Raw genomic sequence first — 126,005 nt, 5'->3', positions numbered from 1 at the left:
TGGTATCGGTTCTTGATTTGGGAACGCGGAGGCATTCGATGGAGTTTCTTGGTGTACGAGAAGCCTGATGACCACTCGGTGAGGTGCATTGGTTGGAGGGGTTACGAACATTCATAGCATAGCGTTGGCGATTGGCAACTGGCGACTGGGGACTGGGGACTGGGGACTGGAGACTGGGGACTGGGGTCTCGGGATGTGTTACGATCAATCATGAACACGAGCATGGAGCTTCGGCGTTTCAGCGTTTATGAGCATAGAATTCAAATACCCATCTTCCATTCTTTAATTGACCTCCAATATGTACTATCGTGGTTTGCTTGTAATTCCTTTCCCCAGTCTTGGTTCAACTATGATCGTATACGTCTTCCGCTCCTCACGTTGTAAGATCAATCATCCTGTAGCGCTGAGTGGCGGTTCTGACGATTCCATCGTACTTCGTACGCGCCAATCTACAAAATAAATCACAGCACAACAACGCACTTCCCAACCCATCCAAAACATCTACACCATCAGGAAAATACTCGAATTTGTCTGAATTGAAGAGTTCATTGCTCTATTCCACCGTCACAACCGCTCCGTCAGCACGTCGCTCCACGCCTACTTGGCCAGCCACACGCATCCTTCCCCAACAAACGTGCATCGCATTATCACACGGACCAACATGCAGCCATCAAGCCTTCTTCTCTCTCTCTCTCTCCGTGTTCCACGCGACTCCCAAGTCGTAGTCTTCAAAAACCTCCGTCCAGCTGACTGCCCACTTCCTTCCGACACCCGCCGCCAGCCTTGCCTCGCGCAGAGTCATCTTCGAACCATGACCAGGTGAATTGATGGAGGCGTTTCGGTCGAGTTGACAAGCTGGAGCGTGAGGTAGAGCTGTGGAGGCTGACGTTGTGGGGAAGGGGCGGAAGGCGCGTGGTGAGCGAGTGCGTGAGTTGTGTAGGGAAAAGGGAAGGGAGGGTGGGGAGTCAAGCAGCAAGCGCTGTGCAAGAGTTTGGGGCATGGATAGGTGGGTGCATGAGAGGTCTGGGATGGGTTCATTACTTGGTAGGTGGGGGTTGGGTGTGTGTAGCTCTACAGCTGTGATGTTTGGAATGGGATGGAAAATGTAAAAAAAGGGCGCAATGATGCAAAGGCGGAAGTTGTAGGACGGGAATCTGTTCGTCAGGATATTGATGCTGGAGACTTTGGAGGTTGGAAAAAGTGCGCAGCGAGCGGCTTGAGAGATGTGAAAGTATGAGAGAGAGAAGAAGAAGACTGAAGGCGAGCCGGTAACCGTAGCACACTCCTACTCCGTGTGAGATCCCGGAGACACAACTTGTGCGGCAATAGGAAGACAGAGAGGGATCATCCATGACGACCGCTTTTAATCGTTCAGTTCATGTCATTATGCACTTTTCTTTTTACCCCATCATGGGTCTGATCTAATCATCGTTGTCCCAGTTGCCCTGCTGCGCCTTCCCCGGCATCTTCGGTCCACCAGCTTGCCTAGCAACAATGATCTGGTCAACGCTCAACACCGTCCTCGCCGCCTCAGTAGCCAACTTGATAGCCCAGCTTTTGCTGACCCACAGATCCAGAATGCCCTCCTCCTTTGCATCAAGGGTGCCGGTGTTGTCGTCGTTCTCGATGTCGACACCGACGGTCCACTCGTCGTCCTTGCGGCCCTTCTGCGCGGCGTGGGCAACATACAGGCGTGCGAGGATCTCAGTTGCGTCGAGGCCGGCGGATTCGGCGAGAGTGCGGGGGATGACTTCGAAGGCTTCGGCGAACTTGCGGATCGAGTACTGTGCGAGACCTGGTGTCTTGTCGGCGATGGTCTTGATGCGCTCGATGAGCTGCATCTCTGTGGCGCCGGCGCCGGGGACTAGTCGTGCGTCGCGGGTGATGGCCTTTACTACGTTGACGCCGTCGTCGATGGCGCGCTCGACATCGTCGAGGTGGTTCTGGGTGGCGCCGCGCAGGACGAGGGTCGCTGTCCGTGTCTGCTCGTTCTCTTGTCTGAACACGGTGACGCGGTCTCCACCGATCTCCAGGGTCTCGACTACATCGATGTTACCCATTTCATCCGGCATAGGTGCTCCCAGACGCGCCAGAGGTGTGGCGCCCACAACGCGGCACAACCGGCGGAGTTCGAACTTGGAGAGAATCTTGATGGTGAGCATGTTGTAGCGGTTGAGGTAGTGCTGCGCGAGCTCTCCGATGGTGGACCCAGCAACAACGACGCGGATACCGGAGTCGTGCAGTTCCTTGATGGCCTGCTCGACCTGCTGCTCTTCGCCCTTTGTGAAATCCATCATCTCCTTTGCGTTGTGGAGCAGAACCGTGCCCTTGGTCTCGGTCTGCGAGATGTCGATCGGGCACGAGAACACGCCGACCTTGGCCTTGGTCGCCTTTGTGACGTTGCCCTCTGGTGATCTCGCGAAGACCATGCCCTTGACGACCTTGCTCTGCTCCAGCGCGCCTCCCATGATCTTGACGACCCGGACGTTATCGACGTTGAAGTTGACGGGGTTCTTGGGCAGCACGGCGAGGACAGCTTCTGCGACGAGGTCGGCGAGGAAGTCTTCGCTTCCTGACTGCTTGGCGGCGACGACGGTGCGGATGGCCTTTGCGAGCTCTTCTTGCGAGCGGATGTCTTCGACCTTGTCGCACACCAGTTCTGCGCTGCGGTTAGCCCTGAGTGCTCCTCGAACGGCTGCCGTGCATCACATACCCTCCAGAGTCTGCTGTGCCGCCTTCTGCGCCTTCTCGTACCCCAGGACGATGTCACTTGTCTTGAGACCCATGCGAATGAGCTCCTCTGCCTTCTTCAGCAGCTCGCCCGCAAGAACGATGACGAGGTTGGTCGCATCGCCCATCTCTGCCTCTTGCTGCTGACTGGCCATCACCAGCAGCTTCGCCGCGGGGTGCACGACCTCGAGCTCCCTCAGTATTGTCGCCGCGTCGGAGGTGAGGATCATCTTCTGGAGGTGGTTGATGACGATCTTGTTGCGACCATAGGGACCGAGGGAGGTCTGGACAGTCTGGGCAATCGTTCTGCAGGCATCGATGTTGCGAATGACGGCGCCATCCTCAGCGTCGTAGCTGTTGTGGGGTGGTTAGCAGCGTGCACATGGCGAGGGCGGGGTAGGTGAATTCCCACTTCTGGTAGCCCTGCTTGAACAGCCCAGCGTTCGGGGCGTTGGGTATCGAGAGAGACATGTTGGGCGGTATGTGAGGGGTATCTGGGGCTTGGGGTTGTGCCTGGGAGCTCAGCGCGAACGCGTTACGGTAAATTTACAGGATGCTTGGCGTTGGTCGGCGGGGAACACAGCAACCACCGACAAGAGACCCACGGCCACGGTGGGACGATTGAGTGACTGTCTCAACGTCCTAGCACGATGGGACGAGAGGCGCGTGAGAGTGCATAGCGGCAGAATCAGGTCGGAATGCATAGCGGCAGAAACGGGCTGGCAGTGCACTGCTATGCGCACAACACGGCAGAATGGCAGTGAGCCTCTTGCAAGCCGTAATCCAACACTGTTGCCATCCCAAATGCAGGGTCCAGCAGTACACCAGAGGACGTCTCGCAACGCAGCCTGTACGTCGTCCGCAGTGCTGCTTCGCGATATATGCGGCTCTGAGAACACGCAGACAGATTCACCGAGTTGCAGTTTCTCAACGTTCACCCAGTTGCAGTCTCTCAATCACCCGCTGCACAACTGCGCGAGATTTCACCAACAGGGAGACATGACACAAAAAGATGTGAGCAAAATCTATCTAGCCGTACGCCTTGGAACAATATGAAGGTACTGCTAGCGAAAAAAGACTGCTCGATCCCTCTAGGCACCATTAAATGACCAGCGTCTGGTAGAAGAAGAAAAGCGACACGCTGGAGATAAGGAGGGCCATGTAGAAGTGAAGAGCCGGTCTCCAGGCGTCGAAGTTTTTGTGAAGCGGGAAGAGAGCCATTATGTCAGCACGGCGCTAAGCCCAATGCACCTCCGCTCCAGCCCCGAAGTTTTCTGATGAGAGGCAGTGGACGTCTAGGTATCACCGTCGCCATTCGGAGGAGATGAACGCCGGACAGCAGACGACACGGCGGGTGGCCGCGAGAGCAGGTCAGTCCGCCATCTGTCTGACGGGCAGAGCCCATCGCTGACGGAACCAGGCCAGTCAATATGCCGCTCTTGTCGCAACACACCACGGACATACGCAACCGCAGCGGCCGCAGCTCCCACACCTGAGCACGCCCTCGGCCAGCACATCCCCCCCGTTGCTCACTCCTCCCCCTCCCCCTCCTACGCGGTCAACGCCGGGGTCCTGCTCTCGCGCCCGCCGCAGATAACACGCGACCTGCACCCCTTCGAAGCTGCCTTCTTCCTGTACCAGAAGCGCCTGAACGAGCGTCTCGCTCTCCCCTTCACACGGTACTTCTACTTCAAAGCGCGCACGCCCGCCGACCGCGAGTGGAAGCGGAAGATGGCACAGCGCCTGACGCCCGCACGAGACATTGGGCGGTACAAGGGGTACGGCGAGGAGGCGTGGAACGACGAGGTGCTTGTCGGCGCCAAGGAGAGCGAGCTCCAGTGGCAGGTCGACCGGCTGTTGGAGGATGCGGAGACGACGGGGGCCGAGGAGGACAGCGGTGTTGCTGCGGCCGCGGCGAATGCGGCCAAGGACGAGCGCGAGGCGTTTGAGCGGCCGCCGGGCAGGGAGACGGAGGCCGATCGGACCAACGACACGAGGAGTTTGGCGAGGGCGCTGCAGAGGACGCTGTATTTGCTGGTCAAGAACAAGGAGGGGAGGTGGGAGTTTCCGCAGGATAGGCTGAGGGATGAGAACTTGCACGGAGTATGTCATTCCCTTCCCATCTCTCAACTATACCCTTGGGTCCAGAACTGACATGGGACAGGCCGCGCAACGCATCATCACCGCCTCCGGTGGCCCCAACATGAACACCTGGCTCGTCGGCCACGTGCCCATCGGCCACTTCCAGCACACCTACAGCGCCCCCATTACTACCTCCACCGGCCTTTCAGAGCAAGGCTCCAAGACCTTCTTCCTCAAGGCGCGCATCATGGCCGGCCAGGCGAATCTCAAGGACAACAAGCTCGGGCTGCAGGACTTCAAGTGGCTGCACAAGGACGAGCTGAAGAGCGCAGTTGATGGCGATTACTGGCGCCAGATCAAGAACATGCTTGCTGAGCGGTAGTGAAAATGTACAGATTGGGACGGGGTGTGTAGATGTACAGATTGGGACGGGGTGTGTAGAATATGCATGTGGAAGACGTCATGTAGAATCATTGTACAGTAAATCGTGGAGCGAATGCGTTGTCGGAGCATGGCAAATATCAGCGAAGCCTCAAAGTTGATTTCTATAGTTCCTGGTGTTTGTAGTGATGCTCGAGATTGATGCTCGAGATTGATGCTCCTGGTTGATGCTCCTGATTGATGCTCCTGATTGATGCTCCTGATTGATGCAGCTATCTATCCTGGTCCTGATCCTGGTGGTCCTCCAGGTCCTGTTCCGCAGCGCTGGTTCTCGACCTCGGGGTATCGCTGTAATGCTCCAATCGCTGTCTATGCTCGTATTCAAACTCCCTTTGCTGATCCTAATTCGTCTCTTCGTCCTGTGATTCGCGCTTGCTCTTGCTGGATGAACCAGATGGCGTGTCCTACACTTGCCCCAGTGGTGCTCCGAAGTTCAGTGGGACGGTCTTCTTCAGCGTAACGCCATCGACCGGTCTGATCTCGGATGTACGCGAATCTGATGATCCCTGACGGCTGAGTGGCTGGCCGTCGTCTGTGGCGCCATCGAGTCGCTGCTGTTGCTGTGCAATCTTGGCAAGCTCCTCGTCCAGTGCAGTGAGCAAGATAGTATCTTGACTACCGTCGCCTGGGTTTGGTGCAAGAGTGAGTGGTCCACTCAATCCGATATCTTCCTCCGGTGTCGCAGACTGGCTCTCCTCTCCTAGTTGTGGCTCCGTGTCGGCGTCTTCGCTGGGTTCTTGCTCGACAATCAATTCATGTACTGGCAACGACTTGAGCTTCTCGGGCACGATAGGGTCCAGATGCTGTCCAGGAGGCGGTTTCTTAGGTGTGTCTGGAGATGGTGATCCTGGATACAGAGGCGTGTGGCCAGCAAACCGCTTGTTAGCCTCAGGTACTGGCGACAGAATAAGGGCAGAGGGTGGTGGTGAGACGGGTACTTCGTCGTCGAGGGCTTTAAGCGCTTGCATTTGTGGTGACGGCATGTCAATGTGAGCCACAAAGTTGGGACGGTTTTGGCGCCTGGACAGCAGTGGAGATGTTGACATGGTAGGGACTTCTTCCGTTGATGACTCTTTTGATCGGGGTGGCGTCTGCGGCTGTCCTCGTTGTTCTACCGGTGATAAAGATGGAAGGTCGGCAACACACTGCTCCTGTTCTGTTAATGGATCGTCCGGCGGCGTGCTGGTGTCAGGGTATGAGGATGGAGAGAAGAGGGCTTTTGGACGAACAATGTTCTTCTGCATCAGTCCCGCCCACTCTGTCTGCGAAGAAGCATCGACGTAGTTCGCCATGACGGGTGCACATAAACACTGCAAGCGGTTAGTCCCTGGCGCAAGAGCTGGGTCCAAGGGTACTTGTACCGACCTAGCGGAAGCTTGAACTTGATTGCCGAATAATGCCGTGGCTTGGTTTGAGATGTCGCGTGGTAATTGCTAGCTTGGTCGCGTGGATTGTCTGAGCGAACGACGTGAAGATGGTTGTTGTTTGAGGGCAACGGGAGTAAAACTGCGGGGGTGGAGAGTGTCTAGACGTGCTGGCGCGAATTGTTATCGTATTAAAAGGGCGATCAGCGCTGGGATCCACATGTGGTGGAAGGAAAGGAGCAGCGACCTGCATTGCAAAACACGTCATAGGCAGGAACAGCCGCATACCTGAGCCGAGCCACCGTTTTACAGCACCATCTGGCGGCCACGACAGCGGGAGCCATGCGCCTCCCGGAACATGGCGTATGTCTCGCGCCAGATGCACCCGCTGTTGTGACTTTGGTTGATACGGGCCTTGTTCAAGCCACAGCGCGGTACTGTGGATCTGCATGTCATCATGCAAGAGTGACCCTATCTTGGCCATGATGACCCCTCACGGCACAGAGCATTGCAAGATGCTTACCCTGCGTTTCTGGCAAGGCAACGCATTCTTCACTTATACACCCAACTACCAGGTCCGGCGACAGCGATCACTTCTGGGAACAATAGCCCATCGACGGCGCAGAAACGGTCCGAGAAGACCTCAGAACGTCTTGGAATCCTTCCCGCCTTGCCCGCCACAAGGAGGGGTATGACCAACTTTTGCAACTTTAAGGTCTTTTAAGTATATGAAGTTCTCCGGGAAACCAGACGTCGCTCGTCAACTCGATTTTGTGTAGACGCTTGCTGGACTTGAGTTACTCAACCCTTGCATTTAGTGCAGATCACGCCCATCGAATCCGGAAAGCTGGGGAAGATACGAACTTTCGAGTTAGGAAGACGATCCATTTCGAACGTTGGACATACCGGTTGGTGATTAGTAGTGCCCTTCTCGTTGGAATCGAACATCGTTGGCCGTCGGTCTTGAAGGCCCGTTCCACGTCAGCAACCAAGAGCAGCCTCCAATATGGTCCACTTATTCCATAGGTCCAAGAACCATACCAGGCAACCGGATCCCAAACAACCGGAGCCAACACTGACACCGGTCCAAGAAAAGCCAGTGCCAGAGGATCGGGATTCGGTCTCGTCCGCAGAACGCGTTGTTCACGATGCCACAAGGCGATCCAACCCTGGAAACCCAGTGCTGGGCAGTATGCCTGCGTCTGAGGAAGACTTTCCAGACTTCCCAGAACCCGAGATCTCCGCGATATCACTCGAGGGCAAGCATGGCGCGAAGATCCACTACACGTACTACCCGGCTTCTTCTGCGTCCAAAATGGGTCACCCGAACCCTTTCGCGCAGTCGCTTATCGTCTTCCTCAATGGGCTGATGCTACCCCGAAGTTCCTGGGATCAGAGCATAAACGCCTTCTTGGAAAAGCGGGTTAAGGCAGGCCTTCCCTACCCTGCTCTGCTAAGCTATGACCGCTTCGGCCAAGGAGACTCAGACCGCGACCCCAACGACCAAGAACCTCCACCCAGCCATGGACACGACGCAATGTCTGCGGTTCGCGATCTGAAGCAATTCACTCTACAGATCTGGAAGGAGCATCTGGAAAGATCGAACCCATCCCAGTTTCCCTGCCTGGTCTTCGTATGCAACAGCATTGGATGCGCCATCGCACGACTGTTCGCCCAGACATACCCCGGGACTGTTGTTGGCATGTTGTTCCTCGATAGTATCATGGCCAATTCCGACTACACCAAAATGTGGCCAGATCCCGACGCTCCTGGTTTCGACCCACACTCTTTGCCTGGCGATGTGACAGCGGACGAAGTGCGAGACACGAGAGAAAAGTACAAGAAGATGTTTCATCCCGATGTAGCGAACATGGAGGGTTTGTCGAGACGAAATTTGGCAACATTGCTGCCACATGCCAACGGGCCTAGACTGGAAGGCTGGGGCGGCACGGGGCCGTACCTTACGATCGTAGGGCACGATTGGGAGACGTTTGCCGAGCAATCGTGTAAGTGTACTCCGCTCCCATACGACATGCAGATCGGATCACCTTCATGTGTACGGCTGCTAACGGTGCAAACATCAAGCTAACTTCCCCAACAAAGACCAAGGCTCCCTCCACATACCGAAGATCCTGACAATGACATATGCAAATCCAGTATGGCAAGCCTACAACTCAGACCTCACGCGCATCACCGACGAAGGGAAAGCCATCGGCCCGCTCATAGCAATCAACTGTGGGCACTTTATTCAAAAGGATAGTCCCAAGTTTGTGAGCGAGGAGCTGATCTCGTTACTTGATCGAGTCGTCAACCGAGTCGAGCAAGTCAGTGAACGGGTAAGTGCCTGTCCTGTAGTATCATCCCACAATGTACATGCTAATCAGCATGCAGACGCCTGAGATCAGGAGAGAGATGATCCGTCACAGCACAGACTATGGCTTCTACAAGCAGAACTCGAACGAGTATTCGTACTATGGCGGTGAGATATAATATTTGTGTGGGTAGTGGATCTCTATGGTTCCCCAGCGGTGCTGTCAGGATCAAGTTATTGTATACCCCAACGCCAAACGCAGACATGATGTACAAATGCCAGTAAGAAACATGCTGTGGTAGAGCATTGGTGTGGCGTCAGCTTGCAGACGATCGATATTATAACCGCGCTAAATTAGCGTCATGTCCGAGCTCCCCCGGATTATCAACCAACATGGAACTTTCTTTCCGTTGCGCCAAGATACATGAACCCAGCATTCTTTCCATACGATATCTAAAGACGCGCCTGACTCCAACTTTGCTCCCGACTTTTTCTTTATACAGAAAACCATGACAGACGCGCCGGTCGTGAAATTCAAGAAGCGAGGCGCAAAAGCCGCTCCCCGCAAGGTCGCACCGCCACCGCCGCGCTCAGATTCAGACGACTTCTCCTCGGGATCAGAAGCAGAAGGCGAAGACGGTCGCGTGGTAAAACGTCGCAAGATCAACAGCAACGCACTGAAGGCATCGACTGCCGACCAGAAACCTAGCACAGCAGCTCTGGAGGGCACAACACAGTACGAAGCGAACCGCTCCACGACAATAGAAGCCAGCAACGATGCCACCAAGCAATCAAACTGGTTCGAAGGCGACGACGAACTGAACTCGAAGAATCTCCTTGGCACCACACGTGCGAAACTCAACACGTTCATCGAGAAGAATCCCGATGCCCCCACACGAAAAGTTGGGCCCCAAAAATCCTCATCCAACGTCCGCACAATCACAGTCACCGACTACACGCCCGATGTCTGCAAAGACTACAAACAAACAGGCTTCTGTGGCTTCGGCGACAATTGCAAGTTCCTGCACGCTCGAGAAGACTACGCTGCAGGCTGGAAGCTCGATCGCGAATGGGAAATGTCGACAAAAGGCAAGAAGCCAGGCGGCACAATCGTCGCATCAGCTAATCGCGACGAGACGGAGAAGGACGAAGACGGTGTGGATTTGGCGCTGCTGGAGAAGATACCGTTTGCGTGCATCATTTGCAAGAAGCCTTACAAGAGTCCGATTGTGACAAAGTGCGGGCATTACTTTTGCGAAGGGTGCGCGCTGAAGCGGTATAGGAAGGATCCGACGTGTGCGGCGTGTAACGCGAAGACATATGGCGTGTTCAATGGGGCGAAGAATCTGCAGAGATTGTTGGAGAAGAAGCAGAAGTGGGAAGACAAGAAGAAGGCTGAGGCTGAGGCGGCGGAGAAGGAAAATGAGGATTCATAGCAGGTGCCTCAGTCATGGAAGGAGCTCAGAGTTGTTCTCAATCAAATTATGTGATACCCACCAATTTATTGATTTTACACATGTCTAGGAACTTGGAACCGAATATGTACTCCGCGCCTGATCTGTGTGACGAGCGATATCATCCAAGCACATCCATCCTACGATAAGAGTCAGGCACTATGAGATCACAGGCAACGGTACCGTCTACACATCACGAGAACACGCGTTTAGAGTTGACGCTAGCGCTCCGTCTAGTGCGCGGGGTTCTGCAGTACGCATCAAGTTCAACACGACTCAATAGTCCATCTTGACCAACATCATCGTTCGCTGATTATTATTCGGGTGTCATCATGGCACCCATTTGTCGTGCGCGGCTGCTGTCCGATCTTAGTGGACAGGCCGCTTGTGACAAGGAGGCAACATCCTCCGACGGACGGTTGTGCGCGTTCCATTCTCGTCAATGTCAAGGTAGGCATTCCGTCAGCTTTAGGTTGAACACTGTAAACTCCTTAGCAACATGCATTCTCTAGTCAATCAATGATATACTCTCTTACAACGCACAGCTCTATATCGAGGATACAAAAAACGTAATGCAGAACTCGACATACTGTCCAGCAAACCGCCATCCTATCTTGCAGGCAAGAAGGGCTCCGTAGCGTCCAATGACTTCGCAGATGCCGATGATGAAGCAACGCTCAAGATAGTGTATGACTATCTATTCAAAACCTATCAACTACTAGACCGGGTCATCCGAGCCCGCAAGTTGCATCACAGCCATTTCTTCGCCATCGACAATGACTATGGCCATCAGAAGTATCTTGACAAGCTTCTCAACGACAAACAGACCATGGCCAAGGCTCTCGAGAAGCTCGGAAAACGTGCCGCTACCGTCATGTATGAGCAAAAGCAGTGGTTCAACTGGGTCAAAGAGGCTCAAGCCAAGGAAGAGAAGGAGGGCGAGACCGAGTCCAAGAAGGTCAAGCTTGAGTCGTTGTTGTTTCAGCGCCACCAGAAGGAGCTTAAGCGCCAGCAACGCGAGATGAAAACGAAGGAAGATCAGAAGCAGCAAGAGCAGTATCTAGACGAGACGTACGAGCAACGTCTCTCCGACATGTCCGAAGAAGAGCAAGACGACTGGGACCCGATCAAGGACGTCTATGGTTATGAGCGAGACAACTACATTGAGCTCATCAAGTACTTCCTTATGCTGCAGGATCAGGAGCTCGACGGTGCAACCGAGGATGGGTCTGCTGAAGCCAATATTCCCCAGGTCAACGACGCTTCCGGATCGGCTGCTCCTGCGAAGGCACTTTCTAAGAGCGCTAAGAAGCGAGCGAAGAAGGCCAATGCGGAGACCAAGAAGCTGGCAGATCCCACGTTGCAGACTGAGGATGGTAGGGGGGCGAATGTGATCGAAATGGAGACGAAGGAGCAGATGCGAGAACGTCTTCGCAAGCCTGTCAGGTTCGAGCGTGCGACAGGTTGGTACGTGCAGGGTATTGGCCCGAACGGCTACAACGCTCAGACGCCAGTCATCCCAGATGATGAGATCGAACAGCTCTTGGATGAGGTTGCTGAGATCAAGAACTTCCTCTTTTGTCGACTACTACTTACGCAATCAACTCTACTCCCAGTCGCACTCAAGGCTGAGAGCATCGAAGAGTTCACTGGAAAAGAAGAGGTCACGCGTGAGCATCTCCGCGATCTCTGCCTGAAGCTAGAGCGACCGGTGCTGCAAGATGTCCGCGATGCGTGCGCTGACTTTATCCGTGAAAGAGATGGAGTGGAGGACATTGAGGAACCTACAGAAAAGAAAGAACCGGATGATTACGCCGACACTTACAAGACACCTGACAAATACCGACTCAGGTTCAAGAAAGGCAAAGTTCCCGACAACTTCAAGACAAAGCGTGAGAGGTCTGCAAAGAATGCTAGCAAGAAGCAAAATGACCTGTATCAGGAAGAGAATGACGGCGTACTGGACTTTGGCAAGGTCACAGACGAGAGCCAGTACACTCGCAAACGAACCCGCATCAAGATCTGCGGGCGCAACATGTATAACTACCCCAGCGAGAAGGCTCTTACTCGCGGTGGTTGGTTCCACTTTTCGATCATCGCCAAAGACTCTGACCTCTTCGATGCTGTGGAGCTTTGCCGCAACTGGAACGAGTTCTTTGAGCTGAACATTCTCTGCTTGTATCACTACTTTCCGGCTCCAAAGTGGACCAAGTTCATTGGCGATCTAGCGCGCCAACAGCTGCTCCAGCTAGGATTTATACCATACTTCCATGGAGACAAGGCAGAGAAAGTCACGAACTACTTCCAGACAGGAAGTCGCGGAATGACTCGTCGAGCACATCAGCATACCGAGATGAGGAACTTTGTCTGTGGTCATATCAAGCGTGACGATCCCGTCAGCCGACGCTTCATCCAGTATCTTGCCATGGAATCTTGGGAACTACGTGCTCTGGTACGAGATGCGAAGACTGGTCGCGTCCTCATCTCGCCGCCTGAAGACGAGCTTTGGCTGCTTCGAGAAAAGAGCGGTTGGGGCAGGGCCAGCAGGAACGAGTACGAGGTCCTTGGAGAAGTTGGTCCCACTTTCTTCGAGGCGATGGACAAGTCTCGGAAATGGCATTTTGGCTTTGAGGAGTTCTATGATGTTTACATCTGGGACTCGAGTCCGGGCCGCTCCTTCTTCATCTTGCAGAGGAAGATTGAGGAGGTACTCACCCGTGCGATGAGAGTGCGGGAGCTCAAAGACATGTTCTCTACCGCTGGTCCGATTCTCAAGACCTTGACCAAAGATCCCGTCACAGAGCGTGTACGAAGCATCAAGCCAGATGAAATGGTAGAAAGTATCTGGGACGGCCTCGACAAGAACGCTCGAGCCTGGTCATGGTCACCACAAGATGGCTTTGGCAAAGAAGGTTTCGAAGACAGTTACAAGTACACCGAAGCCGATGAGCTGGAAGACGCGATCTTGTTCCCACTCGAGAACACCGGGCTGCTGCCTAACGACCTCTACTATCACATTCCCAGCGCCATGGAGATGTTCGAGACGAACCCAATCGACATTCGCAGGTTCGCCGCAGACCTAGATACCGACGATGAGGTCGAGTCTTCAGATGGCACTGATCTCGGCGAAGCTGAAGACGACGGCGATTCCGACTGGGCCGATGAGAGCGAGGCTGGCTCCGAGTATGTCCTGGAAAGCGAGCTTCGACCTGGGGAAAGCGACGACGCTCACGAAGCGAACCAAATTCTCAGCGAGCAGTTCAAATCACTAACGCTGAGGGAGCCTGACTACTTCATACCAATTCTGCGCGATCCAAACTCGAAGAGGGCCAAGAAGCTGCCAAAGTCAGTCAGGACCAATTCTGAGGAGCTCATGTGGGCCTGTCGGTTCGCCATGCGGTGTCAGCAGGAATATGATGACAGCCATGGAGGCATGGAGGCAGACTTCTACCGGCACATTGATCGTCAGAAGAGCAAGGGTAAGGGAATAGCATCATAAAGACATCTGGATCTAAAACTAACAAGATCAGTTTTCAAGCAGAGTTTCCATCTCGGAGATGCAGAGCCCTACGCTCTCGCACGCTACGTCGAGCATAAGTATATGGTCGATGCCATGGACGACTTCATCATGTCTCGATGCGTCAACCCCGAGCCCTTCGAGCTGTGCAAGACCATGCACATGGCCGACATGTTCCGCGAGGAGCGCCGCGTCGTCGACGATGCTTTTAGAGCTTACGCAGCCATTGCGGTCTTCTTCGAGAGCGACGCGTTCCTCGCTTCTGAGCATGGCGAACCGTGGAGAGACACGAAACTGCTCGATCAGGAGGAACGAGCGAAGCATGTCCCCGATCGACGGACGCATCAGAGCAACAAATCGATGCCGAAAGAGTTCTGGAAGGACTGGGATGAGCTCCTGAAGAGAAATGAGAGGACCTCTGAGGATGTCGTCGATGACATCTACCCAATGGAGTGGCGCAAGGCTCTGCGCCCCATCATTGTCAAGCGTAAGTTTGTTCTCTCTCATCTCCCTAATCTCTTTACCTACTCGAGCAGATTACGCGCCATAGTGGGTCCACCAGTACCACAGCGGACACCAAACTGTCATACGAGCTAGAGAATGCCCTACCCGGCTTCTAGCCTACCCGCTTCTTGCATCGCTGCCCACTAACAGATAACGCTAACAACACCCCAGTATTCAAAGCAGGCGTCATATGCAGTTCCTACGGCGGCCAAGCAGCCGGCATCGCAACCGCTAGAGCCGAACCCGGTCGCAACATGGACATGTACATCGACTACCGGATCGGCATCCCCCTCGCAAAAATAGTCTCGCATCTGCGCGACCCGACACCACTGGACCGCGACTTCATCATCAAAACGGCCACGGAGTTCAAAGCCGAACATGCGGGAGCCAAGTTCTCAGTGCTGAGGTTGTGGTCGAGTCCACACTTCTACCCGCTCATGCTCGGCATGGATAAGCGGTCCATGTGCTCGTTCCTCGACGACAGAGGACGGTGCTGGGAATGGAAGTTCATCCCCAAGGACATGCCGTATAGTGAGTGGAGTGTGCACCAGCAGCTGAGTCTGAGGCTGCAGCCGTATGAGCAGGTCTGGGGTAAGCAGGTCTGGGTTGCGAAGGATTTGGTGATTGTTATGGGGAGGGATGAGAAGGAGCTAAGGAGGTTTAGTGAGGGGGTTACGTGGATGGTGCAAACTAAGCCATGGAGGCTGGAGGTGGATTTTTGGAGGAGCTTTGTTAATGTGGATGTCAAGTTCCTGGAGGGATTGGATCCGAGGTGGTTGTCTTGAGCAGTGTCGAGGTGTGCGGGCTCATGGGAGTTTGGAGTGATGGTGTTGTTTGGATACAATGTACGCACAAAATCAACCAGTCATTACCAAACGTGCTGTTATTGCCTGATAACAGGACTCAAGGTGTCCTTATCTCAAGCAAACTGCTCTTCCCTGCCAAGTTCCGCAAGCCAATGTGCAAATAGTGACGCAACTTTGCTTCAGCCTGATAAATGTCCTCAGAGGCTCTCGATACACCACAGAACCTCTTTCACATGGAAATCGACTAGAGTTATCAGAACATCAACATCACACGCACATGCAAGTACTTTTGTACCTCGTCCACACGGGAACTTGTACTTCCTGTCCTTCTGCATGTGAAGTGCGGCTTGGCACGGCAGCCACGGCAGACTTCCGCCATGGCCGGCACCGTTGCAGATCCTTGCAGCGCCCTCGTGGCTAGACCGGGAAGCCAGATTAGGCAGTCCAGCCCAATCCAATCCCACTCTCATGTGACCGGCTCTCCTCCCTCCTTCATTCGCTCCTTTCCACTCACTAGAGGAAGCACCGTAAGGCACGGGGACATGGACAGAGTGGTTACACGCGAGGATGAACGCGTGTAAGTGCAACCTGGCGCGAGCAGATCTATGGAGACGTGTAGGTAGTGGGTGGCTTCTGGAACAACGAGCAGTATGCCGCCCCACCACCGGCTACTTAGCGAAGCTGCAAGCGGGATGGCGCGCATCAAGATAGATGATTATGACCGCAACTTGAGCGAGCCCCTCCGTAAGAGAGGGAGGAAAGTTTTTTGCTTTGTTCGGGCGAGATCACCGCTTCGACACTGCTTCGACACTGCTTCGACGCTGCTTGTTCCCGAGTCTTGTTCGCTCGCTCTACTCCGGAGTAGTTCACGTGCACACCATCGCCGTGTTCAGCTGCCGAAGATTGCCAGCGTCGAGCGCCGCAGTCCTGTGACTCGACTCCTCCAATCGGCCGCGTCGAGTTCCGAATGCGTCACTCTGCGCCAGGTACGCTCGACAGAACAATGCTCGCAGCCTGCGCTGCTGCTCCACCATGGGCACGAGACAACTGACAGGCTACGTCCAGGCGTCGCAAAGTATATTCCCAATTCATCCACAGCCACCTGAAGCCGGAGCTGGCTCGCTTTGGTTGCCGGGTGCGCGCTGAATACGGAATCGGCCGGTTTGACGGTTCCACGGCAGAGGCTGTCTCCAGACGTCCCACCGCCCATGCACCTTCACGCGACTCCGAGTCTGGCGGCCGAGGTCCCAGGCTTCTCCCAGGAGCAATTGGACAGGCTAGCCCGCAGCGTCGAGGCCAGGCGGCAGCAGCTCGAGGAGGACATCAACGCCTACATACAGCGCAAGCAGGACGAGCTGCGCCAGTATGAGACCGAGGTATGCACTGTTCCGCACTGCGCGCATTCCTGCACCCACGCTTCCGGGCGCTGGACGACCATGGCAGCGACTAACCGGGCCTAGCTTGTAGAGCAGCACCGTTCCATGGAGCGCGACGAGGACCCGGGGGCTGCTTCAAGACGCTCCAGCGCGGCGTCGGAGAGAACTGAAGATAGCGCCGAGCAGCCCGAGCAGCCCGAGCAATCGCAGCAACCAGCGCAGTCGCAAGCATCGCGCGAGGAGCAGAAGAAGCAGAAGAAGCACGGCCGCGTGCACAAGCGCGAGAAGGAGCTGTATGGCCTAGTCACGCCTGTGTTTCTGCCGCTGCTCGACGCGCGCGAGTCGACGTCGCCCACCAAGAAAGAGAGGAAGCCCGCAAAGCAAGAGAAGCCCACAGACGCCAGCAGCGCGCCCGCCGCCGAGCAGTCGACGCGCGCGAGAGAGGCGGAGAGCGGCAGAGAGGGCCGCACGTCGCAGAAAGAGAACAAGGACACGGGCAGCGACATGGCCGGGGAGACAGCGGTGAAAGAGAGGTCCGCTTCCGACCCAGTCAAGAAGTCGCGGCGCTCCTCAATCAAGAAGAAATCCGCCCTCCGCCACAGCAGCACGCCGCGAAACCGCAAGCGAGTCAGCCTCGTCATCGACGACCAAGTCGTGCTCCCCTCGGACATGATCCAAGAGCCCGCCCTCACCTCGCCCAGCAGCGACACCACGAGCGCCACAAACTCCAGCGCCAGTCTCGACGAAATGATCGACCCCCGACTTACCTCCCCCGACGCGCCCGTCTACATCGAACACCACGAGGCCGTGCACCACAGTCTGCCGCTCACGGTGAGCCAGCCCAAGCCATTGCCTGTGAAAGCCTCGGCCCCGTCGTTCTCGAATCCAGCGCCCGTGGTGGCGGAAGCTGCGCATGCCCCGCCCACATCACCGGGTATTCGTTCGCCGACGATGGCCTACGCGCCCCCCTCGTACGCGACACGCTCGTTCCTCGACCCCCCTCCAGAGTGCATGCACATCGAAGACATCCCCGCCACCGCAGGCCCCGACCCCATACACCCCGACGAAAAAGATCCCGAAGACCAGCAACTCCCCTCAGTGGAAGCCACGGAAGAGAACTTCTCAACGTATGTGGGCGGAATTTCAGGGAGGGGTGTGGATGACGTGAATCAAGTCGGCAGCGTCGGATATCCGAGCAGTCTGGGCGCGAGCTATCTGGAGAGTTATATGCAGGGACGGCCGCTGAGTGTGAGGATGGCGGCTGCGGAGAGGGAGGGGAATGAGGGGGAAATAAGACGACTCAGAAGTATGGAAGCACGACGGAAGAAGAGAGAGAATGATGAGCGGAAAGAAAAGGAGAAGATTGATGAAGACGACTGGGATGCAGGCGTTGGGAGAGGGGGGGCCGGGGATGACGATGGTTTTATGGGGAGTATGGACGACTTCTGAGGAGATGCATCACGGACACGACCCGTGAAGAAGTCTCGGATAGGCACGATTTGGATACTTGTATTGCTTGCGCGCAAGCGTTTTGTATACTGAGGCGTTCAGGCGACGCACGATTAGATCTTGGTCGGCTACGGCTATGAATGGCGACAAGACGGCTACGGCTCTGTATATAGTAGGGACTGTATGTACGGGCGGTGTACTGAGCGAGCATACGTTTGACGCATCTGTAGTACTGGGCCTCAAACCTCAGGCTTCTGACCATCAGGGACGTAAACACTTAATCATAAGTTTGCAGGTTTGAAGCGTTCTTTTGTCTAATCTGCCGTGCATCAGAGCGTGACATCCAACTAGTGTGGAGCGCTGCTTCTTTTTGGTTGAGTCAGGATCCGTGCCAAGGTTGTCCTGTCACCTTTTGTTTGCGACTGCACAACATTGATTGCTTCGACAAATCACACCACGGCAGCGACTGTTCCCAATCGACAAAAAACTGCACTGATAGGTTCCTTGTATGACGCTGAAGCTATCTCGAGAGTGAGACACGCACACAGTGTATACATGGGGCGAGTACACCGTGGCACAGACGTTGAGATAGACCCTCGTGGCACCAACTCGTGGCGTCAACCAATGCTGCACCCAATTGCAAAGACGACATTGGACTGGCAGCAGTGTGTTCGTAACTCAAGTCTGTCCTTGCCTGAGGTGCGAGTTGCCATACCAGATATGTCAGCTGACGCTTTGCTGCATCCACGTGCTGCTGTCGCAAAGGAGACTCCTTGTGCAGCAGGCATCATGTCTGTTTCTGCTGCTGTTGTTGTTGTTGTTGTTGTTGTTGACATGGTGGGGTGCCTCACTTGCAGCCATCGCCAGCCCAATTGCGTTCACACCCGTGCCTCTCGGCATATCAGAACTGCGGGGCAAGACGCATGAGATGACGGCTGTCGACGTAGTTCTTGTTTATCGATGGTTTAGATGCACCTGGATGGAGATCCTTGACCAATTGGAAAGAAACAACGCGCCTTCACCCGTTGTCAGATGTTTGGGCCTAGCACCACCCACGCCGGGCACGGACGCCTCCCAATCTCGTTCCTGCACAACACTCCCGCTGCCAGCTGCTGCGCATCCGCCCACCTCCCCTCTCGTCATTCACTTCGCGCCCCCAGTGGCCTCTCTCTTTCTTTTGTTGTTCTCTCCCCTGTGCACTTGTTAGGCGCTGGCGACGGCGATGCACCCCTGTAACGCTGTAGTGTGCCAGTAGCCGCTGCGTGGCCCCCCTACCTTCACGCATCGCCGAACAGTCAAGAACCCCCCTTTCTGGGCGCGCATTCTGGCCACGGCCCCGACAGAGTGAACTGCACAATCGCTTTGTTCGCGCGTCGGCTGCCTTGACGAGCGTGCTCTGACGGACTCCCTTTCAACCTTTATACTTTCTAATACCACAATCCGGCGATGGAACAGTGAGCGCCGAGCCTGCGGAACACACCATGGCGACAACCGCAAACCCACCGCCAGGCGCGCTGGTGGTGGACGACTACAGCACCATTCTCGACCCGTTTACAACGCAGGACGGCCACAGGCAGCGATACTCGGCCTTCGACAACTCGCAGTTCTCCCTCTACCTCAACGGCTCCCCAGTGCAGGCCAAGCGGGCCCTGGAGGCACATCTCGCAGAAACCACCCGCCGACTGCAGGAAACGTCACACCTGGGCAATGCGCTCGTCCAGCAGCGCAAGGAGCTGGAGGAGCGGCTGAAAGAGGTTGAGGGGCAGCAGGCAGACAACGACATCGGTCCAGAGTTGCGCTCGCGGCTGGCCGAGCTCGAGAAGGAGTTCAACGAGGTCGGGCGCGAAACGGCTCGCGCGTTCCTTCCCAAGTCTCGCGTCCCCAGTGGCGAGTCAGATTCCAATGGAGGCTCCGTCTATGCCAGCGAGGCAATGCACTCGCCCACCAAAGTCAGCGTCCCGTCTCGCAAGCAAAGAAACCAGCAGCCCAACCGGATTCAGGACATCCATCTAGCTACTGAGATCTCCACTTCCTTGTTGTCGCAACTCAAGGAGCTACAGGCGGTTTTGCTGGAGAAAGACGAGGCCCTCAAGGCTGCCGATCTGGACAGGTCGAACCTGGAGATTGAGGTGGAAGGCCTCTCGCAGCGTCTCCGGACTCTGGACGAGAGCGACTCGCGCCTGAAGGATGTCAACTGGAGTCTGGAGACCCAAGTGCGCGAGTTCGAGGCACAATCGAAGTCAGCGGCTGACAAGGAGAACCGTCTCACCCATACCTTGAATCTGGCCAAATCCGAGAAGTCGACTTTGGAGCGAGAGTTCGAGGAGCTCAAGGGCATGTACGCAAAACTCAACGACGACCACATCAACATAATAAAGCAGCACGAAGCGGAACTATTTGGTCTGCGACGAAATGTGACCATGGGAGAGTCTGAGAGAAACGCGCTTCAGCGCAAGGTGGAGGATTTGTCCACACAAAACCAGGAGCTTGCAAAGGCAGTCGCTTATCGAATGAGAGGCGATGAGCACAACTCGCCTGAGGAAGCATCTCCGGACGAAAGCTTCAACGAGGGAGAAAGTCTGACCCCTGAGCATTCTCCTCCACCTTCTCCAAGCAAGGCAACGCCACGTCACGGCCAGCTGGAATCAGAGACTCTCAAACACTCGCTCCAGCACGCTCATCGCATGATCCAGCAGCTCAAGAACAACATCCACCGCGAGAAGACCGAAAAGATCGAACTGAAGCGCATGCTCCAGGACGCTCGCGATGAGATCGAGACCGGCCGTAATGAGTCCAAGGGTCCTGCAAGTGCAAGCAAGCGCAAGAAGGCCGACAAGGATGTGTTTAAGAAACCAGCCCGACCCGACCGTCTCGGAGCACTGAGGCAAGGCAAGCAAGAAGTCGTCATGGAACTCGATGACGATGAGTGGGAGGAGCAGGACATCATTCCTTCGCCCAGCAAGCCCCAAAGGCCTCATCAATCGGTTCCGGGAGCGTTCAACAATGGCTACACCTCCATGGCCGAAACCAGCGCTTACGAGGGATTCGAGACTGCTCACGAGGTTTCTGATGCCGATTTCGAGACAGCGAACGATGATGGTACCACCACGGAGACGGATGCCTTCCAGACTGGTGCTGAAACTCTTGATGGTGACAGCAGCGACGATTTGACTGAGACTGAGATAGGGTCGACTCAAGGAACTATCAGGAATAGATCGCCAGTCGTGAGACGCAGCCAGAGCGGCCAAAGCTACAGGGACATGTATGAAAGTACTGCCTCGAACTCTGACTACGACTCTGAGAGGGATACACAAACACCAGGAAGCCACAAACGCAACTCATCTTCCAGGTTCCTGCGACCAACTAGCTCTCGCAAGTCTGTCGCGACACCGAGAGGGAGTCTTCAGGATATCTTCCATCATGGCACACCGCCTATGGCAAGGGATTCTCCGACCAGTAACAGCAACCACAGCACCCCGGCCCAAGGCAGGAGTCTGTTCGCTGAGCTGGATGGCCTGAGTGGAGGTGAGGAGACAGATAGTGCTGCCGAGGGCACACCCAGTCGATCAAGTGTTTTGTCTCCTGAGTCTTCGCCTGAAAAGAGCGTTCTGGGAAGGTCAGCCCTGCAGCGAACCATACCCATGGTGGCCATGGTGGACTCAAGCACGATGACCGAGCCTGATGTGCCACAGCATGTGAGCGTTTCCTCCATCCACAACATCCACAATGTGCGACCTCAGGCTTCTACACCAACTGAGCTCCACCTGTCGCCGTTGATTAGCCAAGGTACAAGCCCGCAAGCGCCACTCCCGCAGCAGCTTCAGCTCTCGACGCACGCCTTCCACCACACCGAACCGAAGCCCGTGTCACGTCCGTCGCTCAACATTTCCAGCGTATCTGGGCATGAATCTTCTCCCAGTGCCCCTGCCATTGTACCCTTGGCCATCTCATCCATGTCCGCTCATGATACGTCACCACGGATCCCCACAGCACCGTCTCTTGGCATCTCGACCATGGAGACTCACCACAGTCAACACACCTCACCTCAGTCTCCACCTGCACCAGTGTTCGACTTCTCTTCGGTTGCAGGCCATGCCACGTCTCCACGTGCTGTTCTTCCACCCGCCCTAGGCGTTTCTTCAGTCTCTGGTCACACTACCGAGCCTCGTTCTGCGCCTGCGCTGACCTTTAATCTTTCTTCAGTATCGTGCCATGAGACTGAGCCAAGGGCTGTGCCTGCTCCTTCGTTCCATATGTCGAGTGTTTCCGGACACATGACTGAACCCAAAGATGTACCGAGACAGAACTTTGGTATGTCGGAGGTGTCTGGACATGCCAGTGAGCCGCGGGACGCTCCTCGTCAGACCTTCAACCTGTCCTCTGTCACTGGACATGCAAGCGAGCCTCGGGATGCTCCTCGCCAAGTTTTCGATATGTCTTCAGTGTCAGGCCATGCGACCGAGCCGCAGCATGCGCAAGCAACGCCCCTCAACATGTCGGGCTTCTCGTCGCACAGCACCGCACCTGTCGAGCCTACGGGTGAAAGAGCTGTACCTCAGTCGTTCGGCATGTCGTCCATGTCACACCAGAGTACTGAGCCCGCCGAGGGTCACAGCCATGGACTTGGTTTCAAGGCATTGGCTCCAGCCGCTCTGGTCGCATCTGGTATCGCTGCATCACAGATGACTGAGCCAAAGGAGGCGTCAAGGTCGATGGAAACACCTCACGAAACTGTATCGACTCCTAATGACCGAGAGATCAGTGAGAAGGAGGCAACAAGGCAAGTTGCATTGGGAATATCGAACTTTTCATCGCACTCGACTGAGCCTGCTGAGGTACCTCGCGCAACGCTGTCGACGTTTTCAACGATGTCTTCACAGGCAACGGAGCCATACCAGCCAAAACAGACTGTGCACCAATTCTCCATGCACTCTTCGCAGGTGACCGAGCCATTCGCGCCGAAGCCAGCGGCTCACCAATTGTCTCTCCACTCATCCCAAGCAACGGAGCCGGTCATTCCCAAGCAAGCTGTGCATGGATTCTCAATGCACTCTTCTCAGACAACAGAGCCATTCGCCCCGAAGCCGGTCGCTCACCAGCTCTCTGTGCACTCTGCTCAAACCACAGAACCTGTCACACCTTGCCAGCAGCCCTTGCAGTTGTCGACATTCGCCTCAAAGGCTACTGAACCGGTTATGCCCAAGCCACAGTCGCTGCAGATGTCGACGTTTGCTTCCAAGGCCACATCGCCTGTGATCCCCAAGCCGCAATCGTTGCAACTTTCATGGTTCGCTTCCGAGGCTACTAAGCCAGTGACACCCAAGCCAGCAGCTTCTCAGCTGTCCTCCTTGTTTTGCCAAGCGTCTGAGCCTGTGGATGCACCGAAGGCTGCACGCCCAGAATTCTCGGCTATGTCTTCACAGACCACTGAGCCCGTGGAGGCACCGAAGGCTGCACGCCCAGAATTCTCGGCTATGTCTTCACAGACCACTGAGCCCGTAGAGGCACCGAAGGCTGCACGCCCAGTTTTCTCGACTATGTCTTCACAGACCACTGAGCCTGTTCAGTCAAGGGCAGCACCCTCAAACTTCTCGATGTTCTCTTCGCAGACTACTGAGCCGCGTGGGCCTCCTAAGCAGGCTTCGCCTGGAGTATCGCTCGTGACAGCCCAACACACCGAGCCATTCCATCCTACTGTAGCCTCGCCAGGCTTCTCAGACGTCAGGACGCTACAAAGCCACGAGCCTGAGTCTCCTACCGTGCCTGCTTTCCTTCCCACCCCTAGCAGACCATCCACAGCGAATCGCGTCGTTGCTCCTGAGCTGTCGTTGTCGACTCTGTCAATTCAGCACACAGAACCTCAAATCTCCTCACGGCCTATTACCGCGCGTCGAACTGGGCCCACACCATGGACCCTTGACTTCTCGCAGTCAACACTGCCGTGGGATCAAGTCAAGCATGGAGAGTCTGATCAACCTTCTGTTAACAACAGTGCTGCTCGCAGTCCGCTTGCACCTATCAGCACCAACGCGGTGCAGAAGACCCCACGTTCGGCCATGACTGATGGTGGTACTCAGACTATGGTATCTGCGGAGCAAATCGACAAGCTATTGCTCGCTCGTAGCAGCAACAGACACTCCGGTACCGTTGCAACAGCTGGTATCGAAAAGTCGCTGTCGCCTCCCCCTTCGCCAAGCAAGGGACACTCCAACGAGCGCATTCCTCGACGCCCGGGCAGCTCTGGCAGCATCCGCTCTCGCGCGGCCTCTCCACCACCTTTGCCGGCCGACCACAAGCAAGTCATTGCTGCAGCGGCTCTCAAGCAGCCTCTCATGGCTACGACCCCTGGAACGATGGGCCCGCCACCCGTGCCGGCTTCGGCTTTCAAGAAGCCTTCGACACCTTCCCTCAGGACTGGTACAGCGACATTGACTCCCAAGACTGGTGGCACCACACCGCGTGCGCGTCGCCGATCCACCAACCGCAGCGATGCTCGTAGTGGAGCTTCGTCACCGATCAGCCGTCGCTCATCGATCTCCTCGTTCACCTCTGAGGTCGACCAACGCTTTAACATCGCAGGTGGGCCATCATTCGCTCCACCAGGTTTGCCACCAGGTGCCACTGATCCTCGCATGATCCAAGCCATCACACAGACGATGATTGGTGAGTACCTCTGGAAATACACCCGCAAGACAATGGGAGGTGGCATGTCTGATACTCGTCACCGCCGATTCTTCTGGATTCATCCTTACACAAGGACGTTGTACTGGAGTGATAGGGACCCCCAGACAGCAGGAAAAACAGAACTCAAGGCAAAGAGCGTGGCAATCGAGTCCGTCGAAGAGGTCGAAGATCCAAACCCGATGCCTCCTGGCCTCCACCAGAAGAGTTTGCTCGTCTCCACCCCCGGTCGCTCGATCAAGTTCACCGCAGCTACCGGCAAGCGTCACGAGACTTGGTACAACGCCCTCAACTATCTATGTCAAAGGGTAGAGGAGGGAAGCGAACAGCCCGAGCGGAAGCCTTCCGAGTCTCCAGCCTTGAATGAGATCCAAGATGAGTTCAACGCTGGATACCGGAGCGCGTCGCGAGCAACGGGTCGCTCGAAAGCTTCTGTGACGTCCCGTGCCAGCCGCTACACAAGCGCAAGCCGCGATGAAGTTCCTACGCTCCGACAACATCATGTTACGCCACAACGCGCAACTTCGATCGAGCCCGGTCAGACGGGATCCGTTAGCGGCCGCTTCAGCAGTATGCTGCGACCAAACTCTGCCATGCGAGGTTCTTTCTCAAGCCGCCGGAGCCGGATCAATGAGAATACGTTCGAAGAGCCGAGCGCCGCCACCATGGATCTTAGCCGCGAAATTCACGACCATGTTGAGCGTGATATTGAGGGCATGGTCAATGTTCGAGCTTGTTGCGATGGCAAACATGACGTGGGCCACCTGCACCTGCATTCGATGAAGAGTCGACACAACAGCAACAGCACTCTAAATAACAGGCCATCGTTCATCGGCTCGCTGACCTCACGATCTAGCTCACGCGCAGATACACGCGCTGAGTCGCGGACGGAGTCGCGAACCGAGTCCAGGACGGAATCACGCACAGAAGCTCGCAACGATCGGATACGGCATCAGACTGACATGGAAGCTGCCAACTTCAGCGCCGGTGGTTAACCTCTTCCCTCACACCTCAATACCTTCCTACAACACCTCTTAGTGTTTGTTGTACCAACATCCACACTTCCATAGTCGTTTAATCTAACTGACAGTCTCTGTTTCCTTAGTTATCAGTATCAGCAATCATCGCGAAATCCATTCTCTATTTTCTATGTGTCTCTTCGTCAACGTTTCTGCATTTGGACATTGTCTCTCGGCTTGGGTTCGCTTGAAGCAACAGGTCAAACTAGATTGTGGTTGGAAGAGTATCTGGACCTGGCGTTCGTCGATCAGGCAGCAAGTTGTTAACTGGAGGAGCAAGATCGATTGGGGATACGGATGGGATGCTGATGTGCCGAGGGAGCGCACGTAATGACTCTCCTTTGCCTAGACCGTACCTGTACTCTCAATTCCCCGCTTCGAAACTGTTACCTATCTGTCTTGTATGCGCTGTTGTTGCTAAGACGCGGGTTGTCTGGTCATGTCTTTCAGCGCGCATGGATCTGGCGCAAGTCGATTGTAGAAAGGAAATCAAGAAACGTCCAAATTGGAAGCATGAGGCTTGTGAAACGACGTGCTGTATATGCTACATGTTGAGGTGATCTAGACCTCTGCGCATGAAGCTTCCCCACAGCAACGCGAAGTGAAGGAGGGGGTCTCCATGCGCGCCTTGCGGGACGTGCCTGCCAAGACAATTCTGCCACGACGAGCGGTGACGTTGGAAACACCAAACTTTTGCTCAACGCGTCGCACATCAATCACCATACAACCAATAAAAACATACATGACGTCGATCTGACGAGAGAATTCCCGTTTCTGCGACTTCCGGCAGCTGCTATTTAATGACACTCGATACTATCCGCGCACGAACCACTTAGTAGCCCTCGTATACCACAAAACGCGACCTCAGCTCCCTTCACCCAGCGCACTTCGCGCAGCAGCCCCAACCACCACCACTTAACAAATCCCCCGCACATCCCTCACCATGGCGCGCAACTCTGAAAAAGCGCACTCTATGCTCTTCCGCTTCCGCGCCGCGCAAGCCGCCGAAGCAGGCATAATCGACATCTCGCGCACGAGACGGCCGAAACTCATAACCTCCGTCACATCCATCCCCGTTTGCGAAAAATGGCGTGGTCAAGTGCTCAAAGAGATCAGCCGCAAAGTGACGAAGATCCAGGACGAGGCGCTGTCAGATTATCAGATCAGGGATCTGAATGACGAGATTAATAAGGCGATGCGCGAGAAGTACATGTGGGAGAAGCAGATTCGCGATCTGGGTGGGCCGAATTATATGAGGGGGGGTAGGGTGCTGGATGAGGAGGGGAGAGAGGTGCCGGGCGGCGGGAAGGGGTATAGGTATTTTGGGAGGGCGAGGGAATTGCCGGGGGTCAAAGAGTTGTTTGAGAGGCAGGAGAGACCTGAAGACGACGATGGTGCACGCAAAGGTGGGGAGAAGAGGTCGGAACTTAGGCAACGTGTGGACGCTGGGTATTACGGCTACAACCTTGATGAGGAGGATGGTACACTGCTCAAGTATGAAGCGGCGAAAGAGAAGGAGGCGTGGGATCACTTCATGACGCTGGGCGACGACTTAAACGAGAAGCCGAGTAAGGTGCAGAGGGAGTGGATCGAGCTGCCAGGCGATGCAGGGGATGGTGTACGATGGCGTGTGCCGACGCTCGAGGAGGTCAACGATGAGCTGGTCGAGCGGAGGAGGAGGAAGTTGCTCGAAAAGCTAGGATAGGTGGCTCGAAATGATCTGCAGCCGGGGTACACCACCAAGGCCCCAGGAAACTCAGCACAAGCATGGCGAAGGACTCGTGATCATCACATGGAGTATGGCGAAATTGAGCATCGTATGAGAAGGAAAGCAAAAGGGAAACTAAAACTGATACCCTCGTCGAGCAGTCGACGGTCAGAGACTGGCAAGAGCCAGCACCGGACATCATCAAGTAAAACATCATATGGAACCGCTTGGTTACACCTGTCGCCCGTGTCCTCTTAAACACTACGTTTGTATCCAAACTCAACGTTTTCATCTTCATTCTCCATCGTACCTTGATATGTATTGTCCTAGGTCTGCAATGAAGGAAGACTTACATACCTACACGCTCCAGGCAACGCTTGTCAATAGTGACTCCGAAGGAACCAGTTCTGTAGCTGCACCAGACCGTTTCGATATATGATATAATTCGCGCTGATGTCAATATGGACTTGGTGGCTTCGCGATTCAGACCTATATAAGGTAGCAAAGGCAATTCGACAAGACCACAACGATATACTTAGACTTGAGGAAGATATGTGTCGCGATTATTTCAACGAGTACCAGCGACTCCGCTCTCTCTCCCTACACTCAAGTCTACTGGTTTACCGTTGGTCTTTGAAATTTATTCGGTGCTTGAAGGGTAAGTAAGGATCGATGGATTGATGGAGTTGGTCCGAGACCGCACATAAACCGCCGGCGCACCAATCACATCCCTCCGGAGCGCTGAGCGTAAGGCTGATGCGCTGACGACCTCGCTGACAATGCGCGCCGGGAGCGGGAGCGCTGCACATCCGTCTCAATTACTAACCTCTGAAGCTTACAAACACCAGCCACAACCTCCTTTTTGGCATGTTTGCGTTCCCTACACAGCCTGGAAACACATGTTTCTCACGAGAACTGTAAGCGTGCCAATTCCGTGACCTGATAGCGCCATTCCGCGCTCACGAAAGAATAAATATGTTTCGTCCGTGTAGCGGCGCGATAGGTATGGTTGAGGTGGTGGTACCCTGCGCCAGAGGTAGGTATATGAGTACTTTCCTGTCTCAGCTTTTTTGTCGCTTCACAACATCGTTCAGCACTTGCTTCGAGATACTCACTCTCTCTTCTTCGTCAATCTCTTTTTCACAGCATCAGCGATTTCATATCACACTTCCTTCACCATGACGGAACAACGCAACATTGTCGTGCTCGGCGCCTCAGCTGCCGGCCTCCAGAGCACGCACTACATCATGAACCACATCCTGCCCACACTTAAGCAGAGCAAGAAGGATGCCAAGTATCACGTCTACCTCATCAACCCCTCCTCAGACTGGTGGTTCAGAGTAGCATCGCCACGAGTCGCTGCTTCCACTTCCCGCATGGCTTCTGAGAAGATCTTGTTCGACATCCGCCCAGGCCTCAAACGGTACTCCAAAGACGACATCACCTTCATCGAGGGCACGGCTACCGGTCTCAGCGAGCCCACCCGCGCAGTCACCTACCGCCGCAGCGGCGCCTCAATCGAAGAAACCCTCTCCTATCACGCCCTGATCGTCGCAACTGGCAGCAGAACTTACCACCAAGCCTTCTCCATGAGCGCCGCTACCCAAACGACCCTGGACTCCATCAAATACACCAACGAGAAAGTCCGCACAGCAAAGGACATTGTCATTGTAGGTGGCGGCCCCACCGCCGTCGAATTCGCAGGTGAAGTCGCAGAGCACCGTAACGGCAAGCCAGGCTATTTCAGCAAGGTGTCGAAGAAGGCAAACATCACACTCATGACCGCGTCGGACAAACTCCTCCCCGCTCTGCGCCCCGCCATCGCCAAAGCCGCCGAGGCGAAGTTGAAAGCGCTCGGCGTGGAGGTGCTGTACAAGCAGCGCGTCGTCGACGCTTCAACCTCCGGCGACCGAACGCTCATCACGCTCGCCCAAGGCGACAGGATCGAAGCCGACCTATACGTGCCCGCATTCGGCGTCGAGCCCAACTCGTCGTTCCTGCCCTCGCACCTGCTCGACGACAAAAACTACCTCAGAGTCAACGAAAAGACTTTGAGAGTCGATGACGCCGGCCCGCGCGTATACTCCATCGGCGACGTCGCCTCCTACTCCCGCAACTCCATCCTCGACATCATGAACTCCTTCCCCGCCCTCTTCGTCAATTTGAAGCGCGATTTGCTGGCCTACAACGCTATGCTGCCGGACGAGAAGCCAAAGGGCAAGGATCGCTTGTATGTGAGGGATGATAAGGAGATGCAGATTGTGACAATTGGGAGCGGTGGTGGTGTGGGCGCGATTATGGGGTGGAAAGTGCCCAGTTTCTTTGTATGGATGATCAAGGGGAGAGATTTCATGGTTGGTATGTCAGGCGCGTCGACGGCGAATGGGGATAGTATGAAGAAGGAGATCGCGTGGACAAAGGAGGAGGCGGTCATTTGAGGAGGACGGGTGGGTGTGGATGTTTGCTAGCTTGGTATTCTGTGTGAGTTCCTACGTCTTAAGCTCGTTGAAACCTCTACCGTGATATTTATCTTTTGTCATACTCACTCAAGCCGCTGCGTGTAGTGTGTGAGGTACATTCGCCTTCCGCGATCTTTCCTTTTGCAGATGACCATGTAGCTTTCAATGTGGCGTAGGACATTCAGAGCATCAAACTTGGTATTTTGAGTCTATCAAAAACATGCTATATACACATACACACCACACTGGCCGTCCAGCGAAGTCCTTACAAAGCACCAAGCTCCTTCAGCTTGCCAATCATGCCATCCACATCTTCCACCTTGACACCCGCCTTCCTTGTCGGCGGCTCAGTAACCTTGACCGTCTTCAACCTAACCTCGCTATCCAACCCGTAGTCACCCAACGTCTTCTTATCCAGTTTCTTCTTCTTCGCCTTCATAATATTCGGCAGGCTCGCATACCTCGGCTCATTCAGCCTCAAATCCGTTGTAATAACCATCGGCAACTTCGTCTTCAGTGTCTCCACACCGCCGTCAACCTCCCTTATAATCGTAACGCTATCGCCCTCAATGCTAACTTTGCTAGCCTGCGTCGCCTGCGGCCAGTTCAGCAGCCCAGCAAGCATCTGCCCCGTCTGCCCCGCATCATCATCAATACTCTGCTTGCCGAGAATCACCAAATTGCTCTTCTGCTCATCGACCACTTTGCGCAGCAGCTTCGCCACGCCCAGCGGTTCCAGCGCATCCTTCTCCTCGACAACGACGTGGATGCCGCGGTCGGCGCCCATGGCCATGGCGGTGCGCAGGATGTCCTGCGCTTTAGGGGGCCCGGCGCTGAAGGCGACGATTTCCTCCACAGGAGTGGACTTCTTTTCGCGAAGGCGCACGGCTTCTTCGATGGAGAGCTCGTCGAAGGGGTTCATAGAGTGTTTTACGTTGGCGGTTTCGACCGCGGTTTGGGCGCGGTTTACGCGGGGTTTGACCTGGACTATGTTAGTATACAATCGTCACAGTGTGACAGTGTATCGAGGGTCGGTAATGAGTAGTTGTGCGGTACGCTTGAAGCATTGCGCGAGAGTACTGGACGGCAGGCGAATCTTTGAATGCGTCGTGAGAGGTTTGTATGGCTTACAGCGTAGTCAATGACCCGCTTGACGGGCACCAGTATCCTGAGACCAGGCATCTTGGCATGTACTGTCTTCTTGTTGCTTGCTGTGAAGAAGGATGAGCAATTGCTAGAGGAACAGTGCTGGCAAGAGTGGGGATAGCATCGGAGCTCATGTCAAACGTTAACCGACCTCGGCTTTGCGGCGGCCTTGGCGCGATGATGTCGCTCGCAGGCTCGTGTAAGCGAACCCTTGAGCATCACTCGTCCACCACAGCGCTTGGTCACATGTTTGCTATAGTTATGGATACTGAAGCCTGGCAGCAAAAATAATCATGAAATACGGGTTGTCCTCTCGGTGTACCATCTTCTGCTCATCCTCGCGTGATGCAGTGGACACCTTCACAGAGCTAGGGTAGGCGACAATGAATCTCTGATGAATTGTACAATTTAAAGACGGTCAGCTATTTTTCTTCTCCAGTTATGCTTGTCTATGCTTTAGTTTGTTGGGGAGATATTTGGTCTGAGGGATTTCATGCGTATGTTGTCTTACCCAAAATTCGTGGACATCAATTCACCGTTATCCTACTGAAGAAGAGATTCTTGCACCAACAACACTTCTTACGTCTCTCGAAAGGAAACAAATGTAGTCCGCAGGATAGGGATAAGATTACGAGACATCACAGGTAGATGCGGAGATACGCACATCGACCCCGCGACGGCAAACAACCGGTCTCCTTATCCGGGATCAGCTATCCTGTAAGGTGAGATATATGCTATGTATAAGAAAGGCAGCGCATGTCCCAGAGTTCAATTTGAGTGTTCGATACCAGTTCAATCAAGTGATCAGCAAAAGTCACTACCATCGGCGATGACGAACATCAACATGACTTTCCAAGTCCACCATCCCCCAGAACCACACCGCAAAGCCCTCATCGGCTCCAAATCCTCCTTCTGGCTTCACTCCTCCCGCTGCGGCTTCGACCTGATCCAGCCCTCCTCCGCCTCAACCCTCTCCTCCTCCCCCAAAATAAACCTACCCATAACAATGTTCCCCCCAAAATCCGCCCTTGTCATCATCGACATGCAGAACTTCTTCCTCTCGTCTGCCCTGGGTCGAAAAATCGACGGTGTTGGGCATAAAGCATGTAAACAGTTGATTGAGCACGCGATGTCGGCGGCGAGGAAAGCAAAGATGAGGGTAGTATGGGTGAACTGGGTATCAACAGACGAGGAAAGTGCGGGATATGCCACCGGGGGTTAAGAGGACGTTTGGGTTTACTCTATCCCTTCCTCTTCGTCACACTCCTTCTCCTTCGAAGGAGAAGAGGTTGTGGCGAGTGGAGAGGTAGCGGGCAGTGTGGGTGTTGACAAGCACGGGAAAGAGCGCAAGAATGGGATATACAAAGGTATAGGCTCATCCCTGGGTCCTATAAAACTTGAAAGCGGGGAGGAAGTCGATGGTGGTCGCCTACTAATGCGCTCCTCTTGGAACGCCTCCCTCTACCCACCCTTGCAGAGCCTCTTCGAAGAAGGCCAAAAGTTGGAAAACAGACCTGATGTTTGAATCCACAAGAACCGCATGTCCGGCCTTTGGGGGCGCTACAACACCGCTCCAGCAATTCTTCGAAAAAGAAGGCATCACAACACTATTGTTTGCGGGCGTGAACACGGATCAATGCGTCGGAGGTACGCTGACAGATGCGTTTAGCAAGGGGTACGATTGCATATTGTTGAGTGATGGGTGTGAGACAAGTAGTCCGGGGTTTGCGCAGGAGTTCTGGGAGTATAATGCTGCGCATATATTTGGGTTTTGTACGGGGTGTGAGGATTTGGCGAGGAGGGTGGCGGGTATAGAAAGCTGATTTGGATGATCGGAGAGCTACAGGGTGTAGGAGTACTGGCAGTGAGAGAGGGCTACCTGCCCCCTTGAGCAAACCGCTTCATCCGCTCTTCTGCTGCTCTTGCCCTCCTTTCCCTTTCGAGTCGTGCTTGGGCTTCTGGTGTCAGGCCGCGCGCTTGCTCTTCTCGTATCTCAGCGCCAGTCTTCGCAGGCAATGCACCAAGAGCCTTGCCCTTGCCCAGTCGCTGTGTCGTTCTTGCTGCCTCTGCTGCCTCGCTTTCTTTCCTTACACGCTCCGTCTCGGCTTTTCTGCGCTCGGCCTCTGCTTTGGACTCGGCCGCCTTTTCGGACTTGTCTTGTGCTTCGCGTTTATCGGCTTCTGCTTTCGTGAGAGCAGCTGGGATGCCGGCTTTTTCCCAATCCCATGCGGATTCGCCGAGTTCGGATCGTGCTACGCGGAAGGCATCGCGGGTTGCTCGGTCGCCAGCCAGAGTGAATGGTGTTCGCGCATCGTCGTTCATGATTGTAGGATCTGCGCCAGCCTTGGTGAGAAGCGCAGAGATGACAGGTGCGGAGTTGAGTGATGCGGCCAAATGGAGCGGGGTCGGTGTATGGTGGTTTTCTGGCAGAAAGGTGAATGTGGGTGGGACATTATTAGTCTTGATGTAGTTGAGCAACGCAGGTATTTTCGAGCGTTTGATCAACGGAACGATCTGAGATGTGTGAAGAGTTGCCGCCTCATCCTCTTTCGATGGCTTTTGGGGCTTGGGCTTCGCTACAGGCTTCCTCGACGCCTCCTCAGGCTGAGGCGCATTGAGTGCAGCGAGCGCTGCCTCATCGATAGTGCTCTGTTTCACGCGCGTCAGCTCGACAAATGCACGCATCAGCTCCTTCTGTGTAGCGCGCCGAGTGCTGAACGGAAATCCTCGATTCCTTGGGTCATTTGTGCGAAGCACCTGCCCCTCGTATGGCCCGAACAACGTGCGTCGATTCGTCGCACCCGTCGCGCGCACGAAGATCAAATCAGCAGTATCGATCATCGTCTTCCAACTTGTGAGCAGGTCGCGGACTTCCTGAATTAACGCGTTCTCGTTGTATCGTCGTATCGAAGAACCAGCAGAGTGCGCATTGCCCTTCGCGTTATCATTCGCCGATTGCGAGCCACCCTGTTTCCGTCGTGTTGTGTATCGGTGGAAAGTCTTATGCGCAATGACTGTAGCCGATCGCTCGTCAACTCCAGTGTGACTCTTACCCACCTTCGGTGCCAGGGCTACTATCATGGCGGCGAAATGGCCACCACCGATCATGCTGAGGAAGTAGTGCGGCCCAATGTCTGTCTGCGGAAGCGGTACGCCGCCCCCAGAAGGGTTGATCTTGGGTGGCTGCATTGGCGCCAGCTGCTTGTTCCGTATTGTCTCGACGACATGTGATTCCTCCTCCTGCTCCGCATTTGTGAGGATCGCACGGTATATCCCAAGCGACATGTTTTCGGGCAGCATCGGTGACGAAAACCAGAGCAAAGGCGCATTGCCGGGTCCACGCTGCTTTTTCTTCGATGCAAACTCGTCGAATTCGGGGTCTGAGATTTTCGCCTGCTTCTTCAACAGCGCGCTCAGCGTCGAGTCCTTTGGCCTGCCGGTCTCATCCTCCTCGTCTTCGTCCGATTCCGACGATTCCGAGCCTGATATGCTCTCGTCCAGCTCTCCAATGAGCTTCTCAAACGCGGCCTCTCCCACAGGCTTTTGGCCCTTGATCTTCTGCTTCAAGTTGTAGCCGTGCAAGTCCGATCGAATGTGTTTGCGCTGCTCAGCCAAGGAGCCGAAGTGCAGCGCGCAGAGGTTGCAAGACGTAGCTTTCGATGCGCCACCATCCTCCGTGTCCAGCTTCTCCGAGGACTCGTTTGAAGGTGTCTGCACTTCGGGTACTGGCGCTGCGATCGGCCGGCCAGACTGGTCTTTGTATGTGAGTGTGGCCAGCAGCTCGTTTGGCAGGTCAAACACTGCGGATGTCAGCAGGGATATCGAGGAATTTGGCGGAAAGACATACCATACAGCGGCCGCTGTAACAGATCCTCGCCTTTCTGCGCCATTTCGTCTCGAAGTCACGTGGTGGGAATGCTAGGTTGAGGTTGTGCAGTCGCGCAGGCGGCAGCTCGTGAATTTGGTGGAGAGTCAAAGGCGATGACGTGCAGACAGCGCGCTTAATCTTGTGCCGCGCTTATTCGCGTCCCACTTCGACTCTCACCATTAAACATGGCTCGGTCTGTTAGTCGGTACGCGAACCTTGTATCAGCGTACTAGTTGGATGTGCCCCCGCGTTTGTTGCTGCAAATGCTCCGTTGGGAAGTGATTCTACTTGGCTTACCGGTCCGAAATCGTCTAAGCCTTAGGTTTCCTCCACCCTTGTCTCTTCGACTTAAAGGTCACATAGCCGTATTCATCATCTACTCGTAGAATCAAGAAACTGGCTCCCGCTGGATTGAAGTCCTTGAACCATGGCGTCTGCAAAAGCTTCTCTGGACACACTCCCCGAGGAGCTAATCCTTACAATTATGGACTTCCTTGACGACATCCAACCCCTCCTCGCCCTCAATGCAACAACCCACCGCCTGCACCGCCTCACCCTCTCACGCCTCTACAACCGCTTCCCCGGCCGCAACTCCGAGCTCTTCCTACGCACAATCTCCCACTCACCACAACTTGCCAAATACACCAAGTCCACAGTATGGCACCAAGAGCGCAAGACGGTGCCGAGGATTGATATGCTCGAAAAACGGCATGTCGTCACGAGGCTGAATCAGCTCGCAGTCCCCCACGGTACAGATCTAGCCGAGCAGTTTGCCAAGTTCGGGAAGAGCGATGATTACTGGTACATGGAGGTTTTGCTTCTGTTTATGCCGAATTTGGAAAGTGTGGAGGTGAGAGAGAGTTGGCTGTGGGATGATCATCATTATTGGTTTAAGAGTGCGAGTCCGTTTTTTAATCCGTTGTGTGAGAGTAGGCTGAAGAGTGCAACACTGTATGGGCCGCTGAGGATCGAGAATGTGGTTCCGCTACTGACGATTCCAAGTTTGAGGAGGTTGAAGTGTAGCCAGGTGGTTGTTATGCGGAGAGAGGGGTTTAAGGTGTTTCAGTGGGGGGTGTGGCCTGTTGAGCGTGTGCTGCCTGAAGGGGCGTCGAATCTTGAGCACCTTGCGCTGGAGGAGAGTTGTATTGATTTGGAGAATCTGATGCCGATTATGAGCGGAATCAAGGCGCTGAAGTCGTTTGCGTACGAACACATGCCCAACGACCTCGCCGATGAGGCTTCGCGGGTCGACCACATCAACAGTGCAGCACTCTCGTCTTGCCTCAAGACACAGCGCGCGTCGCTCGAATACATCCGCATCCGAGACACGCAACAACACGAGTGGTCGATGACAAATTTCTTGTTTGGCCCCAATGCCAATGGTGAAGGGGGTCGAAATGACAGAACGGACTTCCCGAACCTGCACACCCTCGACATCGGCCCCCTTTTTTCAGAACGGTTCGAGCACAAAAGCAGTCTCGAGGAGGAAGTCAGGGCACTGGCAACTGAGTCGCTGCCCTCTTTGAAAACCATCAGGTTCATGATTGATGCGAACTTCTTTACGAATATCGCACTCGAAAACTTCCTGAGAGCCTTTGCACATACACTTGCGTCTGAGCGCCCCGGAATGGAGGTTGTTGAGCTTGTGGGCTGGGATCCAATGTTGGGCTGGTTTCCTGACAATCTGCCGGCACTGCAAGAGGTGTATGCCCATTCAGGCTTGCGGTTAGGTTCGGTGTGTGGAGACATACTCGACATTCATGGGGCAGAACCGCTGCTTATAAACGAAGACACTGAGCCAGACTGGGTTGTGGTTACGGATTTGAGGCTGAGTAGCAGAGATTGAAAGACCATCTACATCGACGATATCTACAGTTCAAATGCATTTACCATGTCTCCTGTCTATACCGTCCATCCTTCTCCAACGCCACCAGATACGCCTCTGCATCCCCCCTACTCAACTTGCCGTGTTCCTGGAACCCTTCGATCAGCGCCTCGCGCACGGCTTGCGGCATCTTGCCCGAGGAGCCGCAGATAAATACGATCCCGTTCTTGTTGGCGATAGCGTCGTGCACGAGAGCGCTTTGTTGCCGGATAAGGTCCTGGACGTAGACTTTCTTTCGCTGGTCTCGCGAGAACGCTGTGAGGACTTCCAGTGGTCCACCCTTGGCGATAAGATCTTGCCACTCGTCTTTGAAGAAGTAGTCTGATTCTGCGTTTCGACAGCCGAAGAATAGCAAGTCCTTTGATGCGACATCCTGAGATGGTGAAATTTGGGCGCGCCATTGTATTCTCTGCTGTATCAGGGCGCGCATGGGTGCTACGCCAGTGCCTGGGCCGATCATGACGACTGGCCTGCCGAGCTCCTTCTGCGTGACGCCGAGTCCACCGCGCGACAACGTGACGGTGATCCTTTGGTTTGGTGTGAAGCTGGCGATGTATCGTGTGGCTACACCTTGTCTGATCCTCTTAATCACCGTCTTGTACTTGACGATTGCAATGAGAAGCTCTACTCTTGTGCTTGACCCTTTGTCTCCTACAGTAGTAGGGATCTCAGTCATTGCACTCGCTATACTGAACTGTCTCCCGCGGAGAGTGGGGATGATGCTGCACACCCTCTGCCATGGGATCTTCACACTTTCAAACTCTTGCAGTACTTCCAGTATACTGCGACGTGGGCGTGTCGTGTAGTCGTACAGCTCGTCGAGATATTCTGGATTCGTGAACTCCAGGAGCCGATCTCGGTGAAACTCATCATTTGTGTAGTGGGCGAGTTGGGCGAAGAATGAGCGTCGTGGAATGGAAAGTATGTCAAGATGATTCGTAAGAAGTTGTCGGAGGGTTGTTGTACTGGTGGACGAGAGAGTGGGTACGGGAAGACGTGAGGTGGGAGAGACAGACGGAGAAGAAGGCGTGAACTTTATGCGCTTGTCGGCGATGGGCGTCCAGTCCATGATGGCAAGAAAGTGGTCAACATCTGAGGGGAAGTTTTTCGGATATATTGTCAAGACATCTCCTGGAACGTACGGGTGTAAGCCTTCGATATCCAGCTTGAGGTGGCGCACATCTTGCCAGTGCGTTGTGGGTGTCACTCTCTCGTTCAATTTGACATTAGCTATAAGACCACCAGGAATGTCGAGCAAATCCTGAGATGGGACTTCTGCTGCATCAACATTGGTCTCTGATACCGCATGAACATCTGCTGGTGCTGTACCTTCTGTCCCTGCGAAGTCAAGCAGCCATTTTGGATCTAGAAGGACGTTGTCCGGTATCGGCTCTGTGCCCTCAGGCAGAGGATACTCTTCAAGGAGACTGTTGCGCAAAGTCGTAGTCCATGGGAGAAACGAGCCATCAATACTGGAGGATCATGTCAGTGGTGGTCAACATTGACTCTCTGGAAAGCGTGGAAAAATTTGGACAAGAACTGTTATGGCGAGAATATATGTACGTAGAGCATGTGAAAAAAAAATGTTATGAGTTCAAGAATATGGAACTTGACATACCCCTCGGGATGCTGTTCATCAGACTCTCCACGGTCACATATTGGCTGAGCCCCAAGCTGGACGAGACGATTGTAGAGCTTACGATGCGCCCAGTTGTATCTTTCACGCAGACGTCAGAACACCGCATCCACACGTGAATTGATCAAACTCACTTGGGATACGATGTATCACCGAGTCCAAAGGACGCGAACCTCATTCGCTGCAGACATCCTGGTCGAAGTCGAGCACTGCGCAGCGCCTTCCAGAAGGCCTGGCTGTTCGGTGGCAGATCGCCCTGTCCGGTGGTGGATATTGAGATCAGAACGACATCGTGCTGCAGCAATTGCTTCTGCAAGGAGATCAACCACTACTCTCGCTAACTCTTATCGTGCCTGACATACTAGGCTGACTACATTCAGTGCTGCGACTTCCGTGTCGAAGCGCAGGCGCTCAGCGAGCCTTCCCATCTCTTCAGCAACATCCTGGGCATTTCCTGTTTCGGAGCCATAGAGAACAAGGGTCCGACGGAGGTTTTGCGTATCCCCCATGGTCGGTGCTGGGGTGACGCCAAACTCAGAATGCAATCTGCGGTGAGACTAGGCTGGAAAAGTTTGGAGAAATTGATGTCTGTGTGGCGCTTCCCCGGGCCCGTCGAGAGTGAAAAGCGGTGCGCTAGCGGACACGTCAAACGGGCGGGTCTCCATGGCAGCGGGCCCCGGAACGGACCCATCTGTGAAGCGCAGCGTCACCTCTCGAAGCTTCGAAGCGTGAGCGAACAATTGCATCAAATGTGAGTTTCTGGTTGTGGCGTCTACGGGTCGCTAAATTTCCCCCTTGCTTTCCAGCAGACATCGCGTGCCTGCATCTCCAAGGAGAGCACAGGACAGGTGAGAGAGGCGACGCCAAATTGCACTCACCAGCGTCTATTTGCCGGCCATGTTGGTCGCGACTCCTATCTATCCTCACCGCTCTGACGGCTGCCTGCCCTCGCCAGCGGAGCCCTTGCGCACTCGGATCGCAGGGCGGCTTCCTCTGTGGCTTTCTCGCTGCAAGTGCTCGTCTCCGGTGCCCGTTTAGGCCTAGCGCTATTAGTGCACCGTCGAATCGCTTGATTTATTTTGATGCCCTGGAGCTCCCGCCCTCCTTTCTCCCCATCAAGTCAACAACTGAGACACTTTCAACCCCATCAATCCGCCTCTCACCAACCTTCCGGGCTCGTAGCTTCCCACCCCCACCCCCCTCGTCAATAGTTCCACCCTCCAGGCGGTTCATCAACACACCACTGTTCACGGTTACCTTCATCGGTCTACTAGGACTCCAAGTTTACCTCCACACCCACACGCTTCGATCCAGTTCGTGTCCGTCAACCCCAAACTTAAGCAAAATGTCCGCCCCAGTCGAACAGGTCACCGCCCAGATGGCCAACACCACCCTCGACAACAACGCTCCTGCCACCACTGAGAGCAACGGCGCCCAGCAGCCCACCGCAGCCGAGGACGAGGCTGTCCGTGCCAGCGCCGCCGAGGGAAGGCGACTTTACATTGGAAACCTCGCGTATGCGACCACCGAGGGGGAGTTGAAGGACTTCTTCAAGGACTACCTCGTGTGAGTGACGTCTGAGTGCGCGCATGACGCGTAGTGGGTCCTGAGCTAACACGTTGCACAGCGAGTCCACCACCATCCCCACCAACCCCCGCACCTCGCGCCCTGTTGGCTACGCCTTCGTTGCCCTGTCGACACCCTCGGAGGCTGATCGTGCCATCGCTGAGCTGAACGGCAGGGCCATTCTTGATCGCAAGGTCTCGATCCAGCTTGCCCGCACCCCCGAGGCTCACGCTGAGGGCGCCGGCAGCGGTGCTGAGGGTACCAGTGGCACTGAGCAGCGCCGCCGTGCCTCCACCCGTGGTCGTGGTCGCGGACGTGGCCGTGGTGGCCGCGCTGGACGTGGTGGACGCGCTGTAAGCATCCCTGTCATAGCTATGAGGTCTGATGTTAACATGTCTGTAGAACGCCGACGGTGCTGAGGCCGAGCAAATCGAGCTCACCGATGCTGCTCCCGCCGAGAGCACACCCACAAATGTACCCGGCCAAGTTGCTCCCCTCACAGAGACCACGAACGAAGCGCTTACCAACAAGGACTCTGCCGCCAAGCAGCCCGCTGCTCCCCGCGAGCGCAAGCAGCGCGGTCCCCCTGAGGATGGTGTCCCCTCCAAGACCAAGGTCATGGTCGCCAACCTGCCTTACGACCTCAAGGAGGACAGAGTATGTCACTGCCAGCATCGCATACTTGTTTCATCGTACTGACAAATTGCAGCTCCTCGAGATCTTCAAGGACTACTCCCCCACCCAGGCCAAGATCGCCCTCCGCCCCATCCCCCGCTTCATGGTTAAAAAGCTCCAGGCTCGCGGTGAGCCTCGCAAGGGCCGTGGTTTCGGTTTCGTCACCCTCGGCTCTGAGGAGCTCCAGCAGAAGGCTTGCAACGAGATGAACGGCAAGGAGATCGAGGGCCGCGAGATCGCCGTTAAGGTCGCGATTGACTCCCCCGGCAAGGAGGACGACGCTCCTGAGGCCGCCACTGAGGGCGTCGCTGCCACCTCCACCGAGGCTGCCCCTGCCACCACCGAGTCCGCCGAGAAGCCCGCCGACACCCCTGCGGCTACCACGACTGCTGCTTAGGTGCCTCCAGTTGCTCAAGGCCACGTCAGACACCATCAGCAGCGCTCGATGGACTCCTTCACGATGCCTGATACACGAGTCATGACTTAGATGACACGACTCAGCGTTTGCTTCGCTGCGATTTGTTTACCGAGCTTCTGGTCTATCGATATTTATCATCTTTGCTAGATATTCTGGCCATCAGCTCTACCTACTTCGTTCGAGATAACCGGTCTGGAAAAGTGATTTCGGAGTCTGTCAGGCGCAAGCATTATGGTGGAAAAGATGGAGAAGCTTGTCTTAACTGCATCAAGCTTTGAGAGATATGAAATATATGAACATTGATCTACATGCCACATTGGCTGAAGAAACACCTCAGAGCTATTCTCCCATGCCCTTTACCATGCATTGATCCTCCTGGACATCAAACGCCGACAGGTGCATACTGGAGTGAGTGTCAAGTGGGACAGCTGATCGTTTGTCCAAAGCTGATTGAGGTTCGATCGAGACTTGAGTAGCAGTAAGAACCGGCTATATTCACATAAACTTCGAGATCATGAGAGGTACTTAATGCAGATTTGCAGGCTACTTACAATTCAATGAGCCTTTATAGGATTACGGCAGTTTCTAAAAGTCAAGTTTGACAATGCGCTAAAAGACTCTAGCATCGAACTTGAAGGGGTCCTCAGCAGTGCATTAGAGAGAGATGGGGTGATTGGGCTAGCGTGAGCGCTCGAACGCTCTTGCTCTGCTCTGAGGTCTAACTCCTGACACAACAACCAAAAAGAACATTTGATTTCTCACGAATGAAGATCGTCCCTCCTGTCGTCGTACTGTTCTTCCGAGTACGTGGCACGCTTTCCGTACGAGAGCACGCGCTAAACCGCACAGGCTGCCAATAAGAGTTTGCTATAGACTGCCAGTATCGCTGGCCTATGACACAAGGCTTCTCTCCGTAGATCTTCCGTTGTTCGGTGAACAAAAACGCAAGCATGCAGCACGAAGCTCAATCAATCAAACAACAGTAAGCAGGACCATCGAATAAAGACTTCAGTTGAAGAGGAGAACCTGGCAGCAGCGATTTGAGCCCAACTCAGCCTGATGCGGGGCCGCTTGGTTGTGTGATAAGGAATATCACAACGAGGCTACCGCGGGTATAAGATGTCGGTTTGACACCAATACTGAGTCTCTTTCATCATAATCTTCAACCTCTTCAATCTCTTCATTCTATGTCCCACAACTGGAAATCGTCCTTCAGTCAGTGAACAAGCCAAACAACACCTCACCGCTTCTTCCACTATGGGTTACTGCATCAAACCAGGCTGTGAGAACGACGCAGTCAAGGAGTCGGTCGGTAATACCCAACATCAATACTGCGTCGATCGTGTGTAATCCTTCAATGATCGAGTGCGACTCGTTACTAACCAGATACAGACAAGTGTAGCTATGGTGGATGCGGACAGGCTCGCAACGCTGGACGGAGTTACTGTGGCGCGCGTAAGTTGGTCAATGGCCTGGTCTGGGACGATATTGATGATGCGCAGATCTAAATCAGGGACAGTAAGATGATCGAGAGAGCTGTATGGGCTATGTCATCGGGGTTTTCAATGGAAACTTCTGCTACTTTCGCTGTGTTGGGGAGTTTCCTTGCAAGTACTCCTGATGTTAGCATACGTAGATGTATATCTTCATGCGTAACAGCTTCTATACTTCAGTATGGGCTTTGAGCGAAATCCGGGGAACGAACATTGTGTGATTCAGTCCAGTCCAAGTACTTGGTGTAAGTAACACGAAAATCAAGACGTTCGTAATAAGGTGATATCGACTATCAAACAGATTGAATGATTCACGAATCTTGATTCGTTATCCTGACAAAGATGCCTTTTCGACCGGAGGCCACAGTGGCCAAGCCTAGATTAGTGAAACGAAAAAAACCAATCAGACGATGCAAACCGGGATAAAGTATAGTGGGCGGTGGGGCAGGGGTTGCGGGGGAACCGGGGTATTTTGGTGGTTTTGGTGTAGTGGCTCACTTGGGCGTTGTGGAGGGGGAAGACGAGAGACGCTAGTGTGGAGAAGGGGGATTTGTCCTGGTTGGGGAATGGGCGTGTGGTCCATGAGGTCCATGTTGGTAGCGGGCGAGGGGTGGTGGGTTGGCTGAGGAGAGGAGATCCATTTTGATGTTTTTAACGGGATGGTGAAGTGTGTGCAAGTAATTGAAAGCTTTTGAAAATAGCAGGTCAGAGCAAGGGACCGTCTCGACAGAAGGATAAGGCGGAGGAACAATAAGTGTTGAGTCGGCACAGGTAAGGCGTACACATGGAACTGCGCTGAGGTAGGAGCGCCCTTAGTGAAGGGATGGCCAAAGATAAGCAAAAGATGGACGAAGGATGGGCTGCATATTCTACGCCTCACCACTGCTTTTGCTCTCATGCAGGACCACAATTCCCATCTTGAGACGGTTATTTGCTTGCCCTGACTCGATGCTTGCTTCTACGGGTGCGTACCTTGACTGTCCTTTTCTAGACTTGCTTTCAGCGAGGCGGAGTGTTGTGTGATTTGCCAGTTACTCACTCGAAGGACATAGGCTCGAACAACCCTTCTTACATCGATGAGATTGTGTGTGATATTGTCCAGGAAACGCAACCGCTGAGAGTAGTGGTCATGGACGTGATCGAGTCATGTCCGTTTCTGCCCGAATGGATCAGAAACCTTAACGGGCTCCTACGGAGATCAATATGAATACATTGTTATTCTACAACAAAAAAGGTGTGGTATCATTTAACGGTACTCCTAATCAGCAATCTTTACCCTACAACCAATAAGGCAGATCACTGATGCCAAACGCCAAGGTGAACACCTTTTCCTAATGAGCATGCGCGTGAGCGTGCCCGATTTGCGTGACGAGTGGGAGCAACATGCCGAAGATAACGATGAGGATGTCTGTCTTCGACATGGTCGTCTTTCCAAGTGGGGCGTCGAGGTATCCGTGGATGACAGGCTCTTCTTGAGGGTTTGTCGCCTCGCTCATGGAGTGCATAGCAACGTACCTATCAAAGTTAGTGAATGCAGCCATGAAGATACGATGCAGTTGCTTACAAAAATGTACCGCCAGAGAAACACAGCACCCAGCCGGTTGACCAGGTCAAGCCTTCGTCTCCACCAAGTGTGCTGCGTCCGAGCGCATGAACGATGGCCCAAGTTGCGAAAGCACCTGCGGGGGCGGCCAAGCTGAAGAAGGCCAGGTGAGTGCGGACCGTGCGCTTAGAGAGTCCTTGCTTCAGCAAGACTGAGGTAAGACCGAACGCAGCGGGTGCTTTGTGCAGCATAATAGCAAGAAAGACGATGAACGACAAAGAGCCAGAAGGCGCAGCTGAAGAAGCACCCAGCGCAATTCCATCTGCACAAGCATGAACCACCAGACCAATGGTGGTTGCAGAAGTCTTCTTCTTAGGAGGTGCCATAGGTGTGGGTGTCAACATTGGTGGTGAACCAGGAGTAGCCAGTCCATTCAGACTAAGACTGGACGAGTTGTGCGGCCCCCGGTGCAGGTTCGATAGCGAGATGTGCATGGGCTGATACTGCTGCTGGGACGAAGAGAGAGCTTCCGGGACGTGATCGACGAGAAACATAAGAATGTAACCTAGGATCAGAGCCACTCCAATGTAGGCGTGCGGGCTGGGGCCCTCCATCTGTTCAACATGTTTATGGTTGTTCTCGTCTTCTTCGGGCGCGTGCACACGTGTATGGCCTTCCTTATGGCCTTCTGTGGAGTCATCGTCGCCGCCCTTTTGTGCCTGATGGTGCTCCTCTTCCTCAACCTTCTGTTTCTCCTTGGTCTTTTCCTTCAGCTCTTGTGCCCGCTTGAATCGAGGCTCAATGGGTGTTCCTTTTCCGACAACATGGCTGCTGGGTGCCTTCACAGCGCCCGCCCTTAGGAAGTCGGTATTGAGGACCTCTGATCTAGCTCCAAGGTTGAAGTCTGAGGGGTGGTTGATGCCAGTTTGCAGCTTATGTATGTTGGGGATTGTGGGCACAACGCTCCGGGAGACATGCGAGTGGGTCTTGCCGGCACTGTACATTGTCTCAATGCCCTCCGGGACGATGACAATGAGCGATGTCCCTACTAGCACACCGGTGCCAAGGAGTGTGATGATGCGCAATTGTCGCGGTGAGAGGGTGAAGGAGAGCGGGAGGATGCCGGCAACGAAAGACCTGGTATTGTCAGCTACCGTCCTATGTGGTGATAGTCGGACAATGCTGGGAGATGCCTACGCAATTGCCATTATCGTGCTCAACGTGAGCAGCATGAAAAGACCGTCCCACATGTTGCGTGTCGTGTGCGGTTGTCCGCAGACGTCGCTGAATAAGGAATAATACGCCTGGTATGCAAAAGAAAAAGGTCGAAAATGTTACGTTACTCGGTGTTGCCCATTCCTTAGGAGCCGTAGTATCGAGGTGTTGTGGAGTCGAGTGTCGGTGTCTGTTGATCCACCACGGTCCTCCACAAATGTCTTGTCTCCGTGCAGGGGCTGCGTCACTAGCGCAAGTGCCATAGGGCTGAGATGGAAGTCGCGCCAAAATCGCGTCCGCTTCCTGCCTTCGCGACGCGCCTGCAAATCTGACGAATTCACCACGACACCTCTACACTGCTATAATCATGGATCTCGACGAGTGTACGCTCAGCTGTCACTTCAAGAATTATGCGCTGACCTGAAACAGGGGTAACAAACTCAAATGAGTGCTTCGACATCAACATGTACCGACCAGGCCCTACCGGCGACGAGCGCATCGGCGAGACATTCAACCCTAGCTTTACACACTCCGTGATTGACGAAAATGAGTCAATCGTTGGCTACAAGAATCCCAAGATCGAACTCGACTTTCGAACCAATGACCTCAAGCCCAAGCTCAAGATCTCATTTGATGCGCAGCTCGACTTGAAGAAGCTGTCGCCCGACCTGGACCAGGCGCAAGTCGACCTCTCACCTGAGCTGTTTAAAAAGTATCTGCCGGAGGAGGTGAAGGAGAGCAAGAAAGAGCGCGATACTGCGACCTCGAGAGACTGGAAGCCTCCAGGCCAGCTGATGCAGAGCTTCTCCAACCATGGCAAGCAGTATGAGATCTGGAAGGCACCTATGCTCGATCGTGCTGCGAGACAGATATGGATAAACCTGAGAATCCTGGTTCTGCTGTTTATCGACGGCGCTACTATAGAAGGGCTGGATGACGAGGAGACTCTGGACCGCTGGTCGTTGTATTTGCTATATGCAGTGGAGTCGTCAGGCATCCCTACTACACCATACGTCCTTGCCGGCTTCGCGACATCCTACAGAACATGGATCTTCCCAACCTTCAAGATCGCACGCTACACGAAAATGCTCCCAAGCCCACCTCCAGAGGGCTCGAACGGTGCTGCGGAGAAGTACACGCCCCCACGTCTAACGCAAGATCCAAAGACATTCCAGTTAAACGATAAGCTCGACAGACTCGAGACGTCTTCGCGAGAAAGAATAGCGCAGTTCTTGATCCTCCCTCCCTACCAAAACCAGTCTCTCGGATCCCGATTGTACAACCTCATCTTCTCAGACCTCGTAAATAAGCCTTTCATTTACGAGATCCCAGTCGAAGATCCCAGCGAAGACTTCGACGCCATGCGCGACTACTGCGACATTGTCTACCTGCGCAAACTGCCCGCCTTCAAGTCGCTCTCATTAGCATCAAACCTACCAGCAGAGTCACTCCGCAAAGACTCCCCAATCCCTCGCGATCAGATCCTAGGCAACGGCGTCGACTTGGAGGGACTTCGACACGAAGCCAAGATCGTCACAAGACAATTCTACAGGATGGTGGAACTCCACGCCCTCTCAACGATCCCACCAAACCACCGCAATCGGGCGCGCATCACACGTAAAGCAAAGAGCAGCAACGAGAATGACCGCAAATACTACTTCTGGCGTCTGGCGCTGAAGCACCGCATCTACATGCAGAACGCAGATGCGTTGGATCAGATGGAAGTAACAGAGAAGGTCGACAAGCTAGAAGCAGCTGTTGACAACCAACAAGAAGAGTTTGAGGAGAGACTTGAAGGGATTGAGAAGAGAGCGAGGTGGGAAAAGGGAGAGGGGTCGAGCAACGAAGCTAGGAGTAAGCGGAAGCGAGTCGTGGTCGAAGATGAGGAAGACGATGATTGGGAGGATATGGATACTGACCTTGTGGCTTCAAAGAAGCCGAAGGCATAAGGAAAAAAAAAGCATGAAAGGCGTATATGGCGTTGATTGGGCCTTCTTGGCATGGATACCATCAGTTTGCTTACTGGGCGTTATTGAATGGAGCGAAGTAGTTACGGTGGTTCGCGCAAGATGCATTATCCGTGCTCAGAGCACCAAGGTCTACGATGCCCCAATGCAGGGCAGAACATCCGTCGTGATGAGCGCGACATGTGGCGCAACGCACCGGATACAGGCAGCGGCTCAAAAGGCTCGAACACCACGGCTGCGCACACTTCTACTCGTATGATGCGACAGCAGTGAAGTGACAATCCGGACTTGTACGAGGTTGATGCTGTGACGGTTTATGGAGTAAGGAGGTCATGTGTGCCACGTGTTTGGTGCAGTGCTCTTGCTCTTTCCAACAAGCACTTTCTACCCCTGGATCAACGATAGATACGTCATGAAAACAGACCCTGATGACGGCTGCGTGAGGGACAATCACAGAAAAAGAACAACACAATATACCGATTTTACTGCCCTGCGTGGTTACACCTGCATTTGTTGCATTTACTGCAATAGATGCTGAGGCAAGAGGCACCATGGGAGAAGAAATGAGTGGAAAGATTACAACAATCGCGAAATCTTCATGGTTGGAGCGATATTGGTGATTTGTAGTGTTTGCTGACCCTCTCCGCTTTGTAAGTATGTGAGATCCCACGAAATGTTTGACTTGGGATCTGGGTGATATGGGTATCCCACTTACCGCGCAGGCAAGCAGGTTCTCATAGGGATGATAATGGTCTCCCTACTGGCGACAGCGTTGCTCAATACTATGTTAGAATGGTGGTAGTGAAGGAAGAGTAGCGGGTTGATGACGGTGATGCTATGCATGATAAGAGGCTTGGCAGAAGCAAAGGCTGTGAGTGGTGGTGAAGGTATGGGTCATGGTCTAGTACCTAGGAATACGCTCCCGGCAGTCTCAGACTCTTGCATTACCGTACTACTCTTCTCCCTTCAGCATGTAGTCTGTGCACAAGGGGGGTCAGCAACTACTACAAGTCATTATACAACATCGTGCTGCTGACTACTTGCGCAATCCGCAACCTTGGGGGTGGGAGAGGAAAATTGGACCGATGATGTCGCCAAGAAAACAGCAAGCCCTTGTCGCGACGACTTATAATTTCATGCAAGGTCGTAGGGCCCGAATGTGGCCTGATGGGGCGCAAAGATCTTGGAGTGTAATGTATAATATCGGGAATCTATGTGCTGACTTTGTTCTTACCAAGATGCTGCTCTTCCAAGGCTCGATATGAATGGAACTGCGAATCAAACATCATGATCTTGCCTTCAAAGAACTTCCCTGCCCCCGCGCACAATACGTCCAGACTACGACGCCTCTTCCGCTTACCGTCCCGCATCCGCACAACCTTCATGTCAACACCACATCCCAGCCCAGCCTTTTGTAAACTATCGCCCCGCATCTGGTGTTTGTCGTCACAGACTTGACAACCTCCATCATTTTCCGCACAATGAGCCGTTATAGTGGAGCCCGGAAGTTGTTCCATCAGTTGTGAAGCAGAACATGCTACTCACAGACCTCTCAGCAACATTACGAGTGACAGCCTTGAACGCTCAATCTCTCTTCCTTATATCTCCACCGTAATCCACTGTTTCCTTTTTGTTGTCCCTTCGTGACGCTACGTCTTACTCCACGCTGCTTCATCTTCCGTCGTCCACACTGCACTCATGCCTATAATTTGGCTCTGTCTGAAGTAGTCATTGAAGCATAGCAACTTGTGACAGAATTTGAAGGGTTCGGTGTCTGGATGTGTCCTTTTGTATGTCTGGATTGAAAATATGAACCAGCTTTGTGACTGGCGATCCACTTTGTTAGCTTATGTAGTAAGTGCAAATGTGGTGATGGAGGGCATGTGTAGTTGTGAGAAGCGGGCTCGGTAGCGGGGAAGGAAGAGGCCGGTATATAGAGCAGGTGCAAAGCTGCTTCTGTCTTTCAGAGCACTATCTAGCTGGAAGTCGTTACTAGGGGCTGATAAGCCGCATACCTGCTTCGTTTAACGGACTGGGTGGTGAGCTTTTTGTAGCATTTGATTATTGTAGCCCGTGGTAGACTGACCGGTGAGTATTCAGTGTTGGTCGACGCACCTTCTCCTTTAGCTTGGAGTAGTGTTCAAGTACGCAACCTTTTATCGTATCATGATTCGTATTCTGTCTTCTGTTCATGCCTCGTAGTTTTTTGGTATCACATCATAGCAAATCGTTTTCTTTCCAACTCTTTTGCTCTCTTCTTCCTCTCATGTCCTCAAGGCCCCTCCTCATTGCCTTCCAAGACCCTCCAACGCCCTCCTCGTCCCCTCAACAATCAGCCCATGTTCGACGGCATGCATTCTCTCCTCCAACTCCTCTAAACTCTCTCCATCTTTCAATTGCACCTCCCTTGTGCAAATCGCCGCCCCAGCATCCACCTCTGCAATAACCTCATGAATCATAACACCCGTCCTCGTCAACCCCTCTTCCTGCCCCGCCTTATGTGCCCTCTCAATTGCACCCGCGCCCGCAAACTCACCCGGTAGCGCAGGATGCAGATTGATGATCTTGATCCCCGCCTCGGCGATGGGATTGAGGAAGTGCGGCGTCACGATGTGCATCCAGCCCGCGCAAACAATAAGATCTGAGCGGGGCTCGAGGGCGAGGATCTTTTGGGCGAGATCGGCATCGTACTGTGCGCGGGCTTCGAGCAGGCCTTCGGGGGTGTCGGGGTGTTGCTTCTTGTACGCGACGAGGTTGTGGTAGGTCGTTGGAATTCCGGCTTTTGAGGCGCGCTGGAGGCCGTATGCTGCTTTGCGACTGGGGAACTCTTAGTGAGGGGTCTTGAGGACGTGGTGAGGAAAAAGTACTTTGAGACGACGTGTGTGATCTTCGCGTTGGGGAGATCGGCGGTGCCGCACGCGTCGATGAGGGCTTGGAGGTTCGAGCCGTTGCCTGAGATCAGGACTGTGAGGTTGTGTGGTTTCTGTGACATGGCCGCGATGACAGTGACTACAATGAGAAGAACGAGACAGGTAAGGAAAGGGTTTGATCTGCGTGAAGGTTACGACGTCAGTTGAGGCTCTGCGACTAAATTTTGGGAGACGTGGGGTAAAGTTCGTACCCCGCGCGATCTCGGAGGTGATGGACCAAGTCCGCAGTGCTCATTTTGGCCAACCTTCATACACGATCTGGTGGAGGTAAGTGAGTTACTTCGAAATAAATTGTTACGATTAATCAACTTCAAGTGCAAGCAATGGGGTTTTATGGACTCCTAGCAAAACCACTCTACAATAACGGCTCGGGTTGAGCAGTCGATGTTTTCGATGCTACCCATGGTACCGTTGTTCTTGGAATTCATGCTCAGGCTCCACGAGTGGTCAATGAGTATTGAGCCTTGTGTACCACGGTTCAATGTTTGATGCTGAGTCAGATTCGTAGAAAAATTCGGTGTTTCTCGCACCTGGAGCTCCTCGCAACTAGTCCTGGGACATTTATATTCTCCTCGCCGTCACTGAAGGTTGTCGCGACCTGATCCATTGCAGTGCGTGGACCATGCTTCCGTGCTGTAACTGCATTCTGGATGATCTGGGCAGGTGTATCGAGTCTGACATATAATGCACATGCTAAAAATTTTATTAGTCGCTTGCTTATCTGACTTTTTATATATTGTCTCGTTTCTAAAAGTTATAAAGAAACAGACTATTAATATCAAATCCTTGGTGGATGAGTGAACCATTGTTGATCTGTTACCCATCATGTGTAAGTAATACACAGCCAACTACACTTGCCATCCAGGCTGCACCTACTCGGTACCAGCTTGTAGCACGTACTGTGAACACCGAGGAAGAGACAACCAATAGGGAGCGTGCAATCATGTCACAGATGATGGAGTACGCCGCATAGCCGACCCTTGCTCAATTCACAGAGGTATGCGCGATCCATGGCTTGCCGTAGCTGACATCGGGAATCCTTGCTCCACACCTCGCGGAACGCGCATAACAGTGTCAGTTCCGCGACGACAGAGAATCGAGCAGAGAGCAGGCGCGGAGAGCAACGTATTTGAAATGAGTGGCGGTAAAATGAGACTCGGTATGAACGGGATCTCAGAGGGCGGCCAAACAATCCAAGAAGGGTAGGTGAGATGTATAACATTGATTGGCGACGTTACAACCAACGAGCGTTTGGTTCGCATTCTCGATAACCCGCGAGTGAGTATTGGAACAACTCGTAACCCTGGAGCTACATGAGGATCGGAGGAGCATTGAAAGGAGGTGAAGACCGTAGATAGGCATTTTGTTGTTGTTGTCATAATCGGGTGTACGAGTAGACAGGAAACCAGAAGAAGGCACGATGACACACTTCTGCACCTTCGGTTTGATAGCCAAGTAATCGACCATCTCCATGCTGTCCTCTGTTGTCTCTGGAGCCAGCATGACACCCGGGCACCCACGGAAGAGCGTCGACACTGAATGAGTTAGGCCCAGGAATGCGATATTCTGACCAAGGCATATCCCTGCTGGGCCACCAAACACCAGCATGTGCTCTCTCATTGCAGATGTGAGATTGTTCCATCGATCAGAGTCAAACCTGCGCGCTTGAGTCAGCAACATACGGGAACGTCAGAAGAGGTCAACATATTTGAGGGGATCCGCAAATACTGCCGGATCGCGTTGAAAAGTCCAAGCCTGTGGCGGGACTTGAGTACCTGCAGGAAATACATACTTGCCCAAACGACCACCACCCGCAGGCACAACCCGTGGCAAGCTTCCCGGAACTGCATGATGGAGCCTCATTACCTATTGGATAACGTTCTGCAGATAGGTCAGGTTTTCAACGCCTCAAACTTCGGGTTCGCTAGCAATGCAGCAAAGCTCCTCGTTCAGCTTGAGCTTGACTTCCTTGTGCTTCAGCACAGTATAGACCAGGTAGGTCAGGGTCATAGCTGTGGTATCAGTGCCGGCAGTGATGATGTTATCGGAAATCACCTGAGCGCTCTCCTTGTCCAATACCATGTGTGGAGAACAATGTCTTGTTGCTACCTGCTTCGGCAGCGCGAGTGGCTCGTACGGCTTCCTGTCCGTATACGGTGAAACGGTCCTATAACTAGTTTGGAGTTCTAGGGATCCAAGATGGCATAGCATCAAATATAGGTTTCGTCCAGGACAGATCGATTCGTATGCTAATGATTGGCACGACTGGTTCGACGTCTCATACCATTTGGTTCTTCTCCTCATTTTTGGTGTTGCCGAAAGACTGTCCGAACGCAAGACTACCCAGGATGACTCTGTGGTGATGAAATAGGTGGACCTCACTGCATTGGTGTACCCCAATGGGTGGCAGAAAAAGTACTGCAAAGTTGAGTCCCTATATGTTGAGGAGTTAGATCAACTTACTGCCTTGTACAAGGTGTTGGAGCTTATAAAAAACAGTGCTCTGTTCAACACAAGAAACTTATGAGCGTCAACATAGTCCGTATTCTCACTTCAGCCATAGCTCCCCTGGGTGGTACTTCAACTCAGCACCAATCACAGCAGCTTCCCAACCTGATGGCTGACCGGGTGGCAGGCGATGGACCTATGATGTTCATCCAGAACTACTGGAGATGTAGGTCAGAGTCCTGTGAGAATGAACATCAGGTGTGCTGGGTTGACTTGGAGGGTGAAGAGGAGCTTCCTGGCAGAGTAGAGAGGCACTACAAAGTGCCGGGAGCAATCATCAGCAATTTAAGTGGGGAGATCAACTTAGGAGGACTGATGGTAGTGGTGTGTGATTTTCATTGGCTGTTTCATTGTTTGAGACATTGTTCGAGATCGATCGTCCGACCAACCTTGATCATTCCGAAGATTTGCTGGTCCCAGAATATATAGATGAAGCTGTCTTTTCTGTCGGCATCTGTGAGTGGTTCGCAGACCTTGGACTTCAGTGCTTCAACCGTCGCACGGTCGCCACTGAGGCCTGCTCGAAAAGACGTGAACTTTGATGAAAAAATAATGTGCAGTGATGCCAGCATCAACTCTGACAGCATCAGGTCTGGACTGCACTGTAACTTCTCCGCTTGATAAAGATGTATTTGTCACGGCCTGTGGAAACGGAGGCAAGTCGCACCCTGCGATTGCTCTGACCCATGCACGGAAAACCGAAAGATACTGGCTTGAAAAGTAAGCCAGATTACGAACAATAACTCGTAGCATCTTCATCTTCGAGCTGGCAACGAGCTGGTGACTAGGACACATGACGACCTGCACGAGGCTATCGAGGTGACTAGGTAGAGTCATGTAGGTCGAATCCCTGATACACTTTGCAATGATCTCAATCCTTTCATTGACAAAGCAGCGCTGCTCTTCAAGATGGTCGTTGGCGTAACTCTTTGCGACGAGGTACAATAAATCGGTCTGGCCTTTTCCCGAATCTTGCCTGCATTCGGAAAGGCATAATATGGTCAAGATCCACGGAAAGGTTCATAGCCGCTGCAGATTCTTAGTGTGAATTTGCCGCTTCCACAGCGAAAGCAGGGACTTCGCTGTTCGTTATAGCTTCCCGGACTTGAGTTGTGCGGTGTATGCGTATCTGACAACACATGAGTCTCGACAGTTTTGCGGCAAGCGTGTGTTGTGTCGTTGAATTGAGCGATCGTGAATGCGTTATCGTACACTTTTTCGTTCTCGAAACAGCTGTCAATTGCCTTGCTGAATATCTCAACGGAATGATCCGATCGTGGGTGATCAGACGTCCTATCACTTAGAAGCATCTTCGGGCTAGCGAAGTTCGGAGCTCATGGTCAAGACTCGTGATGTCATAGCGGTGGATTGTCGAATAATTCGACTACGGTGGTGAAGCAGTGATGAAAACAAGGTGCCAGATAGGAAAGATGCTGGGTGCTAGTTGTCCAGAGCAGCTTCAGACGACAGGAAGGTATATGTATATTCTGCGCGCATGGTTGCTGCCAGTGAGATGCGCTCTCTCGGCCTTCTGGAAACCGAAGCTCACAATCATTGCTGAAACCGCCACTGCGTAGATCGAGATACAGTTCGAGGTGCTCCGGTCAGCTTATGTTCCAAGATCATATACCCAGAGCTGCAAGGCTGCGACAAACTAGTACCCCTGATGGGATTTGGCGGGAACTAACCCAGCTCCGGGGTTGGGGTATGCTTTGCGGCGAAGCGAGCTTATGGTGGTCTAAGCACCACCTCAGCCTCCAGTGTGATGATAGGTACAGCACGGCTCAGAAGCGAGTGCAATGATAGGAAGTTAATCCGGTTGTAGAATGCTCTGTATCAGTAATTCAGGCCTACCTGAAACGTGGGACCCTCGTTTTTATCTTAAGATACGACAGAATCCTGCTGGAACATGGACCCAGCTCTAACTCTGCATCGAATGGCTCGAACACAGGTTTGTCCGTTCGATGCTGCATGGCATCTCTATGCGCTCTCTGCAGCACCCAGCCTCTTTCGAGTGTGTTAACCCGAGCGACTGTACTTGATACGGGTAAAGTACTCGAAATGATGGGCACAGGTTCGCTGTCTACAATAGAAACAATGGTGCGCAGTCGAAGATGTCATCCCAGATCAAGTTGGTCTTGCTTGGAAGCTCGGCCACCCGTTTGATGTTCCTGTTCCAAAGCTCTCCAAGGAAGATGGCTGCTTCTCGCATGGACAGTGTACCAAGATCCATGGTTGTGCGTTCCAGTGACTCGCACAAAACCCGCAACTGCTGCTCGTCTTTTCGGACAATAGCTTCGACGCCGCAGATGACCATGGGCCACAGAATGTATTTGTAGAGAACTCCGCCGTGTTGCCTGAGATCGTAAAGCTCGCGTACTGCCTTGCTCAGTCGGCTGTAGAACAATGCGCAGTCGTCGTCAACAAGATCTTCATTATTCAAGGACACATTTGTGCCACAAGTCTGAACCAGGTAAAGGACTGCTGCTGCTTGGAAGCAAGTAGCGAGAAGCGCCCAACTTGTAACTTGGCTGAACGTGTGACGTGGACGTTGCAATGCCCAGTCTGTGGGATCGAAGGCCTGAAGGGACTCCAGGATGGCGGATGGTGATGAGGTGATGCCTTGCGCTTCTTTCATAGTATGCGCGTCCGAGATTGTTCCTGCAGCTCTCGACATGTTGATAGCAGTAGTAGCTCGTACAACAACCTCTGGAATAGGTACCATGGTGCTGCAAACATCCACAGTGAATCGTCCAAGCAAGGTCAAATACACTTTGTGTTGACTGACGTCTTCAGCTGAGATGTGCGAAGCCGGTGCCATCGTTGTCCCATACACATCAGCCAGCACGAGATGACAAAGGAAGAATTCAAAATCGGATCTTCCTATCAGGGCTTCGACGCCCCACAGGTTGAACAAAGTTTTTGCTGCATTCAGGTGAGCGCGCCATGCTCCATAAGCGCTTGCCTGTATCTGCGAGAAGAAGAACAAGCTGACGTCCTCAAACAGCTCTAGATCTGGTCCCGCTTGACCGAATGTCTTGATCTTGTGGCTCAAAATTTCAGCCGCACAAGCCTGGTGGTAATGGAATAGAGTTTGGTTTTCGTTAACGTTGCCTAATTCACGCACCGCTCGATGCAAGGTGATAAGGCATAATGTGAGATGCCGTTTTGACTTGTTGAACTCAGCCCACTTGGAGATATCGATGGTGTAGAGCGATGATGAGCCATCAGCTGCGAGATCCGGAACAACGACGGCGTTGTCTATACGCTCAGATTAGCAACAGTTGGGGGCATAGGCGATATTTGATAACGTACAGTAGGTCAATGCATCAAGGACCACATGTGAAGGCGCGACATCATCATTGACAGGAGCCTGAAAACCAAGTACCAGCAATGTCTGATCATTCGTTTCGTGTTTGATAACGCGGTGTCGCCATCGAAGTGGTTTCGTCGTGGAGTACCCTGGGCATGGTAGCCCTTTTTTGGTGCACTTCAAGCAGCTTGGCTGCTGTGAGTCGCACCGCACACGTCGCCATCGACAGCCCCAACACTGCTGCCCTAGAGACATACTTATCGCATTTCTTAAATCTCTGTCTGTTCTAGTTTGAGTAGAAAGGCATGCTCAAGCTGGTATGGTATGGAAGATAAGCCTTCGGCAAGCCCCCCTCATGTGGCCCCGCGCGGTCCGATAGGCGGCATTGTCGACCGTCAGGTGACTTGGGTACTTGAACGGCATGAGGCTGACTGGTGATCTCGCGAACCTCACATTTGCGAAGTTGATTGTGAAGGCTGTCTCTGCAAGGTGCGAATGTACGATAAGGAAGGTGAGGTCACCCGTAATCAGTTAGCGACCGACGTGAGCCATGCACCTCTTCGCTATTGGGGAATTGTTCACCTCTGATAAATTCAATCACTGTTCTCAGGTACCAGCATACTTTGCGCAAACCCTTACAGCATGTTCTGAACGCAGACCAAGTGCACAACAGTTGGATTAAATTGCTGATAAGGGAAGCTCGTGGTGATACAATTGGAATGAAGGTGCAGCAATGGAGGCCTATTTTAGGCATTGTGGTTAATTGATTCATTCCGTCTACTCTCCCATCCCAAGTTGACAGGACCAGACTGCTCCAATTTCAGCTAAACACATTATATCCATGATCTCGCAATGCCACAACCACACGCCCTTTCTCGCTTGAATTGAGTCGCGTGACGCCCACCGTACGGCACGGATTCTAGCTAGCGCTTATACACAATTGTTGCGGTGTATATAACCTTTAGGACCCGAGGGTCAGGAAGGTTGGCGTTTTTATATTGCTGCGGGGCCGCGACAACAATGCATGAATCAAATCCAGCCGCAAAGAACCACTTCGACCACGCTGCATGAACAAAACAAACCAAGCTGCATTCTACTTAGACACAGCCTCTCCCCCATATATATTGCCATACTAACCTTGCCTTTGACCCGACCAGATAATAAGGTTTCAACACCACACCTAAACAAGCACGACCCTGCGCGTGACGGATGTTGTATTGCCCTTGTCAATTGGAGTCTACGGCGACGAATAAAACCCTACTCATCGCTCACACTGGGTTTTCTTGATCTTCAGCCCGGGGAATGAGGTCGGAAACCTGCTATATGTACAATACTTTCTCTTTAAGGACTGGTATACCAGTTCGAGACTCAAACCGGCCAGCCACTAGAGAGCCAGACTTGTAAAGGAAGAGGGCTTTTAGGATATATCGATTCCATGAAGTATAATCAGGTCGTCAAGATCATATCAGAGGAACCAGTACCGAGAAACAATAGGGTAAGAACTAAGTTGCTAATGACTAAACATGAGCTGACTGTTTATAGGATCCGTATCAAGATTGGACGCTTGAGTGCGTGATAGCTCTTGAGGCTGAGGAGTTACTCCCTTCTGATACCTCGGTTTGAGTTGAACGGATCCTTGGAAAATCCTCCAAGGATGTTGCAGCGGTGGTAGGTGGAAGATGGGCCGCAGCTAGAAGATAGTGGATGAGAAATCTACTGGATCTGCGTTGGAAATCAACGTCACAGCCCACTATACCGTACGAGCTCTCGCTCGAGCTCTAACAGTAATGAGTAAACGTCGTCTGGTATCTTAGGGATGATGTGTTCGATCATGGAAGACCACACGGGGTTCCTTGCCCGGGATTTTGCTTCGAAGTACTCCCGCTCATGTATGCTGAACCCTGAAACACCCATGTCCACAATGCCAACCACGTTGAGTCGATCGTCAACGAGTATGTTATCCGGGGTCAAATCACCATGGCAGAATACAGCCCGTCCATTGCCAAGTCTTTGAATTCTTTCGATCAGGTGTACGTCGTTGTCGTCAAATTCTCCACCAGGCCTGGAGTTTCGAAGTGCATCAATAAGGCCATTGTAGTACTCTGCTCGGGATTTAAACGGACCATATCCCCGTTCCGGCATGTTTGTGGTGAAAGAATATGTCGCGACAGGGTTTAAAGCCTATAGATCCAAAGAAGTCACCATGTAAGTCCCTCCAGCTCCCAACGAATTGTGACAGTTGTTCAACCACTCTCCCCAACTGTACCTCGTTCAAAATGTGCAAGACGTCATGGAGCGGTGTTCCGTTGACCCTAGACATGAAGATGTGACCATAGCCATCCTTCTCGTAAGCCCCGAAGACTTCTGGAACAGGCACACGGGTTGACGAGGCAACAAATCGTAGCGCTTCCGCTTCCGTAACTCTCACGTTTGGCCCTCTTTTGAGGATCCGGTCAGAATCCTGCAAGTGCCATATTGATTTGTCAATCTTGTGTGGGGCGATGTTCTTGGCCCTTGTCATGTCAACAACAGTAGTAAGGTCCGTATCGAGAACGACAGGCATAACCATCCCCTGAGCATAGAGCGGGTCTCTGTCAAAACACCTGTTAGCACAAAGGCTCGTGTGGTAATGTCAAACATGAGCTTACTGTGGAGGAGGAGGAGGAGGAGGAGGCGGACAAACGGGAGTCATGTTTGGGAAAAGGCTCTTGAGAGTAACAACAGTTGAAGGATTATGATGTCGTGCTCTGCGAAAGTTTTGTGGGCTGAGCCTGTGACTTCCAAAAACTTGAGTGGCCAAACACGCCAGCCGCATCTAAGCATCGACAGGACACTGGCCCGGTAGAGTCGTAATTGGTGAATTGAGCGAATGAATCAGAATTATAACGGTGTTCGAAATACCATGTACATCACGTGCACTAGCGAAGGGTATTCTCAGAACTTCAACGCATCACCCATAGGCCAATTCTAAGTGTATTTTGATGATTGCAGCTGTTTTCTTGACCTTCTGTACACGCTTGATTTATTTGTGAAGCTCTATCGCGACTCTCGCAACTGTTTCCTGGTGTTGTTGGGGCAGAGACTCCGCGCGGCAACCCACCCACGATGCGCGTCAATGGCAAACGTTTACCCGCCACCACGCAGCAGGCTGTAATAGAGCATATAGCTGCTGGGGAGAAAGATTCTGAGGTTTCTGCTGCCTGCCGAGTCGATCGTCGCACTGTAGCAAAGCTGCGATTGAGCTTGGAGTACTGGGGACAGTGCTATCCTCCGCCTTCTGTCAGGCTCGGCCGCCCGCCTTTACTGCGGCAAGCGCAGCTAGAAGCACTCCAATTGTACCTCGATGGGCGACCCGGCGCCTATCTGGAGGAGATGCAGCAGTACTTATATGACGATTACGACGTGGAGTGCTCTCTATCGACGGTGTGGCGGGCTTTGGAGAAGCTTCACTATAGCAGGAAGCTGGCTACAAAGCGTGCGATTGAGCAAAGTGAGCCACTCCGGAGGGTGTACAGAGCGAGGATGCAACAGTACAAAGCGGAGCAAATCATTGCAATCGATGAGAGCGCTTGCAACAAGAGGACTGGCGACCGTACTTCAGGCATTAGAGTGAGCCGATTGTCAAGACTCAGCCAAGCAAGCCAAAAGGTATCACAGCTCACTCTAATGGTGAGCTCTAGCCGGAACAGTACTATATCATCAGCCAGGCCTGACAGCAGCCTCTCCATTGGTGTCACCAAAGGCCTCGGCATCCGCGTCAACCTCCGGGTTTGGATCGGCCTCATCATCTTGTCCGGCATTGTCATCATCCTCACCTGCAACGGGAGAGTCCTTGCACACAAATAACACCTCAGCCTTGCTGGCTTGGCTGGCGGAGGGTCGCTGTGAAGGTCGCCTCACTGTCGAGGGCAGAGTAATCGGGTTGACGCCTTGTTCGAACGGCTGAGTTGCAATGCGCTGACGCTTACTAGATGCTGCTGGTGTTGTAGGTGCGGGTGCATCCTGTGTCGATCCGGGTGCTGGCTCATCGATTTTCTGTCGATTTGACCTTCTTGTAGGCATCACAACACCACAAAAACTCGAGATACCAACAATATCGAGCTTCAATTATCCCAGAAGGAGCAGCAGCTAGCTCTGTCGTTGTTATACACCAAATTTGGCTGAGACAGCGACACTGACATCACCCGCATCCTCCGCGTGCTAAATCACATGATATACATGGTATTTCGAAAATCACCCATAGCGAAGGAAAGGGCAGAGGGCCTCGGCAAGGACCTGTCACAACAGAGCGCGATGTGCTTGAGAAGCAGGATGTGAACGACGCTTAGGCCGTTCCAGGCAGCGGCGTAAGATTTATTTATTTATTTATGGGTTGTTCTCAAAACCCTGCGATTGTAGGAAGTTCTTGCGCACGGACATTTTAGTATGGCAAACCAGCTTGGTGTTTATCTACACAGAAGATCTCCTGTAAGACCCAGACCCTACTGAAGTATCTCCGACTGAGCAAATTGCGAATTTGGTCTTGGAGTTTCTCAGTGGCGTAGTCACGCAAAGCAGTATGGTTCAGCCAATCCACACAGTCCGAGTAGTCATTCCAGGTATCGTGTATGTATATGAGCACTTGTGGAGCGCTTTCATAGATGAGGCCCATGAGAACGACTTGGTAATTGCGCTCTGATATGTTTCATTAGATGATACAAATCGAGTCGATCCAGATAGATCGATGGGTGCTTCGGTTTCGCAAATGTCGAAGTGCAGCTTCGCAATTCTGCGTGACTTCAATGAATTTTCCGTCTGTGGTATGTATCCGCTGCGACTTGGAATCATCTCCAGTCTCCGCAGTCCAATCATATGAGACTACTTCGTACGCTGGACAAGTTGCGAGACGCACGTGTCTGACGATGCAACGTATGGGATACAGGTAATGGCGTTCTAGAATGCGCGGAAGACATTGCCATCTGTGCAAGAAATACGATATGATAATGGCATTGGCGGGTTGTAAGAGTGACCATTAAGTCCTGAGGAAGCATCATCATAGGGAACCAACAGACTCATCCCGAAAGGATAGTAACCATCTATCTGCTACAAGGTAAACCCTCTGGTAGATACAATGTATATTGTCAACGACCACACACCACTCAATCACTTCACCAACACCCTGACACCCTTACTCTCCCTATCCACCCCCGGCAGGAACAAATCATGCACCAAGTCCACATCCCTCCTGCTACTCTCCCACAGCTCAAAATCAAACCGTCTCACCAGCGCCGTAAGCGTGATGTACATCTCCGCTTTGGCTAGATTCATTCCCGCGCATTGTCTCGCGCCTTTGCCGAATGACATGAGGAACCTATCCAAAGGTCGTCCGTCAGGCGTCTTCCCGCCAAATTCCCCATTACTGTCAAGCCAGCGTTCAGGAATGAAGGTGTAGCTGTCCGGGAAGACGCTTTCGTCGTGGTGAGTGAAGGGTGCGGACATGCTGACTGGTGTGAACGCGGGTATGACGTAGGATTCGTAGAGTAAGGGCGAGTGCGCGAGGCGCGCGTTGCGGCTTGATACACCGTAACTGAGTCTCAGTCCTTCGTTGATGACGGCGGAGAGGTAGGGCAGGTTCTCTAGCAAGGGGAGGGGGGTGTGGGTACGGCGGTCTGGCGTCGTTTTCCCCAGCTCTGCTTTCAGTTTTGCAAGTTTGGATGGGGTGGCGAGGAGGTGGAACAATGTCGTGTTGAGCGCATGGGCGGTGGTGTCTAAGGCTGCGCCGACGATGAGTTGGCTCTCTTGACTCAGCCTCTCGAGCGATTTCTCTTCGGACGGGAGCTCGCTGTCAAACAAATCATCAAAGATAGTACGTCGTCTTGATATCTTCGCATCCGCATCGCCATTGCCAGCTTTGCATTTCCGATCAAACACCTCCCGCACGCGCGCATTGTTCAAGTACCGAAACGCAAGCATAGCCCCATACTCCGGACTCGCCTTCGCAATCCAGTGTTGAGGGAGCGCACGCATGACGGTGTGTATCCAGGGGAGATGTTTGGTGAAGACGCCCATGGAAGCGAATTTCTTGGCTGCTTGGGTGAACAGCGGTGCAAAGTCGGGGTCGTCGAGGGCGTTTTGCTGGTGGCCCATGGAGTACTCGATGATCACGTCGGCTGTCAGACATCCGAAAGCGTTTCCACTGGGTAGCAGTCGTTCAGAGGCTTTGAACTCTTCGAGTCGACCACATAGTTTCTCGACGTGCGTCCATATTAGATCCTGCAGACCGAGCACGCGCTGCTTGGAGAAAAAGGGGTTGAGTGCTGCACGACGGATGCGGTGGTGGAAATGATCATCGGTACTGAAGGTTACTAGAGGATTGCCGAATTGTCCGGTCATGTAGGCATGTTTGTCGCGTGGGGCGGAGCGGGTGTAAAGCGTGTCGATGAAAGAGGGGTCTGAGACGTGCAGCTCGAAAGGGTTAATACGGACTATCGGGCCTACATGGACATCAGTTTCGAATCCTGTGAAGATAGCGGTGTTGCTATCGAGCATAGGCTTGATGCTCATAACTTACCATACTTCTCGTGCATTTCCTTGATCTTGACATAGTATCTGCCCCATTTGAACACATCGTAGTAGATCTCGTACCACAGCGTCACAGCGGCTAGCTTTGGGCCTGGGAGTTTAGATAATGGGCTGAAGTAGAGCTGATATATCACGTTGACTGTAAGGTACAGAAAGAACAAGACAAAAGCCTTAGCGGTTACTGCACGCCAGTCATAACTGAAGTCGAATGGAAAACCTGGTAGCAAGGATTCCATGATGAGTGTGCATGCAATTGAACACCCTAAGGAAGCTGAGAGTCAACAGTCTTGTAAGGCGGGCAGCCTCGTAAGGTGGGGTACTATGATATACCATCATGTAACATGCCGTGCTACAGTAAGCTTACGCATGATTGCTGCCTTGCTACGTTAGCGAAGGGCAGGATTTGGAATCCTTCACACCTCTGGCAAAACATGTGAGGGCACTGTGCTTGTCGCCATTAGATGTTCTTGTGAGTTTGCTCCGCCATGGTCGTATGGACAAAGCAAGACCTGTGTGATGGAACGACCTAGTACTTGCCTCTGCGTGACAATTATCTGCTCAACAGATCTGGCGACAGTCGGACGCCTTTATAAGACCATCAGTTCCTCCTCTTTATGACGTACCCTGGAAACCTCTTAACAGCCATGCCTACCGCGTACCTGTTCCTCCACCTACGCGACCACACCCACAACAAACCAAACATCACATTTTACCAACCCAGCACCCCTAATCCTCATGAGAAGCCCTAGTATCGGAACCGCACAACCGGTCCCTTGCCCTCGCAGCCAGACGAAACCATCGAAATCCGCGTTGGTAGCAAAAAGGACGTCATCCATGAATGCAAGGGCCGTTTCTGGACTTACGAGGCTGCGGAAGCAGCGGCCCAAGACAGCTGTCTCGAGTTCCTTACAGAGAAGTACGTACGCGGGAGAAGGGTGGACATCTCCTGGAAAAAGGCTGTCTGCGTGGAGTCGAAAAGAGTGAAGGAGGTGGCGTATGCTCGAACGTACGGTGCCGACCACATGTGGAGAGATTGGTGGGGGACTGTAAAGGTGGATGTCGTTGTCTAACGTGTTGATCGTAAAAGAACGGGCGCTGCAGGCGCCGATGATGTCTGGATGTGGTGTTGTCGTAAATACAAGTTCTTAGCCACGGACTCCTTTCAAATAGCCTGTGCGGCGAAGAAGCTCATGAAACTGCCCACTGTCAAACCGCCCACGAGACACAGTGACATGAAGCCACCTGCAGCCTCCGCCTCGTCGGCGTCGACCCACTCCACAAAGCCCATCATGCAGCTGCTGCCTAGATACCCGTTCGTCACTCCGAACAGCAGCTGCACGACAAACAGATAGAAGAAGTCGGAGCTGACGGCAGCTCCTTTGCCGCCGACATTGCAAAGAAGATACAGAGGAATGAACGCAACTCGTGCGATGGACAACAGGAAGAGGACCTTTGGGTAAGCTGTTAGGCGTATAGTGGGCAGAGCAGGGCCCATTCGTCCGAGCAAGTCTCCAACATTCCAGAACAGGAAACCAAGGGGAATAAATGTCGCTGGCTGAAAGAGACGGGGTGCTGATTCTGGGTCTCGCACGCTGAGAATCTTCTGCGTGAAGACTGGGAAGAACATAGTGACAACGAAAGTCAGGAATACCGCACTGGCCAGCCAATTGAGCTTCCTGAAGAGGTGAGTCAGGGGGATGCTCTTGCGTTCGGTAGGAGCCGAGGTAGCATCTACTTCACCGAGGCGGACTCTGGAGCTGTGTTTGCGTTGAAGGGAGAGGAAGGCCAACAACGCCACTGTAGAGATGACTGTGGCTGTGAGAAAGTAGGCAAAGGCAGAAGTGCTAGACTGCTGCGGTGTGCCATGGACATGCTCCTTCTTGGGTGGGATGGAAAGCACAGAGACAATCTGCGCGATGCAAGGCAACACTCCAGCGATGCCCTGGCCAGTCATGATGCCCTGTGTGTATTCTGCCTGACCGAAGCCTGCAACATATGCAAAGACGCCGTTCTGGCATAGTCCTGCTGCCAGACTTGCACTGAGCACCATGAGCATTAAGAAGGCAAAGTATACCCCAGCTGATACGCCGAGGAACAGCTTTGTGGACAGTGCCAGCAGGGTAAACACAACGATATTGAGCATCAGCGAGGTAACTATGCGGTGCGGGTAGTTGGCTCGCGCCTGGAGCTTGGTCAAGACCACCATGGAGCCGAGGTTGCCTACAGTCGATACAGACATGATGGCCGACTGGAAGTTACGGAGGAGGTTGTCGTTGCGCTCAAAGCGTCGCTGGAAGTATGGGTTTGCGGCTAGGAACATGTTCCTACAACAGGGTCAGCACGACCACGCATCCGTGATAGCAGCTATCCGCACCAGGCCCACAGCATAGCAACACCCAGCAGCAGGAAGACAGAGTAGGCGGTCCATGAGAAGGCAGTCTCCGAGGCCTCGATGCGCTCGCCATCTGGACGCTCAGAGCCACCCTCAAGAGGCTCATAGGATGCCTCTCGCTCCGTTTCGCGCTCGAATATCCGGCGTATCCGTTTCATCGACATGCTAGCTGTAGTAGTAGTAGTAGTAGTAGTAGTGGTTGTACCTCAAAGTGAGGCGGAGTTACGGGGGGTGAGGTTGGTGAAGTGGGTGAAGTGGGTGAAGTTGGTGAAGTTGGTGAGGTTGGTGAGGTTGGTGATAAGGAGCGGACGTCTTCAAGGACGGCTTTGTGGGTTGGGTAGAAGTGTTGCGCAGGCAGACATGTTTCATGTAGTCTCCGAGTTCATCTTGGACAACGCGCAGCTGACTGGTAGAGCGCACCATTCGATCTACCGCATCCATCGCGCGTACCCGCCTCGTCTTGGCGACGCTAGGTGAATTGACATCACTGAGCGATCCCCCGCGGATATGCCCCTCCCACTTGTGCATCTTCGAGCAAACATACAGCCGACTTGACGCGACACGACCAACAATTGGATATTCTTACCTCCTCCAATACCGCTGCAATGTCGCAACGAGCTCCACAGACGCTCTCTGTCAAGCGCAAACGCACCGAAGCGCCCGTCGACGCTTTGATATTCGACGACAGCGTGAAGAGACAGCGAAGCGAAGCAGACATCTTCTTCAGGCGACTCACCAAGCCCGGCGACACACCACGTGACTCAGAAGCATCAACGCCGACAACAGAGCGACGATTCCACCTCGACCCCGTCTCACGGGCCCGGTCAAAGCACGTCTTCATTGAGCGACGAGCAGCAACACAACCAGATGCGCCCACCAACGACCAGCACGCACCTGTCCAAGAACCCACACCGCAAGAAGCACCACGCCCTCGGAAACGGCCAGGTACCCGGGCGGCCTCAACAGCCATACCCGCGCAGCCTATTCAGCAAACAACCCACCGCACGCAGCCCTCAGAACACGACGTCCGCGAACTAGAAGCCCTCTCACACAAACTCGAGCATGAGGAAACGCATGCACACCTCTCGCCCTCAAAGTACAAGCCCAAAGCACCCATGCGCCGCTTCGCCGAACGCGAGCCCGAGAAAGCAGCCGCACTCGCCGCGCGGGATGGTGATGGCGACGGTGATGCTATGGACGTCGACAGCGACGAATACGTGATCGACACATACATCCGCGAGGCCCTTCTCCCCGACGCCTCAGGCAATCTGCCCACGGCAACCGGCACAGTGGGTTTTCTGGTGCTCAACGAGGAGGACGAGGATTGGTGGAACGGGTCGGATTCAGATGACAAGGAGTTTGATACAGATGACGACGATTCGAATGCGGAGGAGTACTACGCGAACGACTACCCGGAGGATGAGTTGAGTGAGGACGATGAATTCGACCGCGATCCATACAAGGCGAACCACCGCCATGGAAGTGATGACGAGGAGTTCAATGCGAACGATAGTGGCGACGACAACGTGATGGGCAGTGAAGAGGACGAAGATGATTTGCACTACAAGATGACGGTTCCGAAGGCGAAGAGGACGGGGTATTGGGGTATGACCGGGCAGTAGTTCGGCAGGAGAATGAGTTTTAGCGTGCGCATGGTTGGCGAAGTGGAGATACCCAGGCCTTGTTTGTGTGCAGTTGCACTCGCCCCGAACAACGCAGGACTGATGTATGACAGTGTATCGAAGAATGATGCATAACGTATGGCGCACGACGCGCCTGCAAAGCTTCACAGCAATTCTCTAATGTCCGACATCCTCATCTCGAGCGTGGCATAGCGATTTGTCACTTAAAAGCATATGTGTCGTACATACAGGATTGCGGAAGACTGCGGAAGTGCACTTCTATTGTCGTTGTATCCTGGACGACGTATGTTCCATTCTCATTTCCTGCCTGGACAATTGAATACCGGGTATCTTGCTAACTCCCAAACACCGAACCCAGCCCTATCCTGACCATACCCATGCGATGCCCTGAAAACCCACCCAAACACTCCTTCGGTCTGCAGCCTCACACCAACAACCCTCGATCTGGGCCAAACATCCGGGACAGAAGACAAACTCACTGCACCCACATCTCGCGCTTCACTTGTCCGAGGTGGAATCCCCACTATGCACCCCTATGATGCACCCGTGCGGACAGATCACCAGTTCGTCACGATTACATCCGCTGCCCCCTGACAGCCTCTCGGGGCCCTCCTAAGGCCCGCCAACACTCAGACTACTCTTCCTCTGCCCACCAGGCCCAGGCAACTGGCCGGGCAGAATCTGTCTTGGACCGTTGCCGCTGCTGGACGTTATACCGCTCTGTCTCCTGCTCATGCTCCCGTCCAGACCCGCACTCATCGGGAATCCGCCCATGCCCGCACTCCCGGGGAAGTTCTCGCTCGTTGCACTCGGCGGGGCGCCCATGAGTCCTAGTCTCAAGCCGCCCATGCCACTGCCATCCGTCGCGTTGGGTGGGTTGCCGAATGGCGAAGCGCCAGGTGGTGCGCCTAAGGCAGAACGGATCATGTCTTTCATGCGGATGTATTGGTATTTGGAGCGCTGGGAGACGTGGGTGTATGTTGCAATCGGACGGGGCTTGTGGCGAGCAAGGGCGGCCATGATGGCGTCTTTCTCTTCGTCTGAGTCGACAGCGCCTGGAGGCTCGATGTCTTCGGGGAGAGGGGCGTTTGCATCGATTGCGGCGCCTGCGGTGGGTGTTAGTCATGTCTCCAGCGAGATGACGGAAGGGTGCTTACGCTGCTGTTTGGCTTGGTTCTTCTTCTGGTACTGTGCAAGAAGCATGTCGTAAGGCAGACTGCGTCCTGGTACTGCACGCTTCAGACCCATGCTATGGGACTTGCACGTCAGGCTTCGTGCGCAGAAGCCACCGTTCGGGAGTGGAACACCGCATTGCCTCTCCACATCCACTGGTCCCTTGGGTTTCGCGCCCTTGGCTTTGGGCTCGTCTTTCTTCTTCTTCTTTGCGCCGGGCTTCTCAGCATCACCGTCGACCTTGCGTTTCTTGCCCTTCTTTGCGCCAGGCTCGAGACCTTTGATAGCAGACTTCCTGGCCCGAATATCGTCGTCGTCCTCGCCCTTCTCTTTCCTGAGTGCTGCATCTTTGGCTTCCTTGGCCTCTTTCTTCTTTCGCTGTTTGTCTGCTTTCTTGTTCAAGCAGTCGCGGATGTGGGTCGCTGATGCAGCGCGGAGTATGGGTCGGCGGCAGTGCTTGCATTGTATCGTGTCGACCTTGTCGTCAAGGGGGCGGCCGCTTTGGAATCCAGCGAGTGTCTTCTCGTCGAGAGGGTTCACGACAGGCGAGCCAGTCGCGGAGGGCTTACTGTCGGCATCTGCCATCGGTTAGACATTGCTCTCTTTCTGTGTAGCCAGAGTCGCTAGGTCGCGACATACTCTTTGCGTCGCTCTCTTTCCAGTTTCCAGCTTCCGTCGGCTTTGGCGCAGCCTTCTTGATCTTGAGAGTGAATTTCTTGTTTTCGAACTTGACAACATCTTTGATAGCGTCGCCGTTCAGCAGGCCAGATCTGGAGTCCATGGAGCCTGTTGTTGTGGCGGTCAGTCAGTGCATCGTGTGGGGGAGCTGCGGAGGTTACCCACCCTTCCGCGCGCCATTCGTAGCCATGGTGCAAGCGACTACCACAGGCGGCTATCGCATCCGGAGTGCGTCGGTGATGCCCAAAGTGGCAGATTCCTGTCTCTGGAGTCTGGGTGTAATATTGCAGATTGTGAAATTGCGTCCGGTGGTGGAGTGTGAACGGTCGCAATGCCCGTAGGCTGTCGTTTGAGACCCGTCACTGCACTCCTTGGCGCCAAGCCATCCTGTTAGCAGAAGTATCAAATGAAGAGTACCAAGTCTGGGGGTCAGTGAGAGGTTCCTGCTGTATGATTGAATGCTATGCTAAGGGATAAATATTGAAACCCGTTTCGATTGTTTGAATATTTCATTGCACAAAATCCAGTGCTCAGACCGCTTGCAGCAATGATACCCTGAACACCTTAGGTCAACTCCCAATGCCCGTACACTTTGCCCGTTAGGTACTAGACAGAGAGCACCGGTTACCCTCCTACCTGGACATCCCGTAACACTAGAACCTCTATATACAGCAGCGCAGTGTTGTGACAATGCCCGCCATGTGCAAACTCCTGAAAATGCCCAGTGCACATGCTGATGGTATCGCAACGCCGAAAACACCACTACACATCTCGTAAATCGTCCCACAGCCACACTCTTGTTCCATCACTGAGTCCGCTCTGTGAAGGGCAGGCGGCTCACGACACTACCGCCTGCCCTTGCCCTTGGCAGTCTTGACGACCCTAGCCTTGCCTTTCTTTGGGGGCTCGTACTCGGTGGAGTGGATGTAGCCGTACTCTTCGAACATGATGCTGTTCGTCCAGAGTAGGCAGCGTTCCTTGGCTTCCTCCTTCTCAGCGTTGGCCTTACCACGCGTCGAGACTCGGAGCTTGCTGTCTTCAACCTCATCCTCGTCCTCTGCTTTGTCTGCTTTTGTGAGGTGCTTCTTCATCTTCTCCATGTACTCCGCAATGCGGTCACGGAAGATCTGCAGCTCCTTGCGAAGTTGCTTCTCACGGTGGCCTCGCTCATCCAGCCAAACGATCAATTTGTCAATATCCTCGGGGTCGTCGTAGTAGGCCCAATCCATGGATGTCGTGAGATGTGTTGAACCTTCTTCCTTCTCTTTGCGCTGTGGGATAGTGAACTTGAATCGCTGCATGTCTTGCGATAGAGCCGGCTCCTCCAAACATGGTTGGAGCTCCTCTGCATCCGGTCCTTGTACCCAGATGCGTCCATTGGCGTATCCATATTGTGCTGTAGAGCTGTTTGGCACACCACCGAATGGCATTCCATTATGCTCGAACCAGTAGTACTTGTTCAGGAATCGATCCTTGCCCAGCACCTTACTGCGATGCACCAGGGTTTCGCGGAGATCGTCGTCTAGCTCGTTGATGTTTGCTTCACACTCCTTAAGTTCCTCCTTCTTTTCGTCAACTGCCTTCAAAAGCTTCTCCCACTCTTTTTGCTTCTTGTTCTGCTCAGCCTCGATCTTTGCCTTCTTAGCCTTTTCTTTCCGGGCTTCTTCGGCTGCTGCCTTGCGTTTGTTCTTGGTGCGAGTCCTACTCTGTGCAGCCGATGCGTCTCCTGGCTCATTGACTTCCCCGTCAGCGACTTCGGTGACAGACTCGGGCACGCTGAGCATCGACACGTCTTCATTCTCTTTCATGTCCGAAGGCGATGCTGGTGTGTTTTCAGGTAGCTTGATCTTACGTTCAAGATCCAGCTTAAACAGCTCGTCCGCTCTGTGTGCAACGTTAGTGTGTGTGTTACATTGATATAGGTGCCAACTTACAACTCTTTGCGCTTCCTCTGGAACTCGATCTTCTCTTTGCGAAGACGAGTCATCTCCAGAGAAGCTGCATTCAGCTGATCACGGAAAGCCTCAGTGGTCACAGTCAAGCGCAAAGCCTGATCCAGCGCTGAAACGCGCAGGTTGACATCCAAGCTGCGATAGTTCTCCGCAATGCTCTCGATAGTGGGATCTTGATCGCCTGGCACGAGAGCGGCGAGGATCTCGTCGCAAGTCGCTTTTTGAAGAGGATCGAAAGACAAGCGGTATAGAAGAGCAACGAAGATTGCTTGCCAGCCTCCGTTCTGGAAGCTACGGATCTTTAGCTGTTCGATCCAATCGAAATCGGCCACGAACTCAGCAGCCTTGTGGGTTTCCTTTGGCAGCTCAGGCGTAGGTGTTTGAGGCTTCTCGACTATTTGTTGCACCTCTGACTTCCTCAAACTGCTGCGAGTGGTTCGCTTGGGTGGCTCTGGCTCTGGTGTTGGAGTTGACTCTTTGCTCGAAACCTCTTCATCTGACTCCTCCGCCTCAGCCATGTTCGGTAGAGGGGCTTGAAGCTTGCCATTCTCGTTGATGATCTGCTTGAGCACAGAACAGTGGACTTCCACGAACAGCTCGCAATCTTGATCTTCCGAAGAGTAGCGCATCGCATCTGCGAAATCATCAAAAGTGAAAGAATCAAGCATGTAGATAGTGTCATGCACATTGAGTGTTTCCCAAGCGCACAGAAGTGGACCGATACTTTTCATCAAGATACCGGTCTTGTCTTCCTCAGATGGCGCTTCAACATCTTCTGGTACGTCATCGGAGAAGAACTTCAGTGAAGGTCGCACGGTGCTCAAGCGGGGCTGGGAGATCTCCAGATCTTCGATAGGATATTTGATCGGTTCAAAGGGCTTGGCCAAAGGTGCTGGTTGTTGTTGTTGTTGCTGCTGCTGCTGTTGCTGCGGGTTTCGAGGCGCAAACTGTTGGTATTGCATGAATCCATTCTGGAATGGAAGATTAACAGGCAATGCACCAGGTGGATGATGCATGATATGCGCAAGATTCGACGGTAGAGCGTTCTGCGGTATGTTGAGAGGGATACCTTGTGGAAGGTGGTGAGGCGGTCCCGGGTGGGCAAACTGGGGTGGTGGTCCTCCCTGCATATGCTGCGAGAAGCCCTGAAGGTGTGGGTGCATGAGGTGAGGTGGATGCTGCATGTGGGGAGGATTTGTTGCGAAGTTGACGAATGCATGTGGGCCTTGTCCATGCTGTGCCGGTTGTTGAGGTCGATGCCCATTTGTTTGAGGTGCGTGTCCATTAGACAGTTGATGCGAGTAGGTCTGCTGGACAGGCGACCCTGTGCCGTTTTGCTGAGAGCCGTTCGTCAGCTTCTTCTGCGCCATCACCGCATCTCGTGTTTTGTTGTCCGGAATCTTGGTAGGGATCTTGTAGCGTTTCGCCAAATGCTCCTTCGCCATCCAGGGTGCACCAATCCACGACTCTCTCGAGACTGTGCTACGGAGAAATTGTTTTAGGATCAGCTTGGAGTAGTACTTCCTGTCCCTTTGCAGGTCCGCAGCCTTGTACTTGGTGATGGGCTCGTTGTTGTCGTCCATTGTAATGACGTATGTGTAGGCCCGATACTGTTCATCTGGTGACCGTGTGAAGACGTTCTGGTGTAGCTGGCTGTTGTCGGCGATGTCTGTAATCACACCGTAGCGGCGATTGACAGGACCTTCGACCTCGATGCAAACTCTGTCGCCAACCATGTATTGTTCTTTGAACTCCTGCGAAAGGTTAACGCTGCAATCGAGTATAAACAACACTCATTGCGGACTCACGTCAAACACAAGGTTTACTAGAAAGCCAAAGTTAGCCACAAGACCAGACGAAGCAGTACGAGAAGATCTCACCCAGGTCATCCATGCGTGAAGTAGTCCTGAACTGGACATAATGGAGGACACGCGACCTCAAAGCATCAGGGAAGATGCTGTCAATCTCCCTTGACGCCTCCGTCTGCGTTTCCGTTACCTTGATGCCCTCCCAGACTGGCTCGGAGCTCACCTGGCTCTCCATGGCTTCGAAAAAGGTGTAGCCTGAATGCCCGGTTGACTCGCAGGTGAAGAGTTTCTGTAAGGCGTGTAAGAATCGTGAATGTTGCTGGTTCAGCCTGTGGAGCCCCAGTGCCTACCTGTGCGTAGAAGTCGCATCTGCTCAAGTGTCAGTAAACACCGCACAACTTGACGTCATTCTGGAAATGTGCCGTACCGCCTTAGATATTTCTCGTAATCATTATAGACCTCTCCTGTTTTCTCGATGACCCAGACCTGTCGGCCATGTTTAGTGTGTCTCCCCAGAGCGGTTCGTGGTACGCTCATACCTCATCGTGATCGGTGATGTTCTTCGGCGGAGGGTCAAACTTCACTGGCTTGCGTTTGAAGAGCACCTATCTGAGTCAGAAGCTGGTCTTTTCGAGTTTCACATATGACGCCGCACCATATTGCTGGATTACGGGCTCATGTGAAGCTCTTGCGCGCTCTAGCAATCGCGTTGCGACTTTCGGAACTATCGCGCAGCCAGAGTCGCGTCGCGTGGGCTCGAGACAGTCGATTGAGCTCAGAATTGTGATCGGGCGACCTGTCCGAAGGGTATTCGATGTAAACCTGAGCTATCGCGCGCGCTCGACTATAATGTCGTAAAAGTTGTCGCAAGCCTCGTAGGTCCGAAATGCGTTCCGAGACGCGTCGTTCAGTTCCGAGGGCGCGTTTCTTTGGGTCGTGGTTGAGTCCGTGGAGATTGTGGACGCGGAGGTTGAGGCGATCGAGGGGTGAGAGCGGCAGGATGACGAGAAACAATTCAATGGGGGGGAAGGAAAGTTATAAGGTAGTCGTGCCGGGTAGTCCATGCCTTGGCGTGGACCTTCCCTAAATCGGCATGGACCTCTCTCCAGTCCTCCCTCACACACGCCTACCTTTTGCACACCGCTGCAACTCCAGCACCGGAGTATTTGGTCTTGTTTTGATCGTAGAGATGAGTTGAATTTAGATGCGAAAGCTTCTAATAGCTTGCATCTAATTTATAAGTGATGTTCGTAGACATATAAGGATGTACGTCAAGCCGGAGGGCTCATGCTCTTGAGCCACCAAGCAAACCAGTTGACAGGTCTGACCCACTTGACCCTGAACATAGCCGTCCGCTTCACCACTCGAACAGTCGACGGTGATATATGCCTCTGGCCATCTCAAACTGGGCTCCTAGGCTTTTGCGCAATATATCAAAATGCTCAGACCTACTATCAAATATTCGACACCACACCTACGACCTCTTGGGTGTTGTAATAGTCAATGGAGATGCTGACAGCTAGAAGACAACTCGATGTGATTCAAATTGGCACGTAAGAGTCTCTCGAGGGTACCGAGCGTTTGTGTTGATTTTTTTCGAGATGTTTACTTCACCATGAGATAGGATGGAAGCCGATCCAACACGGACTGCGGCTCGTACAACACATCAAACGGGCCACTGTATAGACTTGGAACAAATCTGATCGAATGCATTGAGCCCTTGACTGCTTATGTGTCGAAGTAGACGACTAGGAATCCCAGCCAGCTGCTGACTACGCCAATGGCTGAATATGAGCTAATGAACATGAGAGGGAGAAATTCATAGCGAGACCCGAAGACGATGCCATGAAACAGCGAGCAGTAAGCAATCAATGGGATAGACAGAGCAATGTAGAGAATGGAGAAGCGGTCAAGCAGAAAGAGGCGTCGTTCGGAGGAGCTAGGCGATGGTCAGTCAAAATTCACAAAAGTTGACGATAGTACTTACGCGGGTGCAAGCCTGTCGAATGTCAACAGGAACAATACTAGCCAAAAGATGGTGTACACCGTCTTGATGGGGAATTCGGCAGCTGTGAATAACAGTGGAAACAGCGAAACGTGGCCGGATACTGCCAGAGGTCGGAAAGCACCGAAATATCGGCGATCACGGAGCGCAACCAAGCTGAATGGGATGATGACAAGCAAGATCGCCTTCTCGTGAACGTGCCAGCCGAACAAGAAGGAGGCGTAGCCGCAAAGAGTGACCGCGCCAACAAATGTCTCCCATGTCGGCTTGTACAGAAGGCGCAGAAGAACAGGCTGTTAAGAATTAGCGCTTAGTTAATAGAGTATGAATGTTGAGCTTACGATCTGGGTGCCCAGAGTTAAAAGGAAGCATGTAAGAGGCACGATGTCAGGGAGTACAGCAAACGATGAGTCTCCAACAAGTCCTCGAGTAACACTGTTGACCGCATCCGGATCTACGGTCAAGCCAAGCTGAGGGGCCACTGAAACGTATTAGTTTCCCTCAGGAAGCATCTGGGAGGCATCAACGTACAATAGATGAGCACTCTATCGGTGAAAGAGTACATTGCCCAGACGTTTGGAGCCCAGTAGGCATGGCAAAGTCCACGAGAAAATGGGAACAAACGCTTGAACACTTGCTCGAGCTGTCCCCAGAGCGCAAAGGGCCCGAAAGCACTAGCAAACACTGCAATGATGCCCACGCCCAACTTAACGGAGTTGAAGAAGCGAATAGTGAAGTACGGGAAGCTTTGACGCTCACCAAGGCAATACGCACGAAGGAGGAAGACAAAGTAGGCAGGGGCCAGGTAGAGGTAGATGTGCTTTAGGCACAGAAGCGCTGCGAAGAGGATGCCAGACAGAAGAACGGTTGACTTGTTCCGCGCCAGCACCATGGACAGAATGAGAACGCCGTAGAGGAAGCCATTGTACTGAAAGTGGATGTGGTCGATGATCAGAAGGCCAGGCGAAAGAAGAATGGACAGTGCAGCTGCGTGTGCAGTAACTTTCGACTTAGAGGTCTTGACGTAGCTGGACGATCGTTAGCATGATCGAAACAGCTGGAAGAGATGATGCAGTACAGATGCAAAGCGTAGACCAAAATCAGCTCCGTAACGATGACAGTAGTTCGCTGAAAGTAGACGGTCTGCCAGCTATCGTAGTTGAGGTCCTTTACATTTAATAGCGCAGGCTCAATATACGCAGCAGCTTGAGACATGAGCCATTCAAAGTAGGCAAAGAATGGCGGATAGTCGAGTGTCCATTCTGATGTTTTCTATGAACCACGTCAGACCACTTCCTACACCTTGCGGACCTTCCTGTCGAGTGCTCACTTCGTAGTACCATTCCTTGATAGACAGTGAGTGCGTCAGAGCGAGCCAGTTGCGGTGAACTTCGAAATCGGTCGACTTGCTGCCAAAATGGGTAAGCACACATGTCGATGGCATTGCCAATTTTCGCCATTGCACCTACTATGCAGGAAACAGCAGCACTTTCAAGGCCGTTGCCACGACGGCGCACTGCGCAATCGACGGATACAGTTCTGACATTGCGACCTCGAATGTTGGTGGACGAACAACAGGCGAAAAGACACGACTCGGCAAGTACTCGGAGGTTTGAGTTTACGTGGTTCGGTGGCCCATGCGCCTTCCGCTTGGAGAAAAGGAACTTTGGAACACAGGACGCAGTTTACCATAGCAGCTCTGCAAAAGTAAATTCCTTGTCCCGACCATCACAAGCACGGCAGAACTAATCTCGCTGCAGTCAACAGAGTGAAGCATGATGTCGAGGCAAGTCTGTCAGCAACAAATTATCAACAACCGAACAACGTGACCACGCTCCTCTTTCATGAAACGACGCGTTCGCGGCGCTTTCCGCTAAGGCACCCTGACGTGTCCACGGGACTCGCGCCGCTGTGATGAGCTCTGGACCCCGTCGACAGAACAAGCCGCCAGAAGCCAAAAAGACGCCGGGCCGTGTTCGTTGGTTTTGTTGCTTTCTGGAAAAGTGGCCTGGCGGAGCTCTCGTTAGTCAGGCACGAGTCCTGCAAGCACCCGCGCACTGCAGTCAGCCCTGGGAAGGTGATCAGCGGCCGCAGCTACGTGACGGCTCCCAACCCTCAACGTGAGACACGCAGAAACGTCGCTGCAAGCAATGCAGCGCCACATCGCACAGGCGTCGGCGACGGTTGGTGGCTCCAGTCTGCAGGGCGCCGGCAAGTGTTGCTGGATGGTTTGCGCGATTCGTTGCAGGGTGGTCATGGCATGTGCACGTTTAATTCGGCGGGCACGCCAGTCCTCATTGGGGGCTTCATTTGCGCTGCCTTCTCCTGTCTCGCAACACGGCGAGAGCATTTTCCACCCACCTCTCTTCCTTCTCCCCTCCGACATCAGGTCGCGCTCTCTCCTGCGGTCCTTTCACTCATTATCTACGCTTCTCCCAGCTCTGAGGCCCTTGGTAAAGTCCGCCTCTTTGCCTCGTTCATTCTTATTGTTCGCTCTTTCAGCATTGGCGACCGCAAAACAAGCCCTAGGCCAGCATCTGCACGCGAGCACGCAGCCTTTAATTCTGTCCCGTTTGTGGCCATTGCTCGAGATCAGCAGCTTATAATCTGCCCCTAATACCGTGCTTGAACCCTCCGCTCGACCTTGCAATCCTGGTAACGTCGACGTCTGCTTTGACCCGGTATACCATCAAGCAGCCCAGCTGTTGGACTCCTTTGACCTTCGATTCGGTGCGGTCCACCCTGTATTAAGTACTCACTTGCCATTGTGCCTTGGGTGTAAGCACTCCCCTTTTATCTAGGACCCATAGCCATCTCAAGTGGGACCAGTCGACTGACAAATGCCAGATTGTCTTGCAAAGCATTGACGCATTAGCCTACGCTTCGCATCCTTCGCGACCATCTTGCAACCGGTTGCACGTTCACCTTCAGCAATACATATTTCGCCGTCCGGTCCATCGAGTCCCGGACGCAGTAATACATCGTTCACCACGGCTGTACTATCTCACAACTCGCGGGACAGCTTCGGTCTGCCACCGCATCTCCTTGGAATGCAACACGAGGGAACTTCTTCGGCACCTACTGGACCCCGTCTGCAGACTAGCTTCCAAAGGCAAATGAACGGCCAGATGAACGGCGGTCACCATGGTTTCTCCCATGGAGCCTTCGCTACGAACCAGCCAGGCTATGCCGACAGGCACCCTGAGAGGTCGAACAACATGTCCATCAACACTGGAAGGCTGAACCCTAGCAACCAGAATGGTGCTGATATGCAGACTCCTGGTACTGGGTACGACATGAACTTTACCCCTTTGTTGCCCTCGCAGCTCCTTCTGGGCAGTCCCTTCCAGCCAGGATCTCCTTCGGCTTTCGCTTCACCTCAGTTCCAGAGCTTTGGCAACTTCGCTGGTCAGAATCAAGCACAGCAGAACAACCAGTCTAACCAGATGGGTAGCTCCTTGCAGCAGCCCCTTTCACCCCAGCTATACCAGAGCCTTGTTTCGCCCACGAGCTTGAACGGACCTGGTTTCTTCAATGGACCTCAGTCGCCCACTGGATTCTCTGGCTTCGGTGCCCAAGGTCTTGGTGGATTTGGCTCATCTATGCCCATTGCTCCGGGCCTGGTCTCTGGCACCAGCAGGACTGTCTACTTGGGCAACATCCCCCCCGAGACTTCTGCTGAGGAGATCCTCGGCCACGTAAGAAGTGGTCAGATTGAATCCGTCAGACTCTTGCCCGACAAGAACTGCGCGTTTATTTCCTTCCTTGACAGCAGCTCCGCTACCCACTTCCATTCGGATGCAATCTTGAAAAAGTTGTCGATCCGGGGTCAGGACATCAAGATTGGGTGGGGCAAACCTTCGCAGGTACCGACATCGGTGGCCCTTGCTGTGCAACAGTCAGGGGCTTCCCGAAACGTCTACCTTGGCAATCTGCCCGAAGATGTCTCCGAAGATGAGCTGCGTGAGGACCTCAGCAAGTTCGGTCCCATCGATACCGTCAAGATCGTTCGTGAGAAGGCCATTGGTTTTGTTCACTTCCTGTCGATTGGTAACGCCATCAAGGCTGTTGCTCAGCTCCCCCAGGAGCCCAAGTGGCAGGCGCCTCGCCGTGTTTACTACGGCAAGGACCGATGCGCATACGTTTCCAAGACTCAGCAGCAGAACGCTGCGCAGTACCTCGGTATTGCTCCCGGTTACGCTCATGTTCTGAACGGTGCCGATCGTGACATGATCTCCAACGCCCTTGCTCAGCAGTCTGTGGCTGCAGCAGCTGTGGCGACATCAGCTGGTGGTGTCAACAACCTGGGCAACCGTACCGTGTACTTGGGCAATATTCACCCCGAGACTACCATCGAGGAGATCTGCAACGTTGTTCGCGGCGGCCTTCTTCACCACATTAGGTACATTCCGGACAAGCACATCTGCTTCGTGACCTTCATCGACCCTACCTCTGCTGCATCATTCTACGCGCTGAGCAACCTGCAAGGTCTGATGATCCACAACCGTCGTCTGAAGATTGGTTGGGGTAAGCACTCCGGCGCTCTGCCTCCTGCTATTGCTCTGGCCGTCAGCGGAGGAGCTTCGCGTAACGTGTACATTGGCAACTTGGACGAATCCTGGACCGAGGATCGTCTCAGGCAGGACTTCTCAGAGTATGGTGAGATCGAGCTTGTAAACACACTCCGCGAGAAGAGCTGTGCTTTCGTCAACTTCACCAACATTGCCAACGCTATCAAGGCCATTGAAGCCATCAGAGGCCGTGAGGAGTACAAGCGTTTCAAGGTCAACTTCGGCAAGGACCGCTGCGGCAACCCTCCTCGCCAGATGAACAACCAGCAGGCTCAAGCTCAGCAAGCCGGTAGTGATGGTCTGCAGTCCCCGTCGCCCGTCAACGGCCCACAGCCTAACCGCGGCATTGGTCCTTCCGTTTCACCAACAGGCTCTGGCGCCCCTGGCTCCGGTGGCAGCACTAACGGCCCGTACCCCGTTCAAGCACCTGCTCCGGCCAACATTTTGAACACCGGTAACAACAACCCATTGATGATGTACCTCCAGGCCCAGCAACAGCAACAACAGCAGGCTGAGGTCAGCCTTCAGCAACAGCAGCAGCAGCAGCAAAGCCAACAGCAGCAACAGCAGTCCTACCAGTCTCCTCAAGCTGCTTTCTACGGTGCTGACCTGAACTCGACATCGCAGCCTCACCACTCGCACACATCGCACAACAGCACTTCAAGCTTTAGCCTCATCAACGGCACCTCGAACGGTAACAGCTCTGGTGCTACCACTGTCGGCGGTCTTCTTGCTCCTTCCAACCTCAATGCTCGTGCTCAGCACTCTCGCGCCGTGAGCCTTCCGGTCTTCACTCAAGGTCCCTTCAACCAGCCCCTGACCAGCCAAGCGACGCAGCAGAACTCATTTGGTAGCTTGAGCTCCGGCATCGGTGGCTTCGGCAGTGGTAACGGTGGCTATGGCCTTGCCATCCAGGGTGACAGTGGTCTGAACGGATGGGCTGAGGAGGAGGTTGGTGCCCAATAAACGCTGGACGCACACGCAAAACCGGGCCAGACCAACATTTGGATAAACCCTTCACATCTTCTCTTATATCCCCTTTCTTTGCATTTTGACCTAGGGAACGGAAGGCGTCACATGTATGGATCTGATCTGATCTGATGTCGAGTAAACTGTTGTAATCTGAACGTTGCTTTGTTACATCCTTAATCTGCATTTTTGTCGCTCTTTCATCTGTTGTAGTTTAGATACCTGTAGGGATCTTAGAGGTGAGACGATGTACTAATGGGTCTATCGAGGCAGCATGCGAATGATAAGCTGTCACTTTTTAAACTATCTAATCGGCCTTCAATCTCTGTGAAGTTGGTACCTATCCAACTTGGCTAGCCTTGCTTCGCTACTTCACGGCTTCCCTTGCTACGCTTTCTGTCGCCGCGCGGTAGACCACTTGATAGGCGGTGTTGTGTCTGTCAACATCTCCAGGACCACACGGCGGCTTAATCCTGGCCTAACCATGCCTGGCCTAACCATACCTGGCCTTTCCCTCGTCCTCTGCAGCATGGTGAGGAATTATCAAGACAAGACCTCATAAAAACCATGTGAGCTGGAAATCCTGGTTCACCAGCACACGAGGGACGAGCAAGCCACAACGCCTCCACGACCATTGCATGGCCGCTTCTTTCTTGCTAGTGTCTTGATCTTCCTCAGCCCCTCAATCTCAAAACATCGCACCACATTCTGACCACAGCGTCTTTCTCCTCGCTCCTCCCACCCTCCTTAGGCACCATGAACGCCTCCCTCACCTCTGCTCTGCCTAAATCCCTACCCTCTTTGATCTTTCCCCAAAACTCTCGTATCGTAGCCTGCACAAATCCGAAGTCCAATTTTTCCTCTCCGTTGCCGTTCAGGCCAGTACCGTTTCCTGCCGTGTCACTCTCTTCGCCTCCAGCGATCGTCGAAATGCAAACGACTACCCCCGGACTACTCACTCCACCGCCTTGCGCCTCCCTCAACGCGCGCACCTCGCCAATCTGAACGGTGAACGAGCCGCCGGTGTATGTAGCTCCGTTCTGCACGCTCAACGTGTGTCGCGGACTCCATAGCGCTGCGAGTTGGGTCCTTAGCAACAATGCTTGTGCGTCGCTCTGCTGCGCTGGTATAGCTGCGACGCTGCCGGAACCTTTGTTTGAGTTTGGAGGAGGGGCAAAGTGGATGTACGCCCGGTTCTGACTGAGCGATGTGTGCGTGAGGAAGTGTTGGTATGTGTGCGCGAAGGGTGTTGGGTCACCGGAGAGGTCGGAGAAGGAGCGAGGTGGTGTATCGCGGAAAAGACGATAGGTTAGCGCCCATGGTGTGCTGCGCGTGAGCGTGTGGAAGTGCGTTTCGAGAGAGGATATTAAAGTGGACGCAGTAGTGGAGGAGTCGGCGGGTTGGGCGGTGGGGGTGGGGATGAAGTAGAGCCTGGGAGAGTCAATGAGGTGTAGAAGAGTATGTTGCATAGGTCAATTGTGTGCTGGAGGATGCGCGGCGGATGCTGCTGGGTTTGTGGTCACGTACCCGCTGTACTCCATTGTTGCGATCGAGTTGTTGGCCTGCAGCCTCGCGCATGTGAGAGCTCCAAGACGCTGGTGACGGCTCGGATCGACCGCATGCTACCCCTGCTAGCGTCAACGTAACCGAGTGACGCGACGCGTCGATACAGACTTTAGACAGCCAAGCACTCCACTATGGGATGTCTGAGCCTCCATGACCCGCTATGGGGGCGTGCTGCCCCTTCTCGCTATCGTCGAATGCCTCTTGGTGTTCAGTATTGCTGCTCTGGATTTTCTCGTACTTTTGCGCTCTCTATCGCTGTCGCTATCTTTACCCCATCATCCGCTCGTTCCGAGCAGCTGCTCAATTAGTCTTGACTAGTCTCCATCGTTCCTCAAGGCCTTCTATCTGCGTGTCTGGAGTTCACTGTACTCCCTCTGTTATATCGCAGATGATTTGGATATCTTAGACTTCTACCTTGGCCGCTATGAGCCCTATAATACGACGCATTGCAGTCCTATGCATTTCTACGACCCTCCTTTACCTTGCCTTTCGCCAGCTCACGCTGGGCGCTGAATTCCCCTTACCGACCACTACATCTTCGACTCGAGTCAAAGGGCCAGTGAGATGGAAAGACATACCTCCCAAATACCCAGTGGCCTCGACGATTCCCTTACCAACGGGCACATCCTCCGCTATTCCCCGCATACAGCATGAGTTCGGCGTCGAGACACAACACAATAAGGCAGAAAGGCTGCATAGACAGGCTGTTGTGAAAGAAGCGTTCTTGCACTCTTGGAACGGATATAAGAAGCACGCATGGCTGCAAGACGAAGTCACTCCGGTAACAGGAGGCTTCACAAATGGCTTTGGGCAGCGTGGCGCAACACTAGTCGATACTTTGGATACTTTGGCTATCATGGGCCTAGATGAAGACTTTGAAGCTGCCGTAAAGGCTGTCAAGAGGATCGATTTCACCACAAGTGCTATCCCTCGTCTAAATGTGTTCGAGACCACGATACGTTATTTGGGCGGATTGCTGAGCGCGTACGATGTGAGCGAAGCAAAGCACCGTGTCCTGCTTGACAAAGCAACGGAGCTGGGAGACATGTTGTATGCAGCTTTTGACACATCAAATCGCATGCCCATTGGGCGTTGGAACTGGGAAAAGTTCGTTGTACCCTACGTAAACCCGAGCTCTGCTAATCAATGCCAGCGCTGCCCTACGCATGTATCAAGAAGCTGATGGCCAAGGACTCAGTGCCGAGCTAGGCTCATTGACACTCGAATTCACACGTCTTACACAGCTGACAGGAGACGCAAAATACTACGATGCCGTAGCCCGCATATCCGCCCTGCTATCCAAACACCAAGACCGCACCAAGATCCCCGGTCTCTTCCCCGTCCGCATCAGCCCCGCGCGCGAAGACTTCTCGCAAGACAAAACATTCACAATGGGCGGTATGTCCGACTCGCTATACGAGTACCTCCCAAAACAGCACCTCCTGCTCAACGGTCTCGACCCTCAGTACCACAACCTCTACTCCAACGCTATCCGCGAAGCCAAACAGCACCTCTTCTTCCGCCCGCTCAACCCACAGAACGCCGACATCCTGATGTCCGGCTCCGCACACATCAGCAGCGCAACAGGCAGCACCAAATTGACCCCTGACGGTCAGCACCTCGCCTGCTTTACAGGAGGCATGGTAGGTCTGGCCGCCAAGGTCTTTAACCGCACAGTCGAGCTGGAAACAGCGCGGAAGTTGGTTGATGGGTGTATATGGGCATACGACAGCATGCCAACGGGAATTATGCCAGAACAGTTCACACTTGTACCGTGCTACGGCGAGGAAGACTGTACGTGGCGCACGGAGAAGTGGAACGAGGCTGTCAAGTCGGCGGGGTTTGACGAGTATGCAAGACAGTTAGATGCTGCGGACATCATCAAGGAAGATGGTTTGCCTCCTGGGTTTGCTAGAATCCGCGACCGTCGGTATCTATTGCGGTACGTACACCTTCTCAATTCTTTGAGTGGGAGCTGATGACAGGTATGCAGACCAGAAGCTATCGAATCCGTCTTCGTCCTCTACCGCATCACTGGTGACCCCTCGCTCGCCGATGCAGCATGGCGCATGTTCGAGTCCATCAACAACGCGACAATAACCGACATCGCACACTCTGCGATCGCAGATGTGACTTTGCCCGTGGACCACGCAAGTCAGAAATTGGACCAGTGTGAGAGTTTTTGGATGGCCGAGACGCTGAAGTACTTTTATCTGATCTTCAGTGAACCGGAGCTGATGAGTCTGGATGAGTTTGTTTTGTGAGTCTTGAGTATCTCGTTTTGATGAGAGCTGTGCTGACAAAGGAGCAGTAATACGGAGGCACATCCGCTGCGCAGGCCGCTGGCGACGTAAAAGAGTATTGGTAAGTATAGACTGTTGAAGCATACACGGAGACAGCTATGGGAATGGATCAGCATCAACAGGTTCTGGAGAATACACAATACCATGGGGTAAGCTATGCTGTTAGTTGAGGCAATACGTCAATTACAATATACATCTTTTAGCAACGCCATTCTTCTATCGTTTTTCTATCGTTTGTTTCAATCAGCTTGTTGTTGGATGTCGAGATTGTCTTATGGAGGTGTGGGCATGGTGCGTGCTTTATCCTTGCCAGGAATGGGGCAGAGCAGTACGGGGTGAAAGTATTAGTGAAATAACCATGACGTTGTTCAATCGTCCACAACCTTAAAACGGTCGGTCTGGAAGCCCAAAAACCATTTATTATACGCCATCGCAAGGACTGGGTAAAGCGAAGCTAACGTCCATTAGTCAAATATTATCGAGTCGTATTGCCGTCATCTCACCAGCACTGCGGCCAAGCTGAAACCATCCACACTATAAACGATTCTTCTTCATTCGTGAGTTACCCAGGGCTATTTAGCATCTCAGCCGCTCAAGAGTGACTGATATGCCTGACGTTATCCAGCGCAATATAGGTCCGCTCAGCAACCGGCTCACTGCTCGCAAACGCAAACGTAACACTCTGCAAATTCCTGAGTTCCTTTACCTAGCTCCCGTAGGATTTGCCTTTGGTGCTACTTCCTCTTTTGTGACGTTTAATGGTCGCTAGGACTATCGGGTCTATGGAATACTGCGCTGAGTTGCTATCTAGTGAGGAGAAGACGACTATATACTGGCTCTGGAACGTGCTAGTCCAGAACAGTCTAAGCAAAGGTAATAAAGTCTTGCATAGACCGAACAATACCGCAACAACAAGTCTAAGCATGACTATCACAAAGAGCGCAGCGTTCGTCTCGAACACGCACAAACCCATCACAACGTCATATTCAACGATAACTAGCCACTGAAGTATGCCTAAGCAAAAGTTCCATTCATCTGTAGTTGAGACTTATAAGATTGTTGTCCCTCATCGCATTGTGCTGCGTCCTGTCAAAGTGCCAGAGTGCATGCTATCATATAAAGTATTCGCTGCGCAAAGTCCGCATGTGCAAAAGTGATACTTCGCAAGTTCCACTGAAACATTTGTCATTCTTGCGAGAATTGCGATATGTCGAGGTGACAGAGTGGCTTGTATGTGCCTGCAACTTCGTTCTCTGCATCAACTTCTCTCCCAAAAGAGTGGTTGTTCGACGAGCCCCATCGCCCCAAGACCCTCGGCCATTTCATTCATCTCATGATCGAAGTTAAAACTCTTCTCGAAGACCCTGTCTGTGAACTTTGTCTCCACCTCTTTCTTCCCAGCCCATAGTGGCATCCCGTCTCTATCGTGAACTACGGTAAGCTGTGACGGTACGTCCGCGCATGAATCCGCACACTGGTACGCTTAGACAGCAGCAGTCTCGTATGCGTCGTCGTGCGTGAATCGTGAACGGATGTCCCATGCCACCGGACATTTCATCGCCTGGGCATGCGTAGTCCATAATTTTGTAGCGACTATGTAGCCAAGTTCTTGTTGGTCCGGGTGGACATTATTAGGTAAGCGTATAGGTTCAATGGTGATCTCGTGGGTACAAGAGCCAGTATCTACAGTATATGATAATGGTCTTTCTGTACAGATGGGCTCCACTCCAAAGTTCTCACACAAGTGTCGCATACTCTGTGCATGATAGCGTGCGGATGAGAATTCGCAAAGGCGTTCGAGAGTTGGCTTTTAATATGAACACCAGATGGGAAGAACTATCGCTAAACAATGTATAGCTGACCGGCTGTCGATGCCATACTGACGTGAGAATGTTCTCTATTGTGCGAGAATGAACTGTTGTCCCGACCAGGGGTTTTTTTTTTAAAAGAATCGATCAACCAAGAGGACTTATCTGCTTACAATTGACGCAAACCTGCGCTTGTTCTCAGTCCTTTGTCATATCCTCTTGATGGTTTTCTGTCGAATCTTCATTGTTAAGAACTTGATAGAAGTGTCGGATGTTTGCGTGAGTGTTTGACTGCAGCCCTGATTAATGTTGGTGCTCACGATTGCTTGGGCGCCGTGTAGACGAATGTTCATATTCTGACATCTCCAAGTCGAAGTTTATCGGCCCAGTTCGGCCTATACTTGCTTTTCATGTGCGTCATGAGATCGGCCAGGGACGCATTGAGCGCCGCAGAGCTTGGCCACTTCCAGGATGAAAGTTCGAGGACATGAACTGTGTTGGAGTAGAGCTGGATGACGTTGCCCTCGTAGATCTCAGGCATGTTCTGGATGATAATAGTACCAGCTCGGTATACCCAGTGCGGTGTAAGAAACGTGTATGTACCGCCTAGGCTTACGACAGCCTCAAGCACATACCTAGCGAAGGTAAGAGTTAGTAAGGATCGATGCTTGGTTCGACGGTAATGAGAAGCACTCACCATGCACTGCCCCAGCTGGGGTCTAAGAGGAGTACGGTAGTATGTAGAGCGATACGGACGACGGGAAGCAGTTCAGCCTTCTCGTCTAAGCGTGGCAGAAGCTTTCTCACATTCGACTTTACCGTCGAGTCGCCGTTACGAAACCGATGCTGTAATCGAAAGAGCGAGCACATATACTCAGCGGGCCTGGTCTTGTCAAAGCTTAGTTCCCAATGCTACGACCGTCAGCGACTATGTTTCAAAAGCTCGATGGACTAGACCCACCGGTTCAGGAAATGTCGCTGGTCGATCTAAGGTAGAGGCGATCTCGTTCTCTATGCTGAAAATGGTCATGTGCATATTTCGAAGCATCTCTGCATTACTTGGCGTTGATCCTTCTTGTTCTGCTTTCGCCCCAAGACTGTAAGCGATACGTGCAGCAAGAGCTATCTGCTGACCGATGTTGCCTGACTTTGGATCGAACAAGCTGTTTATAGCCATCAAAAGCACTGCTCGAAGCGTGTCTATGGTGGGCTCAAGAGTTGCCGCCTCAACGTGGTCCATAGCCTTGTTGTAAAATTTGCCAGCGAGATTGCGGTACTTAAGGCAGTTTGCCTGGTAATGGGCCTGTTTTCCTGATGATTGCCACAGATCCCGAGCGTCCTGTCGTTTTGCACTATTGGGAATAACGTGACAGGCGATCGAATAGATCATGTTGAGTGAGAAGGTTTCGATAGGTGCAAGGTCTGTAGGAACACCCAGACTGAGATATCGTTGCGACACATCGATGATAGGGTACACTGGCTGCCTATGAGATTGTCACCCCTGGTTAGCACACAGCTGAGATGCGTGCACAATTGGTAACACATACATGCACTCCAGATACTCTTCCACCAGCTCGTGTAGTTTCTGCGGCGAAGTCTTCCATTCAAGAATGAAGTCATCTTCTTCGTCGAATGGAGAGCGAACATAAGTGGACTGCAACCGCGGTGACTTCAGAAGACACGATTCTGAGCCGAGGTAACGGTAGCTGTCCGCTGCATACGCAAAGTGATGTTCATATTGGAGACTGGTGCCTGGCAGAACTGGCTCAGGTTTTGCGGCCGCGTTCAAGCTCGCACTTTGTGGTGTGTCCACTGATGCGGCAGGTGATAGGTTGTTTCCTGCTTCAAGCCTGCGCACGTGATCGACGAGCTCAGATATGTAACTGCACACTATAAGGGCCTGTCCAAGTTCAGTCGACTCTCAGCCATCGTACCTGCGAGGTACCAGCGCGCCACGACCATGATCGTAGTATACGCAATCAACGCCTGCTTTGGTGCATTGTCTGTTGTTGTTAGCCCAGGTAGCCAGCCGTCGGGATGGAGCAGCAATAACCGGCATTTCGGGAGAAGTGTGTCGCAGCCACGGCGGCATTCCCGGCAGCGCTTACATGCAGGCAAGCCCTGTTGCGCACATGAGTTGATGATTCGAGTTTCTGGGCTAACAAGGAATACCTGAATCACAGCGTCCAAGTCAACCGCAGGTGCGTTGCTGTTACTAGTATTGGAAGCCATTCGGGCGATGTCGGGTGGCAAAGGTCCAAAGCTTCAAGAGTCAGAACTATCCAGATATGTCGCCATCACAGATGCAAAAGGCGGCAACAGCATCGATGTGCGATGAGCTGGGAAGTGACGAACTGGGATGACCGTGATGCGAGGGAACTGAGTGAGAGTCTTATCTGGCAAGCGCCGCCCATTGCAGAAGGAACTGCCAACCGCGGATCATCGGCACCCTCACTTGCGTACGCGCAACGTACATGGGTACTTGCATATACCCTTGAAAACGCTGCATTCTTCAAATGCAAGGACAGACAGCTTCACTGGAATATCAAGTAGAGACGTGGAAATACGTTGACGAATACATACAAACGTGGTCGTTGTATGAGCGCGCTAACCCAAGCTAAGCCCGAGGGTGCCAAATAACGACTCGGCTGACCACCGCGCGAATCGCCCCAATTCTTGAGCCTTGACCTTGAGTTCCCAGCATCATCACAACCATCACGACGGGCTCCATACCGCCATGAGCCTTGCGAAATCTCCTTGTAGATGCGTAGCGCCCACGTTGCACGATGCAGAAAAATAAAGTGCGCCGTCGTGTTCTCGCTTGCGCCAGGTGCAGGAAGAGAAAGCTTGCGGTGCTTACCTACGATGTCTCACTATATGGCCATCATACTAACGTATGGTAGTGCGACTTCAAAGTGCCAGACTGCACTCGATGCGTGGATGCCGGTGCAAGATGCGTTGGCTTTGACTCCTCGACAGCTTCGACTCTGCCATACCGGAGCATAGCTGATCATTTGGAAGCTCACATTGCCCGGCTGGAGGGAGCTCAGAGCCCATCTTCATCGAGACGCTTTGGTCAACTGTCACCAGCTACCTCATATGCTTCCGAAGCGCACCCAAGCTACTATGGTGCGGAGAAATGCGCTTTTGCCGACAGTCTTGTCAATCAAGCCATGGAAGACATCACTCCCCCGTTTCTCGGTGTCTCCAAAGCGAGGCCCATTTTACAGTGCGTTGTTAAGGGGACACAGCTGCCATCCAGGAAAGGACCTGTGGGATCCACTGATCTCGACGAAAACCACCCGAGGTCAATCATCAACCCGCCGACTATAAGTTTGTTTCGCGATTTGATTGCCGATGAAAATGGCGCGAAAATTCTTTTCGAGAACTATCTTGAACGAGTAATCACGCAGTATCCCATATACCATCGGACTGATGTAACGACAGCCTTCAACTCCATCTACCCACAAAAGACATCAAAGTCATGCGATGATTCTATTCGTAATCAGTACATCGTATGCATGATCATGGCCATCTCCTTGAGTACGCACGCCCGGAAGAACGTGGTGAAGGCCAACCAGCAAGCGTACCAACTCGTTAGATGCGCCATGCAATGGATTCCCAAAGTTGCAACGAACGACATTGCCGGCCTGCAGGCGATCCTCCTCCTGACGCAGTACATCTTCCTGAACCCTAGTATGGCAGATCTTTGGCTCTTGACGGGTCTAATAAGCCAATCGGTGATAGATCTGGGTCTTCATCAAGAACTGCCCAACGACGCCCAAATTTCTGACTACCAACGCGATATGCGCCGGCGCTTGTTTTGGTGCGCATGGGAGATGGAGGTCGGGGTATGCTCCATCTTTCTGTTTCCTACCAGCCTACCCATCAAGGGTATCCAAGTCAAATTCCCTCTGGAGATCGACGACACGGCTATCACTCAGCACGGGACCGTCCCCGAAGGGCGAGTGTCGAAGTTCACCCAGCGAATCATATGCAGCTTTCGACTCATCGAAGCAGAGTCCGTCTCGGTCATGTGGCACGATGAGCCCATTCCGAAGCGGTTTCATTCTATCGAGGCCTGGGGACAAAGCTGCATTGACCGCATTCACCAATGGCAAAGAGAGATTTACGCTGCAGCACGCGCAAACCAGGACCCAGGACTATTGGCAAGATGGGAAGAGATGATGCTGTACTCTGATATCGCTGTGCCATACGTCTACTTCATGCTCAACCGGCCCTCGAAACGCCTCCCGATTCCCACTACAGATCAGAGAATGATTGCATTGGCAAATGCTGTGAAGATAGCTGCAGGCTACTTTAAACAGTCAGAGGCCGCTTCTGGGAGGATCAAATATGTGTTCCACCCATGTCATCACGTCTTCCATTGCGCCATTGTCTTCCTGGAGGGCCTGCAATATTGCAAACAAGAGGTCCTTACCACGTTCCGCTGGGAACAAGTGGAGGAGTCGATGAATGTCTTCGCCGAGTGTTTTCGTTCGATTCGCGAGCGTTGGACGGCTGCCACCCGCTGTCTCGAAGAGTATGAGAGATCCCTGGCCCCTGTCAAGAAGGAGTACATGGACCTGTACGCTTCCAAGGCAAGCATTAGCACGCTTGTAGTGCCTCAATCTGCTACGCCAACGACATGTGATCAAACTATGCACGAGAACCTGGGCCTCGCAACAACCGAGCCTGGAGGGGGTCTCTCCCACTGGAATCTCTTCAACCCTACTGCAACATCAGAGCCAATCGAGCCGCTGAATGCATACGCACACACCACTACGCCTCGAGATTGGAACGCTGAGTTCCACTTATATCCAAGTATTGAGCACATGCATGGGATGGAAGCACAATGAGCTGCACGTCTCGATCGTCACCAAAGTTGCGGTTGACTGAAGGACAGTCAACACCGTCACAACTTCTGAAACCTCGGAATCGCGCTCCTTATCACCGGCTTTCGTACAAGCCCATGCAGAGGTGGAGTAGCAGAGTCAACTGGACAAGACGTGTGCAGGGAGGGATAATCACACCGGCACGATTCAGGGTCAGGTATGTCTATTGCAGTTGCCGTGCCTGGCTACCTTCTCTCCTTCTGCACGCACCGTCACCGGTCTTCTGCGAGATCTGGATCAGCCTATACAGGTCAACGACCCGTTGTTCAAACCTGTACATTCATTGCGACCAAAAGCACCTTCTACGAAGTGTAACGAAGGCTGAGGTCAAGCCATATGCCGGCATTCCTAGTCACGAGTCGTCATCCTGTGGCACAGTCGTTGGTTTCGGCATACGAACAGAGCAAGCAGGAACACTGCAGCTTCTGCATACTGGAGGTCACATAAACCACGACTCGTTTGACGTGGGATCCTCACAGATATCTACTTGCATGCAGCGATAGCTGGACCACCAGTTTGCTGGGAACGTTCCTACTGGTACACGTTTCTGAGCGATACCTGTCAACGCCTCATCATACGCGCCGAACCGAGAGCACCCCTGGGAATGATCAGTGGACACACCTGCACTCACACATCTAGGACAAGTGTGTCGCAACAGAATTGAATGCCTCACAGCAGCAGATCGAAGACCGGCTGCCGTACCTAGGTACTGTTGCAGATTATGCAGCTCTGCTACGACGCATACCTACTATCACATAACAACATGTCCCATTTCTTCCAAAAGACAGACCGGGGTGCACCGTAGAGGGTTCTTACAACTGGCTGGGAGGCAGAACTATAACATGTTGACACAGGATGCTTGCCTGTCGGAGTCCGCTCACAATTGCATATCGATAGTCTCCTCCGGCTCTGTCGGTCTGCCCAATCTCACCACCGCCTTCTTACTCCTCAGATCCATCACGATATTGAATAACGTCGCGCTCCCAGTCTCCTTTGTCTGAGTCCTACAAATCGAACCCGGCGCATTCTGCTCGTCCTCGAACAGCTTACTGAATGCCTCCCAGCTAGGCTCAGCACCCAGCGACGCTGCATTTGCCGTCATTGTGGGGACTCGCGTCAATGAGTCCTTCAGCCACACTGTGTCTGTTTCGCCCAGATGCTCTTTCAGCAGATGGTTTGCATGAACAATCCGCCCCGCAGCATCTGACTCGCAGTGTGCGAACGTTGACTTCGTGAACTCCAGACCTAAAGAGGTATTCGGGTCCCCGAGAAGTATGTGTGCCGAGGAGGCCATGCCATATCCCTCTAGCTTTTGTACAGCATTTTCGACAGAACTACTCTCAAGCGCCATACGCAGCCCAAAGTGTGCTGGCAGACGCGTTGAATCGGCGCCATGGACTCTGATGGCGTTGAAGAGAGTGCCTACGCCTGCGCTGTTGAATCCGATCTTGCCTATGATGCCGGCTTCAGTGACCTGGATGATGGTGGGCTTATCTGGCTGTGTGATCTTAGTGATGATTAGGTTTTGCTTCTGCTCTGTCACCCACTGTTTCTTGTCAATATCGCATCTTCAGACTAAACCTCACTCAATACTCACGTCCCAATTCTGCCCCAACCACGCCCTCTTCTCAGTATGCCACGCCAGCGCCGTACACCCATCACTGAATAGACCGAAATTGATCTCGGTTCGCACATTGATGGCTACGATGTCCAACAGCTCTTTCCCAGCACCGTCGGCTATGCCTTGCATTTCTTCATGGTATGCTGGCCATTGTGATTTTGCCTGTCGCTCGAACTTGGATGCATGTTGCAGGACTTGCGGCCACTCCATCTTACAATTCTTCAGAAAAAGCTTTGTGTAGAAGGTGATACAGCGATCGACCTGGCGTTTGGCTGCTTGGCCATGTTCAAAACCTATCTATTGTATATGTGAGCTGGTGGAGGCAGGAGCATGTGAGGGGAAAGGCAATGACGCCACGCCTTCTTACCTCGTACGGTGTGCCTCTGCATTCAACGAACAGCATCTTGTATATCTCTCAAAAGATTCTTGAGGAATGCAAATCACCCTAACCGCAGGGTGTAAATGTCTTTACATAACGTTTACCCTGCTCACTGACACCGGATTGCCTCACCTGGAGTGATCCTCGGAAGGCTGTTGCCCCTCACCTGCGCTCACATCCGTCTATTCACCCCCACCTTTCGCGCTCCTCCATCACGCCACCTGTCGAAGAACACTATGCAGATGACGTTATCGTTTGGCGACATTTGCGAATCGGCCGACTTCCGGATGACTCCACTTTGATAGCCGTTGTCAATTTCTTATTAATGGAAGCTTAAGATGAACGATTGGAACATGTACCGACATGTAAAGAGCTGGGATGGTATCAGGTCGCGTCAATATCTCCGAAAGAGGGGTGAAGTCCTGGGAACTTGACAAAGGAGCAGCTCCCGGTTTCTGAACAGCTCCAACAGAACCGTGTCACAAATCGGTACGCCCAGGAATCGTGCAAGACCTTAAAACATTCAACATGCCAAAGCAAGCACTATGTCCTTACAGTATTGACATCGATGCAGTGAGCGACTGGTAGATTCCTGAGAATCGAGCGCTTGCCACCACGGCTTACTGACTCCGACATCAAGCTCAACACCAAGACTGGCGTGCCAGCCAACCCCACAGGCACTTCGCGCGGACTTCGCGGGCTTCAAAAAGATGAAGGTCTTTGTAGTTTCATGGTGATACATCTTGCTGTTGCTGTGTTGTTGTTAGTTCGTTGACGCTTTTATGGTTCGTGTCTGCTTTTGCTGGCGGCTCGCCACAACGTAAGCCTCACACTATATATACGATACTGTCAATGGAAGGACAAGTCTCGAAGATTGGCACGCGCTATTCTCGCTTGTTCACACTCTTGAGGTGTTCATTGACGACGAAACCCACATCTCCTCACATCACTGCTAACTATCCCGCACCCACGGTCAAACAGCAACATCCACCTCAACAACCTCCCACCACTCCCTCCCACCATCCGCGGCCCCCGAAATCCTCCCTAAAGCACCCACACCCTTTTCCACCTCCCGCCAGCTCCACAAAAAGTTGACTTCCTCCCAGTTGCGCATCTTCTTAACAACCGTCTCCTCAATACTCTTTAGCGCCGCCTTCTCAGCCTCCTCTTTACTCCAGAACAGACCCCTCGAATCTGCCGCCAGGCAGTCCTTGTCCTGAATGTGAAGGCCAACGTCGACTTGCACCATCGTCCTCGGCCCCAGCGGAGACAGAGCAGTGAAGAACATCCAGACCAGCGGCGTCTCGGTGTGTTGAACCATGTCTTCGGGTCGGCGGATCGTCACTACGGGCTTTTCTTTGGTGCGGTCGGTGAGGTGCAGCATGAGGTAGACAGAGGGCATGTCTGCTTCTGTGGGTTCGTTGTTCAAGTGGTATGTTCAAGTGGTATAGTTGGCTGCGTGCGGGCATGGAGTTTGGGCGGGGTGCGACTTGGAGGAGGAGAAGGGAATGAAGGGGTGGGACGAGGATTGGGGTGCGGATATATGTGAGGAGCAGGGGAGTTGGTTTGATTGAACAGCAAGCCATGGCCACAGGGATGGGTCATTCAGCCTTTCGAGCAAGCAGCGGTATTCTGAACGCCGCACGTCTTCGTCTTGCAATCCCGCCCGCCATCACTACGAGCTAGGCTCCCTCTCCGCGAACATGCAGAACATCTACATCCTCGTCCGCAAAATCTTCTCCGATCCCCCTGTCGACTCGCTTCCCACAGACATCCACATGGTCCCAATCCCCTTTGGCGAAAACGCAAGCCCTCGTCAACAAAACAGAAACGCACTCGAGTATCAAATTCAACCTTCCTTCCACCGGTCGCGAAGCAGTCTTCTGGGCAGCGAAGAAGCAGACCGTAGCGTATCAGGCCAAGCTGCTACACGCTGATACGAAGTTGGACAGCGTTGTCGACGCATTTCACCGGGCGATGAAAGAACACGAGGATAAGTTGAGGGACGGGACGGGAAGACGCTCTGTGCGGAGAAGTGGCAGTGGAAGAGTGATGAATGGGGGAAGCGTGGTGATGGCCAAGGACAGTGACAGTTTTGGAGTTTTGGAGATGTGCAGTGGGAGATCTGGATCAAGGAGGTTTGATCGTGATGCGCTGAATAGTACGTTGCTACACCCATAACGAACGACACCCGTGGTTCATCCTTTATCGTCTCGAGAACATACCGCCTGCCTTGCTGGCCTCGAACTGCTTGCTCACACTGCCATACTTAGCCTGCCACGCGAAGAAGTACAACAATGCGCCCAAAGGCTGTCCCACCAAACAAAAGCTTACCCAGAAGATCATGTTTCCCGCCGTTTTCCCATCGATGCCGCGAATCTTCTGAATAACGTCAGTCAACGCGATGAGCGGTATCTGGACCATCATGCCCACAAACGCGACACCGATAATGTTGTGTGTGGGCACACCGACGAGCAGCTCGTGCAAGACGCCCGAGAAGAAGAAGACGATGATCTGGGCGACAGGAGGAGGCACGCCACGACCGACCAGCGGCGAGTAGACGTGTCGCCGCATGAAGTTTGTGACGGGCTTGTTCCACGTAGTCCAATAGTTGCGGATGGAGGACACGTTCCACCAAGGTCCGTAGAACTCGCGGTCACCAAACCTCATGATCTCAGCCAGAGCGTTGAGCGAGGACTGAAAGAGGGCGAAGAAGCCGCACAGCCAGCAGAAGACGCTGATGGTAGAAAGCTTCATGACCCGCTCGAGGATCGCGGTGAGATTCAGCGTCAGGAGCTTGTCGAGAGAGTTCTGGAGGAGCGGCGCGGCGTACTGCGCGCTGGCAACCCAGACGACGATGCTGAGACCAAGGACTTCCAGCAAGCGGCGGAAGACGAAGCCCCAGCGGATGTGTGAGGTGCGTGGGTAGACGGGCTGGTAGACGAGCGTAGGTGCCCACCAGAAGTAGCACATGTTCTTGAAGTGGATGTTGTGGGGATACGGGCAAGACTTGTAGAGTTCAGGGAGAGGTTCGGCTTGCTTGGGGTGCAGGTAGGCGTGCCGTAGATCGCGGTTCGTGAAAGCGTAGGAGGCACATTTGAGGAAGACGATGACGGCGTGCAGCTCGCAAAGCGTACCAATACCGGGGTGGTGGATGTCGTAGTAGACGTATTTGGTTGCAATGTAGAGGTTCGAGACGGCGTTGACGCTGTGGAAGAAGGCGACCGTGTGCCAGGTGGCGTTGAAGCTCTTCAGCGCGGCAGCGTACTTCTCGGGTGTGTCTTCCTCCTTCTCCTCTGAGATCTTTGCGTGCGCTCGCTTTGCCTGCCAGGAGGCAACCAGCTCGATGAGGTATGTTACAAAGAGGTGGACGGGGACGAGGAGATAGAGCAGCAGCCCGGTGATGACGTCTGATCTTCGATAGTCGTGGCAGCTGATGCAGATGAGGACGCCATACTTTTGGAGGTTCACCATCATCAGTCGCAGATTGGAGACGACTTGTGGGAATCAGCAAGGGCTCCCGTCTGAGTGGGAGGGGGGGGGGGGTTGCATACTAAGGACCAAGATCATGAGGTTCCTGAAGCCAACGAAACTGGGCATATCCTCGGACTCATGGCTCAGACAGGTGATGCGCGTCACGGAGTGTGTTGCGAAGACATGGCGGTACTTGCTGTCTTTGCTGCTCTTGCGCCTGTGGGTTGAGCGGTTGGTCTGCTGCGTAGGATTGCCGTTTTGCTCCGTGTTGCGTCCACGTTGTTTGGTAGAATTGGCTGCGTGCGCGTCGGTCCCAGTGGACGACGACTGAGTGAGTGTCGCCATGACAGCTGACAGTCGATGCTCCGCGGGCGGTTCCGGCTCTTTATCAGACGATTGCTGGGCTGGTGAGGATTGCGTCTCTTCTGCCGAGGCGGTGGAACGAGACTCGGTAGACCGGTCGGACGGATTCAGCTACTTGGCCAGCAGCTGGGGGCGGAAGAAGAAGGCTCGGCCGCAGTGGTCGCAGTGGTCGCAGTGGTCGCAGTGCATGGCGGGCTTGGTGCACTTGAGGGAATAGATACGGCCATGCGATTGTTGGGGCTGCGGGGAATGTCGAGGCCCAGGACCACCGTTCCCTCTTTCCGATGGTCCCCGGCTTGTGGCTGCTCGTCGTCCCCGGCTTGTGGCTGCAGCCACTTGTGGCACTCGCGCGCTAGTCGGCGGAGCTGGACCTCAAACCTCCGCGCAAAGCAGTGAAGGGCGGTCGACAACGCGTCGTGACCACCGCAGCAGCCCATGGAGCGCTGATACCGCACACATCTCACCAGCGCGGTGAAGACGACGTCGCGACACACTAGTCCAAATGGAGCGCGAACCTTACCAGCACCAGTTTGAGGGCGGACCGCGCGCGCGACCGAAGCGTATGTCAACCCCAGCCGTCTGCTTGCAGTAAAGCAGTACTGACCTCAGCAGGCGCCGTGACCGATTATGGGGCCACAACAGTGCAGTGGATGCGCAATCGCCGCCCGCGGTACAAGAACATTGGCCTGCCTGAGATGGAGCGTCCGAGCGCAAGCTACATGGTCGACATGGTGCCTCCCGCTGCCCGCCTGGCCAGCGCCGCAGAGTCGATACCCGCAAAAGCCGTACACTCCTCCCTCAACAAGGTCAAACACCCTATCAACGTAGTCAAATGGACACCAGAAGGTCGCCGCTTGCTGACGGGGTCGACGAGCGGCGAGTTCACCCTCTGGAACGGCATGGGCTTCAACTTCGAGACCATCATGCAGGCCCACGAAGCTGCCATTCGCTGCGTCGAGTACACACATACCGACGACTGGCTCCTGTCAGCAGACCAAACCGGAGTGGTCAAGTACTGGCAAACCAACTTCAACAACGTCAAAGAAGTCCAGGCGCATACAGAAGCAGTCAGGGGCCTTGCCATTGCACCAACAGACTCCAAATTCGTTACGTGCGCCGACGACACAACACTGAAGATTTGGGACTTTGCGTCCAGCCAGGAGGAGCAGACGCTGACGGGACATGGCTGGGAAGTAAAGTCAGTAGACTGGCACCCACACAAGGGGCTGCTCGTATCGGGCTCAAAGGACCATCAGGTCAAGTTTTGGGACCCGAGAACTGGCCGCTGCCTCACAACACTACATGGACATAAGAACCCAATATCAAAAACCATGTTCGAGCCCACCCAGGGGAATCTGCTAGCCACATGCGCTCGTGATCACACAGCCCGCATCTTTGACCTGCGCATGATGCGCGACGTTCTTCTTCTGCGCGGCCACGACAAGGACATCATCACCATGGCCTGGCACCCCATGCACAAGAACCTACTCTCCACCGGCGGCGTCGATGGCAGCATCCACCACTACCTGCTCGACGAGCAGAACGCACCCGCAGGCACACCACCCACCCTGTCCCCCTACGACTCCGCCGATCCTCACAACGCGCCCGCACAAGCCATATATCCGGCACACAGCATCCAATACGCCCACGACTTCACCGTCTGGACCCTCGACTGGCATCCGCTTGGCCACATCCTAGCCTCCGGCTCAAACGACCGCGTAACCCGCTTCTGGACACGCCCACGTCCCGGCGACACAAAGTACCCCGAGGATAGGTACCACATCGGTCAGGAAGCCGCGGAAAAGAACGGGACCTTCGATCGCAGCCACGGGCGGCGCCAGCGCGCAGAGGAGGAAGAACAAGAAGCCGAAGACGAGGCAGAAGGTCTGGTTGACCAGAAGTTACCCTCCAAATCCGCAGGCGTCGGTTCTCTACCATTCCTACCTCCTGGCCTCAACCTGCCGGGCCTCGCGCCAGCGAACCCAGACGGATCTTCCAGCGCGCTCCCCGGCATCGGCGGCGTCCCACATCCAGGTGGTCAAGGCATGCCACCCCTCCCCCCTCCGCCAAGCGGCATGAGCCCCTTCCCCTCTGGTCCTCCGCCACCATTCCTCGGCGGCGTCCCACCAGGAATGGACCCCTCTCGTCTCGCAGCACTCATACAATCCGGCGCTATGCCCCCTCCCCCGCCTCTCCCGCACCACGGCGGTCCACCTTCGCAGCACAGTGGACCACCTAGCTTCCCTCCTCCACAACAGGGCAGCGTGCCTCCTCAGTTCCCGCCCGGACCGCCGCCGAACTTCCAGTTCCCGCCAGGCATGCCGCCCGGGTTTCCGCCACCTGGCTTCCCTCAAGGTGCGCCACCCGGGTTTCCTCAAGGTGCGCCGCCTGGGCTCCCGCCGCCTGGAATGCCGCCTGGCTTTCCACCACCGGGTTTTGCGCCGCCGGGGATACAGATGGCAGGCCAGAATGGTGGGCCGGTAGGAGGGCAGCAGAATGAAGGACAAGGATGGGAGAGAAAACGAGCGCCGTTGCCGGATCAGAATGATGCGCTGCAGGCTGAGATGCGGCAGGGGCGGTATCGGAAGGCTAGGTAGGACCTGGCTGGCGGTGGTGTAGACGAGAAGATTCAGGATGGGAAGGGGAGGCGCGGGAACAGAAAGAGGTGAAAGGGGCCGTTGGTGTATGAGTAGGCTGTTTGAGAACGATGATGATATCACAGTTGAATTCAGAATTTATTGCCGGATTTGCACTTGTTTGATCGCATGTAGAATTTGATCGCACGTAGAACTTGATGTGATTCAGCTAGTTTATCTTTGTTTTTGAATTCCTTTATCCAAAAGATATCTTCACAATTCTATCTTTTGGATGAAGGAACGAACTCAACGCCCGTACTTCATCTCTGCCTTGTACAGGTCTATCCCGACAACCAACTAACAGCGTACTCCGGCGCACTCTCCGCAACACCCCTCACCACCCCCAAACTCCTCATCACATCCTCCTCCAACACCTTCTCGGCGTGCTCCAGCACCACCCCGTGCCCCTCGGCCTTCTCCATCGCACCCACCATCTTCGCCAACCCCAACTTAACTCCCGTCTTGCCCTTCGCACTGGTCTGCAGGACCACGTCCGCGAGGCAGATGATACGGAGCAACCACGCGAAAACTTCGGGCTTACTCGCCCATCCCAGCGCGCCATCGGTCTCCTCCTCATATCTATCTGTCAAAACTGCAAGAGCATCATTCGTCCAAAGAGCTGCACTCTCGAACACGGAGGCCGGAAGAGAGGCAATAAGGGAGGGTGTGGAGAGTACACGACTCCACGATAAAGCGTCGAGTACGTCGTCTTTGAACAGGTTTTGTTTTTCCTGCGCAAAGAGGGCTGTTTGCGGCTTCGTCACTTCCTCTACTACCTCCGTGAACGGTGTGCTGAACAAGGGCGATGCGGGTGCGGTGGAGGAGAGGTGGCGCAGGGCGTGTGTAGCCAGTGCTCCGGACTTGGGAAAGAGAGAGATGAGGTGCGTAAGCAGGTGTTGGGTTGCCAATATCGGCGCCGTGGGCTCTCCCTTTTGCTTTGTTGTGGAGGAGAGGAAGGTTGAAGTGGCGAGTGCACCGAGGTCCCGAATCTCGTCGTCGTCGTCTTGCAGCATATCGTACAGAATTAGCCCGAGACCGAGGACATGCGGCGAGTGGCGCGATGTAGGTGTGCTTGCGGTCCAGAGGGAACACAAAGCGCAGATGGATTGTGCGGCGGCGAAACGCGTGTCAAAGGGATTTGTGTCGATGAGCGTCATGCGCAGGAGCCGGATGTAGCGGGTTAATGCTGAGAAAATGGTGTCACACGCTGAAGGGAGCGTGTAGTAGGTATGCTCGAGGAAGAAACCGAGGAGGTGTAGGGCGCTCTGCATGTTTGATGGTGGAGCGGAGAGACACTGTGTTTCTAGTTTGGAGAGGGTTTCGAGGAGTTGTGAGGAGGTGAGTAGGCTGAAGAACTCGGCTCGCCTTGAAGACCCATTGGCTAGAGCTTCTGCAAGTACGTGTTGTGCTCTTGAGATAACTTCTGGGTTCTCGGCATTTAGGACCACACAGTGGATGTGCGCCATGAGCAGAGATACCGGCTTTTTTGGTGCATCGGAGGAGACCTTTTCGATGATCGTCTCCAAAGTCTCGAGCGCAACACAGCAGGTATCCGGATCCTCAGCCGCCAGAAGCATAAGAGCATCACCGATGCTCTGGTAATCCTGTGCGACAATTGTGCCCAGGGACTCAGGACGAACGATGACACGGTCAATGATGAACAGCCTGGCCAACGCTTCGATACGAAGCGGGCTATCAGATTCACTGCTGATGCCCAGCTCATACTCTGGACCAATCTCAATGAACGAAGTGAGTTGTGTCCATGATGCCAGTACAGGTTTTGACTCCTGTCGCTGAAGTATGGACAAGCCGCACGTGCTGACGATGTCGAAGAAGACAGTGTCAATGAAGGGACATATGTTGTGTGTGAACCGTCGATCGACGCAGTTGATTAATTCCAGCAGTAAGGCCTCAATGCTTTGCGAAGCTACAGAAGGTCAGTAGGGCATTCATACTATCGAACAACGCAATATAGAAGCAAGCGGCTACAAATGTTGGGGCGAAAGTATTGTGGGAGCGTTGTACTTACCCAGACTCTTTTGATCATTGATCAGTTTCCTCATCATGTACTTAACGGCCAGCAGGACACCATGCCGGGTGTTGGTCGAGCGGTAGTCCTTTCCAAGCATCTCGAATGCCGCATCGTACATAATGTACGATGGAAGCAGGGACACAACTGTTCGTGCAGCCATATCACGCATGTGCCAATGCGGGCTTGCCAGAAGCTTTTCGACGGATGCTCGGATTGATCCAAGTTCATTTGTGGGCGGTCGCGCCTGCCGCAGGATTTGCAGTGCTGGGAAGACACCTTCAGCACCGTGGAGATCGAAAGGGTTACTGCTCTCTGAACTGTTTTCGAGTGTTTGCTTCAACGGACCACTTGGATCGAGAAGATCCGACAGTATGCTCAGCAGGCTAGGGTAGTTGTCGTACGAAAAGCGCGATGTCTTCGCCCGGTCCTGCTCTTTCCAGTCTTGTGCTTCACTGCTACCGAGCAGTCGTTCGATCAAGGCTTTGAAAAGCATCAGGCTGCAATTTCGAATTGGCCAACTACACATGCCATTAGCATCCTTTCGATCGAAAGTGCAACGTGACCCACATGTTTGAGTTCAGTGTCTTTGCTGCAAGCTCAAGACCTTGTGCGATGTATGCTTCTGATGCTACGCTGAGTTTGGAAGTGGTGAAAATTTCCTTGATGCAGTTGAGAGCATGCACCTGCGGCAGGCGACTCTCTTCGATATTGGTGTGTTGCGCCTCCACAGATGCTTCGCTGACGAGATCATTCATCGCACGAGCTAGCAGCTTGCCTCCCGCTTCTGGCTCGGCTGCGATGATGCTGGCCATCAGTGTAGGGATGCCAGCAGATCTTCGAGTAATAGCTCCAGCCTTGGCTTGCATAGACCGAAGCGTTTCCTGTGGGATCCATGTCAGATTCGATCGGAAGAACTATGTTTGCAAACTCACCTGATACCATGCATCTGGTAACGCTTGAAGTTCTGGAATCTTCGAGGTTGCACAACGACGACAGAAAGCCGCGAAGGTCTGAGCGACCGTTGAGTGCGCACCGCGATGGCGAAGCTCCAGAAGCTGTGTGAAGCAAAGCCGGCCGAGTCTTTCGAACACAGCTGGTGTAAGTATGCTCTGATCATCATTGCCAATCGAGGCTTTAGTGATGATGGTCCGTATCAGGACGCTGTCGCAATTAGCTGGTGGTGTATTCATTGTTCGGCGCACTTACCTGGCTTCTTTGAGGCCTCGCCATGAGTAGCTCAAGACTTCTCTTGTGTCAAGGTTTGCTGCTTCGTCTACCTCATCTGGGACGTTGCCTTCCGGAGCATCTGCACAAAGGACATTGTAGACAATAGACCAGAGTGTTTCGAAGCTTTCAATCAACTCATTGTGGGCTTCCACCCATGTACGATGAACTTCAATCTCCTCTTTTGCGATGGTGGAATAGAACGTATCTTGGTCTACGATGTATCTGCCAGATGTCAGCTAAGAAGCTTTAGTAAGAATTTACAGAGGTGTACGAACGTCAGTGCAGCATAGATACCATGCACTGGGCGACCATTGACAGCCTGTGATAGATTTGCATGAGCCACTTGGAGTGTTTCTGTCAACTGCCTTCTCAGACCATTAAAAACCTCAGATTTCGAAGACGGCAGTTCCAATGTTTCTGTAACGTTGGCGTTGGCCACAGTGAAGAGAAGCGAATATGCTCGAGCAACACCATCCGCCTGGTCGGCGCGCCCTGTGCGGACCATCATACCCTCTGCGCGGGCAATGAAGCGAGGGAGCGTTGATAGTACCGCACTCCTTTCGACATCGGGTAGCGCTGCGAGACAAAGCTGTAGGACTGAAATGGAAGCTTCCCTGATGTCGTCGAATGGATCCAATACCAGGTCTAGCAGCAAACGCATAAGACGGGTTTTCGAGATCTGCAGGCTGTGTGCCCAGTTCAGCTCTCCCTGCGCGGATTTAGAAAGCTGTGCGTGTGGAACTCCCGCATCGACACCGGATTTGAGAATGATGATCAAAGATCGCAAAGCAGTGATGCGACGCTGATAGGTACCGGTTGAACGCAGCTCCCACTCAAGGAACCTTGTGTACCATACGATGAATACCAGAGACTCCGTCAGTGGGTCTTCCGTTAATGTCCTGGCACTTGGGCTCTGCTGCTGGAAGCACTCCTTCGGTAAGGGTAACCGTCCCTGTTCCGAGGTGCGGCCTTTGATCAGGCTTTTCGATAGCGTAGCTGTACTCGCTCGAAGGCGGTCGAAGAGCTTCTGTGTGTAGCCATGAACCTCCCTTCGGAAGTAAGCATCTGTGTCTGTGTGAAGATGAACAAGATTGCGCTTCAGGGACTTGAAGATGCCACCGGTCATAGGCTTTGTGATAGCGGTAGAGTGTATTGAAAGAAACATTCCGGCGAGTCTGACCTCAGGCTCGGAGTGTGACATCCATGCGCCAAAGATGTCATCGGGCAGATGCAAGTAGTTGCCTTGGATCTCAATGCGATCGCATAAACGGTAGTCTGGATCACGTCAGCTCGCTTTTGACCTGCGGCTGTGGCAGTTGTGGATCAACTTACCGATGTCGCGAACGATGGTCAGCTCCTTTCCCGTCTCAAGAGCGGCCAACAGAATTTTGAATTCTTCCGACCTATCCAAGCCGTTGTTCTGCGATTCGTACGTACGCAGAGCTTGAGGTATGTCGCCTCTTGCCTGCACGTGCACGTCGAAACGTAGATACGAGAGCAAGCGAAGGTATTCGTCAATGTTTGGTAAGAAGCAGTGAGGGAAAACGTTGGCCTTGAACTCGCGTAGTCGGTCCGGCCATTGATGAAGCATATCAACGACCGGCTCTATCCATATCGGTGAGATGGTTGTGTTGTCACCTTGAGCAGTATATTCGGGCAGCCGGCGCGCCTGGATAAGGAAGTTCTTGACCAAATGACCCGCCGAGAGTGAAGTGTCATGGTGGACCACCCATGTGAGGAAAGCTTTGAGCAATATTTGCGGAGATGGTGTTCCTGATTGTCCAGTGAAGGTTGATTGAGCACCGTAGATCTCGAGCAGCTGTGCAATTGACACTACATCCCGGAGTAAGAAGTGTGCAAGACCTTGCACGGCCGGTTTGACCTTCATACGGTCTTGTCGGACACAGGTAATGTCCATGAAGGTTGCTGCAGCTTGGAGTCGGAGCTCGGACGCTCTTGTGCTTTGGTTCTTAGTTATGACGCTGGTGAGAAGCAAGAGCATTTGTCTCATGGACTTGCCCTTGGCATCGTCTGATCTTTGCAGGTAGATGTTAAACAGTCGAAGCCATATCGAGTCATCCAGGATAGCGTCGCGCGCATACTCAGTTTTCGATGCTTGGCAGGATTCAATGATTGAGCATAGTGCATTCGATGCTGCGGCTCTGTGACCAGGGTTTAGGTCAGGCAGATCAGCAGTCTCTAGGAGCGGGTCAACCAGGTCGCGAAGCTCTCTGGCAAGGTTAGCATCGATTGGGAGCTGAACCTCGATGTTCACGGACTTTGCATCCTTACTTCACGCCGGTGATTGGCTCCTTCTCTTCAAATCGAGGGATGGCTTTGGACGCATTTTTAGCCAAGTCTCGCAGAACCTTCTCCGGAGTTGGCACTCTCTGTCTCTCCTCGGCCTCTGCCATCGTTCTAAGCTGCGAAACGGTCGAGGTCGTGCGAGGCGTCAGGGCCACGGACCACAAATTTTGAGGTGAGGGTTGAATGGCCAAATGTGGCGAATTTAGCGTGGCCGTTAGCGTCGAATTGGAGCTGCCAAGAATTGACCAACTAGCTGGTACCTCATTTTGGCTCAAGAAGATCAAGAAATCCGTCTAATCTTGGACCCTTAGACATTGTTTTTCTGCTCAAGTTCATTGTGGGGTCTGATCTATGTCCTGGTTTGGCGCGCGCTTGAATTTAGTCCTAATAGGGGTGTACCGTATCCGTGCGCGTAATGCGCGGATTCGCGTAATGCGCCAAACCACCAAAATAGCTCCACCAAAAATGAGGCTGTAGAGCCACACACAATGTATTATCATGAGAATTTTTGGTGGAGTAGTCTATAGACCTATATGAACAGGTTTCTCACTCAAACTTTTGTGGCGCTCTGATTGGGTGGCTGCGGCTGTTATATGTTACTGGAGGGGATGGGGAGCGAGGCGCAGCAGCAGCACAACTACAGGCAGCTTGTGAGAGGGGCCAGCTGGGGATACCAACTGCTCTCTGAGATGGATGAATGGGGGGAAGGAAGGTTCAGGCTTGTTGGAGATAAGGGTGTAGAAGAGACTAAGTGTTGTCAGGCCTGGCTGATGATATAGTACTGTTCCGGCTAGAGCTCACCATTAGAGTGAGCCGTGATACCTTTTGGCTTACTTGGCTCAGTGGGCCAAACCTGAGTCTTGACAAGTGTAAGAACACCACAAGTGATCGAAAGGATAGATGATGAAGAAGGTATCAAGTGTGGGGATACCACAAAGGATCAGTGAGTTGAGGAATGAGTTGCTGGAGTGAATTGAATTGCAAGCATGAGTAAGAACTATCTAGAGGTGGGAAGAAGAGGGTTCATATATCTATGTAAGGAGGTGCCTTGCACTATGCCTATATATTAGATACTGTCACGGGTATATACTGTTCGGCTCCCAGTACCCATATCTATTGGGTTACTGTACCTTTTTGGTTGGTGTAGCTCAGGTGGGACCGAGCCTAGCCCTCACAGATACAGAGCCCAATATCAGCAGTTGTGCTGATATTGATGTACTTTTTGGCCATTTGGCACAATGGGGCTCTGTATTGTTACACTACTTGCTATATAATTGAGCAGAGGATTGCTCAGATCACTTGGTACTGAGCATACTGATCGTACCGAGTATACTGCTTGTACTGAGTATACTGCTCGTGCCGAGTATCGCCAATGCGGCCTCACTGCTCAGGTTGCTTGAGTTGCTCAACTAAGAGTGATGATCATACTGAGTATTGCCAACGTGGCCCACTGCTCGGGTCGATCAATACTACAGTTCCTTGGCTCCTCTCGTATTGTTGCATGGTCCTGTTTGTTCAGTGTTGTTGCGGGTTGCCCTTTGATTGTAACATCAGTTTGGTCCCACCTGAGCTACACCAACCAAAAAGGTACAGTAACCCAATAGATATGGGTACTGGGAACCAAACAGTATATACCCGTGACACACTGCCAACAGGCTGTTACAATCAAAGGGCAACCCACAACAACACTGAACAAACAGGACTACGCAACAATACAAGAGGAGCCAAGGAACTGTAGTATCGATCGACCCAAGCAGTGAGGCTGCATTGGTGATACTCAGTATGATCATCACTCTCAGTTGAGCAACTCGAGCGACTCAAGCAGTTAGGACGCGTCAGCGATACTCAGCATGATCATCAATCTTGGTTGAACTGAGCAGTGAGGCCGCATCGGCAATACTCAGTATGATCATCAATCTTGGTCAAGCAACTCGAGCAGTTAGGCCGCATCAGTATACTTGGTACAAGCAGTATACTCGATACCAAGCAATCTGAGCAAATCCTCCTGCTAAAGTATATAACAAGTAGACACGCTGCCCTTATGGCATTGTGTTCAACCTCGTCAATCAACTTTGTTGTTGGAATCTCACTTGCTCTTGAGCCAGATAGTATACTCTGTACTACTTATTGCTCCCAGTCATCACGGCCTCCGGCTAGACGGCTATTACCGCAACTATTACAAAGGCTACTACTGCCTTGCCCAGATAGTCTACCCCTGACCACCCGAGCCTTGCTTAGGTGACTGTCAAAGCCCTATGGACTCCCTGTACCTCCGCTCATCCCCAAGAACCAATCGAATAGTGTCTACAAGCTTTGCTTAAGGCACGAATCGCAACAGCAACTCGACACCATTAGCCAGGATCATGGAAGCGAAGACCTATTCTCACACCCGGCTATTATATGAAGGGCTGACCGAATATTGATCTAAAGAGAATGTGTCGTCGGAAGGCAGTGTTATTCATCATCGGTTGTAGTCGCGAGCGGTTTCAGGATTGGTTCAGAAGGTCGAAGGTGAAGGGTAGCACCAGCATTGAGCACATTGAGATCGCTGTCATCTATCAAAACGTTGTCAACTTGACTGTTTACGTACGATCGTTCCCGGATTTTAGCATTCTGATCAGTACCTGATAGCTTGACACATGCCGCAAACAACTCTGCACCTTGCCGATGTCATTATAATGACTTTCACAAGTTGCTGACCCCCCTCTGCCTGGAAACCATGATGTCATCTACCCACAAAGTTGTTCTTTGGGCCAAAAAGCTATATCTCATCATCGTTCCAATTATCAAGGGGGGTCAGCAACTTGTGAAAGTCACCGGTACCTACAATCACCACTGAATGTGGGGAGGTACATGCTGCACTTAGACATAAGTTTTAGCCATCCACAAAGTCTTTACCGAGCCATCGCAACCCCTGACTTGAGACAGAGCCTTTGTTTGTCCGCCGTAACGACTGGGTGCTTCAAGCGAAAAAACCACCGCCCCCCTCATCTGCATCCTTGTAGTGCACGCCACGCGCAAGCTCGCATGGGTCTGGAGCATAACCGATGGAACAGTGCTCCCACTCTTTGTCGTCCATGAGGTAGCGTCTAAAATTGAGAGCATGGTAGATGTTACCGAAGCGGAACTCGATGTAGTGGTGCTGTTGACGCATTAGTGTACCTCCCAAATCGACAGTGGACCGTAAGACTTACATTACGTGCGGTCTTACCTTGCTTGATGCGGTCGACATCTCTCGGAATCTGTTGCTTGCCGCGCGCGAGCTTGAACAGGGCACCATCTGACCAGTCGTCGTCTGCGCCAGTGGCTCGAACGCAGCGAGATGCGTCTCCGTTGATGCAGTTCTGGATTACGTCGTTGATAGAATTTGGTCCTGGCTGCTTGTCTACAAAGATGATCGTCTTCTTCGTGTCGCCTTGAACCTCAATGCCGTTCTCTGTAGCATCGAGATAGGCCTGACAGGCTTCGGGTGTAAGGAACTTGACGAGGGCATGCTCGGAGCCAGGCTCTGGCATGGAGATTGACTCAAGTCTACCACCCCACACCAGAGCTTGTAGCTGGGTCAGTGACTTGACCCCACCAACGCCCTTTAGAACACAAGCTCGATAGATGGTACCTATGCGGGTCAGCCTTCGTCACAATCAAAGCATACAACTACAAATGAAGATGATTGCTTAACCAGCCCACCAACTTTTCACTTACCATGTTCGCGCTTCTCCTGGGTCGGCCAAGCTTTCATACCTTCGAAAAGATCGGCTGCCGCCACTTTTAACGTGTTAACGGCAGGAGTCGGTGGTGGAGCCACGTCGGTCTTTGCATCAACCTTAGAGGCCTCTGATCGCCCTGCAGTTGGACTGTCGTCTGCTTTCGGCAGCACGTCGAGGACATTTTGGCATAGCCCCGTGACTTGCTTCAGATTGTCAAGCGCAATGTATTTGCTCTTCACCAGAGCGGCACACAGTTGCAAAAAGTCACCATTGCTATGAAGCAGCACCTTCTGGACAAAGTCTGCAGTCAGTGGCTCTGGGTTAAGCTTGACCTTCTTGTTGACGTATTTCACCACAGCAAAGATGTAGCGTGCTCGCAGCTTCTCTACCTCTTCTGGTTGGAGCTTCGTCAGGTTGGGGGTGTAAGCGATGTGCAGCTTGGTCGCCACGGCCTTGATGATGTGTGCACAGTCGCCAACACGAACGGGAAACGCACTGAAGTACGCCGCAGCCTTACGGAGATACTCTCCCTCGCACTCGTCTTGAGTCTCGCCTTGCCAACTGGCGGTGGACGGAGCTTGCTGCATCTCAGGTGTTGACCAGGCGTGAGTTGGCACATCCTGGAGGCGCCCAGGGTCCAGTAGTAAAGAGGGTGGATGCACCTGGCCTTGAGTCGGGGGGCAAGTTGAGGCAGAATCCTTTGTTGAGAGGGTGCCAGTCTCCAAACGGTCCTCAAATGAGAACATAGACTTGTCGGGACCAACGGGACAGAGCTCCTCGGCAGGTCTTGAGGGAACAGTAGGGGTTGCAGCTGACAATTGGGCGAAAATTTCATCTAGAGAGCTATTCGCGACGAGGTTTTGTGGAGGTATCTCAATCTTCGAAGGCGGAAGCGTAGGAACTGAAAATAGCGGAGGCACCACGTCAAGCTGAGTAATTTGTGGTGTCTCATTTCTGCACAAAAGATGTCAGTAACGTTCGAAGAGATGAAAGTCGCCAACACAAGGTTATCCTCAGGATCCAATGTACACACGTACTCCTTAGTTGCTGTTTGCTGTGGCTTGACCTGGACATGAGTAGGCGACGAAACTGGTGTCGGCAGCGTCGCTGCTGATCGTAGAGGTGCCTCTGGAAACGGCGCGCTGCGCGCTGGACCCGCAGCGCTCACGATCTTGACTGCATTCTTCTTGAGCTTGAAGGTACCTGCATTGTCAGCAGGTCGGACGGCGAGGTTGCTTTGTGCGTCTTGTGAAGGCCTCGCGTCCTGATGACCCCGAGGAGGGCCAGTGTTGCCGCGAACAGGGCCTCCGTGCAGCAGTGAACGATTCATGCTTGCAGTGACTGATGGTGAGAAGGGAGGAGGTAATCACCACATTTGTCGTTGAGGTGAGAGGGGAGGGAGAGGCAGGGAACCAGATGGCTCCACAGGTGTAGGCGAGGTCACTGCGCGCTTGGCGAAAGATCTGACGGTGAAGTGACCGCCTGAGAGATGCTGTTAGCCGGGGCCGACATGAGACGAGGTGAGAGAGATCTGCACGTACCTGTTGAGCTCCGCTGCTTGTTGACTGGAAAGTTCTCGAGACCACTCTGGTAGAGCTCGTCTTCGCTGCTGTTAGGTGGAAGAGTGGGAGAAATATAAGCTTGCTCAAACATGAAACAACAGGCTAGACATTGGCACAGATCGGGGATGATGTTACAGGAAGATAATTTTGGGATGAGAGAGCGAATGATATGGGGGAGAGTTGTTCGTGGCTGCCGTGTTCGGCGGCTGCGGCCATAGCCATCACTGTGAACACAAACGGGACCCAACTATGCTTGACCCAGGACATACTACCTCTCGTACTCTCAGGAAATCGCAAATAAGCCATGGGCTGACATCGGATCCTGGAGGCTTTCAGAGACGCCAACCATATCCAAGCCGTTTTCTGAAACCAACTTCAATGGAAAAAGTCTTTCCGGCATGCGATGACAGGATATTGCCATAAGCAGAGCTTCTAGAAGTTGTTGACGCCTCTAAGTGCGCCCAGGATTTGAGATTGGCCCTGATCTTATTGACAACTTTCATCGGTATGAGAGACTACATGACGCATTTGGAAATACGACTAGATCCTGCAACTACTGTAAACAGGAACGCAAACATGGTACGTCCCATGACATGTAGAACTAGTTGAAATGCATTAGACAGGAGAGACGTTTGGACACCTACTTTGAAGAAGGCCTTCAAGAGCGAAGAGAGCTACGCCAGATGTGCAGTCTAAATCATACGTTCATTTAAAGACTATCCAGCTTTGAGCTTGATGGTATTCTGTTCAAAACCCCTCGTACTACGAAGAGGCTCGTGTTTGAAGATGCACTAACAACACACAGCAAAATCTTGAGCAGGCCAGCGCAGCGCAACAAGGGGGATCTTCTGGTTCATATCTGTATAGCCAGGAAGCCTTCAGCAAATTGACATAGGGATCGATTTTGTATTGCGGTGCTGCAGGCCGTTGAACTTGGAACCCTTTCGATCAGTCTCCGACAAAGAGCCTCTTCGTGCATGCTGTACGTTCAATGGACGTCCCAGCTTCAGACAGGGTGATCCATCAAGACCTGGCGTTTCCGTGGCATCATGTTGGGGAATCTCTACAAATCTACATGTTTATAGTTTGCGGTTTGCAGAGAGATGATGGCTTTTGATGAACGTGTGGTGAGAGCGAGGCGATCGCCCATTCGATGTGTGGCTGGGTAGCGCCTGCACCGTGCATGGAGATCCCCCGACGTCACCGATCCGAACGGTGCCTGAAGCGCAAGACTCCACCACCAAAGTCCAGAACAGCTCGAGCTCTGCAGCCACGGAACGCTTCCTTGCTATCCATACATTACCCCAGCGCCGCAGTACCTGCTTCTAGATACACTGGGCCTACCCCGCGATGTGGGACGACGAGGACAACAACCCATATGGGTCCTTTGCCCGCCATGATTCCAACACCTCTGATGTTACTGGGCTAGCCTCCCCTACTGCCTGTAAGGCTTCAATATCCAATGCCCAAGCTGGAGCAGGCCCATAAGCTTACTGTGCTGTAGTGCCGTACCGACCAGCGACGCCGCCTTCCGAGACATCGTCCCCCGCGCAAGAGTCGCCCGAATATGTCTCGCAGAGGGACATGAGCGATGTCGACTATGACGAGGACCAGCAAAGCGGCGATCCTGTTGCACCTAAGAAGGGCGGGTATGATGCGCGCGTGGAGCAATGGCTGTACGAGAACCCAGGGCAACTCATCCTCATCACCGAGGCGGGGAAAGACAATGTCAATTTTATCCAGTACACTATCAATTGCGGCGTAGGGAAAACATATCCAACGGCAGAAAGATGGGCTAACACCATCATAGGGCCTTGAAGTTAAGCGCAGGTACTCTGAATTTGCTTCATTGCGAGCGACACTGGTCAACCTACACCCTACCCTTATCATACCGCCGATACCTGAGAAGCACTCGATGGCAGACTATGCCGCACGTCCTACAAAGGCGAAGGAAGACGCTGGTATAATAGAGCTGAGGAAGCGCATGTTGGCTGTCTTCCTCAATCGCTGCCGGGCCATGAAGGAAGTGATGGAGGACGGTGTCTTCTGGCGATTCCTCGATCCGCACACAAGCTGGGTGAGCTACTTTGGCCGAGGCTAGAGTCGATTTCCGCTAATCAATGCCGTCAGAACGAGGTGTTGAGCAGTGCGCCAGTCGCCAACATTCCCAAGCAGATCTTGAAGGCTCCCCCACTGAACACCGCGAACCCTACTCAAGCGCACAGCTATCTCCCCGTCCCATCGTCCTCGGCGAAGCTGAAGTCTGCTGGAGCGACATCCAGCTCAGGCACTCCCACATCACCACCCAATCACGCCGCACTACCCTCCGCCGCTGCGCATACAATACCTGGGCCGCAGGTCTTCGGTCGCTTTCCACCGGAGTCGCGGGAGCTGTCAGAAGAAGAGCTGGATCCATACTTTGTCAACTTCGAACAGTCCTCGAAGGAACTGGAATATCTGCTGCAGGGACCAATGGAGAAGGTCAACAGGCGGTTGCTCACGCACTTGGGAGCTTGGGGTGATGACATGGCAGAGCTGGGCGCACGCTTCAACGCATTCTCGCTGTCCGAACAATCTCAGTCGCTTGCCGCAGCGATAGAGAAGACAGGACAAGCAGTCGACTCCACCTACGTTTCAACTTCCGAACTATCCTCTTCCCTCAGCGCAAGCTTCGCCGAACCCATGCGCGAAAGCGCACAATTTGCTGGTGTCGTTCGCACCGTCCTCAAATACCGCATACTCAAGCGGATACAAGAAGACATGACCAAAGACGAACTTGAGAAGAAGCGCAACCTCCTTGAATCCCTCGAGCGCAGCGAAGCTGAGTCGAAGCGTTTGGAACAACACCTCAGCGGCGTCGGCCAAGTCCCGCCCACACGAAGTCGCGCGGCCTCACACAGCTCTCAACGAAGCGGCAACTCGGAGCCCAGACGGAGTGCGGAGGCAGATAGAGCGTCGATCGACTCGGACTTCCCGCCTACGCACGGCGATGGATCACCACCTTCAAGTCATCAAGGTGCGCCAGACAGCCCGAATGCGAGCGCATATTCGCCCCCGAGCAGCCCGCATAAGAAGACAGCAAGTGGGAACTTTGTTACGAATAAGCTGTTTGGGTCAATCACACATGCATTCCGGGGTATGGCGGATGTCGATCCTGAGAAGACAAGGAGAGATCAGATCGGGAAAACAAGAGACAGTCTGGTGCAGGTGAGCAAGCAATTTATACTCCAACCTTAAGAGGAGAGTGCTAACACATCATAGCTTGAGCAAGCCCTGGGTGTTGCAGAGAAGGACACTAAAGATGCAAGCTCTGGCGTCATGAAGGACTTGCGGAGATTCCAAGAAGAGAAGGAGAACGATTTGCGGCGGTACATGGTAAGTTCTAACAAGATTCCACGACATACTCTCGTCCATACTGACACCCATGCAGATGGAGTTCGCACAATGCCATATCGACTGGGCACAGCGCAACAAGGCCGCGTGGGAGGAAGCGAGAGTGGAAGTCAACAACATCCAGCACCCAGCAGACGAGTACCCGAGGAGCTCTAATGATATGTAGAAGAAGCAGTAGATGTAATAGCTCGATGAAGAGGATCGGGCGAATTGAAATCACTATCTCATCATTCTCAAGATGCAATGCAACGTTTCACATAGATGCTCGATTCTCCTGCAGCTCGCCAATGCAGGCTCCGTAAATCAAGCCTAAAACGCCAGATGATGCCTAAAACCAGCTCTTCTTACGAGGCCTTGCGACTGGAACCGCAATCTTCCTCCAGCCCTGCCCAACGCTCCATCTTCTACGCAGTCAACGCAGAGCTCAACCCCAGAATCCCCATCCCCGCAAACGCACTCGCAAAACACAATTTCCGGCTATGCGTCAAATCGAGCGACTCTCCAAGTAACTGCAAACTCACCATTGCCATAATTCCCGCAGTCACCGCAAACATACATCCGTACACCGTCTCCCCCGGCCCATCCAACCCCTTCTCCCCTCCCCCATGGCTTTTGTTCGCCACCCTAAACCAGAGCGCCGCAACACCCGCGCCCAACGGCTGACTCACGCCCCCAAGTAATGCGCTCCAAAACATCGCCTTCCATCGCGAGTTTATCGCAAGGTAAAGTGGGAGTGCCATAGCGAAGCCCTCAGTTATGTTGTGGATAAATAAAGCGAGGAATATGCTGAGTCCGAGGGTGGGGTTTGCGTGGTTTGTTGCGTAGGTAATGAAGCCCTCGGGGATTTTATGCAGAGCGATTGCGGTCGACGTTTGCAGGCCGATGGAGAGGAAGACATTGGTGGGAACATGGTGATGGTGTTGTGGGTGGGAGGCGTGGGATGAGGTGGTGGAGGTTGAGGAGAGGGTGGTGGTGCTGTGTTTTTGTGCGAGGCTGTGCGGGCGAGTATCATCAGTTGCTGGCAAGGAAGCAGTCGAGTTCTCCATCGGTAGCGGGCCGGAGCGTGTTGGTACCAGCGGTGTTGTTTCGTCGACGTCCTCCAGGGTGAGGGGTTGGCGGTCGTGCGCGTGTGGGCCTTGGGTAGTTTGGTGTCTGTTTACTGCCGCAGGGCGGGTGGGGTTCAGGTGCTGGCTTGATTTTGAGGAGTGTAGACGGAGGGGGCGCGCGTGCTGGATGTTCTTAAAGCACTCGGTTCCGCAGGTGTCCGAGTAGCCGTAGCATTGGCCGTTTTCGTCGCAGTGCTCTTTTTTCTGGCCGGTGACGAGCTGGGAGACTTTGGTGGAGATGGATGTGTGTAAGGAGGGCCTGCGAGGGAGTTTGGAGTCCTGGTTCTCGTCGTTGGTACCGTACGAGCGGCGACCGTCATGATCGTGCTGACCGTCCATCAGAGGGGCGTTCCTGTATTCTTGCATTGTTTCGTGCGAGTGCGCTGTTTCCTCGTCATCGACTTTACCCTCCTCTTCATCACCATGCTCGTGATCGCAATCAACAGTGGTGTGTGGGATATACCGATGCAGGAAGTCAGACACAATAGAAATGCCCAGTGCGCCAACTAGGAAGCATCCAATCATGGTCAGAACAGCATTTCTGGGGATCATGCCCCCTTCTATCAAGTACTTCTTTGCTGATGGCAGCATGCTGAAAAGAGAGGAGAAAATCTGCACGTGTTGTTAGTCGATGTCCGGCTTCCGCGATGTATGAGACATACCATGACGCCAAACGACAAACTTAATCCGGCTGAGAGGAAGGCATTGTTATCTTCGATCTTGAAGTTCTTCTTGCCAGGAAACTGGCGGATGACGAGGTCGACGCATATTATCGAGGCTCCGAACGTGCATGCTGTATGTTGGTAAGCATCTGCTTTGATCATCAAGTTCAATGTGAGCGTATGAGCATACCGATACCGCTTACCACCGACATAATCCATCCTCGCGTGTCGTTGTCGAGCATGGCTGCAGCTTTCCGCGCCTTGCGGTACCTGTACCTGTCTTTCGTGTTTTCCTCGTGACGTCGGTTCGGAAAACTTCAATATCGCGTCGTACAAGCCACGACGCCGGTATTTATAATATATAGAGAGTGATTATACGCGATGTCTACTTTCTGGGTGGTCAGGCGAGGCTTGATATGCGCGGGCGAGGTTTGTAGGCAGTCCTGGTGATGATGGCACCTTGATGGACACTCTGCAGATCATGCGCTAGCGCCGTAGGGCTGAGAGGATAGTTTCATCACGTGAAGCCATCAAAAACGTGGAATATGGGCGGTTTTATTGGCTGACAGTCGATGGACTAAGTTGTGACATTATGTTTGTTGCACGTCTCGTGGTGAATGTAGTATGTGTGACACGTACGAATAGAACTTCTCAAACTTCCTTTCAGTCACACACTCTCATGATACAGAAGAACCGGGCAATGCCCCTAGATCATGGGGGTGCTCAAGTCTACCCGCCGCCGTGTGGTTAGCTGATGAGTGTCTAGAAGACTACAAGTCAATTTTGGCATCTTGGGTTTTAGGTAGAAAATGTCTGGAGACGCCAGGCTTGACTGTGCGAGGAGAGGACGAGCCGCTGCTGCTACGGCGCTGCATCCAAGCTTTCCTGCAACATGAGAGGCACAATTATTTCAGAGAGGCGCAAGCTGATCATGCTGGGATGGTAAATCTTCGTTTCTCACTCGTGGACTACATGTGAATCTTTTGTCGAACCGCTCCGAAGAGCCTCCCTCTTATCTCGCCGAATGCGGCTGATGTAAATCAAATTCTAATACTCCCGACACGCTTGCAATCTCCCTGCCAAGCTGATGTCATGTTCCCAGTTGCGCCTTCGCTATGCTCTTAATAAGGATAAGGAAAAATGTTCTTTGAGAACGATAAGTGTAGGATAGATGGGAAGACAGGCCGTGAAGCGCAAGACTGTTGAAAATCTCCAGCCTTGAACGTGTAGTAGGAGAATCGTGATAAGAAGATTATGCGTTCGATGGCCGAGGGATGAGAATCTTGTGCCATTTACCCTCGCCGTCCTCTGGCCTGTCGTTCATGACAAGCAAATTCGGCCCGCCGCAGTAGCTGCCCGGTTTGGCTGTTCGAGTGACCTCGGCCCAGTGGCCAGCAAGGTCAGCACCTGTAGCGTTGTGGGCGAAGCCTCGCATAGGGTCGTCGTACTCCCAGACGGTATCGGTGACAGTCTGTCCGGGCTCGTCGCCCAAACGCGAGTTTGTGCCAGGAAAGCCGACCATGGGATTGAGGATGTCGTGAATTATCGAGTATAAACGCTCTGGACGGCGAATGAAGTTGAGCCATGACAAAGTCTTCTCGTCGTATGCAACTCGGATGTACGGGTTCATGTAAATGCCCGAGTCTGCTGGCATGCCCCTTCCAGTCATTTGGTATTGCAGATCAGCGTTGATCAAACAACACTCAGAGGCTTCCCAGAAAGTCTCCTCTTCATAGCGGAACCGTAGCGGAGCTCGACGATTCGGCGACATATGTTGAACACTCGTCGTGGTATTGGCGGGCTTCCCCTCGAACTGAGCCTGGTCTTGGAACCACTGGGCCTCGTAGGCCACCATGCCTCCCCAGCAGCTTCGTACCCTAACAGCATCCGTTTGCGAGAGCATGTCCTTCCTGCTTGTTGCAGTCCCAGCGCTTGTGAAGTACGGAAAGAAGGGAATTCCTGTGATGCGTCCATCAAAATCGCGCGTAGCGAAACGATCGTAGTACTTGAAGGCGTTGATGAAGTCGAGGGCGCAAGCTGCTCCATAGTTGGTGCGACCTGTTGAGTCGATGTTGGTCGCAAAGAGCAGCTGGACGGCGTCGATGGGGTGGAAGTTGACGTCGTTTAGGTATAAGATCTTATCGAACTTGACACCCTGGTGGTCGATGGGGGCCAGAGCTCGGTTGCGAACTTCAGCAAGGAAGGCAATACGCTTCAGACGTGTCTCCCCTGTGGGCAGGGTGATGCGAGGCAATGTGCTGGAATCGAACTCTTCGGCGACAATAGTCGATTTGCCTAACCAATTAGCTGCGCTCGTGTTCGAGAACTCATGTAGACATACAAGTGACGTTCTGACGAAAGCTGGCCAGCGACTGCTTGGCTGCTTCCGTGGGATTGTCCTCATAAATGCTCAGATGCACGTTGTCCGGACCCAAAAGGTCTATCAGCTGCAGCACCGACCTCCCCCAGCCGCCAGATGTCAGTTGGCCTTTGTCTTCGTACAGCGACGCCACAATGAAGACCTTCTCGCCGTATGGATTTGCTCGCCCAGGCAGGGTGCTATTTGCTGCCCGCTGTTGCAGCTCGACATAGTGGGCTGGGCGGTTGGTGTAGCTGGGGAAGAAGATGCCTGCGACGAGGACCAGGAAGGCGCAAAAATAGGGAAAGGCGAAGACAGTGTAGTAGATGGCACGCAAAATCGAGCGCTTCTTCCTCCGCGGTGTCACCAGATGTGTGTATGTAGCCCGCTCAGACAGCGTCTTTACGCCTGGCAGCCGCGAGCTCAAGTTGCTGAGCCATGAAGATGTCGACACGGAGCGCTTCAGCTCGGGGAAGTCCTGGGCCTCAAGCGAGGTGCGTGGTAACCGCTCATAGTCGTGTCGCGGGAAGTCAGACATTGGAATCGAGGATAAGGCGCGTCGGCGGAGCAGGACCCGCATGTGACGGGAACGCAGAAAGGAGAGACTAGCCGAGAGGAAGCTGCGATTACTTCAGAGCCATGCGATCGGGGAATGTCGTCGAGGCTGTTCCGGAGAAGCGTAGTAGGTGTCGAGGAGCGGCCAAGCAAGTGAAAGCCATTCAACAGGAGCTGGGCCGTCGGTCTTTTGTAACTCGCAATCTTACCCCAAGCACCCACCAAGCCCGCACTGGGGCGCAGCCATGCCAGCGTCTGGGATAGGGTCCCTGAGCAGCAGCTGGACGGACCCTTGCAACGCGTGTGACCCCACCAACACTAGAACAAGACAGTCACATTCCGTGGCTACACCTTCTGCGGTAAGCATCGATGTGCACCCATCACCGTGTCCTCTCCATCGGCGCCTATCATAGCTGCATCCGGCAAAACGTGTGGATGACTAAGTCAACTAGGAAGGCCAAACCGCTAGGTGACGGCTCGCCGGCCTCCCTGAAATCGGAGAAAGAGCGAGGGGGGAGCGTGCGCAGCCCTGGCTACGCCTTCAAGGCCTCCACCCAAGGAAGCCTGCTCTCTTACCAAGCCTTGTGTACGGGACACCTTAAATCGCTCACAAGAGGCAGACACGGTACGCAAGAACACACGCCCAGCTGCTGTGCAGCGGGAGTGCTGGAGCTACTGTGCGGCTTGGAGAGCCAACAATAGTTGTGTTTGCCGACTGAGCAGCACCAAACATCAAAAGCTCGAGGCAGCTCCACTGCGTAAGTGCGTATACGTATAAGCGTATAAGTGGTAGCAAATTGCGCATTGAAGAGGCTGATGTGAGCGGCACCTTCCGCAGCACCGCGCAGCTAAGATTTCTGGAACCATCAAATGCAGTTAGCACGCACCATCGTTCATCGATGCGTCTGCCGCAGCTACTTCACCATAGAAACGCATATCTCAATAACACTGGAGCTAGACAGTATCGAATCAGCCTCGGATAGTGACACTTTCGTCCGGAGTCCTTCGCAGCCCGACCCTCCGGATGCACCGAAAAGGCACGACTCGACACGTCGTACGACGCGCGGTCTTATCGATTGCAACGACACAAAGAGTATACATCAGAGAACGGCCTTGAACGTGGCTGAGTTGGGAGTTGCTGAGGATCTGGATTCTAGAGACAGAGCAGCTCTTGAAAGGTGAGGATCTACAGAGAAGCAACTACTATCAGTGCAGCCTTACACCATATTCTTACTGCCTCTGATCATAATGAAAACTAACCTCAGTGCTCATGGACTCCCTACTATCTCGTCCACCCCCCGCCCCAGCACTCATATCCCACCGAGCCGGCGTCATAGTATAGTCGATAGGCCTTGCAGTCACTGTACTTGGTGTTGGCTCTTTGACCACCACTTGTGGTACCCCACCGTCCGCAGCGTTCTTCACCCTTTTATTGTGGAGCTCGGATGTCGTCGGGCTGGCTGGCTCAGTGGACCTTCCCTGGCGATCCGAAACCTTCTCACGCTTCTTTGCACCTTCCTTGCCAGCAGATCCACTTTTTCCAGCAGCAGTCTTCATCCAAGAAGGATCCACAGCAATGTTGCGACTCTGCACAGAACCTCCTCCATTACCCCTACCTTCCGGAAGGGTTTCGCTGCGTGTCCTCCCTCCTCGCCTGCGGGGTTTCGAACCTGCTTGCCCAGCTATGATATTCGTCAGCCTTGACACACCACCGAGGAGCTTACAGTGAAGGGAAGAGTATTACTTGCTTGTCGCTTACCGTGTCCATTGTCCTGTCGTGTCAACTCCCATCGCAAATCCTCGGTATCGTATCGGCCTTGCCCTCTTTCGCTACGCGGCGAGTGTCGAGTGTACGGGTTTCCATCGCCTTGTGCTCGAGCTGTGCGTTGAGTGTACGCTGGATATAACGAAGAATCATTCCAGGAGACACGAGTCTTGCGAGGTGCACCAGCTGGTATACTGTCACGAGGTATGTCTTCGGTAGATGCTGACGACCGACTACTCGAGCAAGTTCCCAAATCAGTGCTGGAGGATCGTGGGTTCCTCTCTTTTCTGCGCTTCTTCTCTTTCTTGCGATCCTGCCTATCCTTCGCTTCTCTTGCCTCTTCGATAAAGGCAGGATACTCGCCCACAACCTGAAGACAATCACATTTGACAGAGGCAGGTTCAGCTGGCAATCGAGTCTTTGAAGCTGCTCCAGAGCTCGATTCTGACCGTCCTTCAGCTTGCTGAGTGCCTCCGCCACTTCTTCGCCGCTCGTCCAGTAGACCAAACCATTCATCGTATAAACCCGGATGACCAAACGATGGTTGCTGGTACTGCATCGTCATATCTGGACGTGGTGGTACGTACGCATAGTACGTGCCAGGCACCGCTTGCCGGAAGACTGCCGGAGGATACCACATCTGATCATACACGGTACCGTACTGCTCCCATCCGAGTGCTTGAGGGTGAGCAGTGGGTTGCATGTGTGCAGGTGCTGGCTGCGGCACATAAGCCTGCATCTGTCGCTCATCTGCCCACTGCGTTCCATTATGCCAGTTGTCGAAGCCATCTCCTCTCCTCATTGTTGCGTCGTTTCGAGTCCTTTCGACCGCCGTCTGGAGCACCCTCCCATTCGGCGTTTGCTTCTTCATGGCTGAACATAGTCCATCGTCTTGGTTGTGTTTCATTTTCTTGTCCCAATTACCGGACTCGACATCGTCTTTGCGGATTTTTAAGGCATTACGGTCGAACCACTTGTTGATCTTTCGACACTGCAAGTCCATGTACCGATGTACGAAGTAAGTGCCCAGGCATAGTAGCCCAGTACCAAGCACAGCGCCGACGACGAGCCCAGTAATAACAGCAGGCGTTAGCATTATTGTCGAAGAGGATAGTGAAGGGGTTTGGAAATACAAAGTATGGGGCAAATCACGTACATGGAAAGACTGCGTAGGTGGAATAGAATATTATTATGCTTACATCCGCATGCCTAAGAGCTTGAAAAGACAGCAAACATCGCAAGCTCGAGTCGTACTCGAAATACCAGACCAATGCCTGATACCCATCATCTAACCAAGTCCATACGTGTCTCCCATCTGTCACGTCCTGAGCTAGTCGTGATTAGCTCCCTCTGTACGACCTGCCAATCAACCTCAAGACCTCTCATTGCCGTCAACCCGGCTTGCGACTGCTACAGCCGAAGTAAAGCAAACGTGTACAACCCCCATAGTCTGTATTACCACGCACAGTGTGCAACCATAGTGCGACTTCGTTAGGCCAACTGACGATGTTAGCCAAACATCTCCGCCCGAATATCCACAACATACTTTGTGACGCCATTGACCCATACCTAATCGAGATAACCCATCTCCCCTCTTCCCCTTCCCCCTTGCCCTCCCTCTCCGCATAACCCATCCTTAGGCTGGAGCCGCCTGCGCCTCTGCCTGCCGCTGCTCCTGCATTGCCACAAACTCGGCATCAACAGCCCTACTGCAGCTGCCGTACAAGCACCAGAAGAAGAAAATGCAGAATGCAGCGACCAGGATGAAGGTGAGCACGATGGCGTGCGAGGCGGGCATATGGTAGCTCATTTTGACCACGCTTGTCGGGGCGAAGAGTGGCGGGGTGTGTTGGAATGTGTGGATCGGTGGTTGGGTGATTGGTTGAGGTGGTGGTGAGCTGCGAGTGCGATCGGGTTGAGTAGCTGTGCCCTAGGGGGTTTGGAGAGGTAGCTGATGGTATCGTGGAAGCTTTAGTGACCGCTGGGTGGCCGACGGGACGCAATTGTAAACTATCAGGGCTCCCAGGGTGCTCCGGGGAGTGGAGGTGAAGCAGAGCGTTATCGGTAGACATGGCTTGCTTTCACTTCACGATGCATACAGGCTATCAACCCTGCATCTATCTATCTTACAATCTTGTACAGTCCTATACACCCCCGTAGTATCATACAGCCATCTAGAATTCCCGCATACTATCCAAAACCTCCTTCTGCCGCTGCGTACCCATCTTCTCAAACCCATCAACCGACATGACGAAAGTGCCTCGCCCGCCTGTCAGCGCGCGGAGGTGGCTCAAGTAGCCCACCATCTCCTTCAACGGCACCCTCGCCACGATCTGCCTCTGGCTATCCGCAAGCTCACCCCCAACATCGCCCGTGCCATTCGCGAACGGATCGGGCGGCGTGTATATCAGATTCGGATCAATCCTTGGCAAATATTCAGTGGATGTGGAGGCAGCGATGGACTCGGAGCCGTCGAGCGAGAGCACTTGGCCGCCCCGTGCGGAGGAAATGTCTTGTACGACGGGGCCGAGGGAAGATTCGTGGACGAAGATGGTTGCGTTCATCACGGGCTCCATCAGTGAGGGTGCGTTTGCGGCGATGGCGGAGCGGAGGCTTGCATTCACGGCTGCGCGTGTCGCCATTGAGAGTGCGGCCGGCGTTGTGTCGGGGAAGAGCTGTGTGTCAGCGTCGAGGTCGATGCGCACCCGCGTGTTGGCGACGGGGAAGCCGTTGAAAGGGCCGCGGGCGAGGGCTGCGGAGGCGCCGGCTTGGAGGGAGTGCAGGATACCTGGAAGCGAGAGGTGTGGCGGGATGTGCGCTTTGTGGGATGCGGAGTCGTGGCGGGAGAGGTTGGGGTGGGAGATGCTGAGGCTGTTGTTGTCGAGTAGGGTAAACGTTGTTTCGAAGGGACCGTCTTCGATTTCGGTCTCGACTTGCGTGCCGGGGATGATCATGCTGTCCTCTATAGGCTCGACGGAGGCGGTGATGGTGGCTTTTGCTTGTTTGCCGGCGATGGGCTTGTCGAGTTCGTAAGTGTAGGGTGATGTTACTGAGGTGATAGTCTCGCGGTACCCGATCTCGATCTTGCCGATGCGTGCTTTCGCTTTGAAGTCGTTGAGGAGGCGGTCGCGGGCAATCTCAAGATGCAGGTCGCCCATACCCGCGAGATGCGTCTGTCCTGACTCTTCATCAATCGAGAGGTGCAGACTGGGATCTTCTCGCAGCAAGATCGCCAGACTCTCATGGATGTGCTTCTGCTCGCTGAGACTGTGTGGCTCAATGCTTGTGAAGAAGACCGGCGGCGGTACATTGATAGGCCTCAACTGCAGAGTGTTCAGTCCACCAGCTGGTGTACCTCGCATCTGCAGGCCTCTGTACACGATCAGTGTGTCACCAGTTCTTGCATGCTTGAGACCCGTGATTACACCGATCTGGCCGGGTCCGATGCTGTCGACTTCCACAGCATCGTTTGCGTACATTTTGAGCAGACGTGGCGCACGTTCTGCGACTCCCAAGTTCGTGTTATAGAGCATTGCCCCTTTGTCCAGCGATCCAGAGTAAACGCGTACGTACACCAGCACACCTCGTTTGGTGTCATTGACTACCTTGAAGGCGAGGGCGCAAGCTGCGAGATTCTTGACCTCAGGGGTCGCTAGATCTTTCGACTGCTGTGACTTCTTTGTTGACTTTGCAGGTTTGGCGTTTGCAGATGCATTGAGTAGCGTGGACAGGGTGCTGCTCTGACCTGAGATGCTGATCTCTGGGTCAGGGCGCTCGAGGGGTGATGGAAGTAGATCGACTGTTGCGTCGAGTAAAGGCTGAATACCAACATTCCGGAAGCTAGCTCCGGCAAAAACAGGTATGACAGCTTGTGAGCTCTGCAGTGTGACTCGTCGGAGGGACTGCCAGATGTGCAAAGCAGGTATAGCCAGATGATCTTCATCATGCTCAAGGAAGGACTCGACCATAACATCATCGTGCTCGCTCAGTGTTTCGACAAGAGCGACTCTGGCCTTCCTAATCTCTTCGGCAAACTTTGCATCGGTCTTGTCCAGCTCTTCAAGGCCATATGCCCGAATGTCTCTTCCGTCACCGCCGGACTGCCATAGCATACCGCGAAGATTGACAACGTCGCCGACACCAACGAAATCGCCATTGCCACCTTTCCACCATGGAATCTGACAAATTGCAGGCCAGCCGTGGAGCCTGACGCCAATTTCCTTCACAGTCCTCGAGAAGGCAGCACCGACTCGATCAAGCTTGTTGACAAAGATGATCCTGGGTATTTGGTAATTACCAGCCTGCGTCCAAACCTTTTCTGTTTGTGCTTCGACGCCAGCAACGCCGTCTAGAATGCAGACGGCACCGTCTAGCACACGAAGAGAGCGCAAAACCTCAAAAGTAAAGTCCGCGTGGCCAGGTGTGTCGATCAGATTTACATTGTGCGGGATCGATGACGGAGCGATGGACTCAAAGGACGCTGGTGCTGGAGGAGGGTTTGCGCCAGGTTCCTGGGGTGGCCAATGGAAGGTGATTGCTGCAGACTGGATAGTAATTCCACGAGCTCGTTCAGCAGGCAGGAAGTCGGTCACAGTGGATCCTTCATCGACATCTGCCAATTTTAGTCTTTTTAGATGTGGAATTATGGAACATGCATACCTCCTATTCTTCGTGTGTACCCACTGTAATAAAGCATGCGCTCCGTTGTCGTTGTCTTGCCCTACTCGGTAATCAGCGTTTGTCTTCCTCAACGCACTCACGATGACTACATACTGCATCGATGTGGGCAACAATGCCAATATTACGAGTGGTTTTTGATAGCAGGTCCGCTTGGGGAGTTTGGGTGGAGAGCAGCCTCCGTGGCGCCTTCACATCATGTCGAACGACTCGACGAGCACAACGCGCCCATCCAACCCACATACCAAAGTCTGCACCGAAGTGTATATATTAGACAGTGGTAGATGAAATACAGGCTGCACGTGATGACCAAAGTGATGCCGCTGTCAAGGGTCGCGCCTTGCCCGATGATGGCAAGGGCCGCTGCCAAGGATGTGGGTGAGCAGGCACGGCCGAGGAACGCTCAACGACGTCAATAGCTAGCAACAGCAGCTTGGTGCAATCAGCTGCTCTCTCCTCCACCATGGACTATTCTAACAACGATGAAGGGTATCCCGGCGGCTCCAGCCCGTGGGCATCGTCACCGCAACACAATCGCACGTCGTTCGGACAGCCGCCCACCAGCGACCTCCCCTCATCTCCGCTGCCTCCGCCGGCGTCACCGTACGGCCAGGACTCTGAGCAATATGGATACATGGGCGACAACACGCAACAAAACCGTTCGGGTATTGCTTCGACAGAGAATGGTGAATCGTACCCAGCGCCCCAGCAGCAACAGCCCAGCCAGGATGCGCCGCAGCTGCCTCAGCACCCAAATTCCCAACAACAAGCTCCTCAACCTGGCCAACAACCCCAACGATACCATGGAACACGTCCTCAGCGCCAACAGCAGCACTACAAGTTCCAAGCGAAGGTCACGGGACTCGAACGCAATGGCAAGAAGGACCCCATAATACGATTCGATGTATACGTATGTGTTTGGAGTACTATTGCGACGTCTACAGAGCTGACTTTGCTTAGACCAATTTGCCTAAGTTCAGGACCACCCAGTTCCGCGACGTCCGCCGAGTACACAGCGAGTTCGTAAAATTTGGCGAACACCTGATCTCCGCCTGCCCGGAAGCTATCGTGCCTGCAGTACCCCCAGCTACAACATCAGCAGGTGCTGGCACTGAGGAGGACGAGGCGCGCTTGAAGGCGGCGATACAGAGGTGGCTGAACGTTGTCTGCAGTAATGACATCCTGATCCGCGACGAGGAGATGGTCTTCTTCGTCGAGAGCGACTTTGGATACAGCCCAGTTGTGCGGAGGAAGCAGCCTGCCACTGGTGTTCGACGTAAGGTCATTAAGCAGTTTGCGCCGCCCCCAGACGACACGCCGGAGCTCGCTGCCGCTCGGCCGATTGTGAAGGCTTTCTATCTGGGTACAATGGAAGCGGAGCAAAAGGTCGAGAAGGTCGTCAAGCACAGGAGGAGTATGCACTTGACGTCTTCTTCCTTAGTCGTTGCTAACAGCATATAGATCTTGGTGTCGCCGAGTCCGATCTAGGCGCCAAATTCGCCGCAATGCACGCCCAAGAGACACATGTAGGACTCGCTCACGCGTACAAGAAACTGGGCAAGGTCATTCAGGCTACCGGCGACTTCCACGCCGCGCAGGGCACAGCGGAAGCAACCACCCTCGGCGACCCTCTCCAGTATCACAGCAGTGACGCTTTCATTGCCAAAGAGACCCTTACGAACCGTCATATTTTACTTCGCGAACTCCTCCAGGCGCAAGCAGCCACGAAATCGAAGCTGTCAGCCGCCGACAGACTGAAGGCCAGTTCCAGCGTAAAGCGCGACAAAGTCGA

At 53.3% G+C, this 126,005-nt stretch overlaps 46 protein-coding genes across 46 annotated transcripts in view; 23 read left to right on the top strand and 23 right to left on the bottom strand.

Annotated features, from left to right (window-relative positions):
- Positions 1-230, top strand: part of BU25DRAFT_398592 (uncharacterized protein) — an 8,378-nt gene extending 8,148 nt beyond the window's left edge. The window contains exon 7 of the mRNA XM_033704915.1: positions 1-230. This exon is cut by the window's left edge and continues 2,429 nt beyond it. The gene's annotated coding sequence lies outside the window, so the exon portion shown is untranslated.
- Positions 231-1,321: 1,091 nt separating this feature from the next.
- Positions 1,322-3,422, bottom strand: BU25DRAFT_413357 (T-complex protein 1). Its single transcript, XM_033707016.1, has 3 exons — positions 3,143-3,422; positions 2,714-3,084; positions 1,322-2,659 (listed from the first exon to the last, which is right to left on the bottom strand). The coding sequence occupies exons 1-3, from the start codon at positions 3,199-3,201 to the stop codon at positions 1,422-1,424; spliced, it is 1,668 nt and encodes a 555-aa protein (XP_033559010.1). The 5' UTR covers positions 3,202-3,422; the 3' UTR covers positions 1,322-1,421.
- A 622-nt stretch (positions 3,423-4,044) lies between these two features.
- Positions 4,045-5,352, top strand: BU25DRAFT_441863 (uncharacterized protein). The gene is made up of 3 exons (XM_033709258.1): positions 4,045-4,100; positions 4,151-4,833; positions 4,895-5,352. Exons 1-3 carry the CDS (start codon positions 4,055-4,057, stop codon positions 5,192-5,194), a joined length of 1,029 nt encoding a protein of 342 aa, XP_033559009.1. The 5' UTR covers positions 4,045-4,054; the 3' UTR covers positions 5,195-5,352.
- Positions 5,353-5,505: 153 nt separating this feature from the next.
- BU25DRAFT_134786 (uncharacterized protein) lies at positions 5,506-6,833 on the bottom strand. The gene is made up of 2 exons (XM_033700545.1): positions 6,619-6,833; positions 5,506-6,563 (listed from the first exon to the last, which is right to left on the bottom strand). Exon 2 carries the CDS (start codon positions 6,543-6,545, stop codon positions 5,658-5,660), a length of 888 nt encoding a protein of 295 aa, XP_033559008.1. The 5' UTR covers positions 6,546-6,563; positions 6,619-6,833; the 3' UTR covers positions 5,506-5,657.
- Positions 6,834-7,468: 635 nt separating this feature from the next.
- Positions 7,469-9,284, top strand: BU25DRAFT_134761 (uncharacterized protein). The gene is made up of 3 exons (XM_033700544.1): positions 7,469-8,623; positions 8,703-8,953; positions 9,009-9,284. The coding sequence occupies exons 1-3, from the start codon at positions 7,624-7,626 to the stop codon at positions 9,105-9,107; spliced, it is 1,350 nt and encodes a 449-aa protein (XP_033559007.1). The 5' UTR covers positions 7,469-7,623; the 3' UTR covers positions 9,108-9,284.
- A 1-nt stretch (position 9,285) lies between these two features.
- On the top strand, positions 9,286-10,442 carry BU25DRAFT_134724 (uncharacterized protein). The gene has a single exon (XM_033700543.1). It carries the CDS (start codon positions 9,438-9,440, stop codon positions 10,362-10,364), a length of 927 nt encoding a protein of 308 aa, XP_033559006.1. The 5' UTR covers positions 9,286-9,437; the 3' UTR covers positions 10,365-10,442.
- A 249-nt stretch (positions 10,443-10,691) lies between these two features.
- BU25DRAFT_441860 (uncharacterized protein) lies at positions 10,692-15,481 on the top strand. Its single transcript, XM_033709257.1, has 4 exons — positions 10,692-10,832; positions 10,928-13,861; positions 13,913-14,386; positions 14,575-15,481. Exons 1-4 carry the CDS (start codon positions 10,715-10,717, stop codon positions 15,186-15,188), a joined length of 4,140 nt encoding a protein of 1,379 aa, XP_033559005.1. The 5' UTR covers positions 10,692-10,714; the 3' UTR covers positions 15,189-15,481.
- A 675-nt stretch (positions 15,482-16,156) lies between these two features.
- Positions 16,157-18,329, top strand: BU25DRAFT_413351 (uncharacterized protein). The gene is made up of 2 exons (XM_033707015.1): positions 16,157-16,585; positions 16,670-18,329. Exons 1-2 carry the CDS (start codon positions 16,418-16,420, stop codon positions 18,032-18,034), a joined length of 1,533 nt encoding a protein of 510 aa, XP_033559004.1. The 5' UTR covers positions 16,157-16,417; the 3' UTR covers positions 18,035-18,329.
- A 287-nt stretch (positions 18,330-18,616) lies between these two features.
- BU25DRAFT_134710 (uncharacterized protein) lies at positions 18,617-18,997 on the top strand. The gene has a single exon (XM_033700542.1). It carries the CDS (start codon positions 18,659-18,661, stop codon positions 18,959-18,961), a length of 303 nt encoding a protein of 100 aa, XP_033559003.1. The 5' UTR covers positions 18,617-18,658; the 3' UTR covers positions 18,962-18,997.
- Positions 18,998-26,444: 7,447 nt separating this feature from the next.
- On the top strand, positions 26,445-27,778 carry BU25DRAFT_441857 (Isy1-like splicing factor). The gene has a single exon (XM_033709256.1). It carries the CDS (start codon positions 26,678-26,680, stop codon positions 27,437-27,439), a length of 762 nt encoding a protein of 253 aa, XP_033559002.1. The 5' UTR covers positions 26,445-26,677; the 3' UTR covers positions 27,440-27,778.
- Positions 27,779-28,297: 519 nt separating this feature from the next.
- BU25DRAFT_413348 (FAD/NAD(P)-binding domain-containing protein) lies at positions 28,298-30,121 on the top strand. The gene has a single exon (XM_033707014.1). The coding sequence runs from the start codon at positions 28,621-28,623 to the stop codon at positions 29,878-29,880; it is 1,260 nt and encodes a 419-aa protein (XP_033559001.1). The 5' UTR covers positions 28,298-28,620; the 3' UTR covers positions 29,881-30,121.
- On the bottom strand, positions 30,113-31,163 carry BU25DRAFT_413346 (electron transfer flavo protein, beta subunit). The gene is made up of 2 exons (XM_033707013.1): positions 31,033-31,163; positions 30,113-30,883 (listed from the first exon to the last, which is right to left on the bottom strand). Exons 1-2 carry the CDS (start codon positions 31,081-31,083, stop codon positions 30,167-30,169), a joined length of 768 nt encoding a protein of 255 aa, XP_033559000.1. The 5' UTR covers positions 31,084-31,163; the 3' UTR covers positions 30,113-30,166.
- Positions 31,164-31,891: 728 nt separating this feature from the next.
- On the top strand, positions 31,892-32,870 carry BU25DRAFT_433378 (Isochorismatase hydrolase; the record flags this gene model as incomplete). The annotated part of the gene is made up of 3 exons (XM_033708773.1): positions 31,892-32,224; positions 32,273-32,566; positions 32,625-32,870. 3 exons carry the CDS (start codon positions 31,892-31,894, stop codon positions 32,868-32,870), a joined length of 873 nt encoding a protein of 290 aa, XP_033558999.1.
- Positions 32,871-32,922: 52 nt separating this feature from the next.
- On the bottom strand, positions 32,923-34,937 carry BU25DRAFT_347589 (ankyrin repeat and zinc finger domain-containing protein 1; the record flags this gene model as incomplete). The annotated part of the gene is made up of 2 exons (XM_033703160.1): positions 32,923-34,847; positions 34,895-34,937. The coding sequence occupies 2 exons, from the start codon at positions 34,935-34,937 to the stop codon at positions 32,923-32,925; spliced, it is 1,968 nt and encodes a 655-aa protein (XP_033558998.1).
- Positions 34,938-35,112: 175 nt separating this feature from the next.
- BU25DRAFT_413343 (uncharacterized protein) lies at positions 35,113-36,763 on the top strand (the record flags this gene model as incomplete). The annotated part of the gene is made up of 1 exon (XM_033707012.1): positions 35,113-36,763. The coding sequence occupies exon 1, from the start codon at positions 35,343-35,345 to the stop codon at positions 36,759-36,761; it is 1,419 nt and encodes a 472-aa protein (XP_033558997.1). The 5' UTR covers positions 35,113-35,342.
- Positions 36,764-36,801: 38 nt separating this feature from the next.
- On the bottom strand, positions 36,802-39,269 carry BU25DRAFT_493443 (sulfite reductase flavo protein alpha-component; the record flags this gene model as incomplete). The annotated part of the gene is made up of 4 exons (XM_033711716.1): positions 38,799-39,269; positions 38,571-38,746; positions 38,419-38,517; positions 36,802-38,272 (listed from the first exon to the last, which is right to left on the bottom strand). The coding sequence occupies exons 1-4, from the start codon at positions 38,943-38,945 to the stop codon at positions 36,802-36,804; spliced, it is 1,893 nt and encodes a 630-aa protein (XP_033558996.1). The 5' UTR covers positions 38,946-39,269.
- A 512-nt stretch (positions 39,270-39,781) lies between these two features.
- Positions 39,782-41,074, top strand: BU25DRAFT_423907 (RNA-binding domain-containing protein; the record flags this gene model as incomplete). The annotated part of the gene is made up of 4 exons (XM_033708243.1): positions 39,782-40,002; positions 40,064-40,355; positions 40,405-40,659; positions 40,712-41,074. 4 exons carry the CDS (start codon positions 39,782-39,784, stop codon positions 41,072-41,074), a joined length of 1,131 nt encoding a protein of 376 aa, XP_033558995.1.
- Positions 41,075-43,676: 2,602 nt separating this feature from the next.
- BU25DRAFT_398548 (Zinc/iron permease) lies at positions 43,677-45,531 on the bottom strand. The gene is made up of 3 exons (XM_033704914.1): positions 45,329-45,531; positions 44,153-45,268; positions 43,677-44,103 (listed from the first exon to the last, which is right to left on the bottom strand). The coding sequence occupies exons 1-3, from the start codon at positions 45,379-45,381 to the stop codon at positions 43,920-43,922; spliced, it is 1,353 nt and encodes a 450-aa protein (XP_033558994.1). The 5' UTR covers positions 45,382-45,531; the 3' UTR covers positions 43,677-43,919.
- A 130-nt stretch (positions 45,532-45,661) lies between these two features.
- On the top strand, positions 45,662-47,400 carry BU25DRAFT_398543 (histone acetyltransferase type B). Its single transcript, XM_033704913.1, has 2 exons — positions 45,662-45,729; positions 45,776-47,400. The coding sequence occupies exons 1-2, from the start codon at positions 45,714-45,716 to the stop codon at positions 47,293-47,295; spliced, it is 1,536 nt and encodes a 511-aa protein (XP_033558993.1). The 5' UTR covers positions 45,662-45,713; the 3' UTR covers positions 47,296-47,400.
- A 2,100-nt stretch (positions 47,401-49,500) lies between these two features.
- On the bottom strand, positions 49,501-50,377 carry BU25DRAFT_493439 (phosphoribosylglycinamide formyltransferase). Its single transcript, XM_033711715.1, has 2 exons — positions 50,181-50,377; positions 49,501-50,130 (listed from the first exon to the last, which is right to left on the bottom strand). The coding sequence occupies exons 1-2, from the start codon at positions 50,303-50,305 to the stop codon at positions 49,599-49,601; spliced, it is 657 nt and encodes a 218-aa protein (XP_033558992.1). The 5' UTR covers positions 50,306-50,377; the 3' UTR covers positions 49,501-49,598.
- Positions 50,378-51,932: 1,555 nt separating this feature from the next.
- BU25DRAFT_347346 (uncharacterized protein) lies at positions 51,933-52,106 on the bottom strand (the record flags this gene model as incomplete). Its single annotated transcript, XM_033703147.1, has 1 exon — positions 51,933-52,106. The coding sequence occupies one exon, from the start codon at positions 52,104-52,106 to the stop codon at positions 51,933-51,935; it is 174 nt and encodes a 57-aa protein (XP_033558991.1).
- Positions 52,107-54,706: 2,600 nt separating this feature from the next.
- On the bottom strand, positions 54,707-56,336 carry BU25DRAFT_373644 (uncharacterized protein). Its single transcript, XM_033704043.1, has 2 exons — positions 56,067-56,336; positions 54,707-56,012 (listed from the first exon to the last, which is right to left on the bottom strand). The coding sequence occupies exons 1-2, from the start codon at positions 56,317-56,319 to the stop codon at positions 54,835-54,837; spliced, it is 1,431 nt and encodes a 476-aa protein (XP_033558990.1). The 5' UTR covers positions 56,320-56,336; the 3' UTR covers positions 54,707-54,834.
- Positions 56,337-57,412: 1,076 nt separating this feature from the next.
- Positions 57,413-57,687, top strand: BU25DRAFT_347467 (uncharacterized protein; the record flags this gene model as incomplete). Its single annotated transcript, XM_033703155.1, has 2 exons — positions 57,413-57,559; positions 57,607-57,687. Coding segments are annotated over 2 exons (228 nt in total), but the record flags the coding sequence as incomplete, so codon positions are not given.
- Positions 57,688-57,804: 117 nt separating this feature from the next.
- Positions 57,805-58,810, bottom strand: BU25DRAFT_450529 (uncharacterized protein; the record flags this gene model as incomplete). Its single annotated transcript, XM_033709701.1, has 3 exons — positions 58,713-58,810; positions 58,331-58,667; positions 57,805-58,245 (listed from the first exon to the last, which is right to left on the bottom strand). The coding sequence occupies exons 1-3, from the start codon at positions 58,754-58,756 to the stop codon at positions 57,805-57,807; spliced, it is 822 nt and encodes a 273-aa protein (XP_033558988.1). The 5' UTR covers positions 58,757-58,810.
- A 2,396-nt stretch (positions 58,811-61,206) lies between these two features.
- Positions 61,207-62,861, bottom strand: BU25DRAFT_347287 (cytochrome P450; the record flags this gene model as incomplete). The annotated part of the gene is made up of 2 exons (XM_033703145.1): positions 61,207-62,537; positions 62,615-62,861. The coding sequence occupies 2 exons, from the start codon at positions 62,859-62,861 to the stop codon at positions 61,207-61,209; spliced, it is 1,578 nt and encodes a 525-aa protein (XP_033558987.1).
- A 926-nt stretch (positions 62,862-63,787) lies between these two features.
- On the bottom strand, positions 63,788-65,175 carry BU25DRAFT_433370 (uncharacterized protein; the record flags this gene model as incomplete). The annotated part of the gene is made up of 2 exons (XM_033708772.1): positions 63,788-64,949; positions 65,000-65,175. The coding sequence occupies 2 exons, from the start codon at positions 65,173-65,175 to the stop codon at positions 63,788-63,790; spliced, it is 1,338 nt and encodes a 445-aa protein (XP_033558986.1).
- A 359-nt stretch (positions 65,176-65,534) lies between these two features.
- On the top strand, positions 65,535-66,838 carry BU25DRAFT_134507 (uncharacterized protein). Its single transcript, XM_033700541.1, has one exon. It carries the CDS (start codon positions 65,623-65,625, stop codon positions 66,637-66,639), a length of 1,017 nt encoding a protein of 338 aa, XP_033558985.1. The 5' UTR covers positions 65,535-65,622; the 3' UTR covers positions 66,640-66,838.
- A 68-nt stretch (positions 66,839-66,906) lies between these two features.
- BU25DRAFT_413334 (SCA7-domain-containing protein) lies at positions 66,907-68,820 on the bottom strand. The gene is made up of 4 exons (XM_033707011.1): positions 68,677-68,820; positions 68,473-68,619; positions 67,818-68,411; positions 66,907-67,766 (listed from the first exon to the last, which is right to left on the bottom strand). The coding sequence occupies exons 1-4, from the start codon at positions 68,699-68,701 to the stop codon at positions 67,273-67,275; spliced, it is 1,260 nt and encodes a 419-aa protein (XP_033558984.1). The 5' UTR covers positions 68,702-68,820; the 3' UTR covers positions 66,907-67,272.
- A 176-nt stretch (positions 68,821-68,996) lies between these two features.
- On the bottom strand, positions 68,997-76,045 carry BU25DRAFT_493432 (glycosyltransferase family 57 protein). Its single transcript, XM_033711714.1, has 14 exons — positions 75,746-76,045; positions 75,607-75,685; positions 75,355-75,548; positions 74,808-75,304; positions 74,618-74,757; positions 74,259-74,569; positions 74,045-74,210; positions 72,811-72,876; positions 72,699-72,757; positions 72,622-72,640; positions 72,344-72,560; positions 72,272-72,288; positions 70,446-72,217; positions 68,997-70,395 (listed from the first exon to the last, which is right to left on the bottom strand). Exons 1-14 carry the CDS (start codon positions 75,820-75,822, stop codon positions 69,357-69,359), a joined length of 4,653 nt encoding a protein of 1,550 aa, XP_033558983.1. The 5' UTR covers positions 75,823-76,045; the 3' UTR covers positions 68,997-69,356.
- A 250-nt stretch (positions 76,046-76,295) lies between these two features.
- Positions 76,296-77,139, top strand: BU25DRAFT_134435 (uncharacterized protein). The gene is made up of 2 exons (XM_033700540.1): positions 76,296-77,054; positions 77,124-77,139. The coding sequence occupies exon 1, from the start codon at positions 76,427-76,429 to the stop codon at positions 76,880-76,882; it is 456 nt and encodes a 151-aa protein (XP_033558982.1). The 5' UTR covers positions 76,296-76,426; the 3' UTR covers positions 76,883-77,054; positions 77,124-77,139.
- Positions 77,079-80,151, top strand: BU25DRAFT_134432 (RNA-binding domain-containing protein). Its single transcript, XM_033700539.1, has one exon. It carries the CDS (start codon positions 77,327-77,329, stop codon positions 79,811-79,813), a length of 2,487 nt encoding a protein of 828 aa, XP_033558981.1. The 5' UTR covers positions 77,079-77,326; the 3' UTR covers positions 79,814-80,151.
- Positions 80,110-81,370, bottom strand: BU25DRAFT_413329 (uncharacterized protein). The gene is made up of 2 exons (XM_033707010.1): positions 81,344-81,370; positions 80,110-81,247 (listed from the first exon to the last, which is right to left on the bottom strand). The coding sequence occupies exons 1-2, from the start codon at positions 81,355-81,357 to the stop codon at positions 80,491-80,493; spliced, it is 771 nt and encodes a 256-aa protein (XP_033558980.1). The 5' UTR covers positions 81,358-81,370; the 3' UTR covers positions 80,110-80,490.
- Positions 81,371-81,522: 152 nt separating this feature from the next.
- Positions 81,523-83,857, top strand: BU25DRAFT_373614 (glycoside hydrolase family 47 protein). The gene is made up of 4 exons (XM_033704042.1): positions 81,523-82,489; positions 82,536-83,324; positions 83,376-83,642; positions 83,694-83,857. The coding sequence occupies exons 1-4, from the start codon at positions 81,807-81,809 to the stop codon at positions 83,734-83,736; spliced, it is 1,782 nt and encodes a 593-aa protein (XP_033558979.1). The 5' UTR covers positions 81,523-81,806; the 3' UTR covers positions 83,737-83,857.
- A 377-nt stretch (positions 83,858-84,234) lies between these two features.
- BU25DRAFT_134426 (uncharacterized protein) lies at positions 84,235-84,527 on the top strand. Its single transcript, XM_033700538.1, has one exon. The coding sequence runs from the start codon at positions 84,293-84,295 to the stop codon at positions 84,452-84,454; it is 162 nt and encodes a 53-aa protein (XP_033558978.1). The 5' UTR covers positions 84,235-84,292; the 3' UTR covers positions 84,455-84,527.
- Positions 84,528-85,640: 1,113 nt separating this feature from the next.
- BU25DRAFT_134098 (uncharacterized protein) lies at positions 85,641-88,195 on the bottom strand. Its single transcript, XM_033700537.1, has 7 exons — positions 87,666-88,195; positions 87,547-87,614; positions 87,428-87,496; positions 87,041-87,376; positions 86,455-86,977; positions 86,191-86,405; positions 85,641-86,128 (listed from the first exon to the last, which is right to left on the bottom strand). The coding sequence occupies exons 1-7, from the start codon at positions 87,723-87,725 to the stop codon at positions 85,843-85,845; spliced, it is 1,557 nt and encodes a 518-aa protein (XP_033558977.1). The 5' UTR covers positions 87,726-88,195; the 3' UTR covers positions 85,641-85,842.
- Positions 88,003-90,791, top strand: BU25DRAFT_134080 (GAL4-like transcription factor-like protein). The gene is made up of 2 exons (XM_033700535.1): positions 88,003-88,345; positions 88,397-90,791. The coding sequence occupies exons 1-2, from the start codon at positions 88,280-88,282 to the stop codon at positions 90,350-90,352; spliced, it is 2,022 nt and encodes a 673-aa protein (XP_033558976.1). The 5' UTR covers positions 88,003-88,279; the 3' UTR covers positions 90,353-90,791.
- A 17-nt stretch (positions 90,792-90,808) lies between these two features.
- Positions 90,809-92,661, bottom strand: BU25DRAFT_134096 (peptidase C45 acyl-coenzyme A:6-aminopenicillanic acid acyl-transferas-like protein). Its single transcript, XM_033700536.1, has 3 exons — positions 92,377-92,661; positions 91,986-92,306; positions 90,809-91,934 (listed from the first exon to the last, which is right to left on the bottom strand). The coding sequence occupies exons 1-3, from the start codon at positions 92,410-92,412 to the stop codon at positions 91,266-91,268; spliced, it is 1,026 nt and encodes a 341-aa protein (XP_033558975.1). The 5' UTR covers positions 92,413-92,661; the 3' UTR covers positions 90,809-91,265.
- Positions 92,662-94,593: 1,932 nt separating this feature from the next.
- Positions 94,594-96,207, bottom strand: BU25DRAFT_347477 (uncharacterized protein; the record flags this gene model as incomplete). The annotated part of the gene is made up of 2 exons (XM_033703156.1): positions 94,594-95,885; positions 95,943-96,207. The coding sequence occupies 2 exons, from the start codon at positions 96,205-96,207 to the stop codon at positions 94,594-94,596; spliced, it is 1,557 nt and encodes a 518-aa protein (XP_033558974.1).
- Positions 96,208-96,596: 389 nt separating this feature from the next.
- Positions 96,597-99,009, top strand: BU25DRAFT_398497 (WD40 repeat-like protein). The gene is made up of 2 exons (XM_033704912.1): positions 96,597-96,785; positions 96,838-99,009. The coding sequence occupies exons 1-2, from the start codon at positions 96,728-96,730 to the stop codon at positions 98,820-98,822; spliced, it is 2,043 nt and encodes a 680-aa protein (XP_033558973.1). The 5' UTR covers positions 96,597-96,727; the 3' UTR covers positions 98,823-99,009.
- Positions 99,010-99,142: 133 nt separating this feature from the next.
- Positions 99,143-104,534, bottom strand: BU25DRAFT_398493 (HEAT repeat protein-like protein; the record flags this gene model as incomplete). The annotated part of the gene is made up of 8 exons (XM_033704911.1): positions 99,143-100,788; positions 100,891-101,411; positions 101,461-101,774; positions 101,826-102,054; positions 102,100-102,342; positions 102,396-103,395; positions 103,453-104,347; positions 104,418-104,534. 8 exons carry the CDS (start codon positions 104,532-104,534, stop codon positions 99,143-99,145), a joined length of 4,965 nt encoding a protein of 1,654 aa, XP_033558972.1.
- A 2,847-nt stretch (positions 104,535-107,381) lies between these two features.
- BU25DRAFT_474789 (uncharacterized protein) lies at positions 107,382-109,464 on the bottom strand (the record flags this gene model as incomplete). The annotated part of the gene is made up of 4 exons (XM_033710915.1): positions 107,382-107,569; positions 107,622-108,043; positions 108,130-109,012; positions 109,111-109,464. The coding sequence occupies 4 exons, from the start codon at positions 109,462-109,464 to the stop codon at positions 107,390-107,392; spliced, it is 1,839 nt and encodes a 612-aa protein (XP_033558971.1). The 3' UTR covers positions 107,382-107,389.
- A 1,461-nt stretch (positions 109,465-110,925) lies between these two features.
- On the top strand, positions 110,926-113,287 carry BU25DRAFT_413318 (uncharacterized protein). Its single transcript, XM_033707009.1, has 6 exons — positions 110,926-111,140; positions 111,201-111,457; positions 111,507-111,773; positions 111,827-112,903; positions 112,958-113,071; positions 113,127-113,287. Exons 1-6 carry the CDS (start codon positions 111,047-111,049, stop codon positions 113,253-113,255), a joined length of 1,938 nt encoding a protein of 645 aa, XP_033558970.1. The 5' UTR covers positions 110,926-111,046; the 3' UTR covers positions 113,256-113,287.
- On the bottom strand, positions 113,156-117,950 carry BU25DRAFT_441833 (glycosyltransferase family 69 protein). The gene is made up of 4 exons (XM_033709255.1): positions 117,199-117,950; positions 116,214-117,152; positions 114,858-114,988; positions 113,156-114,807 (listed from the first exon to the last, which is right to left on the bottom strand). The coding sequence occupies exons 1-4, from the start codon at positions 117,794-117,796 to the stop codon at positions 113,494-113,496; spliced, it is 2,982 nt and encodes a 993-aa protein (XP_033558969.1). The 5' UTR covers positions 117,797-117,950; the 3' UTR covers positions 113,156-113,493.
- A 1,051-nt stretch (positions 117,951-119,001) lies between these two features.
- BU25DRAFT_460942 (uncharacterized protein) lies at positions 119,002-120,632 on the bottom strand (the record flags this gene model as incomplete). The annotated part of the gene is made up of 2 exons (XM_033710398.1): positions 119,002-119,453; positions 119,531-120,632. 2 exons carry the CDS (start codon positions 120,630-120,632, stop codon positions 119,002-119,004), a joined length of 1,554 nt encoding a protein of 517 aa, XP_033558968.1.
- A 1,015-nt stretch (positions 120,633-121,647) lies between these two features.
- BU25DRAFT_493417 (P-loop containing nucleoside triphosphate hydrolase protein) lies at positions 121,648-124,584 on the bottom strand. The gene is made up of 3 exons (XM_033711713.1): positions 124,310-124,584; positions 124,196-124,256; positions 121,648-124,148 (listed from the first exon to the last, which is right to left on the bottom strand). The coding sequence occupies exons 1-3, from the start codon at positions 124,454-124,456 to the stop codon at positions 121,711-121,713; spliced, it is 2,646 nt and encodes an 881-aa protein (XP_033558967.1). The 5' UTR covers positions 124,457-124,584; the 3' UTR covers positions 121,648-121,710.
- A 46-nt stretch (positions 124,585-124,630) lies between these two features.
- BU25DRAFT_441831 (vacuolar protein sorting-associated protein Vps17) overlaps positions 124,631-126,005 on the top strand; it is a 2,173-nt gene continuing 798 nt past the window's right edge. Inside the window, exons 1-3 of the mRNA XM_033709254.1 lie at positions 124,631-125,123; positions 125,174-125,627; positions 125,675-126,005. The exon at positions 125,675-126,005 is cut by the window's right edge and continues 798 nt beyond it. Of these exons, the coding sequence (XP_033558966.1) occupies positions 124,677-125,123; positions 125,174-125,627; positions 125,675-126,005 (1,232 nt within the window). The 5' untranslated portion in view covers positions 124,631-124,676. The remainder of the gene's footprint in view (positions 125,124-125,173; positions 125,628-125,674) is intronic.

Source organism: Macroventuria anomochaeta (assembly GCF_010093625.1).
Source record: "Macroventuria anomochaeta strain CBS 525.71 unplaced genomic scaffold BU25scaffold_29, whole genome shotgun sequence".
NCBI classification, from domain to species: Eukaryota; Fungi; Ascomycota; class Dothideomycetes; order Pleosporales; family Didymellaceae; genus Macroventuria; species Macroventuria anomochaeta.
Note: the sequence above shows the minus strand (reverse complement) of the source record. Positions and strands in the feature narration are given on the sequence as shown.

Excerpts from the sequence above, each read along its gene's own strand:
- BU25DRAFT_413357 (XM_033707016.1), bottom strand. The coding sequence starts at position 3,201 with ATGTCTCTCTCGATACCCAACGCCCCGAACGCTGGGCTGTTCAAGCAG. Across the intron at positions 3,085-3,142 it reads TTCAAGCAGGGCTACCAGAA|CTACGACGCTGAGGATGGCG; the intron begins GTGGGAATTCAC and ends ACCCCACAACAG. Across the intron at positions 2,660-2,713 it reads GGCACAGCAGACTCTGGAGG|AACTGGTGTGCGACAAGGTC; the intron begins GTATGTGATGCA and ends ACCGCAGCGCAG.
- BU25DRAFT_441863 (XM_033709258.1), top strand. The coding sequence starts at position 4,055 with ATGAACGCCGGACAGCAGACGACACGGCGGGTGGCCGCGAGAGCAG. Across the intron at positions 4,101-4,150 it reads GCGGGTGGCCGCGAGAGCAG|GCCAGTCAATATGCCGCTCT; the intron begins GTCAGTCCGCCA and ends TGACGGAACCAG. Across the intron at positions 4,834-4,894 it reads GGGATGAGAACTTGCACGGA|GCCGCGCAACGCATCATCAC; the intron begins GTATGTCATTCC and ends GACATGGGACAG.
- BU25DRAFT_134786 (XM_033700545.1), bottom strand. The coding sequence starts at position 6,545 with ATGGCGAACTACGTCGATGCTTCTTCGCAGACAGAGTGGGCGGGACTG.
- BU25DRAFT_134761 (XM_033700544.1), top strand. The coding sequence starts at position 7,624 with ATGGTCCACTTATTCCATAGGTCCAAGAACCATACCAGGCAACCGGAT. Across the intron at positions 8,624-8,702 it reads GACGTTTGCCGAGCAATCGT|CTAACTTCCCCAACAAAGAC; the intron begins GTAAGTGTACTC and ends GCAAACATCAAG. Across the intron at positions 8,954-9,008 it reads TCGAGCAAGTCAGTGAACGG|ACGCCTGAGATCAGGAGAGA; the intron begins GTAAGTGCCTGT and ends ATCAGCATGCAG.
- BU25DRAFT_134724 (XM_033700543.1), top strand. The coding sequence starts at position 9,438 with ATGACAGACGCGCCGGTCGTGAAATTCAAGAAGCGAGGCGCAAAAGCC.
- BU25DRAFT_441860 (XM_033709257.1), top strand. The coding sequence starts at position 10,715 with ATGGCACCCATTTGTCGTGCGCGGCTGCTGTCCGATCTTAGTGGACAG. Across the intron at positions 10,833-10,927 it reads CCATTCTCGTCAATGTCAAG|CTCTATATCGAGGATACAAA; the intron begins GTAGGCATTCCG and ends TACAACGCACAG. Across the intron at positions 13,862-13,912 it reads TGATCGTCAGAAGAGCAAGG|TTTTCAAGCAGAGTTTCCAT; the intron begins GTAAGGGAATAG and ends TAACAAGATCAG.
- BU25DRAFT_413351 (XM_033707015.1), top strand. The coding sequence starts at position 16,418 with ATGCACCTTCACGCGACTCCGAGTCTGGCGGCCGAGGTCCCAGGCTTC. Across the intron at positions 16,586-16,669 it reads TGCGCCAGTATGAGACCGAG|CTTGTAGAGCAGCACCGTTC; the intron begins GTATGCACTGTT and ends AACCGGGCCTAG.
- BU25DRAFT_134710 (XM_033700542.1), top strand. The coding sequence starts at position 18,659 with ATGCTGCACCCAATTGCAAAGACGACATTGGACTGGCAGCAGTGTGTT.
- BU25DRAFT_441857 (XM_033709256.1), top strand. The coding sequence starts at position 26,678 with ATGGCGCGCAACTCTGAAAAAGCGCACTCTATGCTCTTCCGCTTCCGC.
- BU25DRAFT_413348 (XM_033707014.1), top strand. The coding sequence starts at position 28,621 with ATGACGGAACAACGCAACATTGTCGTGCTCGGCGCCTCAGCTGCCGGC.
- BU25DRAFT_413346 (XM_033707013.1), bottom strand. The coding sequence starts at position 31,083 with ATGCCTGGTCTCAGGATACTGGTGCCCGTCAAGCGGGTCATTGACTAC. Across the intron at positions 30,884-31,032 it reads AGCGGGTCATTGACTACGCT|GTCAAACCCCGCGTAAACCG; the intron begins GTAAGCCATACA and ends AACATAGTCCAG.
- BU25DRAFT_398548 (XM_033704914.1), bottom strand. The coding sequence starts at position 45,381 with ATGTGGGACGGTCTTTTCATGCTGCTCACGTTGAGCACGATAATGGCA. Across the intron at positions 45,269-45,328 it reads AGCACGATAATGGCAATTGC|GTCTTTCGTTGCCGGCATCC; the intron begins GTAGGCATCTCC and ends TGACAATACCAG. Across the intron at positions 44,104-44,152 it reads TTCTCTGGCGGTACATTTTT|GTACGTTGCTATGCACTCCA; the intron begins GTAAGCAACTGC and ends TAACTTTGATAG.
- BU25DRAFT_493439 (XM_033711715.1), bottom strand. The coding sequence starts at position 50,305 with ATGTCACAGAAACCACACAACCTCACAGTCCTGATCTCAGGCAACGGC. Across the intron at positions 50,131-50,180 it reads ATCACACACGTCGTCTCAAA|TCGCAAAGCAGCATACGGCC; the intron begins GTACTTTTTCCT and ends AGAGTTCCCCAG.
- BU25DRAFT_373644 (XM_033704043.1), bottom strand. The coding sequence starts at position 56,319 with ATGTCTCTAGGGCAGCAGTGTTGGGGCTGTCGATGGCGACGTGTGCGG. Across the intron at positions 56,013-56,066 it reads CCTTGATGCATTGACCTACT|ACAACGCCGTCGTTGTTCCG; the intron begins GTACGTTATCAA and ends CTGAGCGTATAG.
- BU25DRAFT_134507 (XM_033700541.1), top strand. The coding sequence starts at position 65,623 with ATGTCGCAACGAGCTCCACAGACGCTCTCTGTCAAGCGCAAACGCACC.
- BU25DRAFT_413334 (XM_033707011.1), bottom strand. The coding sequence starts at position 68,701 with ATGGCTACGAATGGCGCGCGGAAGG. Across the intron at positions 68,412-68,472 it reads GAAAGAGAGCGACGCAAAGA|ATGCCGACAGTAAGCCCTCC; the intron begins GTATGTCGCGAC and ends AACCGATGGCAG. Across the intron at positions 67,767-67,817 it reads GAACCAAGCCAAACAGCAGC|GCGCCGCAATCGATGCAAAC; the intron begins GTAAGCACCCTT and ends CACCCACCGCAG.
- BU25DRAFT_493432 (XM_033711714.1), bottom strand. The coding sequence starts at position 75,822 with ATGTCAGAACTGTATCCGTCGATTGCGCAGTGCGCCGTCGTGGCAACG. Across the intron at positions 75,686-75,745 it reads GTGCTGCTGTTTCCTGCATA|CAAGTCGACCGATTTCGAAG; the intron begins GTAGGTGCAATG and ends CCATTTTGGCAG. Across the intron at positions 75,549-75,606 it reads TCAAGGAATGGTACTACGAA|AAAACATCAGAATGGACACT; the intron begins GTGAGCACTCGA and ends CGTGGTTCATAG.
- BU25DRAFT_134435 (XM_033700540.1), top strand. The coding sequence starts at position 76,427 with ATGCAGCGCCACATCGCACAGGCGTCGGCGACGGTTGGTGGCTCCAGT.
- BU25DRAFT_134432 (XM_033700539.1), top strand. The coding sequence starts at position 77,327 with ATGCAACACGAGGGAACTTCTTCGGCACCTACTGGACCCCGTCTGCAG.
- BU25DRAFT_373614 (XM_033704042.1), top strand. The coding sequence starts at position 81,807 with ATGAGCCCTATAATACGACGCATTGCAGTCCTATGCATTTCTACGACC. Across the intron at positions 83,325-83,375 it reads GACCGTCGGTATCTATTGCG|ACCAGAAGCTATCGAATCCG; the intron begins GTACGTACACCT and ends ACAGGTATGCAG. Across the intron at positions 83,643-83,693 it reads AGTCTGGATGAGTTTGTTTT|TAATACGGAGGCACATCCGC; the intron begins GTGAGTCTTGAG and ends ACAAAGGAGCAG.
- BU25DRAFT_134426 (XM_033700538.1), top strand. The coding sequence starts at position 84,293 with ATGCCTGACGTTATCCAGCGCAATATAGGTCCGCTCAGCAACCGGCTC.
- BU25DRAFT_134098 (XM_033700537.1), bottom strand. The coding sequence starts at position 87,725 with ATGGCTTCCAATACTAGTAACAGCAACGCACCTGCGGTTGACTTGGAC. Across the intron at positions 87,497-87,546 it reads ACACTTCTCCCGAAATGCCG|ACAATGCACCAAAGCAGGCG; the intron begins GTTATTGCTGCT and ends TAACAACAACAG. Across the intron at positions 86,406-86,454 it reads CAGCGACATTTCCTGAACCG|CATTGGGAACTAAGCTTTGA; the intron begins GTGGGTCTAGTC and ends TGACGGTCGTAG.
- BU25DRAFT_134080 (XM_033700535.1), top strand. The coding sequence starts at position 88,280 with ATGCAGAAAAATAAAGTGCGCCGTCGTGTTCTCGCTTGCGCCAGGTGC. Across the intron at positions 88,346-88,396 it reads GCAGGAAGAGAAAGCTTGCG|TGCGACTTCAAAGTGCCAGA; the intron begins GTGCTTACCTAC and ends AACGTATGGTAG.
- BU25DRAFT_134096 (XM_033700536.1), bottom strand. The coding sequence starts at position 92,412 with ATGCTGTTCGTTGAATGCAGAGGCACACCGTACGAG. Across the intron at positions 92,307-92,376 it reads GCAGAGGCACACCGTACGAG|ATAGGTTTTGAACATGGCCA; the intron begins GTAAGAAGGCGT and ends CATATACAATAG. Across the intron at positions 91,935-91,985 it reads GGTTGGGGCAGAATTGGGAC|TGGGTGACAGAGCAGAAGCA; the intron begins GTGAGTATTGAG and ends GACAAGAAACAG.
- BU25DRAFT_398497 (XM_033704912.1), top strand. The coding sequence starts at position 96,728 with ATGGAGCGCGAACCTTACCAGCACCAGTTTGAGGGCGGACCGCGCGCG. Across the intron at positions 96,786-96,837 it reads ACCGCGCGCGCGACCGAAGC|GCGCCGTGACCGATTATGGG; the intron begins GTATGTCAACCC and ends TGACCTCAGCAG.
- BU25DRAFT_413318 (XM_033707009.1), top strand. The coding sequence starts at position 111,047 with ATGTGGGACGACGAGGACAACAACCCATATGGGTCCTTTGCCCGCCAT. Across the intron at positions 111,141-111,200 it reads GCTAGCCTCCCCTACTGCCT|TGCCGTACCGACCAGCGACG; the intron begins GTAAGGCTTCAA and ends ACTGTGCTGTAG. Across the intron at positions 111,458-111,506 it reads AGTACACTATCAATTGCGGC|GGCCTTGAAGTTAAGCGCAG; the intron begins GTAGGGAAAACA and ends ACACCATCATAG.
- BU25DRAFT_441833 (XM_033709255.1), bottom strand. The coding sequence starts at position 117,796 with ATGCGGGTCCTGCTCCGCCGACGCGCCTTATCCTCGATTCCAATGTCT. Across the intron at positions 114,989-116,213 it reads CACTCGAACAGCCAAACCGG|CATGCACGTTCGGAGCCTCG; the intron begins GCAGCTACTGCG and ends ACCAACATACAG. Across the intron at positions 114,808-114,857 it reads GTTTGTCGTTTGGCGTCATG|ATTTTCTCCTCTCTTTTCAG; the intron begins GTATGTCTCATA and ends CAACACGTGCAG.
- BU25DRAFT_493417 (XM_033711713.1), bottom strand. The coding sequence starts at position 124,456 with ATGTGGGTTGGATGGGCGCGTTGTGCTCGTCGAGTCGTTCGACATGAT. Across the intron at positions 124,257-124,309 it reads TTGTTGCCCACATCGATGCA|GGCAAGACAACGACAACGGA; the intron begins GTATGTAGTCAT and ends ATTACCGAGTAG. Across the intron at positions 124,149-124,195 it reads GTACACACGAAGAATAGGAG|ATGTCGATGAAGGATCCACT; the intron begins GTATGCATGTTC and ends TAAAATTGGCAG.